General features: G+C 48.2%; 1 protein-coding gene and 1 non-coding gene across 2 annotated transcripts; both read right to left on the reverse strand.

The window, feature by feature from the left end:
• Positions 1-14,799: 14,799 nt before the first annotated feature.
• On the reverse strand, positions 14,800-86,923 carry LOC143973705 (TOG array regulator of axonemal microtubules protein 2-like). The gene is made up of 21 exons (XM_077474556.1): positions 86,861-86,923; positions 85,391-85,519; positions 83,862-83,971; positions 73,321-73,479; positions 72,467-72,584; positions 72,014-72,120; positions 69,846-70,056; positions 69,695-69,725; positions 61,192-61,385; positions 56,912-57,047; positions 53,204-53,398; positions 49,995-50,133; positions 32,473-32,578; positions 31,081-31,316; positions 28,922-29,080; positions 28,055-28,172; positions 27,602-27,708; positions 25,438-25,648; positions 22,653-22,869; positions 20,245-20,331; positions 14,800-15,735 (listed from the first exon to the last, which is right to left on the reverse strand). Exons 1-21 carry the CDS (start codon positions 86,921-86,923, stop codon positions 15,482-15,484), a joined length of 3,087 nt encoding a protein of 1,028 aa, XP_077330682.1. The 3' UTR covers positions 14,800-15,481.
• On the reverse strand, positions 80,271-80,342 carry TRNAG-UCC (transfer RNA glycine (anticodon UCC)). The gene has a single exon. It is a non-coding gene; the product is annotated as a tRNA-Gly (tRNA).
• Positions 86,924-102,044: the final 15,121 nt, after the last annotated feature.

Raw genomic sequence — 102,044 nt, forward strand, 5'->3', positions numbered from 1 at the left:
AATTCTTATAAAGAGTTGCAGATTATTTCAATGAGGAACATTTTGAAGGTGCTAAATAACAGTGAGACTAATAGGGGGCGGGGCTACAATTTAAGCGCGGGTGTGGGGTGCACATATTAGGGATGGGGCGCACACACCCCAATGACATTGATCGTTCTGGGGCCGCCATTCACAGATAACTCTAAACCGATGGAATGTAAAGGCTCTCAGAGTGCCCCCTATGGAGAATTGTGGGTGATGTCGTTGTCAAGGGAAACTGCCGGGTGAGAGTTCAGCTGGAAATGGGCTTATGTAACGGGGCGGACGTATAACCGGAAATAATGGGATCTTCTAAGTCAGTGCAGACGGGTACAAATCGGATGTACACATCCCCCGGGCAATTGAATCAGAGAGGCTTCATTCACAAAGCTCTAACACAAGGCTGAGGACCTTCATATTACACAGCTGGCTGCAGGCCCAGACTGGGACAAAAAATAGGCCCAGGCATTTTGGATTGAGCAGCCCATGACATGTTAACCGACCCCTTCCCCACTCTTCACCCTGACAGATCCCCTGTGAGAGGGGAACCCAGCAGAGGTGTGTGTGTGTGTGGGGGGGGGGGGCGAGGTGAGGTGAGACCAGGAAAGAGCATGGGGGGATGGAGAACACAGGGAAGAACCTTGAGAACATGGGGTGGGACGAGAGCATAGGGAGGAAGAGAAGAACACAAGAGGCAGCAGAGAGCATGGGGGGAGGTGGAGAGCACAGGGAGGGTGGTGGGGAGCATGGGGGGAGGTGGAGAGCACAGGGAGGGTGGTGGAGAGCATGGGGGGAGGTGGAGAGCACAGGGAGGGTGGTGGGGAGCATGGGGGGAGGTGGAGAGCACAGGGAGGGTGGTGGAGAGCATGGGGGGAGGTGGAGAGCACAGGGAGGGTGGTGGGGAGCATGGGGGGAGGTGGAGAGCACAGGGAGGGTGGTGGAGAGCATGGGGGAGGTGGAGAGCACAGGGAGGGTGGTGGAGAGCATGGGGGGAGGTGGAGAGCACAGGGAGGGTGGTGGGGAGCATGGGGGGGAGGTGGAGAGCACAGGGAGGGTGGGGGAGAGCATGGGGGAGGTGGAGAGCACAGGGGGGCTGGTGGAGAGCACAGGGAGGGCGGCGGAGAGCATGGGGGAAGTGGAGAGCACAGGGATGGCGGCGGGGAGCATGGTGGATTTGAAGAACGTATGGGGGTAGCGAGCACAGGGAGGGCGTGGGAGAGCACAAAGGGAAGGTGGAGAGCATGGGGGGATGTGAAGAGCACCTGGGGAAGGTGGAGAGCACAGGGGAAAGCAAACAGCATGAGGGGGAAGCGGAGAGCATGGGGGGATATGAACAGCACAGGGGGGTGAGCGCAGAGCATGGAGGGTGGCGGAGAGCATGGGGGGGTGGCAGAGAGCATGCGGGGGTGGTGGAGAGCATGCTGGGATGGCAGAGAGCACAGGGAGGGCGGCAGAGAGCATGGGGGGTTGTGGAGAGCATGGGGGTGGCGGAGAGCATGGAGGGCAGCAGAGAGCACAGGGAGGGCGGCAGAGAGCACGGGGAGGGCGGCAGAGAGCACAGGGGGGGGGGGGGGCGGAGAGAAGAAGGGGGTTGGCAGAGAGCACGGGAAGTGGCAAAGAGCACGGGGAGTGGCAAAGAGCACGGGGAGTGGAAAAGAGCATGGGGGGTGGAAAAGAGCATGGGGTGGGTGGCGGAGAGCATGGGGTGGGTGGCGGAAAGCACGGGGTGGGTGGCGGAGAGCACGGGGGTTGGCAAAGAGCACGTGGGGGGGCAAAGAGCATGGGGGGTGGCAGAGAGCAGGGGGGTGGCGGAGAGCACAGGGAGGGCGGCAGAGAGCAGGGGGGAGGTGGAAAGCACTGGGGGTGGCAGAGAGCATGAGGAGGCAAAGAGCATGGGTGGTGTGGGGAGCCGGGAGGGGCAGCAGAAATAACCAGGATAGGAGGAGCGGTGGGGGCGGCTGCATATAGAACAATCATTCTCTCCATCTTCCTCCTGCAGTCTCCTGCTTCTCCTCTCCCTCTCACAGGCATTCCAATACTGCAGGAGGAAGATGGAGAGAATGATTGTTCTATATGCAGCCGCCCCCCACAGCTCCTCCTATCCTGGTTACAGGGGGTGAGCGCAGAGCACGGGCGGAACTCACGTTTACTGTTATCTGGCTTCAAGTTTGCAGTCACGCCCCCTGGTACGGATGGCTGACCTATACAAGCAGCCGCGGAGAGGCCGAAGGCTTCTCATCTAGCTCCACCCCCCCTTTGTGTACGTCCCCCGCCACCGATGGGCTGAGCCGAGCTACCGCGGAGAGACTGCATGAGGGGCGCGGGCTCAAAGAGCCTTGTGCCCTCCATGGACTTGCAGCCCAGCGGCCCCGGCCCACCGGGCAATTGTCCGGTATGCCCTATGGCCAATCCGGGCCTGGCTGGCTGCCATTTTCAAATATCATTGGGATCAGCTAAAAATAAACTGCCACTGACAGACCCCATTCAGGGGGGTTTGTAACTGAAATCACATGACTGATAACAAAGATCACCCCACCCCCCCATTGTGTGGGAGCTTTGTGACCTGTGACTGTATATAATATATACATAATCAATCTATTACATCTATGTATGAAATATTAGATAGAACATTTTTTAATAAATATACATATGTATATATATAATATCTATCATGTTATGGAGACTTATCAATCTCTGTAATATCAATGAGCTCCAATAAAAATGATCAATAATCATAAGTCTGGAGGGATTTTATTTCCCATCAGTTATTTTTTTTTAATTATTTTGATATATTTTTGTAAATGGATGAATAAATGAGAAGCAGGGAATTGTGGGAAATATATATATATATATATATATATATATATATATATATATATATTTTTTTTTTTTTTAATATATATATATATATATATATATATATATATATAATTTTTATAAATATCAATCATGTTATGGAGACTCTGATCAATCTGATATTTAACATATAAAATCCTGTCTGTAATATCAATGAGCTCCAATAACGATGATCAATAATGAGATCTGGAGGGATTTTTTTTCTTATCAAATTTATAAAAAAAAAAAAAAAAATTTTTGATATATTTTGTAAATGGATGAATACATTGAATACATGAGAAGCGGGGGATTGTGGGAAATGTGTGATGTGGGGTCATTCTGGGTATGTTGGGTGGAAATCTGTCCCGGGTCTCAGGAGAGGAGAAAAGGTGAACTTACCTTCAGGATTGCTCAGGAACAAATGATGCCCAGCCCTCTGCTGCAGCCCTTTTATATGACCGTCAGCCGTTAGCCGTTAGTTGTATTCACCCTAATAGGCGGGACATGTTTACCAAGACAAGTGGTTTATATCTTGTGACATCACTTTGGGAGGTAAAACAAGGTCGGTATATTATGGTAAATACGGTAAAACTGTTAGCGGGGGGCTGTTATTATGCTAATAAGGTCAGTCTAAACTGTTAGCTCTCAGGATTTATTATAAAAAAAACTGTAATCTGCAGCAGCCAATGAGAGCTCTGCAGACACAGGGGGTGGGCGGGGACTGTTGCTATGGTCACCATCTGTGTACTGGGACTTTATTGATCATCTATTAGCTGTCATTAGGTGGAGGAGGGGAGAGGACGGCTGCGGATTATAACTCCTCCCAGTTATGGCGCCTACATCCAATCCGGATGGACTCTCCATAATGAGATGTGCAGAACTCCAGTCCGTGGGGGCCAAGCTCCGCCCACTCCCATAGGATTCCTCTAGGTGGAGGACGGCAGCCATGGAGGTACGGTGAGATCATTCTGCCCCCTCCAACACCTTGTCCACAGGCGGCCCTCGAGGGCCAGGCTCCGCCCACTCCCATAGGATTCCTCTAGGTGGAGGACGGCAGGCATGGAGGTACGGTGGGATCATTCTGTCCCCTCCAACACCTTGTCCATAGGCGGCCCTCGAGGGCCGGAGCTGTAGAGGGCTTTTAATGCAGAAATCTCGCCGGCTCCGCCCAGAATAGAAATTCCAGTTCTAGATCAGAGATTTCTAGATTCAGTTTTAGTGAAAAGTGTTTACAGAATGCAGCCATAGGAAATCCCAGTTTTTCACCACAGCTTACATTTGGTTTCCATGGTTACAGTGACCGCTCCAGCCTTATTATGGGCTAAGTCATGGGCGTCCGCAGAACTTTTTCCAAGGGGGGGCATCATTTTAAGGCCGCTCATGCTCCGCCCCTTTTCAGCAATCTCATGAAAATCTTTCCACTGGTAATACATTTGTGTTATATAAGAGATAATTCATCTTCACTTTGTATTGGGAGTGACTCTGGCGGCCGTGTTCCAGGCCCATATAGCCTAGAGAATCTACATCTCTTTACATTGCAATACATCTGTTGTGGTCATATATTCATCTCATACTGTCACTCTATTGGCTGTTTTCATCAAGGGGGAGGGGGCTGTGAGACTATATCCTTCCCTTTTACTCGGCTGCCAATGGCGCCGGTTTTAAAAATATATACGGTATTCAGAATCGCCGTTTTTGGCGATCTGAATACTTTGAAGTGTAAAGGAGGGGTCCCTCCATAAAGAGTACCTGTCACCACCTATTACTGTCACAAGGGATGTTTTTTGTATTAGATCCGCAGTCTCTGGTCATCTCCTGTATTAGATCCGCAGTCTCTGGTCATCTCCTGTATTAGATCTGCAGTCTCTGGTCATCTCCTGTATTAGATCCGCAGTCTCTGGTCATCTCCTGTATTAGATCTGCAGTCTCTGGTCATCTCCTGTATTAGATCCGCAGTCTCTGGTCATCTCCTGTATTAGATCCGCAGTCTCTGGTCATCTCCTGTATTAGATCCGCAGTCTCTGGTCATCTCCTGTATTAGATCCGCAGTCTCTGGTCATCTCTTGTATTAGATCCGCAGTCTCTGGTCATCTCCTGTAATAGATCCGCAGTCTCTGGTCATCTCCTGTATTAGATCTGCAGTCTCTGGTCATCTCCTGTATTAGATCTGCAGTCTCTGGTCATCTCCTGTATTAGATCCGCAGTCTCTGGTCATCTCCTGTATTAGATCTGCAGTCTCTGGTCATCTCCTGTATTAGATCCGCAGTCTCTGGTCATCTCCTGTATTAGATCCGCAGTCTCTGGTCATCTCCTGTATTAGATCCGCAGTCTCTGGTCATCTCCTGTATTAGATCCGCAGTCTCTGATCATCTCCTGTATTAGATCCGCAGTCTCTGATCATCTCCTGTATTAGATCCGCAGTCTCTGGTCATCTCTTGCATTAGATCCGCAGTCTCTGGTCATCTCCTATATTAGATCCGCAGTCTCTGATCATCTCCTCTATTAGATCCGCAGTCTCTGGTCATCTCCTCTATTAGATCCGCAGTCTCTGGTCATCTCCTGTATTAGATCCGCAGTCTCTGGTCATCTCCTGTATTAGATCCGCAGTCTCTGGTCATCTCCTGTATTAGATTCACAGTCTCTGGTCATCTCCTGTATTAGATCCGCAGTCTCTGGTCATCTCCTGTATTAGATCCGCAGTCTCTGGTCATCTCCTGTATTAGATCGGCAGTCTCTGGTCATCTCCTGTATTAGATCGGCAGTCTCTGGTCATCTCCTGTATTAGATTCACAGTCTCTGGTCATCTCCTGTATTAGATCCGCAGTCTCTGGTCATCTCCTGTATTAGATCCGCAGTCTCTGGTCATCTCCTGAATTAGATCCGCAGTCTCTGGTCATCTCCTGTATTAGATCCGCAGTCTCTGGTCATCTCCTGTATTAGATCCGCAGTCTCTGATCATCTCCTGTATTAGATCGGCAGTCTCTGGTCATCTCCTGTATTAGATCCGCAGTCTCTGATCATCTCCTGTATTAGATCCGCAGTCTCTGGTCATCTCCTGTATTAGATCCGCAGTCTCTGGTCATCTCTTGTATTAGATCCGCAGTCTCTGGTCATCTCCTGTATTAGATCCGCAGTCTCTGATCATCTCCTGTATTAGATCCGCAGTCTCTGATCATCTCCTGTATTAGATCCGCAGTCTCTGGTCATCTCTTGCATTAGATCCGCAGTCTCTGGTCATCTCCTATATTAGATCCGCAGTCTCTGATCATCTCCTCTATTAGATCCGCAGTCTCTGGTCATCTCTTGCATTAGATCCGCAGTCTCTGGTCATCTCCTGTATTAGATCCGCAGTCTCTGGTCATCTCCTGTATTAGATCCGCAGTCTCTGGTCATCTCCTGTATTAGATCCGCAGTCTCTGGTCATCTCCTCTATTAGATCCGCAGTCTCTGGTCATCTCCTGTATTAGATCCGCAGTCTCTGGTCATCTCCTGTATTAGATCCGCAGTCTCTGGTCATCTCCTGTATTAGATTCGCAGTCTCTGGTCATCTCCTGTATTAGATCCGCAGTCTCTGGTCATCTCCTGTATTAGATCCGCAGTCTCTGGTCATCTCCTGTATTAGATTCGCAGTCTCTGGTCATCTCCTGTATTAGATCCGCAGTCTCTGGTCATCTCCTGTATTAGATCCGCAGTCTCTGGTCATCTCCTGTATTAGATCCGCAGTCTCTGATCATCTCCTGTATTAGATCCGCAGTCTCTGGTCATCTCCTGTATTAGATCCGCAGTCTCTGGTCATCTCCTGTATTAGATCCGCAGTCTCTGGTCATCTCCTGTATTAGATCCGCAGTCTCTGGTCATCTCCTGTATTAGATCCGCAGTCTCTGGTCATCTCCTGTATTAGATCCGCAGTCTCTGGTCATCTCCTGTATTAGATCCGCAGTCTCTGGTCATCTCCTGTATTAGATCTGTAGTCTCTGGTCATCTCCTGTATTAGATCCGCAGTCTCTGGTCATCTCTTGTATTAGATCCGCAGTCTCTGGTCATCTCCTGTATTAGATCCGCAGTCTCTGGTCATCTCCTGTATTAGATCCGCAGTCTCTGGTCATCTCCTGTCTTACGTTTCTCAGTGAGCAGTAATGATGTGCAGTAACCTCTAGCAATGAATGTGGAAGCAGAAATTATGTGTTGTAACCTCTAGCAACCAGTCAGTGATCGGTATTAATATGCTGTATCCTCTGGCAACCAATTGCAATTGCTGCCTGATCTGCTGCAGTAAACTGATTTGGGTCTTGCTGCTATTTGTTATATGTCTAATAGCAGTTGGGGGCCCCAAGAAAATGTTTGCCCAGGGCCCAATCAACATTAAAGACGGCCCTGGGTAGGTTTGTTGTTCTGCATGCTACCATCGCAAATGTGGACTATGTCCTGGTGGGTATATACCTGCCTCCCCCTGCGGATACTGACCTTTTGTTTGTCATTATGAACTTAGTTATAAGGTATGGCGTAGAGAATGTTCTGTTGATAGGGGATTATAACATGGCCCCGTGCTCAGAGCTGGATAGGCTCCACCGGTCCTCCCGTGAGGCGCCGGGTCTGACACGTTGGGCTGATACTTTTGGGTTGATGGATGTCTGGCGCCACTTTCACCCCTCGGGCAGAGAGTTTACTTGCCATTCCTCCACGTTTCGCACCTTCTCCCGTATAGACCTGGGGTATGTTTCGCAGGCTATTCTGCAGCGAGTGGCGAACGTGCGGATTCTGCCTAGGGGGGTGTCTAATCACGCTCCCCTCCTCCTTGGGGTGTCCCTTGGGCTCCCCTTGTGGAGGGGACTGTGGAGGCTGTCGGGGTATTGGATAGCGGATATTGGGGTTCAGGAGGATATGCCGGAGGCCCTGTGTCACTACTGGTTGGATAATGCGGACTCTACCGAACCCCTGGTGGTCTGGGATGCGTTCAAGGGCTGGCTGAGGGGTGAATACATTTCCCGAATTGTCAGGTGTCGCAAACGGTCTGTGCAGTTGCTGGAGGAATTAGAGGGGTTGTTGAGAGAAAAGGAGAGTAGACACGTGGCGGACCCCACCCCCCCCCCCCCCCCCTAGCTATCAGGAATGGCAGATGGCACTTAGGGCGGTCGATCTGCACAGGATAGACATGACTAAGAATTCTATGCTGGGCACTGCTCAGAAAATCTTTGAGTATAGGGATAAAAATGGGAGGCTGCTCTCGTGGTTAGCCCGGGGACATTCTACCAGCGCCCATATTGGCAGGGTCAGAGACGAGGGGGGACCCCTATCCCGGACCTGGAAGAGATCCTGTCTAGGTTTGTGTGCTATTATAGCGCCTTATATTCCACTAGGGTAGACTACAATGACTCGGCGCTGCTGGCCTTCCTGGACGGGGTGGAACTTCCTACCCTGTCCCGGGGGGCAGTGGACCACCTGGAGCGGGACATATCATTGGAGGAGGTTCAGGTGGCAATGGCCCAAATGCAGGCAGGGAAGTCCCCGAGGGGCGGATGGTATTACCGTGGAATTTTATTCCATTTATCAGGAGATGGTCGCCCCTAAGCTAGTATCTTTGCCCAGTCTCTGGAGAGGGGGTTGCTCCCCTATTCCATGTCAGAGGCGATTATTGTGTTGGTGCCCAAGCCAGGTAAGGATCCCGAGGACTGTGCGTCCTACCGTCCAATAACCTTGATTAATGTCAACGCCAAATTGCTGGCAAAGGTGTTGGCGAATCGGCTGGCGCAGGTCCTGGAGGAGCTTGTCCATGTTGACCAGACGGGGTTTATGCCTGGTAAGGGCACCGACATTAATGTACGGCATCTGTTTCTTAATTTGTCTATCCCCATGATAATGCTGGGACCAGGGTCATTGCCTCACTGGATGCCGAAAAGGCATTTGACTCAGTGGAATGGGGATACCTATGGCGGTATTGCACACATATGGGTTTGGTTCCCATTACCTGAGTTGGCTGCAGCTGCTTTATAGGCGACCCAGAGCTCGGTTGCGGATTAATGGTAGGCTATCGGAAGGGTTTCAGTTGGAGAGGGGTCCCCGTCAGGGCTGCCCCCTTTCTCCCTCATTATTTGCGCTGGCGCTGGAGCCTCTGGCGGTAGCCCTGTGAGCGTCCTCGAGGGTGGAGGGGTTGAGAATTGGCTCCCTTGAGGAGAAGGTGTCGCTCTACGCCGATGATGCCCTGCTCTACTTGAAGGACGCGGACTCCTCATTACGAGCGGCTCTGGAAATTTTTAACGAGTTTGGTCGTTTTTCTGGGGTCAGAATAAACTGGACCAAATCTGTCCTGTTTCCTCTGGACCTGGGGTCGAGAGCGGCTGCAGCGGATACCCAACTCCAGTGGGTCAATGAATTTAAGTATCTCGGAGTGGTGGTGGGCAGTGACCCGTCGACCTATTACGACCTTAACTTGAAGCCTGCCCTCCTTCAGCTGAAGGCTAGATGTGCCTCCTGGGGGAAGCTTCCCCTGAATTTGTTGGGTCGCATCAACCTGTTGAAAATGGTGTTCCTCCCCAAATTCATCTATCTATTCAGGAACTCCCCCGTTTTGATCCCGGGTGTATTTTTTGCTGATCTAGATAGTTGTGTTGGGTCATTTATTTGGGGGGGCTCCACCCTAGACTTGCACGATCCACTCTGTGTCTACCCGTGAGTGGTGGAGGGCTGGCCCTACCCAACTTTAGGGTCTATTACTGGGCAGCGATCCTCGTGTCGGTCCGTTGGTGGTTTGCCCGTTCTAGGACAAACGCCGCGGTCTGCATTGAGGCAGCTGGAGTGGGTTCTTTGGACAACCTTGGCAATTTAGTGTACAGAGGACCTGGCGCACACCCTGGGCTTCCACTGCCGACTAGGACGACACTTAGGGTGTAGGGGGTTGGCTAGGAGACGGTTTATTAGGCCAGGGGTCTGGTCTCCCCGGCAGCCCCTGTGGGAGAACCCTGTGTTCCCGCATTTTCGGACTGTACCTGACCCGATAGTGTGGGTGCGCTACGGGGTGAAGACGGTAGGAGACATTATCATAGATGGAAGATTGGGGTCGTATGGGGAACTCGCCACCAAATTTAAATTGCCCGGGTGGATGTACTTCCGCTACCACCAACTGCAACATGCAGCCAGGGCGCATCTGCCAGAAGTCACGTGCCTCTCTATGGATCCCATGGAGGAGCTATTGACCCAGGACCAGCACTCCAAGTCTCTCTCGTCCTTATACATCTCGCTAATTTGTGTGGACTCTCCTAAGATGGAGAAATTGTGGGAGGCCTGGAAGAGGGATATTCCTACCCTGGCGAGAGAGGATTGGAATGACTGCTTTGAGGATAGCCTAGGCCTGGTGATTTTATCTAGGGATAAAGTAATTCAGACCAAGTTTCTACATAGATTTTATTATACCCCACAGCGGCTGCACAGACTGTACCAGCAAAGAGACCCTGCCTGTACCATGTGCAAAACAGATATGGGAACGTTCTTCCATATGTTCTGGAGCTGCCCGGCTGTGGCCGGCTTCTGGACTGACGTGTTTGACACCATTCATGAGCGTCTTGGCTTGTCCTTACCCCGGTCCCCAGAGCTGGCTCTTCTTGGCATTCAGGAGGAGGACCAGCGGTCTCGCTACTCCAGACTCCTGGTAGCGTTTTTGCTTTATTATGCCAAGAAGGCCATTCTCCTTCGCTGGACTTCTGCTTCCCCCCCGTCGGTGGCTTTGTGGGATGACATCATTAATAAGGCCCTACCGTTATACATAATGACATATATAAGCAGGAAGTGTCCTAAGAAATTTGATATGGTTGCCCTGGACGGGAGGAGATAGAGAGGGTATATAGAAATCAGAACTGCTACTGCTGGGTCCGTAGGGGATGGTCTCCCTCCCTTCCCCCCTTCCTTCCCCCTTCTCCCTTTTCTTTCCCTTGTCATGCTCCTACTCTTGTTCCCCTTCTCCCTTTGCCTTCCCCTTTCCTACCTGCCCCCCCTCCCTTCTCCCCCCCTTCCCCCCTTGCAGGGTCTGATGGGGGGTACAGTGGCTACCTTGTTACATTGACTGTTCTGCGGTATCTGGGTGTCCACTGGCCTCACCTGGTTAATGTCAGAGAAGTTTGTACAAAAAATCTTGTATTGCACGTGGAATATACTATATTCCTATTCCTTTTCCTGCTGTATGTTTTAACTCTGTTTTTTCTGGATTGTAACCTGTGTGTCAAGTATCAATAAAGCGAACTTTATTCACCGTGAAAAAAAAAAAATATATAAGGAGGAAACCCTTTATATCAGTGTCCCTTACATTATCGTATTCACTCCACCCTTACATGCAGCCTCACTGTGCCCATCAATGCAGTCTCACTGTGCCCATCAATGCAGCCTCACTGTGCCCATCAATGCAGCCTCACTGTGCCCATCAATGCAGCCTCACTGTGCCCAACAATGCCGCCTCACTGTGCCCAACAATGCCGCCTCACTGTGCCCAACAATGCCGCCTCACTGTGCCCATCAAATGCAGCTTTACTGTGCCGTGAATGCAGTCTCAACTGTGCCCATCATTGCAGACCCTCCTGTGCCCCATGTCCCAGTCTGCAGTCCCTGTCTGTGGGAAGGGGTGTTGTTGATGCTCGGTACGGTACCTTGCATGCCATCAGGATATCCATGATGGACAGCAGCAGGCAGGGTCTGTTCTCGTTTTGGATGGGGACGGTGCTCCTTCCAGAGGATCTGTTTGCTGTGAGATAGAGTGGTCCCTGGCCACCTGCACCTTCAGCCGTCCTCATTTTCCGGCCCCAGTCAGCCTGCGCTCTGGTTCTGGGGAAGTGGAGAGCACTGGGTGGGAGTCGGAGAGAAGGGGGGGCAGAGAGTACTGGCAGGGTTGGAGAACACATGGGTGGGGGCAAAGAGCGAGGGGGAGTGGAGATCACAGGGGTGGGGAGCAGAGAGCGCTGGGGGGGAACTTGAGAGCACTGGGGGGGCCAATAAGAACAGGGGTAGAGAGCACGGTAGGCTGAGAGCACTGGGGGGGCTAAGAGTGTGGGGCGGTGAAGAGCACTGGGGGGGGTAGAAAAACCGAGGTGGAGAGCATGGGGGCTGGAGAGTACTGGGGGGGTAGAAAGAGCAGGGGGGAGTGGAGAGCACCAGTGGGGGCCAGAAAAAACAGGGGTGGAAAGCACGGGGGACTGGAGAGCACTATGGGGGGTGGAGAGCACTGGTAGGGTTGGAGAGCACATGGGTGGGGGCAAAATGCAGGGGGAGTGGAGAGTACAGGGGTGGGGAGTGGAGAGTGCTGGGGGGAGCCAAAAAGAACAGGGGTGGAGAGCACGGAGGGTAGAGAGCACTGGGGGGGTGGAGAGCACCAGGGGGGGCAGAAAGAACAGGGGTGGGGAGAATGGGGGGCTGGAGAGCACTGGGGTGGGGGCTGGAGAGTGATGGGGAGAGCTGAAGAGCACTGGTGGCGGGGAAGAACAGGAGGGAGAGCACGGGGGGAGCACTGGGGGAGTGGAGAGCACTGGGGGGGGAGTGGAGAGCACGGGGGGAGAAAGAAAAGGGGGAGAAAGAACAGGGGGGAGTGGAGGGCACTGGTGGGGGTAGGGGGAGAGCATTGGGGGGGAGAGCACTGGAGGGAGTGGAGAGCACTGGGGGGGAGAACAGGGGGAGAGCACGGGGGGGGGAAGAACAGGGGGAGAGCACGGGGGGGAAAAACAGGGGGGAGAGCACTGGGGAGGAGAACGGGGGAAGAGCACGGAGGAGATAGGACTGGGGGGGAACATGGGGGGAGAGCACTGGGATGGTGGCTAGAGAAGGATGGGGAGAGCTGGAGAGCAGGGCGGGCAGCAAGAACAGGGGAGGAGAGAACTGTGGGGGGGGCAGGAGAGTGTGGTGGTGGAGAAGAGCACTGGGGGGGGGGGCAGGGAGCACAAGGTGAACTGGAGACAGTAAAATAAGTTGGATAGGAGAATCGCCCCCCCCCCACCCCTTCGATCCTCCTATCCAGGCACTGTGGCACACAAGGCGGGCTGTACCTGCAGTATCTCCTCCTATGGATCACAGCACTGGCTGGCTCTGTGTTCGGCGGCCGCTCTGTAACATGGCCCCGCCCCCTCAGACCGGCTCATGTGATAGGTGGAACGTTGATTCTCTCTACTATCACACGAGCTGGTCTTGGGGGGGGGGCCATGTTACAGCGCGGCCGCCGAACACAGAGCCAGCCAGCCAGCGCTGTGATCCATAGGAGAGGGCGGAGGATGCAGCTGCCAGTGGACTCAGTGAAAAAAAGGCAGCATGGCGGCGGCGGCGGCAGACGCTGCTGGCTGCTGCAACACCTTGGGGATTCCAGGGGGGGGGCACTTGACTCCCCTTGCCCCCTGCTGCGGACGCCCATGGGCTAAGCTCACCGATTACATTAAAGTGGCCCCTGAAGTGTCACATAGAGGGCGCCATTTGTAGAAATATTCTTTATTACAAATGTCAGATCTGTCGGCCTTTCCTGTCCCCCTGAAGCCTGGCTGGATAACTCCCATAGGAGTGAGTACATGGATTGAAAACTGGCTACAAGGGCGAGTTCAGAGGGTGGTGATAAATGGGGTGTACTCGGAATGGTCAGGGGTGGGTAGTGGGATCCCCCAGGGTTCTGTGCTGGGACCAATCCTATTTAATTTGTATATAAATGACCTGGAGGATGGGTATGGGGGAAACAGTTCAATCTCTCTATTTGCGGACAATACTAAGCTAAGCAGGGCAATAACTTCTCCGCAGGAAGTGGAAACCTTCCAAGAAGATCTGAACAAATGAATGGGGGGAGGGGCAACTACATGGCAAATGAGGTTCAATGTAGAAAAATATAAAATAATGCATTTGGGCGGCAAAAATCTGAATGCAATCTATAGACTGGGGGGAGAACCTCTGGGGGGTCTAGGATGGAGGAGGACCTGGGGGGAGGGGAACCTCTGGGGGGATGTAGGATGGAGAAGGACCTGGGGGTCCTAGTAGACGATAGGCTCAGCAATGCCAAGTTGCTGCTAACAAAGCAAACAGAATATTGACATTAAAAAGGGATCAACTCCAGAGATAAAACGATAATTCTCCCCTCTACAAGACTCTTCCGGCTCCGCCAATCCCTACTGCTGCTCAGACCTTGAAAAGCCTCAATCCAGCCAAGAGCTGAGCAGTTCTGGATTCAAGCCATGGAACCCGTCATTGAGGTCATGGGGTGAATGGAGCCCCACGATTGTCCAATGAAAATTCTTACTTTGATCTGAGGACACATCTCCAGCTGACTACCCCGGCAAAGACCATTACATCAAGCCTCTGTAATAAAGGGTCCAGGCCCTCTGGTAAGAGGCTATGCTGCTTGTGGGGGAGGTATCTGCACGAGATGGGGCTCTTCTGGATTCATCTGCAATTTCACAGATTTGTTTTTTTTTTGTTTTTTCACAATTGGACTTTTTCTAACACTTTATGAGCAAAATGTATGTTTAGCGCAACACTTGTTTTTTGTATATGCGATGTAATGTGATTATATCTCACTTTAGTATCTCACTGTAATGGTTTTATTTCATATGTATGATTTTTTTTTTTTTTTTTTTGCACACTGCTTTGTATTACTTCTGTATGAATTATACGTCTTTATACTGATTTGCTAATGGTAAAAAAAAAAATATATATATATCTTAATTTACTTACCATATTCTTCATTTTACAAGTAAGCAATTAATAGCCAACGCACACACAATAGTGGTGTCACAGAGCATTTATAAAGAACAACCAGAAGCTGTTTGCCTTCAGACTCTCTCTCTCTAATTGAAACTCCCTAAACCTCTATGAAGAGAGCGGGCAGGGAGGGAAGGAGAAGGGGGGAGATCAGTCATTCCTCTGACTCATCTGATTAACTCAACCTTTTTATAATTAGTTCAAATTGTTTGGAATTATAAAAAAAAAAAAAAAGACAAGAACAACATATAAAAATACAATTTAATGCTAATTCCAATAATACAGTATATACATACATGAGCTCCATCAGGGTTTAATGGGGGTATTCCAGCATATTGTTCAGATATTGACTATAAATTAATATACAGAAAGCTCAGGAATAGGATTGTCTTCATTTCAGAACTTCACATGTTGTATTAATAACTACAGTATATAGTAAAATATAATATCCATATCAATATATATATATATATATATATATATATATATATATATATATATTATATACCTACCATCAGGATGGGCTGCTATGTGGACAGACTCTACTATGGTGTCAGATCATTGAATAATATCTTAAATTGGCTCCTCCTCTTCTCGCTCCCTCCGGCTGCACTCCAGGGGGATTGGTTCTGTGCTGTATGGGGCCCCGTGATTTCTAACAGCAGTACCGTCACTAGGATAGTGAACTTTTGCATGACAGGTCCTCTTTAACAGGCTACCATTCAGTTATATATATCGGAGATGCATCACATCCCGTATTAATAAATTCCCAATCTATAGAAAGAATCAGTTCTTCTTCTTCTTCTATTATAATAGTTTTTAATCTTAAATACAGAATTTACACTAAATACAGAGAACGCAGGTTCCGCCCCCATTACATCACCGTGCTCCGCCTCCTCCGGCACCGTGGATCGGGGGTCGGTATTTATTTATTGGTCCCCAGAATGTCGGCCAGCATTTTGGTGGCGTGTTGGGACTGTCCAGAGGCGTACTCCTCCAGGCTCCGCCCCATCACTCGGTGTAAGTTATTGGTAAGTTTGGTGATGACGTCCTTGAAGTTACCGTTTCGGCCGGGCAGCACTCCGTTCCCGGTTATATTGCTCAGGAAGAACCACAAAACGGGCAAAACGTGGCGCTCCACGGCCTGCGGTTTCCGGGGGTAGACAGAGGATACAAGACCTGGGGGGGCAATGGAGAAATGTTGAGGGGTTCATTATAGAAATAATAATAATAATGCGGTGAGAACCCGCCACATAATACAGTATTCGCCTTCAGGGGCGTCTTGTAAATGCCATCAGACGTGGCCTAAAATTTTTGTTAGAGCAACAGCACTATGTGCCTCACCTTGTAGGCTATGAAAGTACCAGTGTTAGTCTTCAAATCAGTCCCAGCCCCCGCTGAACCCCCTGAATTCTAGATGAAGAATTCTGCCCAGGAAGAGATTAAGCTCCACCCAGTGGCATAACCAACAGCCAGAGTGGCCCATGTGGCACCTGGGGTAAAAGGGGGCCCCGTAATTTGTAGTTATGCCCCTAGTCGCCCTTCTGCCGATGCTAAGCAGTGCCCTCAGAGCCCTGGACCAGGAGTAGAAGGGGCCTCATAATTCATAGTTACACACCGCAGGCCCCACCCCTGCTGATGTTAAGCAGTGTCTCAAAGATCCCTGAAGTAGAAGGGGCCTTCATAATTTCTAGTTAAACCCCTGCTGATGCTGAGCAGTCCTACCAGAGCCCGGGATTAGGCGAGGCCCCATACTTCATAGTTATATACCCTTGGCTCCACCCCTGCTGATGTTAAGCAGTGCCCCTAGATCCTTGGAGTAGGAGAGAGTCCCATTATTTGTAATTACATCCCCTGGCCCCACCCCTGCTGATGCTAAGCAGTGCCCCCCCGAGCCATGGAGAAGAAGGTGGCTCCCTAATTTGTGGTTATACCCCTGCTGATGCTAAGCAGTGCCCCCCAGAGCCATGGAGTAGAAGGGGGCTCCCTAATTTGTGGTTACACCCCTGCTGATGCTAAGCAGTGCCCCCCAGAGCCATGGAGTAGAAGGAGGCTCCATAATTTGTGGTTACACCCCTGCTGATGCTAAGCAGTGCCCCCAAAGCCCTGGAGTAGAAGGAGGCTCCATAATTTGTGGTTACACCCCTGCTGATGCTAAGCAGTGCCCCCCAGAGCCATGGAGTAGAAGGGGGCTCCCTAATTTGTGGTTACACCCCTGCTGATGCTAAGCAGTGCCTCCCAGAGCCGTGAAGTAGAAGGGGGCTCCATAATTTGTGGTTACACCCCTGCTGATGCTAAGCAGTGCCCCCCAGAGCCATGGAGTAGAAGGGGGCTCCCTAATTTGTGGTTACACCCTTGCTGATGCTAAGAAGTGCCCCCGAAGCCGTGGAGTAGGAGGCTCCATAATTTGTGGTTACACCCCTGCTGATGCTAAGCAGTGCCCCTCAGATCCCTTTAGAAAAAGAAGCCCCAGAATTCATAGTTGCACCCCTGGCTCCACCAGTGCCCTCAGATCTTTGGATTATTTGTAATTACACCTCTGGCCCCATCCTTACTGATGTTAGGCAGTGCCCCCAGAGCCCTGGACTAGAAGGGGGCTCTATAATTTGTAGTTACACCCCTGCTGATGGTAAGCAGTGTCCCCTGAGCCCGGCATAGAAGGGGCCCCATTATTCCTTGGTTCACCCCTGCTGATGCTAGGCAGTGCCCCACAGAGCCCTGGAGTAGAAGGAGCCCCATAATTCATAGTTACACCCCTGGCCCCACCCCTGCTGATGTTAACCGTTGCCCCCCAGAGCCTCTACTGCCCATTGAAGTGCTGGTATATGACAGTTTAGTGATGGGCGGGGTTTAGCACTGCAGGGGGTGGGGCTTAAAGTGTATGTCTAACCAAAACTTAGAGAAGGAAATCCTGATCAGCTTTTTTCTGTGGCGTGTGCCCGCTGGGGAGATTCACGGCCTATTTGGAAGCCGTTGCTCTACCACCCTCTGAAAAGGGATCCACCATGGATTTTACTCTGAGTCTTCTTGGTGAGCTAAGACTGGCTGTGGATCTTGTTGAGTCAGCAAATTGCAACACTGTACACACAGACTGGGTCATAGGAGGTTTGTCTTCTACACAAAGCGACATTTGAGGCAGAACAGCCGAGGAGCCGTGTGCCGACCGACACAAAGACTTACAGGAACCAGATGGTTGTGTTCTTCCCCTATAAACATGTTGGGGAGGTCAGGCTCCCCATAAATAAAGTATACTATGTGCGTTTGTATCGTGTGATTGTGTCATATGATTGTATTGTTTGTTTGTATCATGTATTTGTATTTTGTGTTTGTATCATATGATTGTATTGTATGTTTGTATTGTATGATGGTGTTGTTTGTTTGTATTGTATGATGGTGTTGTGTGTTTGTATTGTATGATGGTGTTGAGTGTTTGTATTGTATGATGGTGTTGTATGTTTGTATTGTATGATGGTGTTGTATGTTTGTATTGTATGATGGTGTTGTGTGTTTGTATTGTATGATGGTGTTGTGTGTTTGTATTGTATGATGGTGTTGTGTGTTTGTATTGTATGATGGTGTTGTGTGTTTGTATTGTATGGTGGTGTTGTGTGTTTGTATTGTATGATGGTGTTGTGTGTTTGTATTGTATGATGGTGTTGTGTGTTTGTATTGTATGATGGTGTTGTGTGTTTGTATTGTATGGTGGTGTTGTGTGTTTGTATTGTATGATGGTGTTGAGTGTTTGTATTGTATGATGGTGTTGTATGTTTGTATTGTATGATGGTGTTGTGTGTTTGTATTGTATGATGGTGTTGTGTGTTTGTATTGTATGATGGTGTTGTGTGTTTGTATTGTATGATGGTGTTGTGTGTTTGTATTGTATGATGGTGTTGTGTGTTTGTATTGTATGATGGTGTTGTGTGTTTGTATTGTATGATGGTGTTGTGTGTTTGTATTGTATGATGGTGTTGTGTGTTTGTATTGTATGATGGTGTTGTGTGTTTGTATTGTATGATGGTGTTGTGTGTTTGTATTGTATGATGGTGTTGTATGTTTGTATTGTATGATGGTGTTGTGTGTTTGTATTGTATGGTGGTGTTGTGTGTTTGTATTGTATGGTGGTGTTGTGTGTTTGTATTGTATGATGGTGTTGTGTGTTTGTATTGTATGATGGTGTTGTATGTTTGTATTGTATGATGGTGTTGTATGTTTGTATTGTATGATGGTGTTGTATGTTTGTATTGTATGATGGTGTTGTATGTTTGTATTGTATGATGGTGTTGTATGTTTGTATTGTATGATGGTGTTGTGTGTTTGTATTGTATGATGGTGTTGTATGTTTGTATTGTACGATGGTGTTGTGTGTTTGTATTGTACGATGGTGTTGTGTGTTTGTATTGTATGATGGTGTTGTATGTTTGTATTGTATGATGGTGTTGTGTGTTTGTATTGTATGATGGTGTTGTATGTTTGTATTGTATGATGGTGTTGTATGTTTGTATTGTATGATGGTGTTGTGTGTTTGTATTGTATGATGGTGTTGTGTGTTTGTATTGTATGATGGTGTTGTGTGTTTGTATTGTATGATGGTGTTGTGTGTTTGTATTGTATGATGGTGTTGTGTGTTTGTATTGTATGATGGTGTTGTATGTTTGTATTGTATGATGGTGTTGTATGTTTGTATTGTATGATGGTGTTGTGTGTTTGTATTGTATAATGGTGTTGTGTGTTTGTTTTGCATTAAAATGAAAACTTGCGATCCATAAATGACTGTGTGAGAATTCTTTGGAATACTGCGCGGTACTGGAGAAGATCTGGATAGAGTGGAGAAAAGTCGGAACCTCTGGCAGGTTTTTATTGTTGGCTGTGTCTCCATTGCAGAAGTTTCCCTTCACTTCCTGTCCTGATTAGAGGCGTCACAGGAAGTGAGGAGAAATCACTAGACATGTGCAGAATGAAAAAAATTGTTTTGTTAAATAATTGAATCTAGTTAAATTTGCTAAAATTCGCTTCACTCATTTTCGGAATTTGTTTAGTTTATTGACTTTTCGATTTAAATTTTCCGAATTCTGTTGAATTGAATTCAATTTGGTTGAATTTGGAAAATTTGAATCGGCATTCGAATTTATTCTATTCTAAATTTGAAAGACTGTATTATCTTTCTTTCTATTTTATTCTATTATATTCTTTTCTATTCAAAATTCAAATTTCGGAAGGTGATTATAGCCTATCTATTTTTTTTTTTTTATTCTATTATTCTGATGCTATTCTATTGTTTTTTCTATTCTATTCTTTTCTAATCTGTTCTATTCTTTTTTTTTTTCTCTATTTTATTCTTTCTTGTTTTCAAATAAAATTTTTTATTAATTTTCTATTTGAATTTCGGCTGAATTTTGTTTCATTATTTCGGATCAGTTTAAATTTGTTTCTCTTGTAATTTGGAAATTCGGGTTCATCAAATAATGAAAAACGTGTCCGATTCGGAACGCAGCGATCTTCACGTCTCTGGAAGTCGCCCTGACAGAGACGGACAACCAAAACTCTGACAAAGGTTCTTACTTTTCCCTTTCTTGCTATAAAATGAAGGAACATGGAACTCTAAAGCCACGGCATCTCCCATGTCTCCATCCTCATTGGTTCCCCTTTAATCCTTCCAGTCAATCTACTTCCTGCGTTGAGGCGAGTTACCTGACAATCGTTCGGTCACGTCACTCATGGCGCGGCCGCTGAGGAAGCGGATGCGGCTGGCGAATGGTTGCAGAAGCCACAGATTGTCTGTAATGTAAAAATGATGGTCAATAAAGATTTCCTGTTTGTAGGGAAAGCTGAGAGTTCACGCTTTTCTCTCCTTTCTTTGCCGCTAATCTGCAGTCATGTGACCGACATTCCAAAAATTGCGTCTCTCCCCGCCCCCGACTACATCACGCTGTCTGACAGCAGAAGAAGAGTTCAAGTCAAATGCACCCTTCTCCATTCTAACGCACAAATGCATGCGTCCCAATGCAGGCCGCAGTGGTCGGCAAGGAAAGGCTTTGTTGGACTTGCTTTGCCTGCAATCCAAATTCCCCTCAATTGGAGCCACTGCATGCGAAGAAATGCAACGCAAAATCCAAACGCAGCCTCTGAACTGTCATCTAAATGCAGCCCCCCCCCCCCCCCCCGCCCTGAGCAGGAACATCGATTTAGAATTAGAGTTACTAGGCTGTAGTCAGCCAGAGCTAGATTGATAGTTCGTCGTTCTTGGAACTCTCTGGTATTCGTTTGCTTCTGCCTGCTGCTGGGTAGTGCCCCAGAGAATGGTGTGGGGGGCGGCACTAATCATGGAGTGTGGGAGGATGTAGATGGCTGACTGGACCTCTTAGGCCCGCTGCCTGGGTAGAGTGACCATTTGTTTGGATAGAGGCCAAGGATTGGGACTTGGTGAGGTAAGTGAGGGGTGAAAGCACCATGGAAGAACTCAACTTCAATCCGGGTATCTGAGAAACTGGACAGACGCTTTGCCCCTGACTGCAGTGTGGTGGTCTCTCCCCTAGGAGGCGGTCACTGAACTATTTAGTATCTAATTTCACAGAATGTTGGGTTGGCTTAAAGGTTCTCAATCTGTGAAGGCTGTAAGTACTTTTTGCCACTCTCCTGGTACCAGTTAAGTCCATGGGTGTCCTATGCCCCAGCCCTCTCCTTCGGCAGTATTGGGTGAAATCCAATAAACTCCTTATTTGGTCTAAAAACTGACCATCTGTTCACACCGCTTCACTCCTACTGAGGACTAGACCTTGGCGTGAATGCTAACCTGCCCCGCACCTGAGGTTCCTAATATAACTTTGGGGGTCATGGGGTAGCAACATACACTACTCCATTAAGGACTAGTCCTGGGGGTGAAATGCTGGTCTGATGTTCTTCACTTATCTTTGGAGGTCATGGAATTGCTACATACACTACTTCATTGAGGACTAGGCCTGGGGGTGAAATACTGGCCTGACCTGCATTTGAGGTTCCTCGTATGTCTTTGGGGGTTATGGTGCTGCAACATACACTACTCCACTGAAGACTAAACCTAGGAGGTGAAATGCTAGCCTGAGGTTCCTTATATGTCTTTGGGGGTCATGGCGTTGCAACATATAATACTATATTGAGAACTAAATGTAGAGGTGAAATGCCAAGTCCATGGGTGTCCTATGCCCCAGCCCTCTCCTTCGGGAGTATTGGGTGAAACCTAATGAACTCTTTATTTGGTCTAAAAACTGACCGTCTGTTCACACCGCTTCACTCCTGCTGAGGACTAGACCTTGGCGTGAATGCTAACCTGCCCCGCACCTGAGGTTCCTAATATACCTTTGGAGGTCATGGGGTAGCAACATACACTACTCCATTAAGGACTAGTCCTGGGGGTAAAAAGCTGGTCTGAGGTTCTTCACATATCTTTGGGGGTCATGGAATTGCTACATACACTACTCCATTGAGAACTAGATCTGGGGGTGAAATACTGGCCTGACCAGCATTTGAGGTTCCTCATATGTATTTGGGGGTCATGGGGTGGCAACACACACACACTACTCCATTGAGGACTAGACCTGGGGGTAAAAAGCTGGTCTGAGGTTCTTCACATATCTTTGGGGGTCATGGAATTGCTACATACACTACTCCATTGAGGACTAGGTCTGGGGGTGAAATACTGGCCTGCCCCGCATTTGAGGTTCATCGTATGTCCTTGGGGGTTATGGTGCTGCAACATACACTACTCCACTGAAGACTAAACCTAGGAGGTGAAATGCTAGCCTGAGGTTCCTTATATGTCTTTGGGGGTCATGGCGTTGCAACATATACTACTCCATTGAGAACTAAATGCAGAGGTGAAATGTTGGCCTGAGGTTCCTCATATACCCTTGGAGGTCATGAGGTTGCTACATACTCTACTCCATTGAAGTCATTGAGAATTTATTCATCCCAAAAAATGTGAGAGGAGTGTTTGCAAGAAAAGGAAAAAACCCCAATAAAGGTTACCGGCTATAACGTCAGGAATGATGAATATAGGATGGAGGTGGAAGGTCCTCTTTATCGGGAAGGAAGAGTACCGGATACAGTCAGCAATGATTTACCTATATTTTTCATGAGTGTGTCCAGGACGGTCACTGCGGCCGTGTAGATACCGGTGTGCTTGGAGTTCAGGTTGTCCGTAACGACGGTCACCATAGGGACTAACACATGGTGCAGACTGTCCTTCAGAATCGGGATCATGACCACCGCAGACTCCAGAGCATACTGATTGACCTTCTTGTTGGCGTCCTGCATCCTCGGGTTAAAGGCATCAAATATCTGTGAATATAATACAAATAATAAAATAAGATGTAATAAAATTCTGGTTGTTGACGAGGATCCTGTATAATACGAATCGGTTTCATGAAGTTATGTGAATTTGGAACAAAGTTCATTTACTAAACATTTCCACAGCCACCTATAATCTCCCAGCGATCAGCTTGTGACGTTCCTCCTACACACCTTCTATAGGAGTCTTCCATTATAGCGTCCCCATTACCCTTGGAAATTCACCTTCCCCATACTAGGGGTCTATTTGTCAAGGTTGTCTCTTAAAATTCCCAAGACTCTCACGTAAGATTCACTCGTTTCTAATGGAATCCTATGTGGGAAATATTTGAACCTTGGGTGAAAGTTGTGAGAATCTTGGGTGAAAACATTAACCCTTTCAGCCTCCACATCCATATACCGCTTTTGGGTCAGAGCGGTTTTTAGCAGCTTCGTATAAATGGTAAAGGTACCTGTGTTGGTCTTCAAATCGGTCCCTGAAGAATCCCTTGGATCCTAGACCAGGACTTCTGCCCAAGAAGAGAATAAGCCCCACCCCCTGCTGAGGATAAGTACTTGCCCCAGAGGCTCTACTGCCCACTAAAGTGCTGGCATTTGACAAGGGGCAGGATTTGGCCTTCATGAGGGAAGGGCTTATGCCTCGTACACACGGTTGGATTTTCCGATGGGAAATGTTGGATGTGAGCTTGTTGGCTGAAAGTCGGACCGTGTGTACGCTCCATCGGACATTTGTTGTTGGACTTTTTCTGCCAACAAATGTTGGCTAGCAGGTTCTCAAATTTTCCACCAACAAAACTTTGTTGTGGGAATTTCCGATCGTGTGTGCACAAGTCTGACGCACAAAAGTTCACGCACGCCCGGAATCAAGTATGAGCCGGAAGCGCCAGGTCTTGTAAAAACTAGCGTTGGTAATGGAGAGATCACATGACTACAGAACTTCTTTTTTATCAGCTCGTCGTACGTCTTGTACGCCACTACGTTCGGAGTTGTTGGCCAACATTTGTGTGCCGTGTGCAGGGGCGGACTGACCATTCGGGCACTCGGGCTCTGCCCGAGGGCCCCATGCCACTAAGGGGCCCCATCAGGGTTGCCAGCCTCAATAAAACCAGCGACAGTATGTAAAAATCTGTGTTTTTTTTTTTAAAAATCCTAAGATTATAGCTGCCCCGCCTCTCCAATACCTTTTCAGGGTGTGTGTGTGTGTATTCTGTGTGTGTATATTGTGTGTCTGTGTGTATACTGTATGTGTGTGTATACTGTGTGGCCCCATAATCTATTGCCCGGAGGCCCCATAATCTTCTCCTATTGCCTGGGGGCCCCATGAGTTGTCAGTCCACCCCTGGCCGTGTGTATACAAGACAAGTTGGAGCCAACAGCCTTCCAACAATAATCCGCGGTTTTGTTGTGGGGAAGTGCGATGGTGTGGACGTTGCATTCGAGTATAACTCCAGCCAAATCTATTCTTTTTTATTTGGATAGATTAGGGAAAGGTTGGATTCCTCTGCCAAGTTTTCATTGCTGAGATTCTTAAATGGAGCGGCTTGGAGAAGATACGAAATGTCTTGAAGATTACAGAAGAAGAGCCGGATTGGAATGTGATTGGCCACTAGAGACAGGGACGTAACTATAGGGGGTGCAGCAGTTGCGACCGCAACTGGGCCATGTAATGCAGGGGGCCCATGCAACCCCCTCTACATATGGCCGGCAGCAGCATAGGCAGCTAGGGGTACCAGTGCACCATGCACATGGGTGGCTGGAGGTGGAGGGTGACTAGCAGAGCTCCATGCTTGACTATCGCACTGGCTGCTCTTTAGTTGTGAATTCCCCGCATGACCTGTGTCCTCGGCCGGCTCCTCAGAGTACCCCTCTCCTGCTCCATGCATTGCCTCTCAGTCCGATGTCTGTTCTCCCCAGGCCAACATGGATGAGTGCGCAGCCTACAGCTTGGTCATGGTGAGTGAGAGGACCCCATCCCCCACACACCATTACTTACCCCCTCCATCTCCCCCAGGGGACAGAGGCCCCTTCTCACGTGGGGACAGGGACCCCCATCTCCCCTGGGGACAGGGACCCCTTCTCACCTGTGGGCAGTAACTTCATCTGCCCTGGAGAAAAGGACCTCATCTCTTCTGGGGTGGGGACCCAATCCTGCCTAGGGACAGTCCCCCAATAGGGCACCTAAAGGGGGGGCCCTTCATGGTTTCTTGCATCGGGGCCCTGAAGGTTCTAGTTACGCCACTGACTACAGACCTCATTGGTGGTCATGCTACAACAGATTCTTCAGCAAAGTGAATAGGAATGAGTAATTACACAACTATAGTCACAGGAAACAATGTTTCTTTTTTATAAAATAAAGGCTTATTGAGTAGGTAGGTTACAGAGCAGGGTGCTCCACAATAGCAGAGGTTATGGAGGTAAGTGTATACAGGATAACAAATGATCTACAATGTATAACAAGATGCCAATAATGTTTCTCCTGCAGAACTGAACTGATCAGAAGCCTCTTATCTCATTCATCGTTATTTCTAAATCGTTCTTTTTTTCTGCTTCTCCACTTACTGGAGTGATGTTGGAGGTGACAAACCTCACGTTGTTCTTGCAGCGCTCCAGGAGAAGCGTCACTCCCTCCATTTTGCTTTGATATTCCTTAGCGGAGAGAAGTTTGCTGAGCTCCTTCAGTTGCTCCGTCACTTCCGCTGCCCGGACCGGCGGCCTTCCAGGGACCGGGGATTCCTGCGCTTCTGCTTCCACATCTGCAGGTCTGGTAATGCTACAGAAAAAAAAAATAATATGTTTTATTTATTCCAAACTGATCCTCAGGATCCAGAGAGAGGACAAGTTCTCATATGTCATAGCTGTCCATAGCTGTCTATGGCTGTCCATAGCTGTCCATGGCTGTCCATAGCTGTCCATAGCTGTCCATAGCTGTCCATGACGTTCCCTCCGGGGACAATGCAGGCTGCACACCAAGGACCCCATTATAAAGATGGAGCAACTTTGCAGTGTCCAAGGGAATCTCCTCCCTGCTATAAATATATATATATATATACAGTGCCTTGCGAAAGTATTCGGCCCCCTTGAACTTTTCAACCTTTTGCCACATTTCAGGCTTCAAACATAAAGATATAAAATGTTTATTTTTTGTGAAGAATCACCAACAAGTGGGACACAATTGTGAAGTGGAACGAAATCTATTGGATTTTTGAAACTTTTTTAACTAATAAAAAAATGAAAAGTGGGGCGTGCAAAATGATTGGGCCCCCTTGCGTTAATACTTTGTAGAGCCACCTTTTGCTGCGATTACAGCTGCAAGTCGCTTGGGGTGTCTCTATCAGTTTTGCACATCGAGAGACTGAAATTCTTGCCCATTCTTCCTTGCAAAACAGCTGGAGCTCAGTGAGGTTGGATGGAGAGCGTTTGTGAACAGCAGTTTTCAGCTCTTTCCACAGATTCTCGATTGGATTCAGGTCTGGACTTTGGACTTGGCCATTCTAACACCTGGATACGTTTATTTGTGAACCATTCCTTTGTAGATTTTGCTGTATGTTTGGGATCATTGTCTTGTTGGAAGATAAATCTCTGTCCCAGTTTCAGGTCTTTTGCAGACTCCAACAGGTTTTCATCCAGAATGGTCCTGTATTTGGCTGCATCCATCTTCCCCTCAATTTTAACCATCTTCCCTGTCCCTGCTGAAGAAAAGCAGGCCCAAACCATGATGCTGCCACCACCATGTGTGACAGTGGGGATGGTGTGTTGAGGGTGATGAGCTGTGTTGCTTTTACGCCAAACATATCGTTTTGCATTGTGGGCAAAAAGTTGGATTTTGGTTTCATGTGACCAGAGCACCTTCTTCCACATGTTTGGTGCGTCTCCCAGGTGGCTTGTGGCAAACTTTAGACGAGACTTTTTATGGATATCTTTGAGAAATGGCTTTCTTCTTGCCACTCTTCCATAAAGGGCAGATTTGTGCAGTGTACGACTGATTGTTGTCCTATGGACAGACTCTCCCACCTCAGCTGTAGTTCTCTGCAGTTCATCCAGAGTGATCATGGGCCTCTTGGCTGCATCTCTGATCAGTCTTCTCCTTGTCTGAGCTGAAAGTTTAGAGGGACGCCATGTCTTGGTAGATTTGCAGTGGTCTGATACTCCTTCCATTTCAAAATGATGGCTTGCACAGTGCTCCTTGGGATGTTTAAAGCTTGGGAAATCTTTTTGTATCCAAATCCGGCTTTAAACGTCTCCACAACAGTATTACGGACCTGCCTGGTGTGTTCCTTGGTCTTCATGATGCTCTCTGCGCTTTCAACAGAACCCTGAGACTATCACAGAGCAGGTGCATTTATACAGAGACTTGATTACACACAGGTGGATTCTATTTATCACCATCAGTCATTTAGGACAACATTGGATCATTCAGAGATCCTCGCTGAACTTCTGGAGTGAGTTTGCTGCACTGAAAGTAAAGGGGCCGAATAATTTTGCACGCCCCACTTTTCAGTTTTTTATTTGCTAAAAAAGTTTAAAATATCCAATAGATTTCGTTCCACTTCACAATTGTGTCCCACTTGTTGGTGATTCTTCACAAAAAATTAAAATTTTATATCTTTATGTTTGAAGCCTGAAATGTGGCAAAAGGTTGAAAAGTTCAAGGGGGCCGAATACTTTCGCAAGGCACTGTATATATATATATATATATATACACACAGACACACGCACACTTTACCTTTCCTCTGGTTGCTGGACATCCTGGGTCATCACGGTGGCGCTATTCTTCTGAGGAGGACGCTGGCTTCTAGCGGACGGGATCTCGGAGACGCTGTCACTCAGCTCCTGGAATAATCGTCATATCATCTATTATAAAGTTTGTGTAAAACAAGGATCTCCAAACTGCGGCCCGTGGGCCGGATGTGGGCACTATCCCTCCCAATGATACCAGAGATGGGAAACAAATTCTCTCACTGACACCAATGATTATTTTACTCCCGCTGACCACCAAGCCTGTGCCATTGATTACTCCCTCCGATGCCGGGGCATTTTCTATACCCATTGGCCACAGTCCGGCCCCCTTCACATTTGAAGGGCAGTAAGCTGGCACTTTGTTTTTAGAACATTTGGAGACCCCTGGTGTAAAACATGAAATACGAGGCATATGAGGCACATCACACAGCTCACATACTTTCTGCTTCACAGTGGCGATGAGGTCGCGGAGCTCATGTGATGGGATCAAACGTTCCATCTGCACCTCGAACTTGGGATGAGCCATGACCAGGCTGAACATCCGACGTCCGTAAAATCTGCAATACAGGTGATCATTATTACAATGTGTGGAATACACTCAGGACTGTAGGTGGGGGAGGGGGGTCACTTAAAAAATCCTCCCTCAGGCCCCCCTTTCAGTCTTGCACAGTTGTAGCGGCTCTTCTCCTGGACTGGAAAGTCTTCCCCTGATGTCACTGCACACTGTGAGCTTCTCACAATGAGCATTAGAAGCTGCAGAAAGTCAGATAAACCCCGCCTCATTTCCTAAGAGGAGGACATCCAGTGCCCCTGGCCCCATACCCTTTGAATTTTCTTTGGATTCGGGGGGGGGGGGGGGGGGGTCTGCAGGGGGAGGAGGGGGGTACATGGGGGAATCAGATGTGGTCAACACAGGGAGGGGGATCAGGTACGGAGGGCTGGAAGGACAAGTACAGAACGATGCACTGTGTCTGTGTCTCTCTCTCCAGCAGCTAAAAGCTGGCAGGAGGGAGAGGAGAGAAAACAGCTTTCCGCTGCTGGAGGGAGAGACACAGACACTGACAGTGCATCGTTCTGTACTTGTCCTTCCAGCCCTCCGCGCCATTCCTCTGGGCCCTCCTGTGTTCCTGGGCCCCCTACAGGAGGCCTGGTGGTACCCCTTATCAGCGGCCCTGATGGCATGTGTGAGCTGCCCTGGGCAGAGAAAAAGGGGCCCCTCCAAGGAAGGGAGCTATAAAATAATCCCATAATAAGTCAAAGTCCATCAAACGGCATGGGTGGGAGGGTGACCTCTGTATGAAAGTACCTGGTGTCCTGCTGTCCATCCTGAACCAGTCTGACGAGGGTGCGGAGGAAGGTGTCTGTACTTTCTCTGGTTCCACACAGAAGTTTCTCGGCCCCCAGGAGCTCCATCACCCTGAGCAGATGTTTGGCCGTACATTTCCTCACTGCGCTGTTTCGGTGGCTGTGGAGGAGAACGGCACAAATTACAACCTCAGGAGACCACAATGGGCATCAACGTCTCCTTATACCTCTATGGTGCCCCAAGAGATGGCAACATTTAATGGGCACAGCTTTGCCAGTGTGCCCGGGCTCCTCATGTAAATGACTCTTTTGGAACGCCAATCCCCCCCCCAGGCTCTCAGCATCCTTATACTGCAATGCTAGAGTTACACCTCCAAGTGGACCTATTTTGTTCACATTAAAAGATACCGACAGGGACAACATGTGCAAAAAAAAGGCTTGTTCTGCCACTTATTGGCTTCTCAAGAAACAAGCTGCCAGAAAGGTAAGTATATGTAGGGAAGGCCACTTAGAAATCATGGGGCCCCATATATCTTTCCTGATGAGGTCCCCCAACCCCGCCTACAAAGGGGTGTAGCAGAACAGCGGCACTGACTTTATCCACCTACGCCCCAGAAATGGAAAAAAAAAGTCCCTCTTCTGCTTCCACCTCCTGGGCCCCTCTATTGATGGTAATTGAAGCCCTGGTAAGGGAGCAGAAGCGGGGATGTGATCTAGTAAAATCCATTTGTTCACTTAGGAACAATAAAGCTTCTTGGGGACCCAGTACAGCGGCCCTGTATACAGGTATGTTGTACATACCAGCTGCTCTGGGCTGATAGGGTCACTTGAACCCAGGGGGGGTCTCAAACTGGTGGCCCTTCAGCCATTGCGAAACTACAAGTCCCATGAGGCATTGCAAGGCTGACAGTTACAAGCCTGACTCCCCCAGGCAGAGGCATGATGGGACTTGTAGTTTCACAGCAGCTGGAGGGCCACCAGTTTGAGACCCCTGCTGAACCCCTTGATGCCGATGTCCCACAAATATGCAGCCTCACTGGACTGGGCTTTTTGCCGCGGGGCCGCATATTTGCGTATTTCCCTTTGGAGCACCCAGCACAGTGACCCAGGGTCTCCCCCCGAGCCCCGTTCTAATGATCGGGACCCAGAATGGCCACAGTGATCAGTCACACCCCCCCCCCCCCATTCTCTGTTCTTGCAGAGATAGAAAAGAAGTTCTTGTATAAAAGTGAGTACTCACAGAATGCAACTGACTAAAGCCCATAAACCCAGTGCATGGACATGCACAGAACACGGGGCACAGCCAACGCGTTTCGGGGGACGCACCCCCTTCCTCAGAGCTAGGCATTTTGTGAGTACAGACTTTTATACACAAATGTCTTCTTATTGGATGATCTCTGGTAATGCCCTAGGTGCGTGCGCCTTCCATTTCTCTTCTTCTTGTAGTTCCTTTCGGATTACCCCATCGGAGGAAAGCGCATCCACCCAGTTCTGGGATCCCACATCCACCTTCCACACCACCATTATTTCTGACATCTGTCACCCCTCACCTTGGAAGACCTATTAGCTGGAAGTGACTGTGTTTTTTTGTATCTCAGATGTGATGATATGTACGGTTTTACTAACACAGGTCAAAGTTGCAAAATTGTGCTCAGGCATTAAAATTTGTTTTACCCTGAGGTGGGAAGGGGTTAAGACACGTTAAGTCCATGCATGCGGAGTAATGTGTCAGTGACCCCCTTTCAGGTATGTATTACCACTGATAGAGATCCCGGGACTCCCCCTGACAATGTCTTCATCTGCTTCACCTACATACTTGTCTCTGCCGTCCCTACAGTGTCGTATTTCAGGCATCGGTCTCGGGGGTGTATTATAGGGAGAGTCCAGGCAGAGGTCAGGCATCTCTCTATAACAGAGATATGCAATTAGTGGACCTCCAGCTGTTGCAGAACTACAAATCCCATGAGGCATAGCGAGACTCCGACAGCCACAAGCATCACACCCAGAGGCAGAGGCATGATGGGACTTGCAGTTTTGCAACAGCTGGAGGTCCGCTAATTGCATATCCCTGCTCTACACTAACAAAGCTCCGCCCCCGAGGAACTGAACATGGGCTTACTAATAAATAGTACAGATTATTTCAGTCGATCGGTCACACACCTGCCTCCTGCGGCGATCAGGGCGCACAGCGCCTTGGAAGGGGTCACGTTCTCCACCATCATCCCCAGAGATTTGTCGGCTTCCTCCCGGATGAAATCGTTGGAGTCGCCGATCTTGTGGAGCAAAACCCGGGTGATTTCCTCCACCTCCTGGTCCACGCTTCTGCGGAGAGACCTGAACAGATCGCCGATCGTCTTGATGGCGTGGCGGGAGACCTTGGAGCGCAGATTACCGACCTGACGGCGAGTACAACCATTAAAGTGACCTCGTCACCGACATAAACAAGGAGATAAAAGACAGAACTGCAGCAGAAAAGCAAATCGGTTTCCCGGCCTGCCGCCATTCCTCCGATCTTGCAGAGCTACGGCCTGCAGCAGAACCTTCGCATTCAATACCTCTGGGTGCGTCCGATGTCTGCACACAAACCCCCCCCCGCCACACACTATGGTTCCTTCCTCTGACTCCTACCTCACTACTGTGAACCTGTACTGATGATAGAAGTAGCAGATGGAACCACAGCGTGTGGTGGGGTGCTCACATTGGATGCACCCTGAAGTGTTGAATGCGAAGGTTCTGCTGCAGGCCGTAACTCTGCAAGAGAGCCCAGATCAGAAACCCGGACACCCCTCCTGCCCCCCGGGGGACTGCTCCCCTATAGAGACAGTACAGTGATTGAGCGTTGTCAGCCCAGGTCCCGGTTCACAGCAGTGCGGCTTGGAAATTGCACAACTTCAGCGCAATGTGCGGCACATCCCTGCGATTTGCACTGCCGGCTTCCCTGCGGCTTGTTACTTCATCTACCGTCTATGCAATGAAATCAGTGAAAAGTAGTGAGGGAAACTTTTTCATAAGCGCTGCAACATCAGTTCTGATGCTGGAACTGTCAAATCGCATGACAAGTTCCACCGGTGATAACAGGGGGGCCAAGACAGGGAAATACTGGAGGGATCACCGGGGGGGGGGGGGGGGGATGGGGGATAAAGGAAAAAAAATAAAACCACTGCAGCCACCCCATCTATAAATACAGTGCTTTGAAAAAAGTATTCATACCCCATTGACATTCTCCACAGTTTGTTAGAACCAAAAACATACATTTATTTTATTGGGATTTTATGTGATGGACCAACACAAAGTGTCACATAATTGTGAAGTGGAAGGAAAATGATACAAATAAAAATATATATATATTTTTTTTAATGGCGTGCCCCCCCCCCCCCAATCCATACCAGACCCGAAGGGCACCCAGACAGCAATAAATACCTGGCAGAGGTTCTGACTCCTCCCTTCTCCAGCTAAAGCAAAATCTAACTTTGGGCTTTACATTGATTGTAAAGGTGAAGAGTCAATGAAATCTCTGTGTGCTGATTGGTCAGACGGGACGGGTGCACTTACCTCTCGGGTCACAGCCATGCAGACCTCGTGGATTCTGGAGCAGAGAACCTCGGGGTGCCAGGAGGCCAGGCAGCGCACACTGAGGAGCCCCTTCTCCTTCTGCTCCCTAAAGAGATCACAATTCGGGGATCATTATCAGGATTGGCCCAATATATTCCAGGGCAAGAAGCCGACATTGTTACATAGTTACAAAGATACATAGTTAGTCAGGTTGAAAAAGATGCAAGTCCATCCAGTTCAGGCCGGGTTCACACTGCTGCGGGGGGGAGATCCGGATGTGATTCGCACCGCACTGCAGTGCAAATCACATCCGATCTCCGTAGCGATGCGAGTTCAGCCATACAGATAGTATACAGATAGTATACAGATAGTATGGCTGAATTCCCATCGCTCCCGCAGCAAACTCGCACGGGACCCTTTTTTGGGTCCGCAACGGAATCGGATCGCATGGGGGTTCACACCATGCGATCCGATTCCTGTGCGAGTGTGCAGATCGCACTGCGATATGCCGACGGATCTGGGGGTGTCATTAACATATCATTGACACTCCCAGCCGTCCGCATAGGGCAGTGTGAACTGCCGGCGGGAGGCATGCGATGCGGGAAAACGCCGCAGATTCGCGGCCTTCCCGCATCGCTGTGGTGTGAACCCGGCCTCAACCACAAAAAAAAAAATAATAATAATAATAATAATAATAATGATAATATCATACAATCCCATATACCCAATTATAAACACACAGTGGATCCAGAGGAAGGAGAAAACCCCAGCAGAGCCAATGATCCAATTTGCTACAGCAGGGGAAAAAAATTCCTTCCTGATCCCCCGAGAGGCAATCGGATTTTCCCCGGATCACCTTTACCTATAAATGTCACCCCGTTATATTCTGTACACTTAGGAAATAATCCAGACCTTTCTTATAGCAATCCACTGATTGGGCCAGATCCACCTCTGCAGGGAGTCTATTCCACATTTTCACAGCTCTTACTGTGAAGAAACCTTTCCGTATTTGGAGATGAAATCTCTTTTCCTCTAGATGTAAAGAGCGCCCCCTTGTCCTCTGTGATGACTGTAAAGTGAATAACTCGACACCAAGTTCACTATATGGACCCCTTATATATTTGTACATGTTGATCATATCCCCCCTTAATCTCCTCTTATCAAGAGAGAACAAATTCACTTCCTCTAATCCAGTGATGGAGAACCTCGGCACCCCAGATGTTTTGGAACTACATTTCCCATGATGCTCATCCACTCTGCAGTGTAACGGGGCATCATGGGTAATGTAGTTCCAAAACATCTGGGGTGCCGAGGTTCGCCATCACCGCTCTAATCTCTCCTCATAGCTGAGCTCCTCCATGCCTCTTATCAGTTCGGTTGCCCTTCTCTGCACTTTCTCCAGTTCCCCGATATCCTTTTTGAGAACTGGAGCCCAAAACTGAACTGCATATTCCAGATGAGGTCTTACTAATGATTTGTACAGGGGGGGGGGCAAAATGACAGACAGCCAATCAAATGTACAATCTCTCATTATACCAATCCAGTCACTCCGGAAATTCTCCTGACATTTCCAGCTCTTCATTTTACAGCTACACTCCAGGCGTGCAAAACACACAGTGCCCCCCCTAGACATCCCGGGGTAATGACCTCCACTGGAGCAACAGCAAAGATACTCACTCTGCTCTCTCCTCCTGTCAGCGTGTTCCCTGTTAATGCACATGCACTGCAAAAAGTCCTTCCTTATCCTAATCCGCTGATTGGACCATCCGGGATCTGAGTCCGTGTCCAATGAGCAGGCAGTTTATAGAGAAGGACACACACCTGCCTGGCTGTACAACATGGCAGAGGTGTGAGAATCACAAGACTAGCATGCGGGGGGAGGTGCAGGGCAGTGCGGGGGAGGGTGCAGGGCGGTGCGGGGGGGGGGGGGGCAGTAAACTCACAGAGTCCGGTTGCAAAGAACAGAATTTGTATTAATGTAGACACCGACCACCGGGGACACTCACAGCAAGTATGTGCAGCCAATCGGAAAATCAGGTGCACCGATAGCGTCTGTCTGAGGGACGGAATGTGGGGGGTCTGAGCCCCAATGGGCAGGGCCAGATTAAGAACATTGTGGGCCTGGTGCTGAGGATTTTGGTGGGGCCTTTTATAAACAATAAATAAATAAAAATGCTAACTATTATTTTGTTATAACAAATTAAATTAAAGAGAGAGAAGGAGGATGAGAGAGAGAGAGAAAGGGGATGAAAGAGGTGTGAGGGGTAAGGGAGGGAGGATGAGAGAGAAAGGGGGGGATGAGAGAGAGAGGAGGCACATGAGGATGTGTGGGAATGACATCAGGGCAGCCTGGCCAAGGCAAGTGACGGAAGGCACAGAACCCAGAAGGAAGTCCGGGTGAAGGTGGAAGTGCCCGGGCCCCGCCGGACTGATCACAGCACAGCACTGGAGGGCTCAGTCTGACAATTTAAGTGTACCCTAATGTGCTAAAATGCTGGGCATACTTGTACATTATGGCATAACCTACCCCAGGGCCTCTAAAAAGTAGTACTGTTAGAAAAGTTTACTACTGCTTTACTATCACCGGAGCCTCTCATGGGGCCCCTACTGACCCTGTGGCCCTTGGGCAGTGCCTAAGTACATGGTTGTCAACATTTCAAAAAATTTTCAGGGATGCTTTTTTTACAAGTGCTATATTTAGAGTAGCTGACATCCCCCGTGTTCCTCTATACATCGCAATAGTAATTACAAAATAAAATAAGTACTAATAATGGGGCAGAACAAATATGAGGACTGTGAGATTTCCTTTAGTTGAACTGACAAAAGTGCCCATTCTAGAGCTGGTAACATTGAGGAACATATTGTAAGGATTAAGGTATATGTTGAAACAAAATGGTTGACCTTATGTCTTATATTTTTCTATCCTTCTCTGTAAAATCCACATTCGTCATCTTTTGTCACGTACTCATCAAGAAGAGGCCGCATCAGCCCTAAAAAGCAGTCTACGCCCAGAAGATTGTCTTATCAGCTGATAACACCCGGAGAATTGTCTTTACTTTGAAAATGTTGTTTTTTTTACATTTGCTGATGTTTGCCCTTTTCTGTCTATAAAAGATGTAATAAACAAGCCTCAGAGCCACAGTCAGTCAGAGACAGTTAGAGTTAACGACGGACTTCTGAGCAGAAATACTGAATACTTCTGTGTCTCTTTGCTCAGATAAGAACTCTAACTAACAATTGGGAAACGGTAACATAACCTGACAAATAGGTGACTTGTTGAGGTCACACCTAACATTTCTGGCGCCGCGAATAGGGACTCGCTGAAGACACTACAAGAGGCGAACGAACATAAGGACGGAACGAAATGGTCGGGCACATCAAAGAACCACAGACAAATCCTGCGCAGGTAAGAAAAGCTTTATTTTCTTATAAACTCTGTGCTTCTTAGATTTGTGCCCACCTGATCTGTCTGAATTGTTCTTCAGGTAAACACCAACCTCTGTAGTAAGCGGGTCTTGAACTTAATATTTTGGCTTATGTTACCGTTGTTTCTTGTCTGTCTACTTGTCATCTGTCTGTTGTGAATGAGATAAGCCCTGTTTGTATGGTGTGAATTGAAACATATATCATCCCAATGGGTAACGGAATGCGCCCTTAACTCGTAAGAGTACTTTGGGGGTCCGACACTTAAGTTTGATATACGCTTTTTGATTCATGAGCCTAAAAACGGGTTGAAAGTATAAGTCCTGACTGCCTCAATAAAGCAGGAATAAGAAACGAATGCTGAGAGATTCCATGGTAATGGGAAGGGATAATGTCTCCACAAAGCCCGGAGACCTAGTCATATGTGTTTGGCCACCAAAAGGGAATGCTTGTATATGTTGTAGCCGTCAGTCTGGTCATAATATTTGTCAGTTGGCTAGCATATAAGGTAATTCGATTTCAGAAATCTCATCTAGGAGAGGTTTTTAGTATTTTGGCACCCTAGGAGGAGAAGGCAACGAGACACTTAGTAAGTGATCCAAACGCCACCTAGGCAGGACTGTCAAAATGGGCCAGACACATGGTAAACCCCAGGAGGAATCTCAGAAATGTTATGCTGTTAAAGACATAATTACAATGTTGTATGGGAAGGATAAGGCACAGGGCACAAATAGGATTCTCAAGAAATTGGGGATGGATGGAGAAAATGGCTTAAGTGTAGAAGGTTGGGAAGAAATAAAGAGAGACAGACAGGGAGAGATATTGCAGAACAGATGGGTATCACAAATACAATGTTTAATTAAGGTTTCCAACAGGGCTAAAGAGGAGGGATGGGAGTATTGTCAGGAAAAAGGTGGATGGGATATGAAGGTCCGACACAAAAGTCTTCCTTCTGCTCCCGGCGATAGGGTTAATACGGGAGATACTCCACCTCCTTATAACACCACCACACCAGGTAATGAAAGACCAAAACTTTATCCTTCCTTAAGAGGAAGAGGATGGGTATGCCGAGTATGCGGTACCCAGAACACAGACTGGGCACAGGAATGTGTACATTGCGGCGCTCAAAGACCAGAGCCCGTAGCTCCAGTCCATAGTCGGACTAGGGTAATACAAGTAAATAATCCAAATGCGGGTCAAGCAGGACAGCCACCTACAGTGACCCGACAAGTCGTTCTGAGGACATGGACACCTTGGTCGGCTGACACTCTTATGGCATTAATACAGAATGCTCCTGATCCCGTAGCAAAACCTGCCGCATTCTGTAGATTCGTGACACAATTACTAGACACACATGAAGCAACTTGGCAAGATGGGGAAGATTTGTGTAGACATAAAATGACACTAACGATGTTTAATCAATTTATGAATGAAATTGCTCCACATAGACCACAAGGGGATCCAGCGGCAGATCCGCCAGGAGTACACCCCCGTCATATAGACTCTAGACCCCTGTTTATTGCTCAGTTACGAGAATTTTGCCAAGGGAAACAGCAGGAAAGGGGTTCGACAGCGCCCATAAAACAGGCCCCAGGTCAGACTGTTACAGAATTTTACCTCAACATGGAAAGCATGATGGCTGACGAAGGTCTAGATTTAGCCCTACCCGTCACCATTAGGGCTTTCAATCGACAGTTTATGGAAGGACTAGTACCCCAAATAGGTGACAAACTGAAGGCATGTACTCCCGAATGGAGAGCCATACGGGACAGAGGAACATTGTTGCAGAAAGCACAAGGCATAGAGGCTGATTTAGCAGAAACTAAACCCAGAAGGACACCGGGAGTTAACACTGTTGCCCGGGTCAATGAAGGAGGGAATTCCTCCCGTAAACCTCTTACCTGTTATTACTGCAACAAGGTGGGACATATAAAAAGAGACTGTAGGAAAAGAATAAAAGACGAACAGGAAGGAAACACGGACAGAGACACGAGGGACTACAGACAGAGGCGTACCAATGATAGGGACGATCCGACCGCATGACTTGCCCCAGTCCTAGCTGAATCAGAGAACAAAATGCTCCACATGTTGATGAAGGTGGAAGGTAAACATATTCCTTGTTTGGTTGACACAGGAGCGTCACGCAGTCTGTTGTCTGATTCAGTAGTCCCTCCACACATGACGTCCCGTGACACCATACCCATAAGTGGTTATGACGGACTCCTGACTGATGCCCCACTGACTAAACCTTAAAAGGTAAAAATAGGAGAATGGCTACCGCCTGACACTTGTGTATTGTTGCAATATGTAGATGACCTATTGTTATGTTGTCCGGATAACGATACTTGTTTAAAAGCCACTCTCTCATTGTTACAATTCCTGGCTGAAAAAGGGTGCAAGGTGAATAGAACTAAGTTACAGGTATGTCAGAAAAAGGTTGTCTTTTTGGGCCACTGTATATCCCAGGGTACTCGACATCTCACTGAAGACCGAGTCCAGGCCATAAGACAAATGAATATCCCACGCAACTTTAAGCAACTTCGTATGTTTCTGGGAATGGTATCATATTGTAGACAATGGATACCACATGCCAGTTCTCTGATGCAGCCATTATATGATTGCTTGAAAATAGTACCCTATGTACTCACAGAAGCAGGTCATGAATCTTTTAGCACCTTAAAAAGGTTACTAATTTCGGCACCTGCGATCGGGATCCCTGACTATACCAAAACATTTCATTTGTACATTGCTGAAATCACGGGACACGCAACAGGGGTGTTGACACAACAACACATCAAACAAAGGCCGGTAGCATACTTCTCGGCGGCTCTCGATCCTGTCTCTAGAGGATCACCGTCCTGTGTACGAGCAGTTGCAGCAGTGTCAATTATCATTGACAAATCCTCAGAAATTGTCTTAGACAATCCTGTAGTGGTACATACCACACATGACATACACGCCATCTTATCACAGTTCCAACCAAAACACATATCAATGGCAAGGCAGCTGCGTCTACAATGCACTTTGCTCCTACCTCCCAATGTTACCTTTCAGCGATGCACTTCTTTTAACTTAGCACAGCTTTTACCATTACAGACAGATTTGACAGGGGGGAGTAATGATGATAATGGTGTAGACACAGCACAAGATACTCAGGATTCTGACACACTTTCGTTCCAGGACATAACATCTGATGAACACGATTGTTTTCAACTTATGGAACAAGAAACCACGGGGTTCCCACATGTCACAGACATACCCATTGCAAATGCAGAACACACACTGTACATAGATGGTAGTAGATTTGCCGATGACAAAGGTAAATATCACACAGGTTATGCTGTGGTAACGGACACACAGGTAATTGAGGCAAAGTCATTACCAGCACACATGTCGGCACAAGAAGCGGAACTAACCGCTCTAGAGAAAGCCCTAGAACACTTGGAGGGACAAGAAGGGAACATTTACACTGATTCCGCATACGCCTACGGTGTTGCACATGATTATGGCCACATATGGAAAGCTAGAGGTTACCTTACAGCAGCAGGCACACCTGTTAAACATGGTGAAGGAATCAAAAGAGTCCTGAACAATCTTCAAAAGGTTATAAGAGTAGCCATCATGAAGATAGCGGCACACACGAGCGCAAAAACAACTGAGGCAAAAGGAAACGCATTTGCAGATTTAACTGCAAAGAAGGCAGCTCTAGGGGAAGTAAGCCCTGAGACCTTAGCCACGGTACAGGTGAGTATGCCCGAAACCACATGGCAGCAGCTAATGGAACTACAGGAACAAGCAGGGGCTATTGAGAAGGACCGTTGGGTTAAAGAGGGAGCTGCACCAGGCCTTGACAATGTATGGAGAGAAGGAGACAAAATATGTCTACCCGGTTCTCTATACCCAGCAATGGCAGCGGCTGTTCACTTACCCACTCATGTCAGCTCCAATTCTATGTATAGGATTGTAAGCCAAGGATGGCTAGCCCCTGGATTCAGTAGTACTGCAAGGAACTACTGTGCTGCATGCCAAATCTGTCTGATTAATAACCCAGGACAGAGAGTGAAAACCCCACGTAAACATCAGGTCCGGGCCCAATATCCCTTTCAGAGACTGCAGATTGACTACATACAAATGCCTAAGAGCGGCCCCTTTGAATTTGTTCTCGTGTGCATCTGCCTATTTTTCAGGCTGGTCCGAAAGTTATCCTGTGAAATCAGCTACGGCAAAAGCCACCGCCAAGAAACTGATTACTGAGCTGATACCTAGGTTTGGTCTCCCAGAAACAATAGAATCAGATAGGGGGACACATTTCACGGGAGAAATAATGCAAAATGTGATGGCAATGTTAGGGGTTCAACAAAGTTTTCATACTCCTTACCACCCACAGAGTTCAGGATCAGTAGAAAGAGTAAATGGTACAATCAAGCTGAAAATACAAAAAGCTATGCAAGAGTTAAACAAACCATGGCCTGAGTGCCTAGCTTTAGCTTTGTTCTCTATTAGGTACACCCCAACAGGAAAAACAGGGTTATCCCCATATGAAATACTGTTTGGAAGTGCACCTAGATTAGGTTTATATTTTCCTCAAAGTATGCAATTACAATGTGATAGTTTAACTACGTATGTAATACAGTTGCAACAGCGTCTGACTAAAATCCACAAGAGTGTGTATTCTTCTCTTCCAGACCCTAATTCTGTCACAGGTACTCATGATCTACAACCAGGAGACTATGTGTATGTAAAGAAACATACCAGAAAGACACTGGAACCAAGGTTTGAAGGTCCTTTCCAGGTGCTATTGATTACAGCAACCTCAGTGAAATTGGAAGGGAAACCTACCTGGATCCACGCTTCTCATTGTAAAAAGGAGCCAGTTGGCAAATGACAACATGTATCTTTTTATTGTTTCAGTAATCCTGGCTAATAGTTTGGTTACCTCACAGAATAAAATACACAAGGATGAAGGATTTTCTAAAAAAATGTTATTACTGAAGTTTAAATATGCTTATGCCCAGAAGTCAGGATATGAGAAATGTTGGATTTGTAGCAAATTACACCCCAGTACAGCAAGTATACCACTGATGGCAGTTCCTATAAACTATACTGACCTTGCTAACAGTAGCATTAACAATTAGAATTACATGAATTAGCAATTGAAAGTATGAGTGCAGCACTGACAGGACTCTGTGAAACTACTGAGGACTATGAGTGCTGTACTTGGATACATAACACCAGTATTGAGGTACCTGATTATTATGACATCATTGCACAACACCGTGAAGGCCCGAAATATTGGTCGCGACTGGGATCCGTTTGGTGGAACTTTTAGTTTCTCAGGGTTATTCTCTTGGGTTAAGAAGGCAGCAATGACAATTATAGTGGTGCTCTTATTCGTATTTTTCTTTTATGCATGCTTTAAGTTGTTTATGTGCTTTTGCAAGAAAGCCAAGGTAAATGATGCGGAAAAGATGGAACTTTTGTGAAGATAGGTAGATTTAGTTTCTTGACATCACCCATCTGTCAGAAAAGCCACTCTTCCTGAATTTTAGATGTTGGTACTGTCCAGGGGGATGGGTGTATACCCCTCTGACAACTCGCGGTCAGGGAGAGTACTCTGGATATAGGCTGACTAGAACTTGTTCAGGTGGACCCAGGGCAAGAGGGAGGGGTGATGTCAAAGGGGGAAATGTAAGGATTAAGGTATATGTTGAAACAAAATGGTTGACCTTATGTCTTATATTTTTCTATCCTTCTCTGTAAAATCCACATTCGTCATCTTTTGTCACGTACTCATCAAGAAGAGGCCGCATCAGCCCTAAAAAGCAGTCTACGCCCAGAAGATTGTCTTATCAGCTGATAACACCCGGAGAATTGTCTTTACTTTGAAAATGTTGTTTTTTTTACATTTGCTGATGTTTGCCCTTTTCTGTCTATAAAAGATGTAATAAACAAGCCTCAGAGCCACAGTCAGTCAGAGACAGTTAGAGTTAACGACGGACTTCTGAGCAGAAATACTGAATACTTCTGTGTCTCTTTGCTCAGATAAGAACTCTAACTAACAATTGGGAAACGGTAACATAACCTGACAAATAGGTGACTTGTTGAGGTCACACCTAACAATATAATTTTAACATATAATTTTAAAGAACAGTTTTTGTGGGTAAGAGGCATAGGGGAGGAGTGTGGATGGTATAAAAGTGGGAAGTATGTGCAGGTGAGGGAGAGGAATGTGGAGGGTCTAACAGTGGGCCCTATGTACATGAGAGGAGTGCAGAGGGTATGGCAGAAGGCACTATGTACAGGAGAGGAGTGTGAAGGGTAAGACAGTGGGCAGTATGCACAGCAGAGGAGTGTAGAGGGTATGACATTGGGCACTATATAGAAGACTTCTCTATATAGAGAAGAGTGTGGAGGGTATGACAGTGGGCACTATATACAGGAGAGTAGGACAGTAAGCAGTAATTACAGGAGAGGAGTGTGGAGGGAGGGTATGAAGGTGGGCACTATGTATAGGAGAGGAGTATGGAGGGTATGACAGTTAGTAGTATGTACAGGAGTGGAGGGTATGACAGTGGGCACTATGTATATGAGGAGTATGGAGGGTATGATAGTGAGTAGTATGTACAGGAGAGGAGTGTGGAGGGTATGACAGTGGGCACTATGTATAGGAGAGAAGTGTTGGAGGTATGGCAGTGGGCACTATGTATAGGAGAGGAGTGTGGAGGGTATGACAGTGAGTAGTATGTACAGGAGAGGAGTATGGAGGGTATAGCAGTGGGCACTATGTATAGGAGAGGAGTATGGAGGGTATGGAGGTGGGCACTATGTAAAGGAGAGGAGTATGGAGGGTATGGCGGTGGGCACTGTATACAGTGGTGTGAAAAAGTGTTTGCCCCCTTCCTCATTTCCTGTTCCTTTGCATGTTTGTCACACTTAAGTGTTTCGGAACATCAAACCAATTTAAACAATAGTCAAGGACAACACAAGTAAACACAAAATGCAATTTGTAAATGAAGGTGTTTATTATTAAAGGTGAAAAAAAATCCAAACCATCATGGCCCTGTGTGAAAAAGTGATTGCCCCCTAAACCTAATAACTGGTTGGGCCACCCTTAGCAGCAACAACTGCAACCAAGCGTTTGCGATAACGTGCAATGAGGCTTTTACAGCGTCCTGGAGGAATTTTGGCCCACTCATCTTTGCAGAATTGTCCTAATTCAGTTACATTAGAGGGTTTTGGAGCATGAACGGCCTTTTTAAGGTCATACCACAACATCTCAATAGGATTCAGGTCAGGACTTTGGCTAGGCCACTCCAAAGTCTTCATTTTGTTTTTCTTCAGCCATTCGGTGGTGGACTTGCTGGTGTGTTTAGGATCATTGTCCTGCTGCAGAACCCAAGTTGGTTTCAGCTTGAGTACACGAACAGATGGTCGGACATTCTCCTTCAGGATCTCTTGGTAGACAGCAGAATTCATAGTTCCTTTTATCACGGCAAGTCTTCCAGGTCCTGAAGCAGCAAAACAGCCCCAGACCATCACACTACCACCACCATATTTTACTGTTGGTATAATGTTCTTTTTATGAAATGCAGTGTTCCTTCTACGCCAGATATACTTGGACACACACCTTCCAAAGAGTTCCACTTTTGTCTCATCGCTCCACAGAATGTTGTCCCAAAAGTCTTGGGGATCATCAAGATGTGTTGTGGAGAAATTGAGACGAGCTTTGATGTTCTTTTTGCTCAGCAGTGGTTTTCTCCTTGGAACTCTGCCATGCAGGCCATTTTTGCCCAGTCTTTTCCTGATGGTGGAGGCATGAACGCTGACCTTAACTGAGGCAAGTGAGGCCTGCAGTTCCTTGGACGTTGTTGTGGGGTCTTTTGTGACCTCTTGGATGAGTCGTCGCTGCGCTCTTGGGGTAATTTTTGGCGGCCGGCCACTCCTGGGAAGGTTCACCACTGTTCCATGTCTTCGCCATTTGTGGATAATGACTCTCACTGTGGTTCGCTGGATTCCCAAAGCTTTGGAAATGGCTTTATAACCCTTTCCAGACTGATAGATCTCAATTACTTTCTCTCTCAATTGTTCCTGAATTTCTTTGGGTCTCGGCATGATGTGTAGCTTTTAGGCCCGGTTCACACCGCTGCGGGGGGAGATCCGGATGTGATTCGCACAGCAAATCACATCTGATCTCCGTAGCGCTGCGAGTTCAGCCATACAGATAGTATGGCTGAACTCGCAGCGCTCCCGCAGCGAACTCGCACGGGACCCTTTTTTGGGTCCGCAACAGAATCGGATCGCATGGGGGTTCACACCATGCGATCCGATTCCTGTGCGAGTCGGCAGATCGCACTGCGATATGCCGACGGATCTGGGGGTGTCATTAACATAACATTGACACCCCCAGCCGTCCGCATAGGGCAGTGTGAACTGCCGGCGGGAGGTGAGCGATGCGGGAAAATGCCGCGGATTCGCAGCGTTCCCGCATCGCTATAGTGTGAACCCGGCCTTAAGGATCTTCTGGTGGACCTTACTGTGTCAAGCAGCTCCTATTTAAGTGATGCCTTGATTGTGAACAGGTGTGGCAATAATCAGGCCTGGGTGTGGCTAGAGAAATTGAACTCAGGTGTGGACAACCACAGTTATAGTATGTTTTAACAAGGGGGGCAATCACTTTTTCACACAGGGCCATGATGGTTTGGATTTTTTTTCACACAGGGCCATGATGGTTTGGATTTTTTTTCACACAGGGCCATGATGGTTTGGATTTTTTTTCACCTTTAATAATAAACACCTTCATTTACAAATTGCATTTTGTGTTTACTTGTGTTGTCCTTGACTATTGTTTAAATTGGTTTGATGTTCCGAAACACTTAAGTGTGACAAACATGCAAAGGAACAGGAAATGAGGAAGGGGGCAAACACTTTTTCACACCACTGTAGGTGAGGAGTATGAAGGGTATGACAGCGGGCACTATGTACAGGTGAGGAGTGTGTAGGATATGACAGCGGGCGTTATGTATAGGAGAGAAGTGTGGAGAGTATGACAGTGAGCTGTATGTACAGGAGAGAAGTGTGGAGAGTATGACAGTGGGCACTATGTATAGGAGAGAAGTGTGGAGAGTATGACAGTGGGCACTATGTATAGGAGAGAAGTGTGGAGAGTATGACAGTGAGCTGTATGTACAGGAGAGAAGTGTGGAGAGTATGACAGTGGGCACTATGTATAGGACAGAAGTGTGGAGAGTATGACAGTGGGCACTATGTATAGGAGAGAAGTGTGGAGAGTATGACAGTGGGCACTATGTATAGGAGAGAAGTGTGGAGAGTATGACAGTGGGCACTATGTATAGGAGAGAAGTGTGGAGAGTATGACAGTGGGCACTATGTATAGGAGAGAAGTGTGGAGAGTATGACAGTGGGCACTATGTATAGGAGAGGAGTGTGGAGAGTATGACAGTGGGCACTATGTATAGGAGAGAAGTGTGGAGAGTATGACAGTGGGCACTATGTATAGGAGAGGAGGATGAAGTAATCTGGGAAGGAAAAATGTAAAGGTTTGTGGAAGGATGATTAGGGACTGCGTAGTGGTTAAGCGGGCCATACATGGATTGAAATTACACCAATTAAGCAGAGACCAGCCATAGTCGATCTATGTACGGGCTAGCTGGTTTTACACAAGTCAACCTATTAAACGACCTGAGTACAACCAGCCTGTCAGGTTTTCCCCAAAACAATCAGTGCTGCCAGCTATAGTTAGCAACACTAATCATTGTATTCACTGGCAGAACACAATAACACTGCGGTAGAGATTGTCCCATTCACAGGTCAGCGGGTGAGAGGGTGTGTGGGGACAGGCTGGGGAGAGATACTAGTCAGTCCCTGGGTAGGCACTGGTTAGTATCAGAGCCAGATACACACAGGTTACATACGCCAAGATCATTAGAGCGAGAGCAATAATTCTAGCACTAGACCTCCTCTGTAACTCTAAACATGTAACCTGTAAAAAAATGTAAAGCATCGCTTAATACACAACAAAAAATCGTGATAACTTTAGTGGGTTTTTTTTATGAATGAAACATAAAAAGTTGCAAATACCACCATTTTATTCCATAGGGTCTCTGCTAAAACAATATATAATGCTTGAGGGTTCTGAGTAATTTTCTAGCATAAAAAAATGATGATTTTTACATGTAGGAGAGAAGTCTCAGAATGGGCCTGGTTGCCAAGGGGTTAATTATCATAAGTAATATACAAATAATTATTATAAGCTCTGTGAGTTCATCCTCTCCGTCTGCTGCAGAGTGTTCCAGCTTGTATTTATACTGCCGCTCTGTATGCAGCTTCTGACAGGCTGCGCAAGGAGCCCTGTATTTTAACCAGTGCTGGAGTGGGTCTTTAGCTACCTACCCCCCGAATATGATCGCCGAGCTACAATCCTCGAAGTCAATCTTCTTTTCTTTTTTTTTTTTTTGGGCAAATGGGCCTATCTTGAGAAAGGGGCCTGGAGCTGCAGCTCCAATAGCCCCTATGTTAATCCGGCCCTGCCAATGGGGAGGTCTCCACAGGGGTTTGGGGGTCTCTATCCTTTCCCTCTAGAACCTCTCTCTGGCACTATTTTTTTTTTCTAATCAAGTAATTTTTTTTTATTTCGTTTTCATATTTACAACAAAAAGCAAAACTTCAAAACACACAAATCATTTGCACAAAACAACCCGACAACAAAACGATTCCCTGTCCATGTCAGATGGGTGACCTGTCCCTACGCTACCCACACGGGAAATGCGTGCCAAGCCTGAGAGCCAGGGCTAGAAATAGGCTCTGACTGACCCAAGATGGCTGCTAGAGTCACATGATGGGGCAGCAGCATCCAATCGGCTAGCTTTCCCAGTGACCCAGGAAACCATAGAAGAACCATGTTCCTCTTGACTTTCTCTCCCCTGCAATGCCTCTGCGGTTGAGCGCCACCTGCAGTGAAGAAAGTAGACTGCAGGCTGAACAGAATTACAAATATTGGATGGCAAATCATTTTTGCTGCTTCTAATTGTGAGGCTTAGAGGACTCAGTCTGAGACAGGAAGTGCCGTTCCTGGCGGGATCTCCAGGTGGGAATCTTTGAAAATGGATTCGCAAAACAATCTTTAGTTAAGAGAACTTTATACAGCAAGACGAAGAGAAAAACACAGCAAAGGGCAGATCTCCGCTCTCTATTCACAGCTGGAAATATGTAATATATTGATATACATCCATCACCTATTATATATTATTATTACTTCTATTCCTTGTTATATATATTGATACTTCTATCAGATATTATTTATTGTTTTTCTTTTTTTTTCTAAAGAGAAATTATTTATTGTTACTTCTATTTTATATTATATATTGTAACTTCCATCCCATATTATATACAGTATTGTTACTTCTATTCCTTATTATATATTGGTACTTCTATCAGATATTATTTATTGTTATTTCTATTATATATTGATAATTCCATCACATATTATATATTATTACATATATTCCAAATAATATATTGTTACTTAAATTAGGTATTATTTATTGTTTCTTCTATTATATATTATACTGTATATTGTTACTTCAATCCCATATATATTACATACAGTATTGTTTATTCTATCCCTTATTATATTATATTGATACTTCTATCAGATATTATTTTTTTTTATTTTTTTTTAAAGAGATATTTATTGTTACTTCTATTTTGTATTATATATTTTTACTTCCATCCCATATTATATACAGTATTGTTACTCCTATTCCTTATTATATATTGGTACTTCTATCAGATATTATTTATTGTTATTTCTATTATATATTGATAATTCCATCACATATTATATATTATTACATATATTCCAAATAATATATTGTTACTTAAATTAGGTATTATTTATTGTTTCTTCTATTATATATTATACTGTATATTGTTACTTCAATCCCATATATATTACATACAGTATTGTTTATTCTATCCCTTATTATATTATATTGATACTTCTATCAGATATTATTTTTTTTTATTTTTTTTTAAAGAGATATTTATTGTTACTTCTATTTTGTATTATATATTTTTACTTCTATCCCATATTATATACAGTATTGTTACTTTTATTCCTTATTATATATATTAATACTTCTATCAGATATTATTTATTGTTATTTCTATTATATATTGATAAATCCATCACATATTATATATTATTACATATATTCCAAATAATATATTGTTACTTAAATTAGGTATTATTTATTGTTTCTTCTATTATATATTATACTGTATATTGTTACTTCAATCCCATATATATTACATACAGTATTGTTTATTCTATCCCTTATTATATTATATTGATACTTCTATCAGATATTATTTTTTTTATTTTTTTTTAAAGAGATATTTATTGTTACTTCTATTTTGTATTATATATTTTTACTTCCATCCCATATTATATACAGTATTGTTACTCCTATTCCTTATTATATATTGGTACTTCTATCAGATATTATTTATTGTTATTTCTATTATATATTGATAATTCCATCACATATTATATATTATTACATATATTCCAAATAATATATTGTTACTTAAATTAGGTATTATTTATTGTTTCTTCTATTATATATTATACTGTATATTGTTACTTCAATCCCATATATATTACATACAGTATTGTTTATTCTATCCCTTATTATATTATATTGATACTTCTATCAGATATTATTTTTTTTTATTTTTTTTTAAAGAGATATTTATTGTTACTTCTATTTTGTATTATATATTTTTACTTCTATCCCATATTATATACAGTATTGTTACTTTTATTCCTTATTATATATATTAATACTTCTATCAGATATTATTTATTGTTATTTCTATTATATATTGATAATTCCATCACATATTATATATTATCACATATATTCCAAATTATATATTGTTACTTCAATTGGGTATTATTTATTGTTTTTTATATTATATATTATACTGTATATTGTTACTTTTATCACATTATATATTGATACTTTCATACCATATTATATATGGTTACTCCTATTCTGTGTCATATATTATTTCTTCCATCACATTATATATTATTACTTCCATTTCATAATATTTATTGTTACTTCCATTCTATATTAATGTAACCCGATAATCATTATTACTTATTATTCAGTAATTGTATTATTTTAGAATATTTTATATATTTTTTTATTTTTAATATTTTATTTGGAAAAAATATTTTTATTTTATAATAATTGTGATATTTGAAATGCAGGTACCTTCCCAGGATTTTGTACTAGGGGTGCACTGATATTTTTTTTTTATTGGTGAGTACTGATACTTTTGGTCAAATACTCTCCGATACTGAGTACTGATACTTTGCAGTGCGATTTGCATCCATACAAATGAATGGGCGCGAATTGCACTGCAAAAAAAAAAAAAATCGCATGCGATTTGAACAGGAATGTGGTGCGATTCCACATGCGGCTTCCCCCATCGCTCCTGTGTGTGATCCCAGGCTTGTCACAGTGATTTCAGCCCGGGTTCCCACAGGAGCAGCGCGGGAAACCGCATGTGATGAGATGCATGAAATTCATTGCAGTGAAATTTGCACCCATTCATTTTAAATGGATGCAAATCGCACCACAAAGTATCCGTTTCTAAATCAGGAGCATTTTCAGGAGTACTCGTGAAAATACTCATCCCTGCTCTGTACAGCAGAACTCAGAGATGGGGGTGCAAATACAGCTGAAGGTGCCAATCAGCACATGGGGCATGGTGATTGCAGGAGAGAGCAGAGTGATGAGCTCATCAGTGTGCTGCTTCTCCTTTACTGTCCAATCACCGGATGGGGGTGGGGAGGTGACCTACTTATGCAGTAAAGAAAAGTCGGGTCACCAGACAGGGCTGTGCTGAGTGGCAGAGCAGTGTAAACCTCAGGGCTGGATGGATCCAGTTCTCTTCTATGTATTTTCTGTGTGTTTAGCAGTGTGATTGGAGTTCATCTGATGTAGGAGTCAGAGATCTCTGTGCGTTGGGATATGGCGGTCGGCACAAATCAGGAGGCGTCTTACCAGTCCTTGTGGTTCAGCCACTTCAGAGCCTCTATCATGCCTTGTTCTGGGTGGGACATTGGACCGGAGCTGGGCCCGCTGTCCTGAGAGTCTGTATCCCACTCCGAGAGGTCCACCAAGGAGGCCGGCAGGGAAAACGCTGCGACAGAAAACAACAGAAACACCTCAATAAACGCGTTCAGTGCAATCATCTCTTATGAATCAGCCGGCCTGAAATGTTGATCGGCCACAGTGGCGCATGACGCAGTACAGATTAGCACCATGCATCACAGAGCAGCACCACGCGGTACAGTACCATGCAGCGCCATACAGTACAGTGCAGCAACATGCAGTACAGCACCATGCGGTACAGTACCATGCAGCGCCATACAGTACAGTGCAGCAACATGCAGTACAGTGCAGCACCATACAGTACAGTGCAGCAACATGCAGTACAGCACCATGCAGTACAGCACCATGCAGCGCCATACAGTACAGTGCAGCAACATGCAGTACAGCACCATGCAGTACAGTACCATGCAGCGCCATACAGTACAGTGCAGCAACATGCAGTACAGTGCAGCACCATACAGTACAGTGCAGCACAATACAGTACAGAATAGCACCCTGCAATACAGCGCAGCATCATACAGTACAGAATAGCACCATGCAGTACAGAATAGCACCCTGCATACAGCACAGCACCATACAGTACAGTGCAGCACCATACAGTACAGCGCAGCACCATACAGTACAGAATAGCACCATACAGTACAGAATAGCACCCTGCAATACAGCGCAGCACCATGCAGTACAGAATAGCACCCTGCATACAGCACAGCACCATACAGTACAGCACAGCACCATACAGTACAGCGCAGCACCATACAGTACAGCGCAGCACCATACAGTACAGAATAGCACCATACAGTACAGAATAGCACCCTGCAATACAGCGCAGCACCATGCAGTACAGAATAGCACCCTGCATACAGCACAGCACCATACAGTACAGCACAGCACCATACAGTACAGCGCAGCACCATACAGTACAGCGCAGCACCATACAGTACAGAATAGCACCCTGCAATACAGCACAGCACCATACAGTACAGAGCAGCACCATACAGTACAGAGCAGCACCATACAGTACAGCGCAGCACCATACAGTACAGTGCAGCAACATGCAGTACAGCACCATGCAGTACAGCACCATGCAGCACGATACAGTACAGCGCAGCAACATGCAGTACAGCGCAGCACAATACAGTACAGCGCAGCACAATACAGTACAGAATAGCACCCTGCAATACAGCGCAGCATCATACAGTACAGAGCAGCACCATACAGTACAGAATAGCACCATGCAGTACAGAATAGCACCCTGCATACAGCACAGCACCATACAGTACAGTGCAGCACCATACAGTACAGCGCAGCACCATACAGTACAGAATAGCACCATACAGTACAGAATAGCACCCTGCAATACAGCGCAGCACCATGCAGTACAGAATAGCACCCTGCATACAGCACAGCACCATACAGTACAGCACAGCACCATACAGTACAGCGCAGCACCATACAGTACAGCGCAGCACCATACAGTACAGAATAGCACCATACAGTACAGAATAGCACCCTGCAATACAGCGCAGCACCATGCAGTACAGAATAGCACCCTGCATACAGCACAGCACCATACAGTACAGCACAGCACCATACAGTACAGCGCAGCACCATACAGTACAGCGCAGCACCATACAGTACAGAATAGCACCCTGCAATACAGCACAGCACCATACAGTACAGAGCAGCACCATACAGTACAGAGCAGCACCATACAGTACAGCGCAGCACCATACAGTACAGTGCAGCAACATGCAGTACAGCGCAGCACAATACAGTACAGCGCAGCACAATACAGTACAGCGCAGCACAATGCAGTTCAGAATAGCACCCTGCAATACAGCGCAGCATCATACAGTACAGAGCAGCACCATACAGTACAGAATAGCACCATGCAGTACAGAATAGCACCCTGTATACAGCACAGCACCATACAGTACAGCACAGCACCATACAGTACAGCGCAGCACCATACAGTACAGCGCAGCACCATACAGTACAGAATAGCACCATACAGTACAGAATAGCACCCTGCAATACAGCGCAGCACCATACAGTACAGAGCAGCACCCTGCAGTACAGAGCAGCACCCTGCAGTACAGAATAGCACCCTGCAGTACAGAATAGCACCCTGCAATACAGCGCAGCACCATACAGTACAGAGCAGCACCATACAGTATAGAGCAGCACCATACAGTACAGAATAGCACCATACAGTACAGAATAGCACCCTGCAATACAGCGCAGCACCATACAGTACAGCACAGCACCATACAGTATAGAGCAGCACCATACAGTACAGAATAGCACCATGCAGTACAGATTAGCACCATGCAGTACAGAATAGCACCATACAGTACAGAATAGCACCCTGCAATACAGCGCAGCACCATACAGTACAGAGCAGCACCATACAGTACAGTGCAGCACCATACAGTACAGTGCAGCACCAGACAGTATAGAGCAGCACCATACAGTACAGAATAGCACCATGCAGTACGGAATAGCACCATGCAGTACAGCGCAGCACCATACAGTACAGCGCAGCACCATACAGTATAGAGCAGAACCATGCGATACAGAGCAACATGATGTGATACAGAGCAGCACCATACAGTACAAAGCAGCACCATGCGGTACAGAGCAGCACCATGCGGTACAGAGCAGCACCATGCGGTACCTTACCATGTGGTACCATGCAGCACCATACAGTACAGTGCAGCAACATGCAGTACAGCGCAGCACCATACAGTACAGTGCAGCAACATGCAGTACCATGCAGTACAGCGCAGCACCATACAGTACAGTGCAGCAACATGCAGTACAGCGCAGCACCGTGCAGTACAGCGCAGCACCGTACAGTACAGCGCAGCACCGTGCAGTACAGCGCAGCACCGTGCAGTACAGCGCAGCACCGTGCAGTACAGCGCAGCACCGTGCAGTACAGCGCAGCACCGTACAGTACAGATTAGCACCTATCCCTGCCTGGACTGGAGGGGACGCCTGGGCCCTCTGACCACACCGGAACCTCAGAGCCTCATGCCCCGGGGCTAAACGCACAGCGTGATGGAGCCTCAGTCTCAATGTCCATGGGAAGTTACCGGAAGAATGGCGGAAGTCGCTCACGGTAGGTTCCGGGTTGATGGTCGGGATGCTGGGCAGGGATGGTCGACTGACCCATTTGTTGAGGCTCATGTTGGTCTTGTTGGCCATGTTGGTCCCTCCTCTTCTCTTCTCCGCACTGATGGGGACGGTGTTCAGTCCGCTCAGGGTGAAAGAGGTCACTGACACGGAATCTGGAATACACCAATCAGAGACTTACCATACAAAGTCTCCAGACCTTCGTATCTCCACCACACTTGGTGTCATTTTATCTGGAAATCCTTAAAAAATCTGTTCCCCTCCAACATCCCCTCCCCCTGATATGTGCCTGCTGTCCCACGTACAGGTATGAGGAAGTCTCCGGTTCTCTTTGTATTGCTTCCTCTATGTGACCATCCCTGGTAAGCCTGTCAGTCCCTCTGCTTTCCTTTCTTAAACTGACCACACTTGGCATAGAAGCACATTGTTCCTAGTGTGGTCAGTTTGGTGGCTGTGCTGGGAGAACAGCCTACCTGTCTTCCAGTGGTCAGACTTGTGCTGATACGCCCCCCTCCACAACTGCTCACTGGGAGGATCAGTTTCCTGTGGCACGTCCCCATGCAGGCAAGCAAAAGAAAAAAAGATGGGGGTGGGTATCTTGATTGATCGAACTTTCACCCTATTTAGCCCTGCCCACTCCCAACAAGACACGCCCACATCTTTGCTGCGACAACCTTCACTGTCTGCTTACATGTCCCTCTATCTCATCTTGGACAGTATGCTTACATGTCCCTCTATCTCACAGTAGCAGGGAGGTTGGAGCATTGGGTAATAGAGGTGGTATTAGTAGTAGGGGTAATAAAAGTAGTAGCAGTAGTAGGGATAACAGATGTAGTAGGGGTAGTAGTAGTAGTAATAGTAGTAGTAGTAGTAGGGGTAATAGAAGAAATAGTAATAGAAGTAGTAGTAGGGGTAATAGTAGTAGTAGTAGTAGGGGTAATAGAAGTAGTAGTAGTAGAGGTAATAGAAGTAATAGGGGTAACAGAAGTAGTAGGGGTATTAGTAGTAGTAGGGGTAATATAAGTATTAGGATACACAGGATCACAGTGGCAGGGTGGTGGCCCCGGATCACAGTGGCAGGGTGGTGGCGCTGCATCACAGTGGCAGGGTGGTGGCGCTGGATCACAGTGGCAGGGTGGTGGCGCTGGATCACAGTGGCAGGGTGGTGGCGCTGGATCACAGTGGCAGGGTGGTGGCGCTGGATCACAGTGGCAGGGTGGTGGCGCTGGATCACAGTGGCAGGGTGGTGGCGCTGGATCACAGTGGCAGGGTGGTGGCGCTGGATCACAGTGGCAGGGAGGTGGCGCTGGATCACAGTGGCAGGGTGGTGGCGCTGGATCACAGTGGCAGGGTGGTGGCGCTGGATCACAGTGGCAGGGTGGTGGCCCAGGATCACAGTGGCAGGGTGGTGGCCCAGGATCACAGTGGCAGGGTGGTGGCCCAGGATCACAGTGGCAGGGTGGTGGCCCAGGATCACAGTGGCAGGGTGGTGGCCCAGGATCACAGTGGCAGGGTGGTGGCACAGGATGACAGTGGCAGGGTGGTGGCACAGGATAACAGTGGCAGGGTGGTGGCGCAGGATCACAGTGGCTGGGTGGTGGCGCAGGATCACAGTGGCTGGGTGGTGGCACAGGATCACAGTGGCAGGGTGGTGGCGCAGGATCACAGTGGCAGGGTGGTGGCACAGGATCACAGTGGCTGGGTGGAGGCCCAGGATCACAGTGGCAGGGTGGTGGCCCAGGATCACAGTGGCAGGGTGGTGGCGCAGGATCACAGTGGCAGGGTGGTGGCGCAGGATTACAGTGGCAGGGTGGTGGCTCAGGATCACAGTGGCAGGGTGGTGGCACAGGATCACAGTGGCAGGGTGGTGGCACAGGATCACAGTGGCAGGGTGGTGGCACAGGATAACAGTGGCTGGGTGGTGGCGCAGGATCACAGTGGCTGGGTGGTGGCGCAGGATCACAGTGGCTGGGTGGTGGCACAGGATCACAGTGGCAGGGTGGTGGCGCAGGATCACAGTGGCAGGGTGGTGGCACAGGATCACAGTGGCTGGGTGGAGGCCCAGGATCACAGTGGCAGGGTGGTGGCCCAGGATCACAGTGGCAGGGTGGTGGCGCAGGATCACAGTGGCAGGGTGGTGGCGCAGGATTACAGTGGCAGGGTGGTGGCTCAGGATCACAGTGGCAGGGTGGTGGCACAGGATCACAGTGGCAGGGTGGTGGCACAGGATCACAGTGGCAGGGTGGTGGCGCAGGATCACAGTGGCAGGGTGGTGGCGCAGGATCACAGTGGCAGGGTGGTGGCGCAGGATCATAGTGGCAGGGTGGTGGCGCAGGATTACAGTGGCAGGGTGGTGGCGCAGGATCACAGTGGCAGGGTGGTGGTGCAGGATCATAGTGGCAGGGTGGTGGCGCAGGATCACAGTGGCAGGGTGGTGGCCCAGGATCACAGTGGCAGGGTGGTGGCGCTGGATCACAGTGGCAGGGTGGTGGCGCTGGATCACAGTGGCAGGGTGGTGGCGCTGGATCACAGTGGCAGGGTGGTGGCACAGGATCACAGTGGCAGGGTGGTGGCGCAGGATCACAGTGGCAGGGTGGTGGCGCAGGATCACAGTGGCAGGGTGGTGGCGCAGGATCACAGTGGCAGGGTGGTGGCGCAGGATTACAGTGGCAGGGTGGTGGCGCAGGATCACAGTGGCAGGGTGGTGGCCCAGGATCACAGTGGCAGGGTGGTGGCGCTGGATCACAGTGGCAGGGTGGTGGCGCTGGATCACAGTGGCAGGGTGGTGGCGCTGGATCACAGTGGCAGGGTGGTGGCGCAGGATCACAGTGGCAGGGTGGTGGTGCAGGATCATAGTGGCAGGGTGGTGGCGCAGGATCACAGTGGCAGGGTGGTGGCCCAGGATCACAGTGGCAGGGTGGTGGTGCTGGATCACAGTGGCAGGGTGGTGGCGCTGGATCACAGTGGCAGGGTGGTGGCGCTGGATCACAGTGGCAGGGTGGTGGCGCTGGATCACAGTGGCAGGGTGGTGGCGCTGGATCACAGTGGCAGGGTGGTGGCCCAGGATCACAGTGGCAGGGTGGTGGCGCAGGATCATAGTGGCAGGGTGGTGGCGCAGGATTACAGTGGCAGGGTGGTGGCACAGGATCACAGTGGCAGGGTGGTGGCCCAGGATCACAGTGGCAGGGTGGTGGCGCAGGATCATAGTGGCAGGGTGGTGGCGCAGGATTACAGTGGCAGGGTGGTGGCACAGGATCACAGTGGCAGGGTGGTGGCGCAGGATCACAGTGGCAGGGTGGTGGCGCAGGATCATAGTGGCAGGGTGGTGGCGCAGGATTACAGTGGCAGGGTGGTGGCGCAGGATCACAGTGGCAGGGTGGTGGTGCAGGATCATAGTGGCAGGGTGGTGGTGCAGGATCATAGTGGCAGGGTGGTGGCGCAGGATCACAGTGGCAGGGTGGTGGCGCAGGATCACAGTGGCAGGGTGGTGGCGCAGGATCACAGTGGCAGGGTGGCGCAGGATTTTCAGGATAAAACAGGTGCAGAGGAGGCGGCATATATTGCCTTCCAGCTGCCTGTCAACCACTCTCTGAAAAGTGTACCAGCACAAATCGCTTTTCAGAGGGGCGGACAGGACTGTCCTTTAAGGAAGTAAATTTGGCACTCACCTCCCCCGCCATCCAATCCTTGAAGCTTCTCCCACAACTGCTGCTGGCTCCGCCTCCTCTCGATCCGCATCGTCTCCATTTCTTGCTGTTTCTGTCTCATCTTATCCTGAGCAGACTTGGATATGGAGAAACTGACCTGAAATGACAGAGAGACGGCGATTCCTACATTGGCCTCAAAGTGATCGTTTCTTTTCTTTGATCGGCTGCTAACCCAACCCCCCTGCGAATGATACGTTCTCATTTAGAGGGGTCGTCCAATTTACTGAATGACCTATCGCTGCTTCCCGTAGATTACATCGCAATTTGTCCGGCAAATCTGCAAACATTCATTCTGTGCAAATATTGCAAAAACAAAATGTTTCTTTAGTCGGTTTTCTCTTCTGAATGAATGTTCTTTTATTATGGGCAGTAGTATAAAATCTGCCACTAGATGGAGCTGAGGAGCATAGGAAATAGGAAATACATAGGAAATACATAGGAAATACATAGGAAATACATAGGAAATACATAGGTCACTGTAGCCGGAGATACAATGTAACAATGCTAGAAAATGCCAACAGTAAGAAATAAACAATTAGTGCTGATTCCCTCTAGCATTCTCTACAATGGTTACATTGTATCTCTTGTTACAAAGACACACACATATATATATATGAATGTCACTATACATTGCACCTCTCCTGCAGCTGCGGCACCCCCCTCGTCTCTGCCCCCCACCTTGTCTTACTAGTTGGCAGCAGAAAGGAGGACAGAACTCCTCCACCAGATCCTGTGCCTCTCCATGCAGCTGCAGAGAGGCTTGTATCTGCCACCCTCCCCCCCCCCCAGCAGTCAGCAGCAGAGAGGAGGACAGAACTCCTCCGCCAGATCCTGCACCCCTTTGTCTTTGCCTATCAGGGGTCTCAGAATTTAGCAGACTCTGCCAGCTGACTGCAGCCCTCCTTTGGACCTCCTCCAGACCCTGCACTTTCGACTTCCAAGCTTATTCCCAGCAGCAGCAGCAGAAGGTATGGGAGGGGGGTGGGGTGCACTGTGATGCAGTGGTGGCCCGTCCATTAGGGGCACAGGGATGCCGCCACCCAATCCATGTGCCCGGCCCCTAAACTACATGCAGGACGCCGGACCATGGATTCCAATGGGGGGGGGTTTAATGATAATAGGCTTCAAAAAGGGGTGGTCTCGGGGCGTAGAGCACTGCACCCCCATCCCGCCCAGTTGTGTGACAATAGCGGTTTAATATTTACTAATGTCTTCCTGCTTCTCCTCCCGGCCAATCAGGAAGTGGCTCCTGAGATCCCCATTGGCCGAGAGTCTTAGGACTGGTCTCAGGACCCGCCTCCTGTTTGGCGGGGAGGAGAAGCATCGCCCCGGCAGCAGCAGTACCCCGGAATTCAGCAGTGCACCGCCACCTCGTCCTCCTCCCCGCTCCTCCACCGCAGTACAAGGAAAGGCCACTGATTACGTGGGGAGGCTTTCCTACAAGAGGATCGCTGCTGTAATCGATTGAGAGCCGAGGGCAGGGGGGAGGATGGGGGTGCTTGGGCATCTGATGTAAGGGGGGGGGGGGGTGCTCTGGACAGAACAAAAAGTCAAACGCTTGTAAAAGTGGCTTTTTATAAGTGTCACATGATGGCCCCCGACCATCCATAAGGGATATCAGCAAACAAGCTTTTCTATGGGGGATCTATTGTTGCTGTGGGAGTCTATTGTTGCTTTGGGGTGTCTGTTGTTGTTGGGGAGGACCTAACGTTTCTGTGTGGATCCAATGTTGCTGGGGTCTATTGTTGAGTTTGGAGCGTCTGTTGCTGTGGCGGAGGATCTACTGTTGCTGTTGGAGTCTATTGTTGCTTGGAAAGTCTGTTGTTTTGGCGGATGATCTATTGTTGCTGGCTGCTAAAGAGTCTATTGGTCTTGACTGCTGGGGATCTATTGTTGCTGTGGGGGTCTACTTTTGTTGGGGGTATTTGCAGAGGGATCTATTGTTTTGGGGGTTCTCTTGCTGCTTAGGAATCTAGTGTTTCTGAGGAGAATCTATTGTTGGTGGGTGGGTTTATTGTTGCTGGGGAGAATCTATTGTTGCTGTGGGTTATTGTTGCTTGGGGGTCTATTGTTTTGGGGGTTCTTTTGCTGCTTGGGGCTGAGGTTATCTATTGTTTAGATTTATGGTTGCTGAGGGGGGGGGGATCTATTGTTTGCTTGGTTGTTATTGTTGCTTGGAAGAATATATTTTTGGTGGGTGGATTTATCATTGCTGGGGGGATCTATTGTTGCTGGAGTGGGAGAGTTATTGCGGTATTGCTGCAGGGGGATTATTTTTTGGGGGGGGTTCATTGCTGCTTGGGGGGGGGGTCTATTGTCTCTGGGGAGAATCTATTGTTGCTGGGTGGATTTGTTGCTACTGAAGACGGGGGGGGGGGGGGGGTTGGGGTCTATTGTTTGAAGGGGGTTTTATTGTTGCTGGGGTGATCTATTGATCTATTGTTGCTGTGGGTCTATTGCTGACGAATAGATTTATGGTTGCTGGGGGGGGGGGATCTATTTTTTGGAGGGGGTTTTATTATTGTTGCTTGGAAGAATCTATTTTTGGAGGGTGGATTTATTGTTGCTGAAGGGGGCGGGATCTATTGTTGCTGGGGGGATCTATTGTTGCTGGAGTGGGGGCCGTTATTGCTGCAGGGGGATTTGGGGGGGTTTCATTACTGCTTGGGGGGAGTCTATTGTTTCTGGGGAGAATCAATTGTTGCTGGGTGGAATTGTTGCTACTGGGGTGGGGGAGGGGGGGTGGGATCTATTGTTTGAAGCAGGTTTTATTGTTGCTGGGGTGATCTATTAGTCTATTGTTGACGGATAGATTTATGGTTGCTGAGGGGGGAGGGATCTATTGTTTGGAGGGGGTTTTATTGTTGCTGGGGGGTCTATTGTTGACGGATAGATTTATGGTTGCTGAGGGGGGATCTATTGTTTGGAGGGGGTTTTATTGTTGCTGGGGGATCTACTGTTGACGGATAGATTTATGGTTGCTGCGGGGGGAATCTATTGTTTGGTGGGGGTTTTATTGTTGCTGGGGGTCTATTGTTGACGGATAGATTTATGGTTGCTGAGGGGGGAGGGATCTATTGTTTGGTGGGGGTTTTATTGTTGCTGGGGGATCTATTGTTTGGAGGGGGTTTTATTGTTGCTGGGGGTCTATTGTTGATGGATAGATTTATGGTTGCTGAGGGGGGAGAGGTCTATTGTTTGGAGGGGGTTTTATTGTTGCTGAGGGATCTATTGTTGATGGATAGATTTATGGTTGCTGAGGGGGGGTCTATTGTTTGGAGGGGGTTTTATCATTGTTGCTGTGGGGGGGGGGATCTACTGTTGCTGGGTGCAGGGAATCGGTTTTGTTAACATATTCTGTGAAGGGGTGGTACTGGGAGGTGGGTGGGGGGCGGAGACAAGGGGTGACTGGGGGATGGGTATTTATATATAAGGTATAGGTGATAGGACGGGGGGCTCGATACATTGTATATATAATAGGAATGTTTGATACAATGATGCTACAAGCGGAATACTTTGCACTCTATTGGTTGTTTTTGGGACCGCCCACATTCATATTTCAGGGCACAGCTGTCTGATAATTTGGGGATCTCCAATGTCCATGGCTTCCTGTGGTGAGGGTTGTTTTTATGGGGGGGGGGGGTATTTTCTTTTGGGGGAGGGGTTGGATCTATTGTATAGTGAATGTTGGGTGAATGTGTATTGGGTCTGTTGAGTCTCACAGAAGTTCTTTGTAAAGAATAAAAATGCGGATCGCCATTTACCGTCGGCCGGGCAGCCGGGCGCAGAGGCCGTCCCCCGGTGACGACACGCCAGGCGGGTCAGAACCAAATCCAGAGAAGTTCTGTGAGGATCTGGCAGAATTTTCTCCACATTTCATCGAACAATTCGTCTAACAATCCCGCCAAGAACGACAGAAACAGCAACTCCGACACCAGCAGAAGCGTGCGCATGATGATGGCCGTAGGACCGCCGGGTCGCCTGTTAGCAGTGTTGCCTAGCAACAGGGAAGCCCACCTCACATAGGATTGTTGGTGGAGACAACACAACTTTATTGAGAGCAAATGGACAGCGACACTCCACGGGCTGTTTTCCTACATGAATCACATTGGTGGGGGGGGGGGGGAGGGAGGGGGTGAAACATGTCAGAGGAGAACAATCAGCTCCTCTCCACCCAAAACTGAAACAAGCGGCTTTCATATGACGGACCGTACATGGAGAATATCAGAGGGAAGACTCACCCGCGAATAGCTTTCCTTCAACTCCTCGTCCCTGACAAGCGGCGGCGATTGTGCGGCATCGGGGGAGAGAGATGGTAACACCGGCCGGGAGGGGACTGGATCCAAATCACTTCCCACAGCGGATATGTGACGGCTCTCCGCATCTGAGGAAGACAAGCGCACAGAGAGATCATTAAAAATGAAGTCACGATGACCTCATACTCCACTACCCCCACTATTCACTCCTGTTCAGAATGTGTCCTCATTGCAGTGTCTATAGACATGTACAGAGACAACAGAGAAGGGCAGAGGAAGGCATGACGGGAGTACTCATCCCCTGCCTTCACGTGACCTGCACCCTTCTCTCCTGTCTCTCAATCACCATTGGATCTTATTAGATTGTGGTGTATTATATATTATTACATAGGAGGTGAGGACGAAAAATACACAAGTCCATCAAGTCCAACCCATGTGTGTGATTATATGTCAGTGTTACATTGTATATCATGTATGTTGTGTGATTATATGTCAGTGTTACATTGTATATCATGTATGTTGTGTGATTATATGTCAGTGTTACATTGTATATCATGTATGTTGTGTGATTATATGTCAGTGTTACATTGTATATCATGTATGTTGTGTGATTATATGTCAGTGTTACATTGTATATCCTGTATGTTGTGTGATTATATGTCAGGCCGCGTACACACGCGCGGACTGTTCGCCCAACTTTGTCCGCTGAACAGTGTTTGGGCGGACAGTCCGCTCGTGTGTGGGCTTTCAGCGGACAGTTTCAGCGGACAGTTGGACGGACAAGGTTTTTCGGAAATTCCGTAAAACTGTCCGCTGAAACCTTGTTTCAGCGAACAGTCCGCTCGTGTGTAGGCTTGTTCGTCAAACAAAGTTGCGCGCATGCTCAGAAAGGATTTTCACGCCGAAAGTTATAATGCAGTGTATAGGACGTCGTATTTTTCGTCCCGTCGTACGTGCCGTTCACATCATCGCGCACGGTTTCAGCAAACTGTTCGTTCGTCGTGTGTGGCCATGTCCGTCCATGCTAATTTTGAGCGGACTGTTTGCCGAAACTGTTTGACGGACAAAGTTGGGCGAACAGTCCCCGCGTGTGTACGCGACCTCAGTGTTACATTGTATATCATGTATGTTGTGTGATTATATGTCAGTATTACATTGTATATCATGTATGTTGTGTGATTATATGTCAGTGTTACATTGTATATCATGTATGTTGTGTGATTATATGTCAGTGTTACATTGTATATCATGTATGTTGTGGTCATTCAGGTGATTAATAGTTTCTTGAAACTATCGATGCCCCCCACTGAGACCACCGCCTGTGGAAGGGAATTCCACATCCTTGCCGCTCTTACAGTAAAGAACCCTCTACATAGTATAAGGTTAAACCTCTTTTCTTCTCATTTTAATGAGTGGCCACAAGTCTTGTTATACTTCCTTCTACAAAAAAGTTTTCTCCCTATTGTGGGGTCACCAGTCCGGTATTTATATATTGTGGGGTCACCAGTCCGGTATTTATATATTGTGGGGTCACCAGTCTGGTATTTATATATTGTGGGGTCACCAGTCCGGTATTTATATATTGTGGGGTCACCAGTCCGGTATTTATATATTGTGAGGTCACCAGTCTGGTATTTATATATTGTGGGGTCACCAGTCCGGTATTTATATATTGTGGGGTCACCAGTCCGGTATTTATATATTGTGGGGTCACCAGTCCGGTATTTATATATTGTGGGGTCACCAGTCTGGTATTTATATATTGTGGGGTCACCAGTCTGGTATTTATATATTGTGGGGTCACCAGTCCGGTATTTATATATTGTGGGGTCACCAGTCCGGTATTTATATATTGTGGGGTCACCAGTCCGGTATTTATATATTGTGGGGTCACCAGTCTGGTATTTATATATTGTGGGGTCACCAGTCCGGTATTTATATATTGTGGGGTCACCAGTCCGGTATTTATATATTGTGGGGTCACCAGTCCGGTATTTATATATTGTGGGGTCACCAGTCCGGTATTTATATATTGTGGGGTCACCAGTCCGGTATTTATATATTGTGGGGTCACCAGTCCGGTATTTATATATTGTGGGGTCACCAGTCTGGTATTTATATATTGTGGGGTCACCAGTCCGGTATTTATATATTGTGGGGTCACCAGTCCGGTATTTATATATTGTGGGGTCACCAGTCCGGTATTTATATACAGTGGTGTGAAAAAGTGATTGCCCCCCTTGTTAAAACATACTATAACTGTGGTTGTCCACACCTGAGTTCAATTTCTCTAGCCACACCCAGGCCTGATTATTGCCACACCTGTTCACAATCAAGGCATCACTTAAATAGGAGCTGCTTGACACAGTAAGGTCCACCAGAAGATCCTTAAAAGCTACACATCATGCCGAGACCCAAAGAAATTCAGGAACAATTGAGAAAGAAAGTAATTGAGATCTATCAGTCTGGAAAGGGTTATAAAGCCATTTCCAAAGCTTTGGGAATCCAGCGAACCACAGTGAGAGCCATTATCCACAAATGGCGAAGACATGGAACAGTGGTGAACCTTCCCAGGAGTGGCCGGCCGCCCAAAATTACCCCAAGAGCGCAGCGACGACTCATCCAAGAGGTCACAAAAGACCCCACAACAACGTCCAAGGAACTTCAGGCCTCACTTGCCTCAGTTAAGGTCAGCGTTCATGCCTCCACCATCAGGAAAAGACTGGGCAAAAATGGCCTGCATGGCAGAGTTCCAAGGAGAAAACCACTGCTGAGCAAAAAGAACATCAAAGCTCGTCTCAATTTCTCCACAACACATCTTGATGATCCCCAAGACTTTTGGGACAACATTCTGTGGAGCGATGAGACAAAAGTGGAACTCTTTGGAAGGTGTGTGTCCAAGTATATCTGGCGTAGAAGGAACACTGCATTTCATAAAAAGAACATTATACCAACAGTAAAATATGGTGGTGGTAGTGTGATGGTCTGGGGCTGTTTTGCTGCTTCAGGACCTGGAAGACTTGCCGTGATAAAAGGAACTATGAATTCTGCTGTCTACCAAGAGATCCTGAAGGAGAATGTCCGACCATCTGTTGGTGTACTCAAGCTGAAACCAACTTGGGTTCTGCAGCAGGACAATGATCCTAAACACACCAGCAAGTCCACCACCGAATGGCTGAAGAAAAACAAAATGAAGACTTTGGAGTGGCCTAGCCAAAGTCCTGACCTGAATCCTACTGAGATGTTGTGGTATGACCTTAAAAAGGCCGTTCATGCTCGAAAACCCTCTAATGTAACTGAATTAGGACAATTCTGCAAAGATGAGTGGGCCAAAATTCCTCCAGGACGCTGTAAAAGCCTCATTGCACGTTATCGCAAACGCTTGGTTGCAGTTGTTGCTGCTAAGGGTGGCCCAACCAGTTATTAGGTTTAGGGGGCAATCACTTTTTCACACAGGGCCATGATGGTTTGGATTTTTTTTCACCTTTAATAATAAACACCTTCATTTACAAATTGCATTTTGTGTTTACTTGTGTTGTCCTTGACTATTGTTTAAATTGGTTTGATGTTCCGAAACACTTAAGTGTGACAAACATGCAAAGGAACAGGAAATGAGGAAGGGGGCAAACACTTTTTCACACCACTGTATTGTGAGGTCACCAGTCCGGTATTTATATATTGTGGGGTCACCAGTCCGGTATTTATATATTGTGAGGTCACCAGTCCGGTATTTATATATTGTGAGGTTACCAGTCCGGTATTTATATATAGTGGGGTCACCAATCTGGTATTTATATATAGTGGGGTCACCAATCTGGTATTTATATATAGTGGGGTCACCAATCTGGTATTTATATATAGTGGTGTCACCAGTCCGGTATTTATTTATTGTGGGGTCACCAGTCCGGTATTTATATATTGTGGGGTCACCAGTCCGGTATTTATATATTGTGGGGTCACCAGTCTTGTATTTATATATTGTGGGGTCACCAGTCCGGTATTTATATATTGTGGGGTCACCAGTCCGGTATTTATACATTGTGGGGTCACCAGTCCGGTATTTATATATTGTGGGGTCACCAGTCCGGTATTTATAAATTGTGGGGTCACCAGTCCAGTATTTATATAATTAAATCATATCCCCTCTCAGGCGTCTCTTCTCCAGAGAGAATAAGTTCAGAGCTCACAACCTTTCCTCATAACTAATATCCTCCAGACCCTTTATTAGCTTTGTTGCCCTTCTTTGTAGTCGCCCCATTTCCAGTACATCCTTCCTGAGGACTGGTGCCCAGAACTGGACAGTATACTCCAGGTGCGGCCGGACCAGAGTCTTGTAGAGGGGAGAATTATCCTTTTATCTCTGGAGTTGATCCCTTTTTAATGCCAATATTCTGTTTGCTTTGGCATTGCATGTCATTGCTGAGCCCATCATCTTCTACTCAGTGCCCTGAGTCTTCTACTCAGTGCCCCGAGTCTTCTACTCAGTGCTCCGAGTCTTCTACTCAGTGCCCCGAGTCTTCTACTCAGTGCCCCGAGTCTTCTACTCAGTGCCCCGAGTCTTCTACTCAGTGCCCTGGATTTTCTACTGAAAGCACTGAGTCTTCTACTGATTGTCTTTGGTCTGTCTTCTACTGAGTGCCCGGGGTCTTCTACTGAGTGTCCTTGTTCTGTCTTCTACTGAGTGCCCGAGGTCTTCTACTGAGTGCCCCAGATCTTCTACTGAGTGCCCCAAATCTTCTACTGTTTGCCTCAAATCTTCTACTGATTGCCTCAAATCTTCTACTGATTGCCTCAAATCTTCTACTGATTGCCTCAGATCTTCTTCTGATTGCCCCAGATCTTCTTCTGATTGCCCCAGATCTTCTTCTGATTGCCCCAGATCTTCTACTGATTGCCTCAAATCTTCTACTGATTGCCCCAGATCTTCTACTGATTGCCCCAAATCTTCTACTGATTGCCCCAGATCTTCTACTGATTGCCCCAAATCTTCTACTGATTGCCCCAGATCTTCTACTGATTGCCCCAGATCTTCTACTGATTGCCCCAGATCTTCTACTGAGTGCCCCAGATCTTCTACTGATTGCCCTGGGTCTTTTACTTAGTGCCCCATGTTTTTTTACCAAGTGCCCAGTATCTTCTACTGAGTACCCTGGATCTTATACTGAATGCCCTTGGTTTTTTAGTGAGTATCCCAGGTCTTCTACTGGGTGTCCCAGGAATTCTACTGAGAGCTCTGAGTCTTCTACTCAGTGCCCCGAGTCTTCTACTCAGTGCCCCCGAGTCTTCTACTCAGTGCCCCCGAGTCTTCTACTCAGTGCCCCCGAATCTTCTACTCAGTGCCCTGGATTTTCTACTGAGTCTTCTACTGAGTGTCTTTGGTCTGCCCTGAATTTTCTACTGAGTGCCCGGGGTCTTCTACTGAGTGTTCTTGGTCTGTCTTCTACTGGGTGCCCCGATCTTCTACTAATTGCCTCAAATCTTCTACTGAGTGCCCCAGATCTTCTACTGATTGTCCTGGGTCTTTTACTGAGTGCCTCATGTTTTTTTACCAAGTGCCCAGTATCTTCTACTGAGTACCCTGAATCTTATACTGCATGCCCTTGTTTTTTAGTGAGTATCCGTGGTCTTCTACTGGGTGTCCCAGGAATTCTACTGAGAGTGTCCTTCTATTCAGTGTCCTTCTATTCAGTGTCCTTCTATTCAGTGTCCTTCTATTCAGTGTCCTTCTATTCAGTGTCCGGAGTCTTCTACTGATGTGCCCTTTGAGATGTGGAGATTATACATTTTTGGAATATTGTATATATCGTATCTAGTTTTCAGTCTATTGATTATTGAGTCATCAATATGTGACGTTACAGTTTTTAGACCAATTCATTTTTTGTTTAGTTAAAAAACGTGATATTAGTCTTAAATTTCATCCAAAGTGATCATCATGGAATCCTATCAGCCCCTCAACACCTTTAATCTGTGTGCCCAGAGGTGCTCCGGCTGTATCACAACCCTAGAAACAGGGCCGGGACAAGGGGTGGGCAGGAGGGGCAGCTGCCATGGGCACTGTGGTAACATGGGTGGTGGGGGGGGGGCACCACAAGGAAATAGGGGGGAAGGGATTTATGTTGGAAAGGGGGATTTGGGGGGCAGCAGGGAGTAAGTATTGTTCTAGGAGGGGAAATTTCGGGGCTATGCTAAAATTTAGGGGGAGAAGGAATGGGGGGGGAAGAAGATTTGTAGTAGGAAGGATGATTGGGGCGCTTTGTGCTGGAAGGGGGGATTTGCAGTGGGGTTATTGGGAGGGGTAATCTTAAGGGTAGATAATTTGTGTAACTTATATGATTAACTTGTATGATTCTTTATCTCGGTAACTTGTATGAATCTTTAACTCGGTAACTTGTATGATTCTTTAACTCGGTAACTTGTATGATTCTTTAACTCGGTAACTTGTATGAATCTTTAACTCGGTAACTTGTATGATTCTTTAACTCGGTAACTTGTATGATTCTTTATCTCGGTAACTTGTATGAGGCCGCGTACACACGGGCGGACTGTTCGCCCAACCTTGTCCGCTGAACAGTGTTTGGGCGGACAGTCCGCCCGTGTGTGGGCTTTCAGCGGACAGTTTCAGCGGACAGTTTCAGCGGACAGTTGGACGGACAAAGTCTTTCGGAAATTCCGAAAAACTGTCCGCTGAAACTGTGTTTTGAGCGAACAGTCCGCCCGTGTGTAGGCTACTTTCGAAATGAGCAAACTGTTCCCGCTCGGAAAGTCCGCCCATTTCGAGCGCGTGTACAGGTAGGCGGGGCCCGCGAAGGAGACGTCGCGGGCTCCGCCGCCTGGAATGGGCTTAAAGGGGAACCCCAACGCCGAAAAAAATCGGCGTGGGGGTTCCCCCAAAGTCCACACCAGACCCTTGTCCGAGCACGCTACCCGGCCGGCCAGGAAAGGGGGGCGAGCGAGCGCGCCCCCCCTCCTGAGCCGTACCAGGCCGCGTGCCCTCAACATGGGTGGTGCCTTGGGGAAGGGGGGGCCGCGCGGCCCCCCCACCCCAAAGCACCTTGTCCCCATGTTGATGAGGACAAGGGCCTCTTCCCGACAACCCTGGCCGTTGGTTGTCGGGGTCTGCGGGCGGGGGGCTTATCGGAATCCGGGAGCCCCCTTTAAGAAGGGGGCCCTCGGATACCGGCCCCCCACCCTATGTGAATGAGTATGGGGTACAATGTACCCCTACCCATTCACCTGTGAAATAAAGTACAAAAAAAAACACAACACAGGGAAAAAATATTTTATTGCACAGCTCCGGGGGTCTTCCGTCTTCGGGGGTCTTCTCGCCGGACTCCTCCGCTATCTGTGTGTAGCTCTTTTGCTAGCGGAGGAGTCCGGCTTTCTTCCTCCCCGCCGCTGGCCTCTTCTCCCGACTTCGGGGGTCTTGTCCCCCTCTTCGGTTCTTCTGCCGGGCCACCGCGCCTTCTTGTAGCTCTTTTGCAGGCGGTGGCCCGGTCTTCTGTCGCCGCTGCCTTCCGTTCTTCTGTCGCCGTCTTCGGTTCTTCTGCCGGGCCACCGCGCCTTCTTGTAGCTCTTTTACAGGCGGTGGCCCGGTCTTCTGTCGCCGCTGTCATACGTACGTGCTCATCGTACGTCTTGTACGCCACTACGTTCGGAATTGTTGGCCGACATTTGTGTGCCGTGTGCAGGGGCGGACTGACCATTCGGGCACTCGGGCTCTGCCCAAGGACCCATGCCACTAAGGGGCCCCATCAGAGTTGCCAGCCTTAATAAAACCAGGGACAGTATGTAAAAATCTGTGTTTTTTTTAAATCCCAAGATTATAGCTGCCCCGCCTCTCCAGTACCTTTTCAGTGTGTGTGTGTGTGTGTGTGTGTATTCTGTGTGTGTATATTGTGTGTCTGTGTGTATATACTGTATGTGTGTGTATACTGTGTGGCCCCATAATCTTCTCCTATTGCCCGGGGCCCCATAATCTTCTCCTATTGCTCGGGGGCCCCATAATCTTCTCCTATTGTCCGGGGGCCCCATAATCTTCTCCTATTGCCCGGGGGCCCCATGAGTTGTCAGTCCGTCCCTGGCCGTGTGTATACAAGACAAGTTGGAGCCGCGGTTTTGTTGTGGGGAAGTGCGATGGTGTGGACGGGGCATTCCAGTATAACTCCAGCCAAATCTATTCTTTTTTATTTGGATAGATTAGGGAAAGGTTGGATTCCTCTGCCAAGTTTTCATTGCTGAGATTCTTGAATGGAGCGGTTTGGAGAAGATACGAAATGTCTTGAAGATTACAGAAGAGCCGGATTGGAATGTGATTGGTCACTACAGACCTCATTGGTGGTCATGCTACAACAGATTCTTCAGCAAAGTGAATATGAATGAGTAATTACACAACTATAGTCACAGGAAACAATGTTTCTTTTTTTATAAAATAAAGGCTTATTGAGTAGGTAGGTTACAGAGCAGGGTGCTCCACAATAGCAGAGGTTACGGAGGTAAGTGTATACAGGATAACAAATGATCTACAATGTATAACAAGATGCCAATAATGTTTCTCCTGCAGAACTAAACTGATCAGAAGCCTCTTATCTCATTCATCGTTATTTCTAAATCGTTCTTTTTTTTTCTGCTTCTCCACTTACTGGAGTGATGTTGGAGGTGACAAACCTCACGTTGTTCTTGCAGCGCTCCAGGAGAAGCGTCACTCCCTCCATTTTGCTTTGATATTCCTTAGCGGAGAGAAGTTTGCTGAGCTCCTTCAGTTGCTCCGTCACTTCCGCTGCCCGGACCGGCGGCCTTCCAGGGACCGGGGATTCCTGCGCTTCTGCTTCCACATCTGCAGGTCTGGTAATGCTACAGAAAAGAATGTTTTATTTATTCCAAACTGATCCTCAGGATCCAGAGAGAGGACAAGTTCTCATACGTCATAGCTGTCCATGGCTGTCCATAGATGTCCATGGCTGTCCATAGCTGTCCATAGCTGTCCATAGCTGTCCATAGCTGTCCATAGCTGTCCATGGCTGTCCATGACGTTCCCTCCGGGGACAATGCAGGCTGCACACCAAGGCCCCCATTATAAAGATGGAGCAACTTTGCAGTGTCCAAGGGAATCTCCTCCCTGCTATAAATATATATATATATACAGTGCCTTGCGAAAGTATTCGGCCCCCTTGAACTTTTCAACCTTTTGCCACATTTCAGGCTTCAAACATAAAGATATAAAATGTTTATTTTTTGTGAAGAATCACCAACAAGTGGGACACAATTGTGAAGTGGAACGAAATCTATTGGATTTTTGAAACTTTTTTAACTAATAAAAAAATGAAAAGTGGGGCGTGCAAAATGATTCGGCCCCCTTGTGTTAATACTTTGTAGAGCCACCTTTTGCTGCGATTACAGCTGCAAGTCGCTTGGGGTGTCTCTATCAGTTTTGCACATCGAGAGACTGAAATTCTTGCCCATTCTTCCTTGCAAAACAGCTGGAGCTCAGTGAGGTTAGATGGAGAACGTTTGTGAACAGCAGTTTTCAGCTCTTTCCACAGATTCTCGATTGGATTCAGGTCTGGACTTTGACTTGGCCATTCTAACACCTGGATACGTTTATTTGTGAACCATTCCTTTGTAGATTTTGCTGTATGTTTGGGATCATTGTCTTGTTGGAAGATAAATCTCCGTCCCAGTTTCAGGTCTTTTGCAGACTCCAACAGGTTTTCATCCAGAATGGTCCTGTATTTGGCTGCATCCATCTTCCCCTCAATTTTAACCATCTTCCCTGTCCCTGCTGAAGAATAGCAGGCCCAAACCATGATGCTGCCACCACCATGTGTGACAGTGGGGATGGTGTGTTGAGGGTGATGAGCTGTGTTGCTTTTACGCCAAACATATCGTTTTGCATTGTGGGCAAAAAGTTGGATTTTGGTTTCATCTGACCAGAGCACCTTCTTCCACATGTTTGGTGTGTCTCCCAGGTGGCTTGTGGCAAACTTTAGACCAGACTTTTTATGGATATCTTTGAGAAATGGCTTTCTTCTTGCCACTCTTCCATAAAGGGCAGATTTGTGCAGTGTACGACTGATTGCTGTCCTATGGACAGACTCTCCCACCTCAGCTGTAGTTCTCTGCAGTTCATCCAGAGTGATCATGGGCCTCTTGGCTGCATCTCTGATCAGTCTTCTCCTTGTCTGAGCTGAAAGTTTAGAGGGACGGCCAGGTCTTGGTAGATTTGCAGTGGTCTGATACTCCTTCCATTTCAAAATGATGGCTTGCACAGTGCTCCTTGGGATGTTTAAAGCTTGGGAAATCTTTTTGTATCCAAATCCGGCTTTAAACTTCTCCACAACAGTATTACGGACCTGCCTGGTGTGTTCCTTGGTCTTCATGATGCTCTCTGCGCTTTCAACAGAACCCTGAGACTATCACAGAGCAGGTGCATTTATACAGAGACTTGATTACACACAGGTGGATTCTATTTATCACCATCAGTCATTTAGGACAACATTGGATCATTCAGAGATCCTCGCTGAACTTCTGGAGTGAGTTTGCTGCACTGAAAGTAAAGGGGCCGAATAATTTTGCACGCACCACTTTTCAGTTTTTTATTTGCTAAAAAAGTTTAAAATATCCAATAGATTTCGTTCCACTTCACAATTGTGTCCCACTTGTTGGTGATTCTTCACAAAAAATTAAAATTTTATATCTTTATGTTTGAAGCCTGAAATGTGGCAAAAGGTTGAAAAGTTCAAGGGGGGTGAATACTTTCGCAAGGCACTGTATATATATGTATATACACACAGACACACGCACACTTTACCTTTCCTCTGGTTGCTGGACATCCTGGGTCATCACGGCGGCGCTATTCTTCTGAGGAGGACGCTGGCTTCTAGCGGACGGGATCTCGGAGACGCTGTCACTCAGCTCCTGGAATAATCATCATATCATGTATTATAAAGTTTGTGTAAAACAAGGATCTCCAAACTGCGGCCCGTGGGCCGGATGTGGGCACTATCCCTCCCAATGATACCAGAGATGGGAAACAAATTCTCTCACTGACACCAATGATTATTTTACTCCCGCTGACCACCAAGCCTGTGCCATTGATTACTCCCTCCGATGCCGGGGCATTTTCTATACCCATTGGCCACAGTCCGGCCCCCTTCACATTTGAAGGGCAGTAAGCTGGCACTTTGTTTTTAGAACATTTGGAGACCCCTGGTGTAAAACCTGAAATATGAGGCATATGAGGCACATCACACAGCTCACATACTTTCTGCTTCACAGTGGCGATGAGGTCGCGGAGCTCATGTGACGGGATCAAACGTTCCATCTGCACCTCGAACTTGGGATGAGCCATGACCAGGCTGAACATCCGACGTCCGTAAAACCTGCAATACGGGTGATCATTATTACAATGTGTGGAATACACTCAGGACTGTAGGTGGGGGAGGTGGTCACTTAAATCCTCCCTCCGCCCCCTACCCCCTTCAGTCTTGCACAGTTGTAGTGGCTCTCATGGACTGGAATGTCTTACTCTGATGTCACTGCACACTGTGAGCTTCTCACAATGGGCATTAGAAGCTGCAGAAAGTCAGATAAACCCTGCCTCATTTCCTAAAAGGAGGACATCCAGTGTCCCTGGCCCCGCACCCTTTGAATTTTCTTTGGATTCGGGGGGGCGGTCTGCAGGGGGAGGAGGGGAGGTACATGGGGGAATCAGATGTGGTCAGCACAGGGAGGGGGGTCAGTACGGTGGGATGGTGGGAGGACAATTACAGAACGATGCACTGTGTCTGTGTCTCTCCCTCCAGCAGCTAAAAGCTGGCAGGAGGGAGAGGAGAGAAAACAGCTTTCCGCTGCTGAAGGGAGAGACACAGACACAGTGCATCGTTCTGTACTTGTCCTTCTAGCCCTCCGTGCCAATTCTCTGGGCCCTCCTGTGTTCCTGGGCCCCCTACAGGAGGCCTGGTGGTACCCCTTATCGGCGGCCCTGATGGCATGTGTGAGTTGCCCTGGGCAGAGGAAAAGGGGCCCCTCCAAGGAAGGGAGCTATAAAATAATCCCATAATAAGTCAAAGTCCATCAAATGGCATGGGTGGGAGGGTGACATCTGTATGAAAGTACCTGGTATCCTGCTGTCCATCCTGAACCAGTCTGACGAGGGTGCGGAGGAAGGTGTCTGTACTTTGTCTGGTTCCACACAGAAGTTTCTGGGCCCCCAGGAGCTCCATCACCCTGAGCAGATGTTTGGCCGTACATTTCCTCACTGCGCTGTTTCGGTGACTGTGGAGGAGAACGGCACAAATTACAACCTCAGGAGACCACAATGGGCATCAACGTCTCCTTATACCTCTATGGTGCCCCAAGAGATGGCAACATTTAATGGGCACAGCTTTGCCAGTGTGCCCGGGCTCCTCATGTAAATGACTCTTTTGGAACACCAATCCCCCCCCAGGCTCTCAGCATCCTTATACTGCAATGCTAGAGTTACACCTCCAAGTGGACCTATTTTGTTCACATTAAAAGATACCGACAGGGACAACAAGTGCAAAAAAAAGGCTTGTTTTACCACTTATTGGCTTCTCAAGAAACAAGCTGCCAGAAAGGTAAGTATATGTAGGCAAGGCCACTTAGAAATCATGGGGCCCCATATATCCTTCCTGATGAGGCCCCCCAACCTCACCTACAAAGGGGTGTAGCAGAACAGCAGCACTGACTTTATCCACCTACGCCCCAGAAATGAAAAAAAAAAAGTCCCTCTTCTGCTTCCACCTCCTGGGCCCCTCTATTGATGGTAATTGAAGCCCTGGTAAGGGAGCAGAAGCGGGGATGTGATCTAGTAAAATCTATTTGTTCACTTAGGAACAATAAATGTGTCGATCGATATTCCTTCTTTGTTCTCCTTTCAGCAGCCTCTTATCATACGGATCAGCTTGTAATGCCGCATTTTCAGGGTCCAGTGTTTTGCGGGAGCTTGCGCTGGTCAGCGCCTCATAGAGCAGCTGGGGGGGTTAGCGGGTGAGCCAGGCTCCTCCCACCTGCCCCGCCCCCCTCGCCATCTCCCGGGTGTGCCGCAGTGTGGATTTCTATCAGCAAAAAAATAAAAAAATAAAAGATAAAAATTCTATATATTGAAATGCAGTTTGTTTAATGGAAGTGATGTAGAATCTCTCAGTAGTCGTGTAATAAAATAATTATCTCTCGTGTCACCGTTTCTAGATGTGTGTTTTATTTTCATGTGCGGGGACACCGTGTCCTGTAAGTGGCCAGAAACAGATCCTCGTCCGATCGACACCGACAGGCTCTGATTCTGGACACTCCATAATTCCGAAAAATTAGGGGTGCTGAAACCGAAAATGCAGGATGCACTTAGTGGAAAACCGAAAACCTTTATTTTTATATACAATTGTATTATATTTGACTTATTAAATTGAGGATATTAATTAATATGAGATTATTGTTGCCCATTATTGGCACCTTTTTACTGCAAGAAAAGCTCTGGAAAAATGCAGTCTGCAGTCTCTGACCGCCTCTTGTATCGTGTCCTCTCTGACCGTCTCTTGTATCGTGTCCTCTCTGACCGTCTCTTGTATCGTGTCCTCTCTGACCGTCTCTTGTATCGTGTCCTCAGTCTATTGACCGTCTCTTGCATTGTGTCCTCAGTCTATTGACCGTCTCTTGCATCGTGTCCTCAGTCTATTGACCGTCTCTTGCATCGTGTCCTCAGTCTATTGACCGTCTCTTGTATCGTGTCCTCAGTCTATTGACCGTCTCTTGCATTGTGTCCTCAGTCTATTGACCGTCTCTTGCATCGTGTCCTCAGTCTATTGACCGTCTCTTGCATCGTGTCCTCAGTCTATTGACCGTCTCTTGCATCGTGTCCTCAGTCTATTGGCCGTCTCTTGCATCGTGTCCTCAGTCTATTGACCGTCTCTTGCATTGTGTCCTCAGTCTATTGACCGTCTCTTGCATCGTGTCCTCAGTCTATTGATCGTCTCTTGCATCGTGTCCTCTCTGACCGTCTCTTGCATCGTGTCCTCAGTCTCTGTCTCTTGCATCGTGTCCTCAGTCTCTGACCATCTCTTGCATCGTGTCCTCAGTCTCTGTCTCTTGCATCGTGTCCTCAGTCTCTGACCGTCTCTTGCATCGTGTCCTCAGTCTCTGACCGTCTCATGCATCGTGTCCTCAGTCTCTGACCGTCTCTTGCATCGTGTCCTCAGTCTCTGACCGTCTCTTGCATCGTGTCCTCAGTCTATTGACCGTCTCTTGCATCGTGTCCTCAGTCTATTGACCGTCTCTTGCATCATGTCCTCAGTCTATTGACCGTCTCTTGCATTGTGTCCTCAGTCTATTGACCATCTCTTGCATCGTGTCCTCAGTCTATTGATCGTCTCTTGCATCGTGTCCTCTCTGACCGTCTCTTGCATCGTGTCCTCAGTCTCTGTCTCTTGCATCGTGTCCTCAGTCTCTGACCGTCTCTTGCATCGTGTCCTCAGTCTCTGTCTCTTGCATCGTGTCCTCAGTCTCTGTCTCTTGCATCGTGTCCTCAGTCTCTGACCGTCTCTTGCATCGTGTCCTCAGTCTCTGTCTCTTGCATCGTGTCCTCAGTCTCTGACCGTCTCTTGCATCGTGTCCTCAGTCTCTGACCGTCTCATGCATCGTGTCCTCAGTCTCTGACCGTCTCTTGCATCGTGTCCTCAGTCTATTGACCTTCTCTTGCATCGTGTCTGCAGCCTTACTTAAATATCAGCGCCCATCAGAGGCAGCCTACCAGTGTCTGGGTCGTTTAGAGCGGCGATTTCCTGCTGTGTCATGGAGCTGGATTTGAATTTCTCGGGCCGGGAGGCCGCAGTAACGAAGTCCCACCTCCTGTGATGGACGTCACACTGTTTACATTTCCCGCCACTGGATGTGTGTGCCGTCTATTGACACTTTGGGCCCAATCTGGAGTTTTTCACTTAGGGGTGTCCTGACTTTTGTTGCCAGCGGTTTAGACATGAATGGCTGTGTGTTGAGTTATTTTGAGGGGACAGGAAATTTACACTGTTATACAAGCTGTACACTCACTACTTTACATTGTAGACAAGTGTCATTTCTTCAGTGTTGTCACATGAAAAGAGAGAAGAAATGTCACTGAGGGGTGTACTTACTTTTGTCACATACTGCATATACTGTACACTCACCGGCCACTTTATTATTTCCTCCTTGCTAGTAGCAGGTCGGACCCCCTTTATTAGATTCCCTATTGGTAGCAATTTTCACCCGTGACCTCAATGTTGGGGGTTATAAGTCCACAGATGGATGTCTGTATTGCTAGGACCCCCCACTCAGGTCACCAACCAATACCCCCCCACAGAAATCCGGAGCACGGAACCCCACACATCATGGGGGGACTGACACCAATTATTCCCATCACCATGACGATGATAAACAATCACTGATCAAATTCTATGATGAAATATTGGAAATCAATCTACCTTGTTATTTACTTAACCACTTGCTTACTGGGCACTTAAACCCCTCCTCCTGCCCAGACCAATTTTCAGCTTTCAGCGCTGTCGCACTTTGAATGACAATTACGCGATCATACAACACTGTACCCAAATGACATTTTTATCATTTTTTTTCCCCACAAATAGAGCTTTCTTTTGGTGGTATTTAATTACAGCTCGGAGTTTTATTTTTTGCTAAACAAACAAAAAAAATGCAAAAAAAAAAAAAAAATCATGTTTAATAGTTTGTTATAAAATTTTGCAAACGGGTCATTTTTCTCATTCATTGAAGTGCGCTGATGAGGCGGCACTGGTGGGCACTGATAGGCATAGTTAAGGTGGCACCGATGGGCACAGATAAGGCGGCACCGATGGGCACAGATAAGATGGCACGGATGGGTGGCACTAAGGGGCACTGATAGGTACCACTGATAGATGAGACTGATGGGCACTGATATGTGGCACTGCTGGGCGGCCCTGCTGAGCACTGATGGGCACTGGTAGATGACACTGATGGGCACGGATATGTGGCACTGGGGTGCAGCACCTTTGTTGAGGCAGGTTGTGGGCACTGCTGGGTGGCACTGTGGGCACTGCAGGGTGGCACTGACGGGGGCACTTATTTTTTTTTATTATGTTCAGTGATGAGGGGGCAGGTGGGCACTGTCCCGATCACGGCCGCCGGTGATCGGCTCTTTTTTTTTCTCCTCGCGCTGACAGCGCGAGGAGGAATAATAGCCGATTACCGTCTCCGTTATATCACATGATGAGCTGTCATTGGCTGACAGCTGATCACGTGTCAAGGGGTCGGGATCGACCCCTTGCTCGGATCAGTGATCAGGCGAGTCTCATAGACTCGCCGATCACAGAGCGTGCCGCGCGCGCCCCTCGTGCACGGGACGACGTCAATAGACGTAGACCCGGCAAAGGAGATCCGCGCTGTAGCCGTCATTCGGCTATAGCACGGGTCTCAAGTGGTTAAAAATACCCCCCCCCCCCGGTGATAATTACATTACTGAGGGGTGTACTTACTTTTTTCAGCTACTGTACACCCACCGGATTGGACCCCCCATGACAGTAATTATAACCCCCAATATTGGGGTCACTGACAGCAATTATAACCCCCAACATTGGGGTCACTGGCAGCAATTACAACCCTCAACATTGGGGTCACAAAGTAATTATAACCACCAATTTTGGGGTCAAGGGTAGCAATTATAACCCCCAACATTAGGGTCACTGGCACCAATAATTACCAACAACATTAGGGTCACTGGCAGCAATTATAACCCCCAACATTGGGGTCACTGGCAGCAATTATAACCCCCAACATTGGGGTCTCTGGAAGAAATTATAATCCCCAACAGTGGGGTCAGTGGTAGCAATTTTATCTCACAACATTGAGGCCACTGGCAGCAATTATAACTCCAACATTGGGGTCACTGGTAGCAATTATAACCCCCAACATTGGGGTCCCTGGTAGTAATTATAACCCCCAACATTCGGGTCACTGGCACCAATAATTACCAACAACATTGGGGTCACTGGCAGCAATTATAACCCCCAACATTGGGGTCACTGGCAGCAATTAAAACTCCAACATTGGGGGCACTGGTAACAATTATAACCCCCAACATTGGGGTCACTCTCAGCAATTATAACTCCAAAATTGGGGTCACTGGAACCAAAGGGTCTGGTATGGATATTTAGGGGGACCCCCACGTCAATTTTTTTTAAAATTTGACACGGGGTTCCCCTTAATATCCATGTCAGACCTGAAGGGCCTGGTAATTGAATTTAGGGGAACCCCCACGCTTTTTTTTTTTTTATCAATGAATGAATGAATTGTCGGCTAATACAGAGAACACTCATTGAATGTTCTCTGTATTACGGGGAGCCGACAATATAGCCGCAAGTGATTTTAAAAGACTTTTTTTCCTGCACAAATGACACTTTGTGCAGGGACAGTTCTAAGCACGGGAAACATGCGCCCCTTCACAGGCATACTATAGACACCCCCCAGGTACGAGATTTAAAGAGGAAGTAAACCCTTACAAACCACTTTGACCTACAGGTAAGCCTAGATTAAGGCTTACCTGTAGGTCCAAGAAATATCTCCTAAACCTATATGGTTTAGGAGATATTTGCCCGAAAACGGGCACCGCTGTCTACGGCGCATGCGCCGTAGACAGCGGCGCGCAGGCGCACTGAACGCGGCAGTTCCAAGAATGGAGCTGCCGCATTTGTCGACTCCCGTGCACATGCACGGGAGTGACGTCATCGCGGCTTCGCCGAATGACAGAGGCGGAGCTGCGAGACGCCACTCCCATGCGCATGCGCGGGAGTGACGTCATCGCGGCTTCGCCGCTGTCATTCGGCGGAGCTGCGAGACGCGACAAGCAAGATGGATGCGGCGGACTACAGGGGACAGCGGTGACTTCGCTGGCTCCTGTGTCAGGTACGTGACACATAATGGGCTGCGATGCGATGTGATGCGATGCATAGTAGTCCATTATGCTTTACCTTTGCAGGGAAAAAAAGAGGAAGTAAACTCATCAGGGTTTACTTCCTCTTTAAAGGAATATTACACTTTTATTGTTTCACTTTAATCATTATTAAAATCACCGCTCCTGAAAAAACAGCCGTTTTTAAAACTTTTTTTTGCATTGATCCATGTCCCCTGGGGCAGGACCCGGGTCCCCTAACACTTTTTAGGACAGTAACCTGCATATAAGCTTTTAAAATTAGCGCTTTAGATTGTGAACGTTGGAGTCCCATAGACTTTAATAGGGTTCTAAAGTTCACACGAAGTTTAGGTCTGTTCGCAGGTTCTGGTGCGAACCGAACAGGGGGGTGTTCGGCTCATCCCTATTCACAAGCTCCCCCCTGTGTAGTTCTGGGCGGATCCCTCACTTTTCTCATGACCATCCTCACCCCATGAAGGTGAAATCTTCCATGGAGCTCCAGATTGAGGGCGATTGATGGTTATTTTGTATTTCTTCCATTCGTGAATAATCTCTCCAACAGTTGTCTTCTTCATCTCACCAAGCTTCTTGCTGATGGTCTTGTAGCCCATTCCAGCCTTGTGCAGGTCTCCAATCTTCTCCCCGACGTCCTCTGACAGCTCTTTGGTCTTCCCCATGATGGTGAGGATTGGAGGGAAGGGATTCTGTGGACAGGCGTCTTCTATACACATAACGAGTTGTCGTTAGGAGAACCTTCTTACATTGTCAGGACTGATCTGTGTACCACATGAGCACCTACTGGAGCCAGTCTGTGGGGGGAGGGTTATTGTTGGTTGGTAGGTGTTTTTTCCCCCACTGTATATAGTACATAGCCGGCCTTTCTTCAGCAAAGTTGTGAAGAAGAGCCTAGAAAATACCTGAAAGGTAGCCGAGTGCTCCACCTACTGGCTGACACTGAGAATACACAACAATCACACCTACCTGCAAGAAATCTATTCTAAGGTGTGTAATAAAATCCATACAAACCCACGACATTCACTTCATTCCTTTACATTTTATCCCATCGCTAATCTGCACTCCATATATAATTCCAGTCTCTGGGGAGAATCTTGGCCATTATGTTGGCCGGGAATCGAACCCGGGTCGTCTGCTTGGAAAGCAGCTGTGCTCACCACTGCACCACCAACACAAAAAGTTGCATGTTTTTGTTGTGTGGGGGGAAACCGGAGTACCCGGGGAAAACCCACGCAAGCACAGGGAGAACATGCAAACTCCATGCAGATGGTGTCCTGGTCAGGTCTTGAGCCGAGGACCCCAGTGCTGCAAGGCTCACCGCTAAGCCTCTGTGCTGCCCCATCTTAATGTGGAACTTCACCTAAAAAGGGAAGTTCCCCTCCTCCTCCTCCCTCGCTCCTCCTCCGCATCTTCAACCTGAACCCTGAAGGGGCGGGGACAGGACACCTCACCTGGGAATGGAAGGCTTGCTCCTAATAGATGGTGGAGACAGTCCACTGACAATACTGCTTTATATTTGTTGTGTCTTCCCGTTCACACAGCACAACTTCAACAACATTCGAAAAATTTCTACTCACCTGTAAAGGGGGAACTCCATGCAAACAAAATGACCTCCAAAATCTATACCAGACCCCCATCCGTGCACCCAGCCTGGCAGGCCAGGAAAGAGGGGGTGAGCATGCACCTCCCCCAACAGGGGCGGGCTGGGCCAGCGGACTTATCTAACACCCTCCCCCCCACCAGCGAACTTATCTAACACCCTCCCCCCACCAGCGGACTTATCTAACTCCCTCCCCCCCACCAGCGGACTTATCTAACACCCTACTCCCCAGTGGACTTATCTAACACCCTCCCCCCCACCAGCGGACTTATCTAACACCCTCCCCCCCACCAGCCTACTTATCTAACACCCTACTCCCCAGTGGACTTATCTAACACCCTCCCCCCCACCAGCGGACTTATCTAACACCCTCCCCCCCACCAGCCTACTTATCTAACACCCCCCCCACCAGCGAACTTATCTAACTCCCTCCCCCCCTCCAGCGGGCTTATCTAACACCCTCCCCCCCACCAGCGGACTTATCTAACACCCTCCCCCCCACCAGCGGACTTATCTAACTCCCTCCCCCCCACCAGCCTACTTATCTAACACCCCCCCCACCAGCGAAGTTATCTAACTCCCTCCCCCCTCCAGCGGGCTTATCTAACACCCTCCCCCCCACCAGCGGACTTATCTAACACCCTCCCCCCCACCAGCGGACTTATCTAACACCATCCCCCCACCAGCCTACTTATCTAACACCCTCCCCCCCACCAGCGGACTTATCTAACACCCTCCCCCCCACCAGCGGACTGATCTAACACCCTCCTCCCCACCAGCGGACTTATCTAACACCTTCCCCCCCACCAGCGGACTTATCTAACACCCTCCCCCCACCAGCGGACTGATCTAACACCCTCCCCCCCACCAGCGGACTTATCTAACACCCTCCCCCCCACCAGCAGACTTATCTAACACCCTCCCCCCCACCAGTGCACTTTCCCAACCAATCACCCCCTCCGGCATGCACGGCCAGCAGCACAGACACACAGCCACCTCCTAGACCCCCCGGTCAGTGGTGCGGACTGATCTGGGAGGACACCCGCCTGCTGCATGCCTGCCACTTACCCCATCTTAGTGGTGGGTCAGGCAGCAGGTGAATTGCAGCACGATACATATAGGGGGTGGAGAGGAGAGAGGGGGCGGGGCCCTGGTGCCCCTAATGGGCCTGCATTGCATTTTGGTTCTTCTGCTTTGAATGGAGCCCTCAGTGAGCTGATTCAGTGGTTCAATGGGCCACTTGACTGGACTAGCTCTGTGGAAAGAGAAAAAGAAGAGATATTACAGAATGTTACACACGACTATGGCCTTCCATCTACATTAAAGACGTCCCTCAGTTTTCTAGTACTGATCAGTTTATGCCAATTCCCCAAATGTCCATTTATATAAGGTGGTCTTCTCCACAGAAGCAGCTGGCCAGATACTTGGCGGAGGTTTTGGTGTTGGGTAGAGGAACCCTCTCTATATGTTTAGCTAGTGCCATGAGCCAAGTCATCTTAGGTACTGGAGGAGAACAAATGCCATAGAGGAGAACATTACTTTACTGGGATCCCTGAGGGAAGTTAGAGGAACACTTAATGGGATGTCCCAACTGGGCTGACCAACCACTGCCAAGCAAGCCGGAAAACCTTTCCTAATCACTATTCTTCCCCCTGGACAAAGCACCCCCCCCCCCCTCCCCCACCTTCCTCATAACACTAGGAAAGGAACATTCATCAAAGATCTGCAACTTTGGAAAATTCCATATGAACTGAGATTTGGTCCCCTCTAAAATGTCCTCCAGATACCAAAGGGTTTTGTTCTCCCTCCTCTAATCCACAACTGCCCCCGTGTATGGGAGATCGTACTTCATAGACAGGGGACTTTATCCTAGATAACTATGTAACTACAGGAAAGGATACTTACTATTATGGTCCGGCCATATTCCCGATAATCGGGATGGATCTCAGAAAGTTTATGAATAGTCCAGCATTGTGAGTCTGTTGTGTGGTTGTGTCAGGCCAGGATGAAGTTGGGTATGCATCCTCAGTGACCATAGCTTCTTCACTCCTGTAAGAGAAATTGGAAGGTAAATCATTTGCTACTAAAGTTATGAGATGTTGTAAAATGTCATTAGAAGGACTGGGAGAGATCATTTGTGAGCTTGGACTGATGTGCCGGGCCAAGAAGGAAGCAAGCATGGCCGCTGCCTTGGTGGTGTATTGGAGTCTTGCCTCCCCCTTTCCTCTGCCACCTTCTGGCCAGAAAATAAGGAACCCTCCATGGACATGGCTGAATATTGCCCATGCGGGGGTCTAGTCTGTGTTTCCAGGGAAAGAGATAGCTCCTCATACGGCTAGAAGGAACATGACAATGTAGCCATTTTATCCTTAAACTAGGCTTCTTGGCCGTATACAACTTAACTAAAAAACATGTACAATGAATCCCCAGGACATAATAACACTGTTTGTACTCGGCACTCCTAACCCCACACCCAAATATACACCTAGGGGAATACATTAGTATCTGGATCTTCAGCATAATCTGCAATGCCATTAATGGCTGGATGGAAGGACATTATATGGTCCTACTGCATAGGTGGCAGACCTGGCTCTCTTGTTATTTCTTCATAAAGTGAGCTGCTGGTAGTTACATATTTCACCACTAATCATCATTATCTAACCAAGAGGCTCTTCTCACTTTTCCCCACCAGACGTTTTCTCTTCCAGTGACTGGAATTCGTATCATGGGCTCATGGGACTTGTCATCTCCAGTCATTAGTGATTGGCCTCGTCCAATAATCCAGAACATCAAATGATCATCTGGATCCCAAATCAGTTTCGAGAAATCGGGAAACCAACTGAATGATAATTGCAGTTTGGTTACCATGGACACCAACACTTTACATAATTCATTTACCATTAGGGGAATCTTAGATGAGCTTTGTGCAAAGAATACAATATAACCTTTCCATTAAGAGTAGCAAAAATCCCTCCCATGACCCTGTTTTTCCAATTTTACTATCACTACAGATTATCCTCCAGATCTAAAGATCAGTGCCCCATCATTGGTGATGTCACATTGTACAAAGGAAATTCCAATGAAGAAACTTACGTGTTGATTGGAGATCTGCTGCTTGTATGGAATTCCCCATCATCGAGGTGTATCATTATGTCGATGGGTTCTGATGGTGGGACAGCGGGGATCTCACTCTCAATCCAAAACTAAAGAGAAAAAAAAGTCATATTCGTTATCATAGAAGCTCCAGGATGACATAAAACAGATCTATCATATAACATCCTTCAGTTCAAAGCAGGTGAAGCAATAGATGATTTCTGATTGGTTGGTAGAAGTTTCTGCATTTCTCCCATTGCTTGACTGATTAAGCTGAAGAGGAAATAGTTTGATCCAGGGAATTGCGACAACTGCCTGTGTGAGGTCACCGAGGAATCCGTCTGTCTTTATGAGACAAAACTGCCCCCCGATCCCTGACCGCAGTTTTTTTTTTGCCTTGCTCTGCAACAAACTGTTACTGTTTTTGGTCCACTTGCCAACCAGCCGCCGTCATTATACTGCGGCAGGTCGGCACGATCCCGCGAGCCGTCGTCACTGTACATCGGCTCCTTTAAACGGGATAGCAGGCATGCGTGTGCCCACTGCATTGCAGGGGGGTGCCAATGCTCAAGACCAGCAGACGCGATGACCGCACAAGATCGCGGGCACGAGAGGCAGAACAGGGATGTCTGTGTGTAAAGGGAAGATATTTGCCAGCACACCATGGAACGACATAAATAGCGTCCAAACGGGTAAAACACTCAAATCCCTGTTTTGTGAGGAGAGGAGAGGCAGATCGTGAGTCCCTAATAGCTTGGAACCACGATCTGTCATCTACTATAGTCAGTCCCCTCCCCCCACAGTTAGAACACACACTAGGGAACACAGTTAACCCCTTGATTGCCCCCTAGTGTTAACCCCTTCCCTGCCAGTGACATTTACACAGTAATCAGTGCATTTTTATAGCACTGATCGCTGTATAATTGTCAATGGTTTCAAAAATGTGTCAAAAGTGTCCGATGTGTCCGTCGTAATGTCGCAGTCCCGATAAAAATCCCAGATCGTTGCCATTATCGGTCAAAAAAAAAAACAACAATAATAAAAATGCTATAAATCTATCCCCTATTTTGCAGACGCGATAACTTTTGCGCAAACCAATCAATATACGCTTATTGCGATTTTTAATACCAAAAATATGTAGAAGAATTCATATCGGCCTAAACTGAGGAAAAATTTGCTTTTCTTACCAAAAATGGGGAATATTTATTATAGCAAAAAGTACAAAATATTGTTTTTTTTTTTTTCAAAATTGTCTTTCTTTTTTTGCTTATAGCGCAAAAAATAAAAACCGCAGGGGTGGTCAAATACCACCAAAACAAAGCTCTATTTGTGGGGAAAAAAGAATGTCAATTTTGTTTGGGTGCAACGTCGCACGAGCACGCAGTTGTCAGTTAAAGCAACGCAGTGCCGAATCGCAAAAAATGGCTTGGTCATTGAGCAGCCAAATTTTCCAGGGCTGAAGTGGTTAAACACTGAACCAGACAGAGGTGAGTCTTTTCAGCCATGTAAGAAGGATAGAGGATACTTACTTCATCCAGGCGGGGACGATTCCTGCTTCTGCTCAGACCAGATTCAACATTAAAGGCATCTTCGAGGTCTAATATTATGTCGGCGGGTTCTGATGGTAGGACAGCGGGCATCTCAGACTCAATCCAAAACTAAAGTAAAAAAAAGTCATATTGATTATCATAGAAGCTCCAGGATGACATAAAACAGATCTATCATATAACATCCTTCAGTTCAAAGCAGGTGAAGCAATAGATGATTTCTGATTGGTTGGTAGAAGTTTCTGCATTTCTCCCATTGCTTGACTGATTAAGCTGAAGAGGAAATAGTTTGATCCAGGGAATTGCGACAACTGCCTGTGTGAGGTCACCAAGGAATCTATCTTTATGAGACAAAACTGCCCCCCCATCCCTGACCGCAGTTTTTTTTTGCCTTCCTCTGGAACAAACTGTTACTGATTTTGGTCCACTTGCCAACCAGCCGCCGTCATTATACTGCGGCAGGTCGGCACGATCCCGCGAGCCGTCGTCACTGTACATCGCCTCCTTTAAACGGGATAGCAGGCATGCGTGTGCCCGCTGCATTGCACGGGGGTGCCAATGCTCAAGACCGGCAGACGCGATGACCGCACAAGATCGTTGGCACGAGAGGCAGAACAGGGATGTCTGTGTGTAAAGGGAAGATATTTGCCAGCACGCCATGGAACGACATAAATAGCGTCCAAACGGGTAAAACACACAAATCCCTGTTCTGTGAGGAGAGGAGAGGCAGATCATGAGTCCTAATAGCTTGGAACCACGATCTGTCATCTACTATAGTCAGTCCCCTCCCCCCACAGTTAGAACACACAGTAGGGAACACAGTTAACCCCTTGATTGCCCCCTAGTGTTAACCCCTTCACTGCCAGTGACATTTACACAGTAATCAGTGCGTTTTTATAGCACTGATCGCTGTATAATTGTCAATGGTTTAAAAAATGTGTCAAAAGTGTTCGATGTGTCGTAATGTCGCAGTCCCGATAAAAATGGCAGATCGCCGCCATAACCGGTAAAAAAAAAAAAAAAACAATAATAAAAATGCTATAAATCTATTCCCTATTTTGCAGACGCGATAACTTTCCTATATTTCACTCGGATATATTGTCTTTAGGTACAGAGCCTCCCTGCCGCTCATTCCTCCACTATCCAACAATGAAGGAAGGATCACCTTCTATATAGTCCATTCATTGCCTTCCTGTATGGTTATATCTGCTCTAGATCTAATCTATCTGATCATTGGAGGAGCTCTGCCTACTGATCACTTCTATGGATTTCCATATGAGGGACATGAGAAGGTCCCCCAACAATCTCTGTTGCCTATATCTGGGCGTGTCTATAACATACGGATATTTTATATCCAACCAGCATAATATCCTCCTACTGATGTGTAATCCTCCATGAAGGCAATGTCCCCCCTTCACTTCATATATTCTATATGCAAGAACGTGTACTTACCTGTCCGTCTCTGCCTTCATCAGGGCCGACTTCCCATTGATCCCCGTATCTTTGATTGTCCATCGCGGCTTTTCTTGCCCGCACTTTCTCTAGGAGTTCTCTTTTCCTTCCTGTTGTCAGCTGCTTTCCTTCTTTCTCCCAGTATGCCTTCAGTGCATGGGCTTTCTGGAAAAGTCTTCTCTCCTCTTTCTTCAGCTGCAGGTCTGTCTGCTCCTCCACCTTACCCTCCTCCATCTGGGCTTTTCTTGCCCGAACTTTCTGCAGAAGCTCTCGTTTTCTTTCTGTTGTCAGCTGCTTTCCTTCCTTCTCCCAGTATGCCTTCAGTGTATAGGCTTTCTGGAAAAGTCTTCTCTCCTCTTTCTTCAGCTGCAGGTCTGTCTGCTCCTCCACCTTACTCTCCTCCATCTGGGCTTTTCTTGCCCGAACTTTCTGCAGAAGCTCTCGTTTTCTTTCTGTTGTCAGCTGCTTTCCTTCTTTCTCCCAGTATGCCTTCAGTGTATAGGCTTTCTGGAAAAGTCTTCTCTCCTCTTTCTTCAGCTGCAGGTCTGTCTGCTCCTCCACCTTACTCTCCTCCATCTGGGCTTTTCTTGCCCGAACTTTCTGCAGAAGCTCTCGTTTTCTTTCTGTTGTCAGCTGCTTTCCTTCTTTCTCCCAGTATGCCTTCAGTGTATAGGCTTTCTGGAAAAGTCTTCTCTCCTCTTTCTTCAGCTGCAGGTCTGTCTGCTCCTCCACCTTACTCTCCTCTATCTGGGCTTTTCTTGCCCGAACTTTCTGCAGAAGCTCTCTTTTTCTTTCTGCTGTAAGCATCTTTCTTTCCTTCTCCCAGTATGCCTTCAGTGTATAGGCTTTCTGGAAAAGTCTTCTCTCCTCTGCTTTCTTCAGCTCCCCGCCTGTCTGCTCCTCCACCTTACCCTCCTCATATTTCTTCTCCTCCATCTCGGCTTCTCCTCTGGAGAGTGCCTTCAGAGCGCGGAATTTCTTCCATTCATCCTCCGCCATTCTCTTAATTTCCGCCACCATGTCTTTAGCTCTGTTTAGAAACTCTCTCCTCTCGTTCACTTGTCTTTCGGTCACCCTTATAAAATCCCAATCCTCCTCCACTCTTCTCCATTCGTCTAATTCCGACATCATATTTTTAGTTTTGTAATACATCACTCAATCACTTTGAACCTATAAAAAGAAAAAAGAAAGGGTAAGTAGACGTTCAGATTGTAAAGCAAAACTTCACTCCAAAACATTTTCTTTTAGATTTGTATGGAGTTGGGGGCGGGGCTCAAACTTTTCTGAGGTTTTCCTTGTTTTCTGTGACCTGCCTGGGAAAGTTTCCCGCACTTCCTGTCCTCTCAGAAGGAAAAGAAGTGAGGGAAAGTCTACCAACCACATCACAGATGCCAGTAATTATCACCAACTGAGGTTCCATCCCCCCCCCCCCCCGAAATTCTTATAAAGAGTTGCAGATTATTTCAATGAGGAACATTTTGAAGGTGCTAAATAACAGTGAGACTAATAGGGGGCGGGGCTACAATTTAAGCGCGGGTGTGGGGTGCACATATTAGGGATGGGGCGCACACACCCCAATGACATTGATCGTTCTGGGGCCGCCATTCACAGATAACTCTAAACTGATGGAATGTAAAGGCTCTCAGAGTGCCCCCTATGGAGAATTGTGGGTGATGTCGTTGTCAAGGGAAACTGCCGGGTGAGAGTTCAGCTGGAAATGGGCTTATGTAACGGGGCGGACGTATAACCGGAAATAATGGGATCCTCTAAGTCAGTGCAGACGGGTACAAATCGGATGTACACATCCCCCGGGCAACTGAATCAGAGAGGCTTCATTCACAAAGCTCTAACACAAGGCTGAGGACCTTCATATTACACAGCTGGCTGCAGGCCCAGACTGGGACAAAAAATAGGCCCAGGCATTTTGGATTGAGCAGCCCATGACATGTTAACCGACCCCTTCCCCACTCTTCACCCTGACAGATCCCCTGTGAGAGGGGAACCCAGCAGAGGTGTGTGTGTGTGTGTGTGTGGGGGGGGGCGAGGTGAGGTGAGACCAGGAAAGAGCATGGGGGGATGGAGAACACAGGGAAGAACCTTGAGAACATGGGGTGGGACGAGAGCATAGGGACGAAGAGAAGAACACAAGAGGCAGCAGAGAGCATGGGGGGAGGTGGAGAGCACAGGGAGGGTGGTGGGGAGCATGGGGGGAGGTGGAGAGCACAGGGAGGGTGGTGGAGAGCATGGGGGGAGGTGGAGAGCACAGGGAGGGTGGTGGGGAGCATGGGGGGAGGTGGAGTGCACAGGGAGGGTGGTGGAGAGCATGGGGGGAGGTGGAGAGCACAGGGAGGGTGGTGGGGAGCATGGGGGGAGGTGGAGAGCACAGGGAGGGTGGTGGAGAGCATGGGGGAGGTGGAGAGCACAGGGAGGGTGGTGGAGAGCATGGGGGGAGGTGGAGAGCACAGGGAGGGTGGTGGGGAGCATGGGGGGGAGGTGGAGAGCACAGGGAGGGTGGTGGAGAGCATGGGGGAGGTGGAGAGCACAGGGGGGCTGGTGGAGAGCACAGGGAGGGCGGCGGAGAGCATGGGGGAAGTGGAGAGCACAGGGAGGGCGGCGGGGAGCATGGTGGATTTGAAGTACCTATGGGGGTAGCGAGCACAGGGAGGGCGTGGGAGAGCACAAAGGGAAGGTGGAGAACATGGGGGGATGTGAAGAGCACCTGGGGAAGGTGGAGAGCACAGGGGAAAGCAAACAGCATGAGGGGGAAGCGGAGAGCATGGGGGGATATGAACAGCACAGGGGGGTGAGCGCAGAGCATGGAGGGTGGCGGAGAGCATGGGGGGGTGGCAGAGAGCATGCGGGGGTGGTGGAGAGCATGCTGGGGTGGCAGAGAGCACAGGGAGGGCGGCAGAGAGCATGGGGGGTTGTGGAGAGCATGGGGGTGGCGGAGAGCACTGAGGGCAGCAGAGAGCACAGGGAGGGCGGCAGAGAGCACGGGGAGGGCGGCAGAGAGCACAGGGGGGGGGGCCGAGAGAAGAAGGGGGTTGGCAGAGAGCACGGGAAGTGGCAAAGAGCACGGGGAGTGGCAAAGAGCACGGGGAGTGGAAAAGAGCATGGGGGGTGGAAAAGAGCATGGGGTGGGTGGCGGAGAGCATGGGGTGGGTGGCGGAAAGCACGGGGTGGGTGGCGGAGAGCACGGGGGTTGGCAAAGAGCACGTGGGGGGGCAAAGAGCATGGGGGGTGGCAGAGAGCAGGGGGGTGGCGGAGAGCACAGGGAGGGCGGCAGAGAGCAGGGGGGAGGTGGAAAGCACTGGGGGTGGCAGAGAGCATGAGGAGGCAAAGAGCATGGGTGGTGTGGGGAGCCGGGAGGGGCAGCAGAAATAACCAGGATAGGAGGAGCGGTGGGGGCGGCTGCATATAGAACAATCATTCTCTCCATCTTCCTTCTGCAGTCTCCTGCTTCTCCTCTCCCTCTCACAGGCATTCCAATACTGCAGGAGGAAGATGGAGAGAATGATTGTTCTATATGCAGCCGCCCCCCACCGCTCCTCCTATCCTGGTTACAGGGGGGTGAGCGCAGAGCACGGGCGGAACTCACGTTTACTGTTATCTGGCTTCAAGTTTTCAGGACTCAACGGCAGGCGTCTGCTCTGGCTCCTCCCCCTTTGCAGTCACGCCCCCTGGTACGGATGGCTGACCTATACAAGCAGCCGCGGAGAGGCCGAAGGCTTCTCATCTAGCTCCACCCCCCCTTTGTGTACGTCCCCCGCCACCGATGGGCTGAGCCGAGCTACCACGGAGAGACTGCATGAGGGGCGCGGGCTCAAAGAGCCTTGTGCCCTGCATGGACTTGCAGCCCGGCGGCACCGGCCCACCGGGCAATTGTCCGGTGTGCCCTATGGCCAATCCGGGCCTGGCTGGCTGCCATTTTCAAATATCATTGGGATCAGCTAAAAATAAACTGCCACTGACAGACCCCATTCAGGGGGGTTTGTAACTGAAATCACATGACTGATAACAAAGATCACCCCACCCCCCCATTGTGTGGGAGCTTTGTGACCTGTGACTGTATATAATATATACATAATCAATCTATTACATCTATGTATGAAATATTAGATAGAACATTTTTTAATAAATATACATATGTATATATATAATATCTATCATGTTATGGAGACTTATCAATCTCTGTAATATCAATGAGCTCCAATAAAAATGATCAATAATCATAAGTCTGGAGGGATTTTATTTCCCATCAGTTATTTTTTTTAATTATTTTGATATATTTTTGTAAATGGATGAATAAATGAGAAGCAGGGAATTGTGGGAAATATATATATATATACTGTTAGCGGGGGGCTGTTATTATGCTAATAAGGTCAGTCTAAACTGTTAGCTCTCAGGATTTATTATAAAAAAAACTGTAATCTGCAGCAGCCAATGAGAGCTCTGCAGACACAGGGGGTGGGCGGGGACTGTTGCTATGGTCACCATCTGTGTACTGGGACTTTATTGATCATCTATTAGCTGTCATTAGGTGGAGGAGGGGAGAGGACGGCTGCGGATTATAACTCCTCCCAGTTATGGCGCCTACATCCAATCCGGATGGACTCTCCATAATGAGATGTGCAGAACTCCAGTCCGTGGGGGCCAAGCTCCGCCCACTCCCATAGGATTCCTCTAGGTGGAGGACGGCAGCCATGGAGGTACGGTGAGATCATTCTGTCCCCTCCAACACCTTGTCCATAGGCGGCCCTCGAGGGCCAGGCTCCGCCCACTCCCATAGGATTCCTCTAGGTGGAGGACGGCAGCCATGGAGGTACGGTGAGATCATTCTGTCCCCTCCAACACCTTGTCCATAGGCGGCCCTCGAGGGCCAGGCTCCGCCCACTCCCATAGGATTCCTCTAGGTGGAGGACGGCAGCCATGGAGGTACGGTGAGATCATTCTGTCCCCTCCAACACCTTGTCCATAGGCGGCCCTCGAGGGCCGGAGCTGTAGAGGGCTTTTAATGCAGAAATCTCGCCGGCTCCGCCCAGAATAGAAATTCCAGTTCTAGATCAGAGATTTCTAGATTCCGTTTTAGAGAAAAGTGTTTACAGAATGCAGCCATAGGAAATCCCAGTTTTTCACCACAGCTTACATTTGGTTTCCATGGTTACAGTGACCGCTCCAGCCTTATTATGGGCTAAGTCATGGGCGTCCGCAGAACTTTTTCCAAGGGGGGGGGCATCATTTTAAGGCCGCTCATGCTCCGCCCCTTTTCAGCAATCTCATGAAAATCTTTCCACTGGTAATACATTTGTGTTATATAAGAGATAATTCATCTTCACTTTGTATTGGGAGTGACTCTGGCGGCCGTGTTCCAGGCCCATATAGCCTAGAGAATCTACATCTCTTTACATTGCAATACATCTGTTGTGGTCATATATTCATCTCATACTGTCACTCTATTGGCTGTTTTCATCAAGGGGGAGGGGGCTGTGAGACTATATCCTTCCCTTTTACTCGGCTGCCAATGGCGCCGGTTTTAAAAATATATACGGTATTCAGAATCGCCGTTTTTGGCGATCTGAATACTTTGAAGTGTAAAGGAGGGGTCCCTCCATAAAGAGTACCTGTCACCACCTATTACTGTCACAAGGGATGTTTTTTGTATTAGATCCGCAGTCTCTGGTCATCTCCTGTATTAGATCTGCAGTCTCTGGTCATCTCCTGTATTAGATCCGCAGTCTCTGGTCATCTCCTGTATTAGATCTGCAGTCTCTGATCATCTCCTGTATTAGATCCGCAGTCTGTGGTCATCTCCTGTATTAGATCCGCAGTCTCTGGTCATCTCCTGTATTAGATCTGCAGTCTCTGGTCATCTCCTGTATTAGATCTGCAGTCTCTGGTCATCTCCTGTATTAGATCCGCAGTCTCTGGTCATCTCCTGTATTAGATCTGCAGTCTCTGGTCATCTCCTGTATTAGATCCGCAGTCTCTGGTCATCTCCTGTATTAGATCCGCAGTCTCTGGTCATCTCCTGTATTAGATCTGCAGTCTCTGGTCATCTCCTGTATTAGATCCGCAGTCTCTGGTCATCTCCTGTATTAGATCTGCAGTCTCTGGTCATCTCCTGTATTAGATCTGCAGTCTCTGGTCATCTCCTGTATTAGATCTGCAGTCTCTGGTCATCTCCTGTAATAGATCCGCAGTCTCTGATCATCTCCTGTATTAGATCCGCAGTCTCTGGTCATCTCCTGTATTAGATCGGCAGTCTCTGGTCATCTCCTGTATTAGATCCGCAGTCTCTGGTCATCTCTTGTATTAGATCCACAGTCTCTGGTCATCTCCTGTATTAGATCCGCAGTCTCTGATCATCTCCTGTATTAGATCCGCAGTCTCTGATCATCTCCTGTATTAGATCCGCAGTCTCTGGTCATCTCTTGCATTAGATCTGCAGTCTCTGGTCATCTCCTATATTAGATCCGCAGTCTCTGATCATCTCCTCTATTAGATCCGCAGTCTCTGGTCATCTCTTGCATTAGATCCGCAGTCTCTGGTCATCTCCTGTATTAGATCCGCAGTCTCTGGTCATCTCCTCTATTAGATCCGCAGTCTCTGGTCATCTCCTGTATTAGATCCGCAGTCTCTGGTCATCTCCTCTATTAGATCCGCAGTCTCTGGTCATCTCCTGTATTAGATCCGCAGTCTCTGGTCATCTCCTGTATTAGATCCGCAGTCTCTGGTCATCTCCTGTATTAGATTCGCAGTCTCTGGTCATCTCCTGTATTAGATCCGCAGTCTCTGGTCATCTCCTGTATTAGATCCGCAGTCTCTGGTCATCTCCTGTATTAGATCCGCAGTCTCTGATCATCTCCTGTATTAGATCCGCAGTCTCTGGTCATCTCCTGTATTAGATCCGCAGTCTCTGGTCATCTCCTGTATTAGATCCGCAGTCTCTGGTCATCTCCTGTATTAGATCTGCAGTGTCTGGTCATCTCCTGTATTAGATTTTCACTCTCTGGTCATCTCTTGTATTAGATCCGCAGTCTCTGGTCATCTCCTGTATTAGATCCGCAGTCTCTGGTCATCTCCTGTATTAGATCCGCAGTCTCTGGTCATCTCCTGTATTAGATCCGCAGTCTCTGGTCATCTCCTGTATTAGATCCGCAGTGTCTGGTCATCTCCTGTATTAGATCCGCAGTCTCTGGTCATCTCCTGTATTAGATCCGCAGTCTCTGGTCATCTCCTGTATTAGATCCGCAGTCTCTGGTCATCTCCTGTATTAGATCTGTAGTCTCTGGTCATCTCCTGTATTAGATCCGCAGTCTCTGGTCATCTCTTGTATTAGATCCGCAGTCTCTGGTCATCTCCTGTATTAGATCCGCAGTCTCTGGTCATCTCCTGTATTAGATCCGCAGTCTCTGGTCATCTCCTGTATTAGATCCGCAGTCTCTGGTCATCTCCTGTCTTACGTTTCTCAGTGAGCAGTAATGATGTGCAGTAACCTCTAGCAATGAATGTGGAAGCAGAAATTATGCGTTGTAACCTCTAGCAACCAGTCAGTGATCGGTATTAATATGCTGTATCCTCTGGCAACCAATTGCAATTGCTGCCTGATCTGCTGCAGTAAACTGATTTGGGTCTTGCTGCTATTTGTTATATGTCTAATAGCAGTTGGGGGCCCCAAGAAAATGTTTGCCCAGGGCCCAATCAACATTAAAGACGGCCCTGGGTAGGTTTGTTGTTCTGCATGCTACCATCGCAAATGTGGACTATGTCCTGGTGGGTATATACCTGCCTCCCCCTGCGGATACTGACCTTTTGTTTGTCATTATGAACTTAGTTATAAGGTATGGCGTAGAGAATGTTCTGTTGATAGGGGATTATAACATGGCCCCGTGCTCAGAGCTGGATAGGCTCCACCGGTCCTCCCGTGAGGCGCCGGGTCTGACACGTTGGGCTGATACTTTTGGGTTGATGGATGTCTGGCGCCACTTTCACCCCTCGGGCAGAGAGTTTACTTGCCATTCCTCCACGTTTCGCACCTTCTCCCGTATAGACCTGGGGTATGTTTCGCAGGCTATTCTGCAGCGAGTGGCGAACGTGCGGATTCTGCCTAGGGGGGTGTCTAATCACGCTCCCCTCCTCCTTGGGGTGTCCCTTGGGCTCCCCTTGTGGAGGGGACTGTGGAGGCTGTCGGGGTATTGGATAGCGGATATTGGGGTTCAGGAGGATATGCCGGAGGCCCTGTGTCACTACTGGTTGGATAATGCGGACTCTACCGAACCCCTGGTGGTCTGGGATGCGTTCAAGGGCTGGCTGAGGGGTGAATACATTTCCCGAATTGTCAGGTGTCGCAAACGGTCTGTGCAGTTGCTGGAGGAATTAGAGGGGTTGTTGAGAGAAAAGGAGAGTAGACACGTGGCGGACCCCACCCCCCCCCCCCCCCCTAGCTATCAGGAATGGCAGATGGCACTTAGGGCGGTCGATCTGCACAGGATAGACATGACTAAGAATTCTATGCTGGGCACTGCTCAGAAAATCTTTGAGTATAGGGATAAAAATGGGAGGCTGCTCTCGTGGTTAGCCCGGGGACATTCTACCAGCGCCCATATTGGCAGGGTCAGAGACGAGGGGGGACCCCTATCCCGGACCTGGAAGAGATCCTGTCTAGGTTTGTGTGCTATTATAGCGCCTTATATTCCACTAGGGTAGACTACAATGACTCGGCGCTGCTGGCCTTCCTGGACGGGGTGGAACTTCCTACCCTGTCCTGGGGGGCAGTGGACCACCTGGAGCGGGACATATCATTGGAGGAGGTTCAGGTGGCAATGGCCCAAATGCAGGCAGGGAAGTCCCCGAGGGGCGGATGGTATTACCGTGGAATTTTATTCCATTTATCAGGAGATGGTCGCCCCTAAGCTAGTATCTTTGCCCAGTCTCTGGAGAGGGGGTTGCTCCCCTATTCCATGTCAGAGGCGATTATTGTGTTGGTGCCCAAGCCAGGTAAGGATCCCGAGGACTGTGCGTCCTACCGTCCAATAACCTTGATTAATGTCAACGCCAAATTGCTGGCAAAGGTGTTGGCGAATCGGCTGGCGCAGGTCCTGGAGGAGCTTGTCCATGTTGACCAGACGGGGTTTATGCCTGGTAAGGGCACCGACATTAATGTACGGCATCTGTTTCTTAATTTGTCTATCCCCCATGATAATGCTGGGACCAGGGTCATTGCCTCACTGGATGCCGAAAAGGCATTTGACTCAGTGGAATGGGGATACCTATGGCGGTATTGCACACATATGGGTTTGGTTCCCATTACCTGAGTTGGCTGCAGCTGCTTTATAGGCGACCCAGAGCTCGGTTGCGGATTAATGGTAGGCTATCGGAAGGGTTTCAGTTGGAGAGGGGTCCCCGTCAGGGCTGCCCCCTTTCTCCCTCATTATTTGCGCTGGCGCTGGAGCCTCTGGCGGTAGCCCTGTGAGCGTCCTCGAGGGTGGAGGGGTTGAGAATTGGCTCCCTTGAGGAGAAGGTGTCGCTCTACGCCGATGATGCCCTGCTCTACTTGAAGGACGCGGACTCCTCATTACGAGCGGCTCTGGAAATTTTTAACGAGTTTGGTCGTTTTTCTGGGGTCAGAATAAACTGGACCAAATCTGTCCTGTTTCCTCTGGACTTGGGGTCGAGAGCGGCTGCAGCGGATACCCAACTCCAGTGGGTCAATGAATTTAAGTATCTCGGAGTGGTGGTGGGCAGTGACCCGTCGACCTATTACGACCTTAACTTGAAGCCTGCCCTCCTTCAGCTGAAGGCTAGATGTGCCTCCTGGGGGAAGCTTCCCCTGAATTTGTTGGGTCGCATCAACCTGTTGAAAATGGTGTTCCTCCCCAAATTCATCTATCTATTCAGGAACTCCCCCGTTTTGATCCCGGGTGTATTTTTTGCTGATCTAGATAGTTGTGTTGGGTCATTTATTTGGGGGGGCTCCACCCTAGACTTGCACGATCCACTCTGTGTCTACCCGTGCGTTGTGGAGGGCTGGCCCTACCCAACTTTAGGGTCTATTACTGGGCAGCGATCCTCGTGTCGGTCCGTTGGTGGTTTGCCCGTTCTAGGACAAACGCTGCGGTCTGCATTGAGGCAGCTGGAGTGGGTTCTTTGGACAACCTTGGCAATTTAGTGTACAGAGGACCTGGCGCACACCCTGGGCTTCCACTGCCGACTAGGACGACACTTAGGGTGTAGGGGGTTGGCTAGGAGACGGTTTATTAGGCCAGGGGTCTGGTCTCCCCGGCAGCCCCTGTGGGAGAACCCTGTGTTCCCGCATTTTCGGACTGTACCTGACCCGATAGTGTGGGTGCGCTACGGGGTGAAGACGGTAGGAGACATTATCATAGATGGAAGATTGGGGTCGTATGGGGAACTCGCCACCAAATTTAAATTGCCCGGGTGGATGTACTTCCGCTACCACCAACTGCAACATGCAGCCAGGGCGCATCTGCCAGAAGTCACGTGCCTCTCTATGGACCCCATGGAGGAGCTATTGACCCAGGACCAGCACTCCAAGCCTCTCTCGTCCTTATACATCTCGCTAATTTGTGTGGAGACTCTCCTAAGATGGAGAAATTGTGGGAGGCCTGGAAGAGGGATATTCCTACCCTGGCGAGAGAGGATTGGAATGACTGCTTTGAGGATAGCCTAGGCCTGGTGATTTTATCTAGGGATAAAGTAATTCAGACCAAGTTTCTACATAGATTTTATTATACCCCACAGCGGCTGCACAGACTGTACCAGCAAAGAGACCCTGCCTGTACCAGGTGCAAAACGGATATGGGAACGTTCTTCCATATGTTCTGGAGCTGCCCGGCTGTGGCCGGCTTCTGGACTGACGTGTTTGACACCATTCATGAGCGTCTTGGCTTGTCCTTACCCCGGTCCCCAGAGCTGGCTCTTCTTGGCATTCAGGAGGAGGACCAGCTGTCTCACTACTCCAGACTCCTGGTAGCGTTTTTGCTTTATTATGCCAAGAAGGCCATTCTCCTTCGCTGGACTTCTGCTTCCCCCCCTTCGGTGGCTTTGTGGGATGACATCATTAATAAGGCCCTACCGTTATACATAATGACATATATAAGCAGGAAGTGTCCTAAGAAATTTGATATGGTTGCCCTGGACGGGAGGAGATAGAGAGGGTATATAGAAATCAGAACTGCTACTGCTGGGTCCGTAGGGGATGGTCTCCCTCCCTTCCCCCCTTCCTTCCCCCTTCTCCCTTTTCTTTCCCTTGTCATGCTCCTACTCTTGTTCCCCTTCTCCCTTTGCCTTCCCCTTTCCTACCTGCCCCCCCTCCCTTCTCCCCCCCCTTCCCCCCTTGCAGGGTCTGATGGGGGGTACAGTGGCTACCTTGTTACATTGACTGTTCTGCGGTATCTGGGTGTCCACTGGCCTCACCTGGTTAATGTCAGAGAAGTTTGTACAAAAAATCTTGTATTGCACGTGGAATATACTATATTCCTATTCCTTTTCTTGCTGTATGTTTTAACTCTGTTTTTTCTGGATTGTAACCTGTGTGTCAAGTATCAATAAAGCGAACTTTATTCACCGTGAAAAAAAAAAAATATATAAGGAGGAAACCCTTTATATCAGTGTCCCTTACATTATCGTATTCACTCCACCCTTACATGCAGCCTCACTGTGCCCATCAATGCAGTCTCACTGTGCCCATCAATGCAGCCTCACTGTGCCCATCAATGCAGCCTCACTGTGCCCATCAATGCAGCCTCACTGTGCCCAACAATGCCGCCTCACTGTGCCCAACAATGCCGCCTCACTGTGCCCAACAATGCCGCCTCACTGTGCCCAACAATGCCGCCTCACTGTGCCCATCAAATGCAGCTTTACTGTGCCGTGAATGCAGTCTCAACTGTGCCCATCATTGCAGACCCTCCTGTGCCCCATGTCCCAGTCTGCAGTCCCTGTCTGTGGGAAGGGGTGTTGTTGATGCTCGGTACGGTACCTTGCATGCCATCAGGATATCCATGATGGACAGCAGCAGGCAGGGTCTGTTCTCGTTTTGGATGGGGACGGTGCTCCTTCCAGAGGATCTGTTTGCTGTGAGATAGAGTGGTCCCTGGCCACCTGCACCTTCAGCCGTCCTCATTTTCCGGCCCCAGTCAGCCTGCGCTCTGGTTCTGGGGAAGTGGAGAGCACTGGGTGGGAGTCGGAGAGAAGGGGGGGCAGAGAGTACTGGCAGGGTTGGAGAACACATGGGTGGGGGCAAAGAGCGAGGGGGAGTGGAGATCACAGGGGTGGGGAGCAGAGAGCGCTGGGGGGGAACTTGAGAGCACTGGGGGGGCCAATAAGAACAGGGGTAGAGAGCACGGTAGGCTGAGAGCACTGGGGGGGCTAAGAGTGTGGGGCGGTGAAGAGCACTGGGGGGGGGGGGTAGAAAAACCGAGGTGGAGAGCATGGGGGCTGGAGAGTACTGGGGGGGTAGAAAGAGCAGGGGGGAGTGGAGAGCACCAGTGGGGGCCAGAAAAAACAGGGGTGGAAAGCACGGGGGACTGGAGAGCACTATGGGGGGTGGAGAGCACTGGTAGGGTTGGAGAGCACATGGGTGGGGGCAAAATGCAGGGGGAGTGGAGAGTACAGGGGTGGGGAGTGGAGAGTTCTGGGGGGAGCCAAAAAGAACAGGGGTGGAGAGCACGGAGGGTAGAGAGCACTGGGGGGGTGGAGAGCACCAGGGGGGGCAGAAAGAACAGGGGTGGGGAGAATGGGGGGCTGGAGAGCACTGGGGTGGGGGCTGGAGAGTGATGGGGAGAGCTGAAGAGCACTGGTGGCGGGCAAGAACAGGAGGGAGAGCACGGGGGGGAGCACTGGGGGAGTGGAGAGCACTGGGGGGGGAGTGGAGAGCACGGGGGGGAGAAAGAAAAGGGGGAGAAAGAACAGGGGGGAGTGGAGGGCACTGGTGGGGGCAGGGGGAGAGCATTGGGGGGAGAGCACTGGGGGGGGGAGAACAGGGGGAGAGCACGGGGGGGGAAGAACAGGGGGAGAGCACGGGGGGGAAAAACAGGGGGGAGAGCACTGGGGAGGAGAATGGGGGAAGAGCACGGAGGAGATAGGACTGGGGGGGAACATGGGGGGAGAGCACTGGGATGGTGGCTAGAGAAGGATGGGGAGAGCTGGAGAGCAGGGCGGGCAGCAAGAACAGGGGAGGAGAGAACTGTGGGGGGGGGCAGGAGAGTGTGGTGGTGGAGAAGAGCACTGGGGGGGGGGGCAGGGAGCACAAGGTGAACTGGAGACAGTAAAATAAGTTGGATAGGAGAATCGCCCCCCCCCCCACCCCTTCGATCCTCCTATCCAGGCACTGTGGCACACAAGGCGGGCTGTACCTGCAGTATCTCCTCCTATGGATCACAGCACTGGCTGGCTCTGTGTTCGGCGGCCGCTCTGTAACATGGCCCCGCCCCCTCAGACCGGCTCATGTGATAGGTGGAACGTTGATTCTCTCTACTATCACATGAGCTGGTCTTGGGGGGGGCCATGTTACAGCGCGGCCGCCGAACACAGAGCCAGCCAGCCAGCGCTGTGATCCATAGGAGAGGGCGGAGGATGCAGCCGCCAGTGGACTCAGTGAAAAAAAGGCAGCATGGCGGCGGCGGCGGCAGACGCTGCTGGCTGCTGCAACACCTTGGGGATTCCAGGGGGGGCACTTGACTCCCCTTGCCCCCTGCTGCGGACGCCCATGGGCTAAGCTTACCGATTACATTAAAGTGGCCCCTGAAGTGTCACATAGAGGGCGCCATTTGTAGAAATATTCTTTATTACAAATGTCAGATCTGTCAGCCTTTCCTGTCCCCCTGAAGCCTGGCTGGATAACTCCCATAGGGTGAGTACATGGATTGAAAGCTGGCTACAAGGGCGAGTTCAGAGGGTGGTGATAAATGGGGTGTACTCGGAATGGTCAGGGGTGGGTAGTGGGATCCCCCAGGGTTCTGTGCTGGGACCAATCCTATTTAATTTGTATATAAATGACCTGGAGGATGGGTATGGGGGAAACAGTTCAATCTCTCTATTTGCGGACAATACTAAGCTAAGCAGGGCAATAACTTCTCCGCAGGAAGTGGAAACCTTGCAAGAAGATCTGAACAAATGAATGGGGGGAGGGGCAACTACATGGCAAATGAGGTTCAATGTAGAAAAATATAAAATAATGCATTTGGGCGGCAAAAATCTGAATGCAATCTATAGACTGGGGGAGGGGAACCACTGGGGGGATGTAGGATGGAGGAGGACCTGGGGGTCCTAGTAGATGATGGGCTCAGCAATGCCAAGCTGCTGCTAACAAAGCAAACAGAATATTGGCATTAAAAAGGGATCAACTCCAGAGATAAAACGATGATTCTCCCCTCTACAAGACTCTTCCGGCTCCGCCAATCCCTACTGCTGCTCAGACCTTGAAAAGCCTCAATCCAGCCAAGAGCTGAGCAGTTCTGGATTCAAGCCATGGAACCCGTCATTGAGGTCATGGGGTGAATGGAGCCCCACGATTGTCCAATGAAAATTCTTACTTTGATCTGAGGACACATCTCCAGCTGACTACCCCGGCAAAGACCATTACATCAAGCCTCTGTAATAAAGGGTCCAGGCCCTCTGGTAAGAGGCTATGCTGCTTGTGGGGGAGGTATCTGCACGAGGTGGGGCTCTTCTGGATTCATCTGCAATTTCACGGATTTGTGTTTTTTGAGTTTTTTCACAATTGGACTTTTTCTAACACTTTATGAGCAAAATGTATGTTTAGCACAACACTTGTTTTTTGTATATGCGATGTAATGTGATTATATCTCACTTTAGTATCTCACTGTAATGGTTTTATTTCATATGTATGATTTTTTTTTTGCACACTGCTTTGTATTACTTCTGTATGAATTATACGTCTTTATACTGATTTGCTAATGGTAAAAAAAAAAAAATATATATCTTAATTTACTTACCATATTCTTCATTTTACAAGTAAGCAATTAATAGCCAACGCACACACAATAGTGGTGTCACAGAGCATTTATAAAGAACAACCAGAAGCTGTTTGCCTTCAGACTTTCTCTCTCTAATTGAAACTCCCTAAACCTCTATGAAGAGAGCGGGCAGGGAGGGAAGGAGAAGGGGGGAGATCAGTCATTCCTCTGACTCATCTGATTAA

This window comes from Lithobates pipiens, unplaced genomic scaffold, assembly GCF_037356315.1.
Source record: "Lithobates pipiens isolate NorthernLeopardFrog02 unplaced genomic scaffold, aLitPip1_a1.2 Scaffold_93, whole genome shotgun sequence".
Lineage (NCBI taxonomy): Eukaryota > Metazoa > Chordata > Amphibia > Anura > Ranidae > Lithobates > Lithobates pipiens.

Excerpts from the sequence above, each read along its gene's own strand:
- LOC143973705 (XM_077474556.1), bottom strand. The coding sequence starts at position 86,923 with ATGGACAATCAAAGATACGGGGATCAATGGGAAGTCGGCCCTGATGAA. Across the intron at positions 72,121-72,466 it reads TCGCCACTGTGAAGCAGAAA|GAGCTGAGTGACAGCGTCTC; the intron begins GTATGTGAGCTG and ends TGATTATTCCAG. Across the intron at positions 50,134-53,203 it reads CGACTTCCGCCATTCTTCCG|CGTTTTCCCTGCCGGCCTCC; the intron begins GTAACTTCCCAT and ends TTTCTGTCGCAG.